A 112526-nucleotide genomic window follows, 5' to 3' on the forward strand; every position below is an offset into this window, starting at 1 on the left:
AAAAAGATCTTTTTGCGTCCATTAATATCACACCCTCCCTAAACATATTATTAGCTGAGAGTAAACAAGATGGGCCAAGATGGCCAATCAAAAACAACTTCATGCATTCACAGTAACTTCTAGTTACCTAAAAAGGGGATCAAATGTTTTCTCTCATCCATTGTAGCAAAGTCTGAGATATAACTAGAGAACTGTGAACCTGCACTGATTCCCCCATACCTCTTCCCACACTGAGTAAAACTGCCGGAAGAGTTACAATACTGAATAATGTGGACCACAACTATGCAAACTAAAAATGCAGACCAGGCTCAGGAAACTTCAGTAATCTTGGATAAGAAAAAAAAAAAAAGTGAAATGCAATGTTCTCAGCTGAATTTCAATATTGCTAACCCCAAGCATTCAACAATCGTCTGTCAGGCCCCCCAAAATCATTAGATAGGCTTAAAAATCATGAAATTTTTAAAAAGAGTAAATGTTGGGTTCTTTTTGGTTGCTTCCTGGTACTGGAGCCTGTAGGGGCTATATTTTCTAGCTTTTCTCTGCTGTCACAGGAGCTAGACAATCTTTTTTTTTTTTTTTTTTAATGAAAGCTGAGAGTCTCACATAACCATGTGACTCCAGGAGCTGGGGCTTAAAACCCTCCCACAGATAATCAGGAGACTGGCAATAAAATCACAAGCATTGGCTAGGGTGTCATTAATCCCCATGCAGAGGCCAAGCACAAGGTCTGCACCACTAAAGTCCCATTTAAGACTTATTGTGAGGGCCTTAAATGGTGTGTAGTCTTGGTGCTGGCCCTCAGCACAGAGGTGAATTGTCCCTAAGTATTGAATTTCAAACTCAAGGGGAGTAAAGGCAGGGGCAGTGAAAAGCAAAAGGTTCATTGGAAAGCCTGCAAATTAAAGAACTGAGTGAGTCTTGTGTCGTTCTGACTGTGGATAATAATATGTTACTTGTTACTAGAAAGTTCTACAAACTCAATTAAGTATTTGATACAGAAATAGGTAATTGCATTTATTTTACATTATTTCCCAGAACTCAAATTGGTCCAAAGTCATAGTATAATTCATCTGGGTTCACCAGGAATGACTCTGGTGCATTGTTTCTTAGTTTCCATTAGTGTGGAGCTAGACAAATAATTGTTTGGACATTTACTGAATGTTCCTGCCAGTGCAGGATAATTCCCTATTGTACATTGGTTTTAAACATGTCAAGCTTTGGGCTTCCAACACAGTCCTTGGGAAAGTATTCTATAATTTAATACTATAAAGACATTTTTCCTGCTATCCATTTTAATATTCCCATTCTTAATTCCATCTCGTTTCTCTTAGTTACAAAATTCTTTAGCTGGGCTAAATAATTCCTCATCTTCTTTGGTGTTTACATCCTTCACGTGTTTGTAGACTGTTACCATGTTCCCCTTAGTTGTCAACTAGCAAAGCTATACATCTTTCCTCAGAAGTCCCTTAACCATTTTTGTTGCTTTTATCTAAATGCCCTCCAGCTGTCAATATTGTTTTAGCAATTAAGTGCACAGGCAAAACACAGTATTCTCAGTTCAGTCACACCAGAGCTGAATAGAAAGGGATTCTTATCTCCCTACCCAGTGAAATGATGCCCATGCGTATGCAGCTCAGCAGTGCACTGGGCCTTTTTTTTTTTTTTTTTTTTTTTTTTTTTTTTTTTTTTTGGCAATATTGCTTTGTAAACTCATGATTAATTTGCTACCTGTCCCTTCAGGACTTCAAGTTATTCTCCTACTCCATCCACATATATTGGATGGAATTTTTCTAAGATCAGTCTTGTGTTATTTTCTGCCCATGTTACTATTCTCTTAGATCCTTTGCATTATTTCTCTTTCAGTGGTTAAACAAAACAATGCATGTCCCTCATTTTGAAGGCAAAAAACTGATCATAGTGACTGGACCAAGAAACTTCACACAAACAGCCCTTGAACTAGGATGCTGCACCATCCGTGCCACACGGTATCTGTCCATTTTCCTCACTAAGCAAGCATATCAGGAATAATGTATGGCATTTTTAAATTCTAAAATATCAGATATGACGTTGGCATAGAAAAGCTTGAGCTCCACCTGACTTTTGTCCTGTTGTTGTGCTCCAGATGTCCTCCACAGCTGTGCCCTAAAATTCATATCCAAAAATGGAAATCTATTTGGATAGTGCAGATGTCTGTCGTCACTTGTGTGTGTGATGTCAGACAACTTCACTGATTGTCCTTCCAACTTGCGTTGCAGATCACTACAGTGAAATTTGGAGATTATTGTCAAATAGAACGTGGCTACTTGCAGTGGAATTTAGGGACACGTACCTCTATACGGCAGAAATTTTCAAAATCAGGACATTTGAGATATGTTACTCATAGCACAACAGAATAGAGGCCTGAGTCGCCTCTCACTTACACTAGTGCAAATCAGGAGTAACTTTCCAATGAGGCTACTAGTGTAAAACTTGTATAAATGAGAGGTGATTCAGCTCCTAGTTCCCAACTTTCTAAAAAATGCAGTTCAGCATCTTCCTTGCCTGTCAATAGCAGTGCTGAAGGGCTGGTCTACGCTGAGGGGGAGGGGGGAATCGATCTAAGATATGAAACTTCAGCTACATGAATAGCGTAGCTGAAGTTGAAATTTCTTAGATTGATTTACCTTGGGTCCTCACGGCGCGGGATCGATGGCCGCAGCTCCCCCGTTGACTCCGCTACCGCCGCTCGCTCCGGTGGAGTTCCGGAGTCAACGGGGAGCGTGTTCAGGGATCGCTATATCGCGTCTTAACGAGACACGATATATCGCGTCTTAACGAGACACGATATATCGCGTCTTAACGAGACACGATATATCGCGTCTTAACGAGACACGATATATCGATCCCCGATAAATCAATCGCTACCCACCGATATGGCGGGTAGTCTGGACGTACCCGAAGACTCATTAAAAAAAACAAAAACAAAACCCAACTCATTCCCTAGTTCATAGAAGCAGTAATTCTTCAAATATAATTATTAAACATATATTAGATATTCCCACTATATTAAAATAGTTCAGTGTTAATTTCTGCATAATCTACAAGGTATAAAAGTAATCTCTTTGTGCTAATGCAGAATATTCCAGGTCAGGACAATTATATGGTTGTTTATATCAAGTAAACAAAAGCATTAGCCATCCTTTTTGAAATTCCCTCCATCTTTCTAGAGGAAGATTAAGACCTGGCAGATATGTGCTTGAGGGGGTCACAGAAGGGAAAAGTACTACCTCCACAGCATTGTTCTTCCACCATCTTTCCATGAACCTACAAAACCTCCCCCTGGGTGCGATTTGGGTTCCACATTTTGGAGGATGCAGGACTGGGCGAGCTAGGAGGGATTGGGACTGGATGGGATGGACACTGTCCAGAGAATCATCCCCACAACAACCTTTTGGGAATTTAGCAAATAATAAAATGCAGACACTATTAGCACTGACATACTCATCTTTCTCCCTCTGCATTCTGAAATCACAAAGCAGGGTGATTCTGGAGGTGGTGGGTGGGATGAGCCCTTGTCAACAAGGCTTTGTTAGAGCCCTGCTACCCAGAAAGCAGGGGAAGCCTGAAAACAGTTTGAAGACACAGGGCGCTGACAATAGGTCTTCAGGTCTCAACCATAGATTAAGGGGGCCAAAGCCTCCTGGTCCCTGGGGAGAATGGTGTTAAACCTAGCCCTCCTGGGGGAGTAACGCAAAAAAGTCACCTGCATGAATCCAAGCACTCATGATGTTATGCTCATACAAAGCACATGGGATCTTTATAGAGGAAGGTAAATATGCAGCATTTATTGAAAATACAAGTTAGCATATGCCACACACAAGTCCTGCAGTGATTTTTATAGTTACCAGTCTGTTGTAGCTCCAGGGCCGGCTCCAGGCACCAGCTTAACAAGCAGGTGCTTGGGGCGGCCAAGGGAGAGGGGCGGCATGTGCGGCAATTCGGGGGCGGCAGGCCCCTCTAGGGGCAAAGGACCTGCCGCCAAACTGCCGCCGCCGATGGCGGCTTTCCCCCCTCTTCCTCCAATTGCCGCCGCTGGTTGCGATTGCGACTTTTTTTTTTTTTTTTGCTTGGGGCGGCAGAAATGCTGGAGCCGGCCCTGTGTAGCTCGAGTCAATCTAATGGCCAGTTAGATTGAGCACGAGTGTGGAGTTGGGTTCTGTCGGTCGCGATCCGATGCTCCGAGGCCTTGCAGGACTGAACCCAGAGTTCCATGGCAAAACACCCCAGCTTTATAGTTGTAAATTCCCATTTGAGTCCATGCATTTTGCAATTTCATCCTGTAATCATTAGTCCTTAAGTAGTGTTATCATTTGATGGTTATTGTCTGGCTTCCCATCATTATCTCCTATTTGTTGTCTCGCCTTCGGGGGGGAGCCTGCCTCACCTCTGAGGTCGTCAATGCTGCTAACATGTTTAACATCGGATACAATGGATGTTTTCTGATTGTCTCCTGGTCTTTCCAAGTCTCTCACTTCTCCTTGACCATCTGGACATTTGTTATGGCTTTCATACCTTATCTTTTCCGGATGCATGCATTCCTCATTCACACAAACAGATTGAGAATACAAACAGAAGTCCACGAAAGCTTATGCTCTAATAAATTTGTTAGTCTCTAAGGTGCCACAAGTACTCCTGTTCTTCTTTTTAGTAGGTATTTTATATCAAGCAAAAAGGCATTGCAAATTAAAGCTTGCTAAGTTTTACGATCAATAACCAAGACAATTTACATTGAGACCCAGGCCTTCAATGTTCCTCTAATCTACTTAACATAGACACAATAGAGAATCCTGTCTCTTACTAACTAAATCTTAAAACAAAGAGTTAAAGAGGACCCAATTTGTAATGCATATGGGAAAACAGAATCTCATAGTCCCAGAGGGTCATTTCTTTCTGCTATTAAAAAAGAGTGGCTAGCAGGATGAAATCAAATCATACATTAATTCTCATACTACATTATAAAATCCAGCTCCTACAATGATGAACAGTCCCCAGTGCTGGAAAAACTTATGTAGGAGGTGATATGGCCAATAATAACGCTGTGGACAGTTCCACCGTAACTCTACACTGTATTACAGTGCAGGGATGCATTACTATATACTCTTGTAACTGACCATCACCACATTGTTAATGATTAATTTCACAGCTAATTGCACAGTAAATTGGAGATAGTGGGTTCCATGCATAGGCACTGGCATGTAGGGTTGGAAATTGAACCCCCTTGTGTCAGCAGGGGCAGCTGTAGCCCAGGATGGTACACTCCCAGAGAAGAGTGGTATCTGCCTTGCCACTCTCCCCCAGGGATTTCCACTGGAGGTGGGCAGCTTTAAAGGTCTATTGGAAGGCCAGAGGAGTCCAACCCACACTTCCCTCCCTTAGACACACCAAAAAATGGCAACCTACTGGTGGTGGAGGCAGTTGTAGGCAACTTGTGCTACCTCAAACCTTCCCCACCCCAAAACAACTTTCAATCATCGGACCCTGGCACTCTGGATTACACTAGAAGAAGCTGACACAAGACAAGTAAATACAGTTTGAACATTCAATAGTTAATGCCAGAATCCATAATTTAAACCCACATTATTCTACTGAGTTCACATTAAACATTAATATTAGTGTATTAATTTGTATGATGTATATTAACTGCCCACTGCACTATGCTGTATTGCATGAGTGTCATGGGCAGCAAGTGAACCCTGGCTTTGGGGAGGCAAGACCGCCAGCCCCCCTGCCCCCGACCCACTGCCCCACCAGAGACTGGCTGAGCCTCCGGCCTCCCCCAGCACCGGGCCGAGCCGCCAGCACCCACAGCCCCCGAGTGCCTGCTGGGCTGAGCCACTGGCCCCCTAGTGCCAGCTCCTCCTGCCCCTGAAGGCCCTGTCCCCCACTGAGCCGCCGGTCCCAGCACCTGAGGAGGCAAGCAGCGGTGATGGGGGTATGTAGAGTGGAGGAGGCGGTGGGGGTCTCGGGAAAGGGCTGGGGCCACCAGGGCCCAGGAGTCTGGCAGCAGGTCGGCAGCAGCACCCAACCTTCCATGGCCTATTATACCCACCGCCCATGAGTGTGCAGACTCAATACTATGTATATTTGTGTAATCTAACAATTGAGAATAACAAAATGAGAAAAAATGTACATCAGCATTACAAACACTTTTATGCAACCCTTTTGTTTCACTAAATGTAGTGTATGGGTGTTACTATCTGATCATGGTTTTTAAAAAATTGTCCTTGTTATAAGGACAAGATTGTGGCTGTCCACTTGTCATGGCACAGAACCACTGCAATGTTTTATCCCAACAACTGTCCCTATGTAAATGAAGATACTTAAGTACAATCTCTATGATATGGATCAGTAAACTCAAACCTAATGTACTGCATTACTGACTCATTCCTCTGTAGCTCACAGACTCCAGATGCCACAAAGTCAAGGTGGAAGTTGTTTCACACACCTTGTTTTCAGTAGATTTTATACTGTAAAAAGGGAGAGTCAATATAGCCTCTCAAACCAAACCAAAAATCACTGGACTGTATCTCAGGGTCCTTATTCAAATAAAGCTCTCAGGAAATTCGCTTGGTCAGATCCTGGCCCGTGACACCACAGTAATATGCCCTAAATGGGCAACCGAAGAGTCCCATGTCTTGCAGGAATATCCATCATGGGAAGCATCTCATTCCATGTAAGGTGTGGCCAAGGGAAGTGTCTCCAACTCCAAGCTGTGCTCCAGTGGTCTTCAGACAGCAAAATGGCCCATGGAAACCATTACCCGATTATATAAGTGAGAGTAGCTTTAATTTGCACGGAGGCTAAATTGGTTCCTATTAACTGCTGAGATCTGGGGAGTAGAAAAATACAATACAGCCACTTTTTCACTTCTACCTGCTGAGTGAAGCTTGTGATTTCAAGTGGACCCAAGGAACAGGGCGTACAAAATAAATGGATTGGATTCTTAATAGATATAGTGGAAAAATTGGTATTGTTTTCATTAAAATATTTGCAAAAAAGTGCATCCCCTTTTTGTTGAAAAATTTCAGAATTTTCCAAACTGCTCTAATTCTAATCTCAATTATGCCAGTGCAAATCCAAAATAATTTCCCAGATGAAACTGGCCTAATAGGATTTTTTCCCCTTGAGTGAAGACTTCAGGATTGAGGCTTTTATCGTCACATTTTCTCCTTTATTATGTACTGAGATAGACTGATAGACAGATTAAAGGCAGCAGCAGACGGGGGAGAATCAAAAGTGGAGGAAGTTTGCGGATGAATAGCAACAGAGTGCTTACACCAGCAGGTATTTTCCAAGAGGAAGATGAATGTAAAGATAAGATTGTGTCCGTGTTTGAGGCTGCTATGCTGAAAACGAGGTACTTGATCCTTTTGTGAGGACTTGTGGCCCAGAAGTTTCCTCTCCGCTGCTGCACTGCACTAGAGGGCAGAAAGCAGTGACAGGCACTATGCAGTAGTTCTGCCCGTTGTCAGGACATGAATACGAGTAATATTCCACTAATCTAGTCATCGATCTCAAAGATTAAAAGTGGGCAGAAGCCATTCAGAGCACCTGGATGGAAATACTTCACCAAGCGGGAGATTCCTCTTTTCCAGCAGCTGCTTAGCCTGCGAGCTGTTCCCTGGGCTGACAGCTCCTCCTCGCACGCCACAGACACAGCAGGAATTCCCCCGCTCCCTCAGGAAACTACTTCACCACAGCCCACAGACGCTGCATCCTCCAGCAAAAGCAGAGCACAATACTAGGCGGCGTCTGCCGACAGTGCTCGGCCCCAGGGCGCGGGACCATGTGTCCCGTACAGAGCTGCAGACATCCACGGTCAGCCCCCTGGGCCACCTCGGAACTCAAACTTGCCCTGGCCAAACTTGACTGCTCTCCCTTAAATGCGGGGGGCTGCGAAACCCAGACAGCCAAAGGGAGCGAGGGAAGCCCGGGATGGCAGCAAGGACGCTACATCCTGCAGCGGGGACACCCCCACCCCCCCACACACACACACACCCGTCTCCAGCCTGCGCCTGGAATCACAGGGCTTGCTCGCGGCACGAGCCCCAGGGCTCCCGCAGGGACGGGCGGCCCGGCTGCAGAGCCCTGGCGCTCGCCACGGAGTCCTTCAGCTGCTTGATGAGCAGGAAGAGCAGGAGGCCGAGGAGGAGGAGCAGGAGGAAGAAGAGCGCCAGGTAGAGCAGCAAGTTGAACTCCCACCACGCCATGCTGCCGCTGCCAGGGGAGCTGGTGGGACGCTCCGCCCGGGCGGGAAGTTGCTCAGTAGGGGAGTCTCTTCCCCCCGCACACACACGCCGGGGATGCACCGGCAGGGCAGAACCGGCGCTGGCCGCGACAGGTGGGAGGGTTTCCTGGGCAGGGCTCAGCCCGCTGGCCGGAGGGCGAGCCGCCGAAACGCCCAGCGCAAAGTGAGTCCTAGCGCGGTAGAGAACAGCTGCCTGGGCAGGGGCCCGCGGGCTGCGACTCGCCGCCCGCCTGGGCAGCGCTTGGTTGCTGCGGGGGCGAAGGCATCCCAGGCTCTCTTCCCCCTCTTCTGGTCATCCTGGTGCAGGGGGCGATCAGTGAGGGGCGCAGGCAGGTGTAGCGCACGAGAGGCAGCTCCAGCTCTAGCTCTGACCCTCCCGGACGGACCGACGCTTGGAAACGATCCACGGAAAACAGTCCCGGCTTGCTGCGAAGCCCCCCAGGCGGAGCTGCTGGCTCTGGGGCCACGGAACAAAGGGCAGCCCCAGCCAGGGGTGGGTCAGGGCCGCTGACTCCGCTCACATGAGGCAATTTCCAGGACGGGGAGAAATCGCTGTGCTGAACCTTCTCAATGTCACTAGGCAGAGCCAGGCTGCAGCTGTCCGGAACAATTTTGCATTGGGAAAGAAAGTCTTCGCAGGCTCATCACTGTCAGCTTTTGGGGAGGGGGAGGGTTGCCCTTTCCTCTGAAGCCTTTGGCTTCTGTTCTGGCCCCTCTCATAGACTAGACAGTGGACCAGCTGGCCCCCTGAGCTGATCCAGGATAGTTCCTAGATTCTGAACAGAGATGATTTTTCTCCTGGTCTCAGTGTAAAAGGGGCCCTGCTTAGCTTCAAATCTAAAGGGTGGGCATTTAATCACTCCACTGCCCTGATTAAGCTGGGATACAGTGAAAATGATTTATACCCGAATGGCTCCAGGTGGACCAGTCCACAACTAATATGATAAGGCTTTTGGGGGAGAAATGATATAACTTCAGAAATAAAACCTGGCCTGCAGAGTGCACTATTAGTTTTCCTCATTTCATATAGCACCATATTGGCCTGGTACCTGGTGCTGTACAATGGAACATCAGTACCAAAAAAGTCTCTATAGACTTATGTTCTCTCTTTCCTTATCTTTTTACAATGGACATCTGTTTTTACAGTGGACCCAATCCTGTTCCCATTAAAGCCAACGGACTTTCGCAGTTTACTTCGTAGCTTCAGGAGTAGGATGCGTGCAAATACCTGGCTCTGGTACAATTGCTCCTTGCTTTAGGATGTTGGTCTTCAAAGTGGTGTCTGTAAAGTCTTTCAGAGATGTACAGAATGATTGGTATCCCCTCTATATCATCAAAATAACAGGCTAGAGTGTGCCCCCAAGATACCTGCACACTTTCCTACCTGGTGTGGAAGAGTGGGGGGTCACCCACTTCCCAAGATGCCACAGAAGGTTGTGCATAGGATTGGGACCCAAATGGGGGAAGTGGGAGAGGGTCATATGAGAGGGTTAACATGGGGGGGCTGCACTGTACCTTCACCAGCCCCATACAGATGATTAGGAAACAGTAATACAATCTCAGATGTATTACATTTTATATGGAACCCCTCCACATGGGGGAACCCCAGTTGAAGGTGGGAGGGTTCCAGGGAAGCTGTGCTCAGGGGAATCCCTTACAGTGTTCACTGGCACTTTACTCTCAGGAAATATGGAGGAAGAGAATTTCCCCAAGGATTAATTTGGGGAAAACGCTACAGGAAGATCCGCAGAGAGCTTTCTCTCCCTACTTCCCCTACTCCCAGGTTCCTTCCCATAGGAAAGGCTGTTCTGAGCCAATGTTTTTGGTTTTACAAGGTTTTAACTAGTCAAGAGCTGCATGACTTTTTCCAATATCAGAGAAGAAGTTTTCTGCTTCTAAAAGTTTGAAGGCATTGCTCTGTTTTGGAGTGAAACGGCTAAATAATATTGCCATTGGGATGGAAAAGTCACAATCTACACTATACTACAAAGTTAGGTCAATGTAAGTGGACTTGTGTTGACCTAGTTATGCACTTAGCTACACTAAAATTTGTCTCCCACCCTATTACAGCGATGTAATAATCTCATCACTCTAAGTGACAAAGAGCTATGGTCAACCTACCTAGGTTGATGCTGTGGATGGTTAGACACTGCATGAGTTGTGTCAACCCTAACGTTCCTCCAGCAGTTGGGTGTCCTGTCCCCATAACTGATGGCTCTGGCCCCAATTTTGAATTCCACTCAAAGAGTGGAGTCATAGATAAGAAGCCCACCCCTCCTGTTTAAGCGGCCCCCCACACACACACGTTTTTGAAATGTCTTTTCTGATTGCCTACCTTGGCAAGCACACCTAGCAGCTCCCCTTTATTGTGTGCATCCTAGCATGTCAGCTCCATGTACAGAAGGAGCTACTAGATGCACTTCTGCAGGAGCAGAAAGTCATGGATCTCCTCGCCCTACAAAGAGAAGAGGCTGTGAAAGAACAGCTATGGAACAGACATAGAAATATCAACAGTCTACATGCAGATTGCATAGAGGATGCTGCAATGGGGGCATGACGGGGATGAACAGCAGTGCCACATGGAAGCAAAGGAACTTTGCCAGGCGTATCACCCAGTGAGGGAGAGCAACAAGAAATCTGGTGCTGCCCCACAGACCTGCCATTTTAAAGAAAAACTGCATGCCAGACTTGGCAGTGACCCCACCAGCACCCCACATATAACTGGACACTTCCCAGGAACCCAAAGTGGTGACCCCTGCCATGAACAGCGAGGAGGAGGAAGAGGAGACGGAGACATGACAGGGGAGCCAATAATGCCACAAGCAAGGAACTGTTTGAAACTCCTCTGGAATCAAGTCAAGCCAATCCTGCCAGACAAGTGCAGATGAGCCTGCTGATGAAAGGGAAAGCTGCTTGGATAAATGTGTACCTGCATTAGTTTTTATAAAAGGATTGGGAGGGGGGGCATTTTTTGTTTGTTTAGTTTTTTACCTGAACACCGCATCTTGTTCCCTTCCTCCCCCTCCCTTCTCCCCATTCAAAAATGGCACTCATCCCACCCACAAGTTTAGAGAACAAAAGTATTGAGTTTGGATTGCTTACTGGTATCACATTACAAAGTAAAATAGGGAATAAATTCTAAAAAACTAATTGCCTCTGTTTTTTTGTTGTTTTGGTGAACATTGTAATTAAGATGGGCCTTATACCATTGATTTTAGTGGCCTAAAATCAGTGAATGCTTCTGCTTAAAAAAATCAATAGCACATTATGGCTCAGTGTCTCATTCACCTTTGTGTTATCCAGGTAGTATCTTAGAGCTATTTTCTTCACAACAAGTAGATATATATATATAGCCAGAGTCAGATTTGGCATAAATCAATGGGAGTTGCACCCACTATCTGAAAAATTCTGCTTTAGAGACAAACGTTCATGCTTGCTCTTTGTCTAAGGGACCTTAAAGAGAAAGATCCCTGAGGAGAGAAGAAAGGGAGGTGGATCAAAGCCACCTTTATGCCTCTCTCAGTCCTGAGGCAGCAAGAGACTGAAACAGTCCCAGTCATAACTTAGAACAGCGGTAAATAACACCAGCTGCAGTGGTTGCTGTATCAACCAAGGATCATTATGCACTCTGGATGGTAGCACAGAGTACAATACTGATGTACTCCCCTCCTCCACACACTCCTGCTCTCAACCATTCTCCCAGCCTGCCTCCCTCTCTCTCTTTTCCTGACACACCTTCTGTGCTGACCTAGCTAAAACGTTAAACAGCTAAACTAACTAAAAGGGCCAAAAAGTGTGTCTGAACATCAGTGAACTATTTGGTTATACTGAATTAATATTCCCAAAACATACATGTACCAAGTATTAGACTGCAATTTTTACAAGAGTGAACATATGCTCTACTGCCTGTTTTGAATCTTTTATATTAGGACTATGTGAAATGTCTTGGATTATGTATATACAAACATCTCAGTCGGATTAAATAAATATATAAATTATTCTGTGTTTAGAATGCCCTCTTCCCAAATTTCTAAATACAGTATAGCATTAATGGGAGTTTGGGATGTGCAAGAAGTGAATGTATTGGGTCACCATATGGCATCATGCCTTCTATACAAATTGGATCTCAAAACACTTTACAGAGTTAAATAGGAACAATCTGGGGAAAAAATGACCATTTAGCTCTTTTTCCTTCAAATAGTAAAGTCTCATTCTCACATCTTCATCAATATTGGACTCGGTGTAATCTGATCACATTGATTCATTTTAAAACTGTGAAAGCCTCCTATTGTGAACTCTCCAGCAATTGACACATCCCTGTTTTGTCATTTCTTCAGTACAGTCATTAGCATTGTCCTGCTTGTAAATTTTCAGAATTACTGTGTCTGGGAAAGCAATAGGACAATATTAACACTTGACTTTGACTTGAACAGGATATTAATCTAGAAGATTTATGAAAGATTTTTTGTCTGCTCTTATGTGATGCACATTGATTACATCACTTGTTAAATGGCTTCCATGCACAATAGAATTCTATTTCGAAAAGACTCTTTTGCAAGCTACATTAAAAAAAAAAAAAAAAAGCTGGGTCCAATTACAGCTATGAAATTTAATTTAAAAGTCAAGGCACTTTGTAGTCTCAAACTCCTGGCCCGCGGGAGCCTCCCCCCTCAGGGATCCTGGCAGCGCAGCAAAGCTAAGCAGCATCTGCCTGCTTGCCCCAGTGGCTGCCGGCCCTCCCTGCGGTCCGGGGTGGCCCTGCAGCTAATGGGAAGCTGCAGGGGCAGTGCCTGGGGGCAGAAGCGCATGGAGGCCCCAGACCCACCCTGCCTTGGAGCCCCAGGTAAGCACCGCGCCCCCGACCCCCTCCAAGAGCCTGCACCCCCTTCCCACACACACCCCTCCAACCTGCAAACTCCCTCCCAGAGCCTGCACCCCCTTCCCACATACACCCCAGCCCCCAAACTCCATCCCAGAACCTGCACCCCAATCCCCTACCCCAGACTTCCTTCCCCACCCAAACTCTGTCCCAGAGCCTTAGGCAGGTGGGGGTTGGAGTTTTTGGGGGGCGGGTTCAGGGCGGCATGAGTGACATTGGCCCGCTGGGAGGATTTGAGGACTGGCACCGGCCCTAAGGTAAATTGAGTTTCAGACTCCTGTTGTAGACTGTATTAGCAAAAATACATATAGAATTTACATTTAAAAATAAAATTAATAAAGACCAAAAAAATCAAAATAAAACCCCCTGTTTAAAAAAAAAAAAAAAAAAGTTACATGAAAAAAAAATAGAGCAGCTTCTTGATGCTAAAGTGATTGAAGGCTAAAGTCCAAACATACAGCCTGAATATATAGGAATCCTATAATCGCTTCCCAACCCTACACTTTTCACAATGAAACTGTAGGGCCCTGTGCAGCCATTGAGAAGGGATATAAAAGGCAAATCTATAAAATGGATCATATATTGTTGTTACCCTATAAAAACATAGTGCATGTGAAAGCTTTAATTCCACTAGCTTCTGTATTTATAATTTATATCTAAATAATTGAACACGGGGTTTTCAGGCATATGATAGTTAGAAAACAGTTAGACACATAAATGCTCATGTAAAAAGATGACTAGGGGTAATTTGGAGTTTGTAAAATACACCTGGGAGCTCTGAACAAAGAAGGGAATAACACACTGAAGTTAATCTCCATTGTATTGGTTAGCTTGATCATTTAGGTCCCGTCTATACTATAAATGGAACCATGTTTCTTGCAGCTGGGCTGGGATACAGTCTTTCAACAGGGCTACAGCAATTGCAGTTCAACACATCCAGATTTTTTTTTGGTCAGTTGTGTGTCAACGATGTTTGCTGATCCACACTTTGGGTCAGGACATTGTGCTTTGGAGTCCAGGAACAGGGCTAGTACTATATATTCCATGTTTGTGTCATTGTAAAAGATCAGGGTGACACTGTTTTGCTATATTTTCATGGTTGAAAAGCTGGGTATATATGATTAATGGACGAGAGAAAGGTCAGCAGATGATGTCATTGCATGTTTCTTCTCCCAATACTCTGTCAACAATAGCAAGGCCTGACATCTAAGTCCATGACAAGGGCTGTGGTAGCAGTGACACAACAATAAACAGGACCAAAAGTCCATAACCCTACAGTCATTTGAGCAGGCAAGAACACCCTTCCCCTACTTCCTGAAGCATGTCATTTAGGCCTTTTAGGGTGGGATTTTCAAAACTGCTCAGCATTGACCTAATTCTGCTCCTAGTTGAAGTCAATGGAAGTTTGTTAGACAAATGCTGAGCACCTTTGAAAATCCCACCCTGAGTGTCACATGTTTCACAATGAAGTAAGTTTTCTCAGTATCATTAATATTGAGAAGTGATTGACTGGGGACAGGTTGTTGCTGCCATGCTGGCTACAGGCGGTGAATGAAGGCTTGTAACAATGTGCTATATGCTATTAAGGTGGTTAATTGTAAAAAGTACAGTTGAATTAAAAGGGAGTTCCATACACCTCTTTGGTGCAAGGTATGACAAACTGGGGGATTTTCTTGTTTTTTCCTTGTTTTTCCAATGGTTTGCATGCAGAGGGAGTGGTTTAGTGAGGTGAGGGGAAAGGGAGTTTGTTGTTACAGAGGACCGGAGAGGGAACTTGGGACCCCAGCCGATAGCCTGGAGCATGGACCCCCAGCGACTGGTGACCTGACGACCTGGACACCCAACTCAGGAGTCGTAGCCAGTGCCGGCCAGTGAGAGGACAATGGGCTGTAAAGAGAGGATCCCAGTGACCTAACCAGCCGGTTCCAGCCAGAGGGGGCCAGAGAACAAAAAAGGGGAGAGGAAGCCCAGGCGATCCTGTTTACCTGGATAGAAGACAATGGACAGAGGCGGGGCTTGGCGGGAGGTGATATCAGATGCCCAGCTGGGAAGCAGGGGGGCTCTGGGCTGGAGAGCGAGAGCAGGCAGAGCCCACCTGGATGCTGGGGAAACTGGGATGTGCTGTGCTGAAATGGGAGGCCAGGCCTGAGGCCCCGAGAGTTTCCTGTGCTGTGTTCAATGCTCAATAAACCCTCCTGTTTTACACTGGCTGAGAGTCACTCCAGTCTAGAGAACTGGGTTGCATCAACCCCTTCGGGGGGTGGAGGCCCCGGGGGTCCAGAGCGAGGGGACTCCCTGAGGGGGCCCACGGCAAGAGACAGGCGTGCTAAGGCTCAGGGAGGTGCGGCTCCAGGAGGTAGAGGAGCCTAACCCGAGAGAGAGTGGACCCCCAAGAAGGGCTGTCTCACCGAAAGGGGCAACCCCCACGGGGCCAAGAGAGGGCACGATCTGAGAGTCCATGACACAAGGACATTATTATTGGTGTGTAAAATTCCTTGCAGAATATAAACAATAAACTAACACCAGGACCACCCACAACATGGACAGAAGTAGCAACAGGATTATGCAGCATGCCTGGGTGGACTGAGAAATATGACCTGTGAGAGAAGAGATGAGGAGAGAGAGCATGACTGTGAGCGGACTGGCCAGAAGTTACTGCTAATCTGTGTTACACTGATATTTGGATGATTGGTTGAGGGTTCAGGTGGAGACCCTTTTAAAACACAAGCTGACTTTAACATTACAATTTAAGTTACACTTCCTCAGACTGCATTGCTCATAATGTTTATCCAGCCTTCCATTCAAACAGAGTGATTTTTATTAGTGTTTCAAAGCCTCATAGGATGTTGTAAAGCCAGGTTATTAATGATAATATTTTACATTTGTATAATTTATCCTCTCACAGCATTTAATACACTGTATGTTGTGCATACATCATGCTGTGCAGGCAGAGAGAGAGAGAACAGAGAACTCAAGGGTGGGGGTGGCAACTAGCCAGACTGGAATACACTGCAGGTAATGAGGGCACCAGGAAAAGTGGAGGTCAGATTTTTATTAGGCCATAAATTGAGGTTGCTGGGATTTTATATTCAGAATACTGAGATTCTGATAAGGTTTATATTTTCTTCAGTCATCAAGTGAGATTTTCTTTTACTGCTCAATCCAATGAGATAATCCAATTAATATTTTTCAGCCTATTAAATATTAATCTCAACACAGATGGACACTTGTGAGTGGCATTATAGATCATCATCTTCTAGGTAATTCCTGCTTTAACCTAAGTGCCAGTTTTTATTTACTTATGTACTCTAATATGTTCATCCCCTTTCTCTCTGGTTTCAAACACTTGATCTATTTCTATTATTTAATTCAATTGCACCTCTTGCATTTTATTCACATAAACACGAAGAAATTGTCTTATCTATTCCATTATCCACAACCTTACCTTTTACATGCCCTGCATTTCCATTTATGTGCATTTGTTTGGTTTTCTACATCCTTGCTTTGAGGGTGAAATTCTCCACCCTCCTCAACACACAAAGCCCCCCAAATCAGACTTTGTGCAAACTCTGGATTAAAGGAGGTCAGTTCAGCTCCAATGTGCACGCATGACCAGTTCCAGGATGGTTATAATTCCAACCCCTATATTGGAATAGTATCTGTGAATCTGGCAAACTCCTTGCATAGGCATTTGTGGCAGGTGGACCAGGATAACCGTGGATCTGGCTCCTCCTTAAGCCTACGGTCAAATACTGTGTAGTGCTGTACTAAGCAGAGCTAGCATGGAGTCAGTTTCACGAGGAAGGAATCCTTTTGTATGCCCTTTCAGTAGGGTTACCATCCGTCCGGGTTTCCCCGGACATGTCCGGCTTTTTCAACTTTAAATGGCCGTCTGGGGAGGATTTCTAATAAAGTAGAAATGTCCGGGATTTCCCCCTTCCCCTCATGCAGAGTGCGGTGCGGCTGATTGGATGGCTGGGCCTGATCGAAAGCCACTCGCAGCCACTGGGGCATCTAGCAGCCAGAGTCCCTCCCCCTCCCTCTCCCCCGCTCCCTCCTCCCCCGCAGAGCAGCACCACAGTGTTTGGCTGCACGTGGAGCTCGCTGCTCTCCCTCGGCCTGGGGGGGGGGCAGGCAAGGGACAGGGAACGGGGGGTTAGATTGGTCGGGGATTCTGGAGGGGCTGTCAGGAGAAGAGGGTGTAGAGAGTGGTTGGGGCAGGCAAGGGACAGGGAACGGGGGGGTTAGATTGGTTGGGGGTTCTGGGGGGGCTGTCAGGAGAAAGGGGTGTAGAGAGCGGTTGGGGCAGTCAGGGGACAGGGAGACTTAGATAGGGGGTGGGGTCCTGGGGGCAATTAGGGTGGGGGGGGGTCTCAGGAGAGGGCAGTCAGGGGACAGGTAGGGGGATTCTGAGGGGGGCGGGAAGTGGGAGAGGGCAGGGCTGGGGCGGGGCTAGGGTGTCCTCTTTTTTGACTGTTGAAATATGGTAACCCTACTTTCAGCAGGGATGAAAGTGACGTGGTATGGGCTGGTACAGCGTACTGGTAAAAAGTGGCTGCCGGTACCTGCCCCACCGCCTTACTTTAAAGTGTGACCCTGCTTAAAGCGCTGCCACGGGGGACAGAAGGGAGCAACCACCCAGGTGTTGGCGATTTAAAAGAGTCTGGGGCTCCGGCCGCTGCTGTGGTAGTGGCAGCGGTGGCCAGAGCCCCGGGCCCTTTAAGTCGCTGCTGGAGCCCCAGGCAGCGCAGGTGAGGCAGAGTGGAAGGGCTGGCTGGGATGCTGACCCCCAGCCCCACCCTTTCTGCCTGAGGTCCAGCCCCTGGGCGGAGCCAGCCCTGGACTGGTAAGTTTTCAATTTTACTTTCACCCCTGCCTTTCAGCAATAGAGCTGATGAACACCTTTTGAATGAAAAGTATTTAATTGAAAAGTAGAGAGGCAGGAGCAGAGGAGAAATGAAATTTTTAATAAAAAAGTTGTTCACAGTTGAATTTTCAATTTTTCAAGAAAAATTTAATTTTTTTTTTAAAAATGGCAAGTTTCGCTAAAAGCACTCTCAAAATGCTTAGGACAAATTTTTGTTCATCAAAAGCTGCTACCAATGGCTTGCTGGGCAGGGCCAAGCAAATGGACCACACCCTTTCAACTGCCCTGTGATGCAAGTCAGTCAATGGACTACGCCCCTGAGAAAGGAGATCTCATTGGGTAATTTGGGATCCTACAACAGGCTTTTGGATTGGCTGGCTGGGGCAAATGCGTTTAATAAAAAGGCCAGGCCAGATATGCAAGGGCCTTTTTCTGCTCTACCCCCAAAGCAGGGTGACCAGACAGCAAATGTGAAAAATCAGGACAGGGGGTGGGGTGGGGGAGGTAATAGGAGCCTATAGAAGAAAAAGACCCAAAAATTGGGACATCTGATCACCTTACTCCAAAGCAAAATTTTATCCTGCCTCTCCTCTCTTTACAGTTATTGATGGAGAGTCATTACAGTTCATAGGGTTGTTTTTTGTTTACTCTAAACTGCAGTTTTCTGCAAATGAAATTTTTCAATAACTATTTTGATAGTGTTTGACACAAATCTCCCCCTCCATGTTTTTATGGCAAAAAACCAACCAACCAAAAAACCCAGAAAGAAAAATGCTTTCTTTTCAAACACTGAAAAGAAAACAACTTTGAAATGTTTCCCAATATTTGTTTTGTAGTTTTGACGTGCTCTACTCAGCTGCCACTCATGCACAATTCCACTGCCTTCCACATCCCCTTGCCATGGTGAATTAATTTTACCCTGTGTGAATTCTTTCCCAAATTTGCACTACTTTCACCCTACTTTTTATGTAATAGAATCCAAAGGCAAACCAAAAAGAAAATTCAAAACACATCAATAGAAAGATAGGACTAAAACTGTGGGCTCTCTCCCTGGGGGACCGTTTTATTACTTGTTGCTATGCACATAGAGAAAGGCAAACTCCTTAATACTATGCTTTGAAATATTTTCAATATATTTTTAAATGTTTTTCCTCCTTCCCTACCCCTCTCTCCTGCTTGTAATATGTAACAGCAAAAGACATGTTGAAACACCTCAGGGTACTATCCTGTGCATGGCTGGTCTTTCATTGCTGGTGCTTCAGTTCTGAACAGACTTCATGAGATTCTTATATGCAAAACCAATGTATGTGGGCCCTACAAATTAAAGAACTCCTTTGTGGAGTTGTTTAAAATGACATTGACAGGGAAATTAAACCCAAAACTTAGGTTTAGAGTTTTTCATTTTAGGTTTTATGAAACATATTAAATAAACAAAAATAGTATCCCCTCACTTTGCCTATTGTGCAATTATTAGAGATGGATTCCAGAAATTGGTTTGCTTTTGTGAAACTTCATCAGTCCTGTTTTGCAGAAACCAGGTGTGGTTCAGATATGGGTTTGCTTATACCTGTACGTTACGCAAAAATTTCCGCAAATTTGCAGTGAGCAATGTACCAAAACCTAACTTGTCAACTGGTAGAAGAGTTATGTGCGGTAGGTGGACGGAAGATTTACTTGAGCATCTAGAAATAGGGTAAGGGCTAAAGAGAGGATCAGTTGGATCTGCTGAACCCCATATTAAAATGCAGAGAGGAGTTACAGCAGCAGAAGGATCATGGAAACAGACTAGGTGATCAGTGGGAATTGAAATGGGCTCTAGTAGCAGGGAGAGTGAAATAGATTGAGTGTCAGGTGGAAGAAGGGATATGTGAAGTAACAGAGAGGGAAGATTATCCTGAACTTCTGGAAGTAGGGTGAGGGCTACAGGGAGGATCCTTAGGATCCAGGCCTGACAGATGGATTGGGCCCTGATACAACAGTAAATTAATAAACAGAATGGCACACATCTGATTTCTGCAGGGACAAAATCAAGGGAAGAAATGCACCCTGGTTCACACCACTTTAGGTTATAAGACCTGAGAAAATGGGAGCAAGCAGAGGCAAGGAATCATAGACAATGAGTAAGTCACTGGCCTGGGACACAAGAGATCTGGCTTCAATTCCTTGTTCCATCACAGACTTCCTGTGTGACCACAGGCAAGTTACTTATTCTCTGTGCTTCAGTTCCCTATCTGTAAAAGATGAGAATAATAATACTTCATTATCTCAAGGGGTGGTTGTGAGCATAAATCCCTAAATACTAGTGGGATGCTCAATTTATGGTGATGCCATAGTACTAACTAGTGATGTGATTCTGACTCAATCAACTCATTTGAGCACACTGCTGACATAAACGGAGGTCATGGGAGGGGGAGAAAGAAATGTAAGGTTTTCATGTCAGGAAGTAGTGCTACACTTTTGGTGATCTTGACCCAATATAGTCTAAATCCACCATTGCAAGATGGAGGGTGATCTATATAAACTGATTCTGTTAAACTTTTAAAAAAGCATTCAGATTTTTGGATATTTAGCTGAACCTTTAAAATTGTTTTAAAATTTATCCATCTCTCCACAGGACTGTTGTAGGTCAGCAGGCAAGGGAAAACAAACAGACTTAGAAGACATGGATAGGGGAACTTGAGACGGAAAGCAGTTTTACTGGACAGGATAGGACAGTATTGCTCAGGAGATCATGGACAATTTTATACTTGAGCAGGATTATACTTGAAAGAGGTAGAGCTGGTTAGCACTATCTGGGAGGTGGCTAATTATTTCAGGCACTGGCAACCTCAACTTGTTTACAACTGAGTTGATTTTTCCTTTTGATTGTCATGTATTTAATGTTGTTTCTGGAGAGGGTCTGGGTACTGTGGCTTATCCTCAATCTATATCCTTCCCATTGACATTTCCCTTCTAATATCATATGGTTGCCTTCCAGAGTAAACCCTAAAAGGTCAAATTTCAGCTGGATGTTGTGCAGCCAACAGTTAAAGTATCATTATTTATAGTGGAGTAGTACCAAGAGGCCATGACTAGGCTGGGCCCCCTTGTGGTGGGTGCTGTGATAAATCATAAACAAAACCTTTTAAAACAGAGATCTCTGAAACTATAATTTCCACTGGGTTCAAGCAGAAAAGATGATTATTTCAGTCCTACTTTGCAGTATTAAATGGGGTCCTGCTGGGAAGCAACACTGAGATAGCAGCTACCACTGAGGTTGTGTCTCCACTGCAAAAAACGGTGTGTTCTTACCCTAATGAAATACATATTATTTTTGCTGTTTATTGTAAAAACCTCTGGATCTCAGATACACCAAGCTCTGAAGTTATCCAAAAATATCTGGAGGTAGCAGAAATGCCCAAGATAAACAAAACTGATAAATAATAGAAGAAGAAATCTTAGAGACTGTAGCAAATATGAAAAGTAGTAAAGCTCCAGGACCTGATGGCTTTCCAGATGAATTTTGCAAGGTATTTAAGAGGGTCCCTTGAAAGGCACCTTCAATGCTATTTGGTTAGGAGAGGTATTTCTACAATGCATGAAAGAAGTTGCAGTGGCTGTTCTCCCTGAAGTAGGAAAAGGCATTATCTTGTTGTGCAGCTCTCACAGGCCCATGTCATTTTTGAACCATGACTAGGGCTGCAGATTTGTCACAGCATTTGTTAATCAAAAATTATAGAGCAGTCACAGTAAATTTAGTAAAATTTTGTGATTTTTTTTAAATAAAAAAATACTATGACAAATAAAGGGATGGAGAAGGGGGGATGAAGAGAGCCCACCCCACGCTCACCCCGAAGCAATGGCTCTTGTCCCGCAGGGCTGGCCCATGGGGTCACAGCTCCACTCACTCATATTTTGCCCTGCTGCCTCCCCATCATGATGGCAGGGTGGCTGGGCCAAACCTAAGTGGCATTGTGACCATGTGCACCAAGTTGCAACACCCAGAGCGGGGAGCCATGCCCAGCTCCACAGAACAGGAGCCGCTGCTGGAGGGTGAGTTTATTAAAATCATGGACACAAAAACACATAATGGACAAACAGGAAAAACACAGTATCCATGACATTGCTTCCCACCAAGACAAACCTGCAGCCCTTATCATGAAAAACATTTTAGCAAAAAACTAACAAGCCAACGGCAGTCCATGCTCTCAGCTTATATAAATCCAGATCAAACTGGATTCATTAAGGATAGACAGATGTCCAATAATATTTGGAGAATTCTTGGAATCATCTATAATGCCAGACCAAAAAAAGATGAATTTATCACTTGATGCAGAGAAAGTCTCTGATAGAATATAGTGAAACTTCTAATCCTGCCCTATATGGACATTGGTCCCCAGTCCCTTAAAAGGTTAACTGCTCTTTACACAAAAGCAGCTGTATGAAGTTATGGAGTTAAATCTCCCATTTGAACTACACAGAGGGACTAGGCAGGGATGTCCATACTCTCTCTACTTTTTGCACTGGCCCCAGAACTTTTTGCTCAGAGGCTAAGGGACAATGTATCTATCATAGGACTAAAACTTCCAGGAGCACATCAGAAAACAGCTTTATATACAGATGATGTAATATTTATCTAAATTAAATATTTCCCTAAAATTAGTTTCTAAAGAAATCCAAGACTTTGGGAAAGCATCTGGATTTAAAGGAAAATATGCCAAATCTGAAATGCTAGCTATAAATTTACCAGACTCTGAAAAGTCACTCCTCCAGAAAAAAAAAATGGGCACAAATGAGCAGCAAACCCTGTAGGATACCTGGGAATTCAAATCTCAAACAACACATAAGTGCTCTGTGATTTAAATGTCAATCCACTACTTCAGCAAATGTAAAAAAAATCTGGAGTGCTGGAGAAAGTATGCCATTTCTTGATTGAGAAGAACAGTCACAGTCAAAATGAAAGTTTTGCCAAGGACAGCTTTCTGGTTTCAATCCTTCTGTGATCATCCCAGTCAAAACCTTAGCACAAATACAGAGGATGTCAGAATTTATATGGAATAAGAAAAGACCTAGCGTAAGCACAGATACTTTGTACAGACCCATTAGTCAGTGTGGAGTAGCTGTTCCAAATATTCTATGGTATAATCAAGCCAGTCAGCCCAAACCATACACACATCCTTTTGCAAAGGCCACTCTATGGGTTTGGGATATAACTAGAAATAAGTTATTTTGCCTTGCCATGACACCCATAACAAATAATTCAGATCTTAACCCAAATCACGAACCACAGAATATATAAATACATTGAATGGGGATAAGTGATACAAAAATTGTAGTGAGAGATTTTATGCATATATGATGAAAATGCCCAGTTATTAGAGAGCATTGGGATGTAATCCATAACCAAGAATCACAAATTGTTGGATATTTATTACCAAATGATTCTTCGCTAATTCTCCTGGAGCTTCCTGGAAGAAATGGTCACACAAAAGGAAATAAAAAATTAAATCTCTCAGCTCCATGTAGCTGCTTGGCTAGAGCTAGCCTCTCATTGGACAAAAAAGAAAAAACAGTCCAACTGTAGAGGAATGGCTCAAAAACCAAGGGTGGTAGTTGTGGAAAAATTCACACGCCAAATACATACCCTGCAAAATAGACAGAAGACAGAGAGCTAGATATTTGGTTACCTTTTATTCAACACAAAGTATGTTCACATGCAAAAATACCCAGCACACCTATCCAAGTTTTTTTGTATATTAACATTTGATAGACATGCCCAGTCTGATAAATGTGTAATCAGAGCTGTTGCTTCACTTAATCAAACCCCTAGACAGGACATGTCCTAGGTGCTGTAAGGATGTTCGCTCTGGGCTATGGTGCTGAACAGAGAGCTCTGGTGACCATAGTCCTATACAACGTGTGGCTGAGCTTGCTGGTTTCATGTCGCAGTCCTCGACTTTATGACATTTGAGTTACAATGAATTGCACTTACAATGCTTCTACATTGACACCCTGATTCGACTTACGACTATAGGTTTCGAGTTTATGACGCTCGATCCCGCAATGGAGTAGATTGCAGTTCTGCGTTACGACATTACGACTTGATGCAATTGTAAGGAACCAATTGTGTCGTAAGTCTGAGGACTGCCTGTATTTACATGGCTCAGATTTACACACCTGTTAGGATGTCCCACATGAACAAATGGCATTAACCATGACAAAGCTACACTGCCAATGCAGGTTCAAACGGCAGGGAGACCGCAGCAGCTCGCATCCAAACTCCCAACCCCTGCTCTGCAGGCTTTGGGGCAAGCAGCAGAAGAGAAGCAAAGCAGAACTACCGTGAGGTACCCAAAGTTCAGCCCAGAACCTTTCTACCAGGCAGACCACTCCAGAAACCACGACCCCTGCCAGGCCGCACAGCCCCGTGATGCACGCCAGTGAGGTGAGGAAGACTTAGGGTTGCCAGGTGTCCAGTTTTCAACCAGAACACCCGGTCAAAAAGGGATCCTGTTGGCTCTGGTCAGTACTGCTGACTGGGCCATTAAAAAGTCCAGTTGGCGGAGCAGCGGGGCTAAGGCAGGCACCGCGCTGCTCCTGGAAGCAGCGGCATGTCCCAACTCCGGCTCCTATGTATAGGGGCAGCCAGGGGGCTCTGTACGCTGCCCCCGCCGCAAGTGCCAGTTCTGCAGCTACCATTGGCTGGAAACTATGGCCAATGGGAGCTGTGGGGGTGGTGCCTGCGGACGGGGCAGCATGCAGAGCTGCCTGGCCACGCCTCCGCATAGGAACCAGAGGAGGGACATCCCGCTGCTTCCCAGAGCTTCTTGAGGTAAGTGCCACCCAGAGCCTGCACCCCTGACCCCCTCCTGCACCCCAACCCCTTGCCCCAGCCCTGATCCCCCTCCCATCCAACAAACCCCTCATCCCCCTGCATCCCAATCCCTGGCTCCAGCCCAGAGCCCTCTCCAACACTCCAAACCCCTCAGCCCCAGCCCAGAGTCCCCTCCTGTTGCTGCACCCCAAATCCCTCATCCCTGGTCCCACACCAGAGCCCTCAGCCCCCCTGCACCCCAATCCCTGTTAGCCCAGAACCCCCTCCCATACTCTGAACACCACAGCTCCACCCCCCCAGCATCCCAAACCCTTCATCCCTGGCCCCAGCCCAGAGCCCTCACCCCAACCCACAGCCTCAGGCCAGAACCGCCTCCTGCACCCTGAACACCTCATTTCCGACCCCACCCCAGAGCCCGCACCCGCACCCAAACTCCCTGAGCCAGCCCGGTTAAAATGAGCGAGCGAGAGTGGGGAGGAGCAGGGGATGGAGTGAGCGGGGGCGGGGCCTCGGAGGAGTGTTTGGTTTTGTGCCAGTAGAACGGAGACTGTGAATTTCCGTTGGCGCCACGCTCCCGGCACTGGCACGGGAGCCGGGACGCTGCCCCTGATCACCGGCTCTATGGGCTTGGATTCCGGTCCCCGCCCCACCCGAGCAGCTCCCTGTCCCTGCGGCAGCGCGCCGGCCGCCCGCCTCGGCGGAGACGACGACACAGCGCCTGGAGGAGTCCAACCCCCGCGCCTGCGCACTGTCTGGCTACAGCGACGCCTCTTGATGACGTTTCAGGGGCGCGAGCGGAGAGGGGCCCAGCTCGCGAGGCACCGCCAGCATGAAGGAGACGCCGCTGTCCAACTGTGAGCGGCGCTTTCTGCTGCGCGCCATCGAGGAGAGAAAGGTACGAGACCGAGACCTCCCTTACCTCCCCCCCCCCACTCCACAGCGCCGCTACCGGCCAGGCCCCCTCCCACGGGAGCGCGGGCGGGGTCCGGGCGAGCCCCCATCTCTCCCCGAGTCGCCGGGCTGTCCCGCGCGGGTGGTGACTCTGCTCTCGGCTTTGCAGCGCTTGGACGGGCGGCAGAGCTACGACTACAGGAACGTGCGAATCTCCTTCGGTGCCGACTACGGCTGCTGCATCGTGGAGCTGGGGAGGACCAGGTACTGCGGGGAGACCCCTCGTGCGGGGCAGGACCCGCAGTGATCGCCCGGTCAACGGCCCGTCTGTCTCCCAACAACCGCCGCGTCCTCCCGGAGTGCGCGCTGCTCACGCGAGTCCCTGCTGGAGCGGCCCCAATTGCGCTGGTGCACGCGGGGTGCAGATTGACCGCAGCAGCCTGCAGGAGGGCCGTAGCGATGAGTGGGGGGAGGGGATGGCGCTGAGGAAAACAAATAGAGGTTGGTCTCCCTTGAGGTGTTTTTTATAGGTACAGCGTGGAAAGCTACAGATAAGCGGATCTTTATATCCTAACCCTGGATGTTGGCAATTCATTAATTCCCCCATCCAAGGATCTCAAATTAAGCCTTGCAACACCCTTATGAAGTAGATGGTATCTCTGTTTCATAGGCTGTAGGAACTGAAGTAGACACAAGTAAATTGTTCGAGCTCCCACAGTAGTAGAATTGGGAATAAACCACAGAAATTTGAACTTCTGGCCTGTGTTCTAACATCTAGATCCTGCTTATTCCCTGTTAGTGACTGGCATTTTATCTCTATGATCAAGTCCTATATATGAAGAAGATGTAATAAACTGGAGATGTGCAGTAAAATTCAAGTGCAAGTTGCTTAATGTTAAAATTGTTTTTGTCACCCATACTGAAGTCTTTTTGGGGTTTGTGGGGGGTTTCTTTTGCAGAGTTCTTGGACAGGTTTCATGTGAACTTGTTTCCCCAAAGCTAAATCGAGCTACAGAGGGTATACTTTTCTTTAATCTTGAGCTCTCCCCAATGGCTGCACCAGCTTTTGAGCCTGGCAGGTATGTCTCTTCAGTGACTACAAACAAGGATGGTACAGACACCCCCCAACTTACGCAATTGTTCCGTTCTGGAAAGCCTCGCTTAACTCAAATTTTGCGTAAGTTGGAAACTTATACCTGTACGTTACGCAAAAATTTCCGCAACTTGAAAATCCTATTTCTGGGCTTATGGAACTTTTCCCGTAAGTGCGAATTTGCATAAGTCGGGACTTGCGTAACCCGGGGAGCGTCTGTATAAGGAAAGCTATTCAGTATCATAGTTGTCAGACTTATTAATAACACACAGCTAAAATGTACCCAATCTCTTGGTTTTTTCCAGGCAATCTGAGCTTTTGGTGAAACTGAATCGACTACTAGAAAGATGTCTAAGAAACTCAAAATGTATAGACACTGAATCTCTCTGTGTTGTTGCTGGTGTAAAGGTGTGAAAATGCTATGAAATCAAAAGGTTTTTAATACTAGGGGATTAATATGTTGCATTTTAGAGGTCAGTCTGTCTTTGAGGACCAATAATCCTGATTTTATTTTGAAAGACTAAGGTTCCAGCAGTGCAAACATAGATGTGTTTAACTTTAAGATTGTGCATAGTCCCTTTAAAGTCAACGGGCTATGTACATGCTAAAGCTAATCATATGCATGAATGTTTACAGTGGCTGTTCTCAAGCTGTGGGTCGGGACCCCAAAGTGGGTCACGACCCCATTTTTAATGGGGTCACCAGGGCTGGCTTAGACTTGCTGGGGCCTGGGGCCAGAGTTGTGTGTTGTTTTTGTTTGTTTGTTTGTTTGTTTTAAATGGAGATATCTTATCTCCTAGAACTGGAAGGGACCTTGAAAGGTCATCGAGTCCAGCCCCCTGCCTTCACTAGCAGGACCAAGTACTGATTTTTGCCCCAGATCCCTAAGTGGCCCCCTCAAGGATTGAACTCACAACCCTGGGTTTAGCAGGCCAATGCTCAAACCACTGAGCTATCACTCCCCCCGAGTTGAAGCGCGAGCCCCACCTCCAGGGCCTAAGCCTGAGAGCTTCAGCCCTGGGCAGCGAGGCTCAGGTTATAGGCCTCTTGCCTGGGGCTGAAGCCCTTCGGCTTTGCTTCCTCCCTGGGGCGGTGGGGCTCAGGCTTCAGTCCTCTCTCATGGGGTCATGTAGTAATTTTTCTTGTCAGAAGGGAGTCGCAGTGCAATGAAGTTTGAGAATCCCTTGTTTACAGGATCGGGGCTGAAATCATACTTCAATTTTATTTTCTTTGTCACAAATTAATAGTGTTGAAAATAGATACTGTTTCTGTTTGGATTTATTCAATTTTCATCATTGTAATTTTTGATGATCAAGAATTGAATTATACTTACATTCAACATGAATAATAAAAAGTTATTTTGAAAAGATGTTGGAAAATCCAGACAAGTTATCAGTACTACAGTTTCATGAATTTTCATGTTGGTTTTTTTCCTGCCTCAGGTGTGGCAAATTCGTGTGGACCTGCATTTGTTGAATCATGACGGAAACATTATTGATGCTGCAAGTATAGCAGCAATAGTGGCTTTGTGTCACTTCCGTAGGCCAGATGTATCTGTGCAAGGAGAGGAAGTAACTTTGGTGAGTAGGATGAGGTGAAAGTGGTGGGATTATTGAAATTAAAATTTCATTGATGATTGCTGCTCTATATAAAATGGATCTCTGTCAATAGAGACAAGTTAAGTCTTGGAGGTAGAGCTACTTAATATCAAGGGATAGGAATAGATACATTTGTTTTTATCAATATGTATAGTATACAGTTATTGATTTTCAATTTGAGAGACTGTAAACATTAAAAAATTTAAATTAGGATGACATTTTATAGCACTTCTCAGCCAAACTGGAAGGGCTCAAATAGCACAAAGATGGGTGCAGTATAGTTACCTAGATAGGTAATATTAATAGGAAATAACATTTTAAAAAGAGAGAGAGAATCAAGTCTTGTTGAATTTTTAGATGACTAGGCTTTTCTTACTTTTGATTTTTCTGAAATACCTAATTTCTTTAGTACTTTCTTATAGATTATATATGGAATTGGATAAGTAACAAATTGCCACCTTGACTATTTATATTTTTAGTACACCCCTGAGGAACGTGATCCTGTCCCTTTGAGTATCCATCACATGCCTATCTGTGTCAGTTTTGCCTTCTTCCAGCAAGGGTAAGTTTCTGTTATGGCACTGACTTAAGTCATCTACCAGTTTCTGCAGAACTGAAATAAAAACATTAGTTTCCATAAATAGCCGTGTTAACAAAATGCACTAGTGACCTAGCTTTATCTGAAATGAGAAGGTGTGAAGAAGAGGTGTTCTTCATGCTGCACTGTGTAACATGAAATTTCCATAGACTTTTCATACATTTCTGAAACCAGTCTCTTTGGGTATACTCATCCCAAAAACCATGAAGCTTGTTTGTGTAATTTGTCTCCTGCCCTTAAAGTTTCAGGCAAGCAGGTTACCCTTAACTATTGTGCCCTACTCAACAATGGTTTCAGGACCTATTTGTTGGTGGATCCCAGTGAACGAGAGGAACGTGTAATGGATGGCCTCCTAGTGATTGCCATGAATAAACATCGTGAGATTTGTACTATCCAGTCCAGTGGAGGGATTATGCTGTTAAAAGATCAGGTAAATGGCATTTTCTTTGACTAGTCATTCTCTCTGATATAAACTTCTTGATGTATTGTAATATTTATATTAAGGCATCTAGTGTTTTAGTGTGAGAGAAGAATGGTATCTCTGTCTGATTCCATAGGAAATGTAAATATGACAGTACTTTGTGGGGATGGTCTAAACGCCAAATGTTTGCTCTCATACTCTGTACTTCTTGAAGCTTAAGGTATTTGGGGAAGCAATCTATTAACATTTCTAAGTGGTTTTTATAAGTCTTTTTAAAAATAAACTTATTTCTTGACTATAACAAATAACTTATTGCTGCCAGATTCCAATGCTCCTCAGTTGGTATTTGTGTAGCAGCTAGTCTTGAAATATTTGTCACTTTGAACTGAAATGAAACTAAACTTTTTTTTTCTTAAGGCCAATAATAATAAACATTGGAAGTCTTTTGCATTCTTAAAATGGCACATAGCTCTTTTTGTAATTATCAATACATTTGGTAGTTTCAGTATAGATCTGGGCATACAATATATAACATACTGACAGACTGCTCAGGTTAAACAGTACTAACTAGGTGTAAAGCATATTTCCTCTAGCAAACAAGTTCTAAATTAAAGGTTTGTGGGGAAGCTTCCATTTGAACTTCCTGACTGAGACATCATTCATGGGGCATTAGCATCTAGCACAGGGTTGGCCAACCTGTGGCTTCTTCAGAAGTCAATATGCGGCTCCTTGTATAGGCACCAACTCTGGGGCTGGAGCTACAGGCGCCAACTTGCCAGTGTGCCAGGGGGTGCTCACTGCTCAAACCCTGGCTCTGCCACAGGCCCTGCCCCCACTCTACCCCCTCCCCTGAGCCTGCTGTGTCCTCGCACCTCCCCCCACCACCCGCAAACCTCCTGCCTGCCACGAAACAGCTGATCAGGAGGAAGGGGGAGGCGCGTAGGGGAAGCTGATGGAGGGGCTGCTGACGTATTACTGTGGCTCTTTGGCAATGTACATTAGTAAATTTTGGCTCCATCTCAGGCTCGGGTTGGCCACCCCTGGTCTAGCAGTACAAAAATAGTACATGTTTTTACTTAAGTACAAAGTTATGTTTATTTTAATTGCACGATAATAAACTATTATTCACTACAAACAGGTTCTGAGATGCAGTAAAATAACTGGTGTTAAAGTAGCAGAGATCACAGAGCTAATTCAAAAGGCTTTGGAGAATGACCGGAAAGTTAGGTGAGGTTATTAAAATGCAATGTATTGGAAGTTAATACTAACCTTTTGTGGAGTCAGATTATTCTTGTACTGTTTTCCTATGAGAGGAGTCTCTGAAAGAGAAGCTGTGCAACTGATGATCTTCAATAAGTTGTGTTAGATTCAGACTCAGCTAATAGTTCTGTTTTCTGTGAAGAGATGGTTGTATTGACACGCTCAAGCCAATAGTATTCGCTGCATGATGCAAAACGACTACCATGGGAAACCTTGGGGAGGAGGGGAGAGAATAAAGTTGGAAAAAGAAAAGCTTAGCTGCCTAAAGAAGGTGGCATGATACTAATAAAACAGCCACATTCAAAAAAGGATTGCTGTTCTCAGGTGACTGAGACCACAACTAGGGAAAACTTGGCCTTCTCTGTTCAAAGGTTCTGTCCCTGATCTCCTAAATCAGGAACAAATTTGCTGTATTGTTTCATTTAACACAGGGATTCTCAAACTGGGGTCGGGATCCCTCGGGTCATGAAGTTATTATCTTCAGCATTTATAATGATGTTAAATATATTAAAAAGTGTTTTTAATTTATAGGGGGGGGTCACACTCAGAGGCTTGCTATTTGAAAGGGGTCACCAGTACAAAAGTTTGAGAACTACTGACTTAACAGTTTAAACAGCTAACCTGTTTTTTTAGTGTTGCTGTTGTAAATAACATCTCTGTATATAGCTGAACTCTTTAACTTGACTTTTTATAATGTGAAATGTCTTGAAATATAATTTTTGTATTTATTTAACAAATAGAAAAGAAGGTGGAAAGTTTGGCTTTGCAGAGTCTATACCAAATCAAAAGATCTCTGCCTTTAAAATGGAAAGAGCTCCTGTTGATACTAATGATGTGGAAGAGCAAGCTGAAGAAATCATCACCAAGGCTGACCCTCCTTCAGATGTGTATCTTTTCTACTATATCACTTTTGTGAGAAGACAATGATATCTCACAGTTAACGCTTTCTGAATCACCCAATACATCTTGAGTTTCTCATTTCTTTGAAGACTATAAGACTACATTATGATCATCTAGATCTTGTTTTGTTTATAGAAAGTGTATCTGGCTAGAGGAATTCATAGTATAGCATGTTGATCAGCAGTGTGTGGGTTTTCCACCAGAATCTTTCTCTGTCTCCCTTTTCCATTAGTCCCCTAATGCCTCTGAATCCTTCAGCTAAGGAGGGTTCATTGCAGCTCCATGCGGCGTCATTAATTTCTATTCCATGGATATAGAAAAGAGGAATCACTGAACGGCAATGTGGGGCCCTTCTAGGGGAGACGAGTTCTGCAGTACAGGCAGCAAAAGATGAACCCAGCTATCTTCTACATGGCAATGTGGGGCTGTGATGTGAAGGTGATCAGTTTTCTCATTCATTGTGCATACTTTAGGCATTTTTACTTTGTCAGCCATTCAAGAGAACATTGACTTCCATTTTGCTCAGATGAATTTCTTCACATCACATGCTCAGCCCTTGGTACTCACCACAGATTATGTATGTATGTTGGTACTTAAACTTTCCAAAAAATTTATCTAGTCCAACATGCTGTACAATGAGTACAAATAAGAATTCTGGCAATTCCTGAATTTTTCTTAATTAGCTCAGTTTTGCCAAACCAATACTACGGATGCCTGGGACGGCCCAAATTGGGGAGGGACTAGAGAACTCCTGGGGAGACCTTGAAGAATCTGAGAGAGAGGAGGAAGAAGAAGGTAACAGTGATGATGCTACCACCTCAGAAGGTCAGAAAATGGAAACGGAAGAGATAAATGTTGTGAGCAAAACTAAGAAGGGTTAGTATCTGCTTTAAATGTGATGTTACTGAAAACACTGTTCGTGTATTAATTCTGGTGTATTTGAAGCTGTGTCCTCTCCTCAGCAGTAAGAAAGGGAAACCACAGGTACTTGCCAGCAGGAAGATGCAGCTACCATCTGCAAAATGACTTTAGAGCTGTTATGGCTTAAATCTACCAAATTGAAATATCCAACCCCAGAAAGACATGCTGGGAATAGAGGGTGGAGTTTTTACAAGAGGGAAACCCTATACTGAGGAATTAGTAGGGACCAGAGGGTAACAAAGAAAGGTGCTTTAGGGGAAAGACCTGCTTTGTTTTGTGCCTGTTGCCATTATGGCAGTATCTAATCAAAACAAAATACAAGACAAACCGATGAGAATGGTCTTGGTGCTCTGTCCTATACCTACTGTTGAGAGATGTGGCAGAGGCAGCAGGATACCAAAACAAACTCAGCCACTCTTATAGAAGTGTTCGGTTTATAACAGCTAAAATAAAGTATCAGTTGTTTTAAAGTTATTGTGCTCAAAGGGTGATTCTGGCCCTTGAGTAAGTTGCATACTAGAGTTACAAAAACATGTCCTCCTGCTTTAAAATGTCTCTAGGTGTGTAGTAATGACTTATACTCAAAGAAATGTGATGTACAAAACAACACTCAGGTTCTACAGTAATATAAATAACAGCTTTCTCTTGTTTGTTTGTAAGAGGACGACACAATTGTACTGTCTGACAGCGAAGAGGAGGAAGTTGTCATTCTGGAACCAGAGGAGAGACCGAAGAAAACACGGTAACCAAAACTATGTAGTTAAGTGGGGGGAGGGGGTGTCTTTAAAACAGCATACCGTGTTGAGACAAGGAATAGTTTCGGCAACTATGGTATGCTTCCTTGTGTCTATGCTTGTCAAGGAAAACATTCCTCAGCATAATGCAAGCACTCAGATAATGGGGCCAGATCCTCAGCCTGTTTTGGGTTCTTTGCACTGCCTAAGAGAGCAGCCAAGGATTCTCTTAATGTTGGGGAATCTATGGGTAGTGTAATTTTTTTGTATTACTGTAGTGCTTATGAGTCCTTGTCATGAACCAGGAGCCCATTGTCCTAGCTATTGTACAAACTGAATAAAAAGACAGTCTCTGCCCTGAATCAGCAGGTTCAACTCTATGCCATCCATGCCTCCTTCTGCATATGAGTTGAGGCCAAAGCATCTGGTGTTTGGGCTAATCAACATCTGATAATAAAGCAGTGCTGATGGGACTGCTCCAGCTGGTGCAATTTAAATCAGATATTTGGATGTTCTGTTACCCCGGGTTAGCAAAAGGGTGGATTAGAACCACCTACCCTACTCCTCAGGTGTACGACAGTGGATTCTGCCCAGTGAATAGGATAGAGTCCATATTTCCCAGCTCTACCTACTAATGCAACAGGAGCTTGTATTATTTTTAACACCTATGTATTCCTTTCTTTATAAGAACCATGCAACTCACTGCTAATAAAAGTTATGGTATCTAGAAAGGTAGTCTACTATGACTTGTCTGTTAAATGTGGATTTGTGTTGCTGAGGTTGTTTGCAGTTTGGATGGGGATTTCCCTTAGTTTTCTTTAAACCCTGTTACAAGTAAAACATGATTAGGTTGTAGTAGGTGGGTCATGTACAGAGCTGAGATCTTGAAAACCTTTGACTTGGGGCTTGACTTGCAGGGAACATCAGTCTTTTATTATGCTGCCTTATTTTAGGTTAAAATGTTGTTTGTTCACAGAACTCACACCAGTGCCCAACAAGAAAATTCTTCAAGTAAGAAAGCATTTAACAAAAAGAGAAAAAAGAAGAGAGCTACTCATTAGTCATGTTCCCTTCATAATAATTATATAGATTAATACTGAAATGAGACATACTTACTCTGTATATTAAGCTACTGAATGTATTTTTGTAGATCAGTTTTCCTTCTCTCCCTCCCCTCCATTTCTGAAACTCAGGTCTACTACTCTGTATATTTTTTTATATAATACTGTACATTGTCTTGCAATAAACTAAACATTCACAAGTGTCACCATTTGAGTAGGAGGTATAATAGGGTGGTAACCAAATATGTAAGCAAACTCTCAAATTGCAGTAAAAACATCTGTAAATGTTAACACTTCCATCTAGTAAGAGTATCTTCTCAGCCTTTTAACTTCATTTAAGGCAGTGCAAATCTATATTTAAGTATTCAGGTTCTGATTTGGCATGGTTTGATTTGTGTTCAGTGTAAGCATAAGCTTCATCTAGTACCTCTTTACATCAACAGAATTACTGGTAGTGGAATTATTGTGAGTGGATCAGGTCTCATGTCTGCAAGAGATGAGTGTTGTAGACAAAGTAGCTACTTTGTCTTCTTTACCAAGAACCTGATTCAAGCATCTCAGACTAAAAAAATTCCTCCCCTATTAATTGTAAGAAATTAAGAGAGCCTATAGTCTTTGTTAATGTTTATTTTTAAACAAATTTCAGTTTAACCATGTTTCATGAAAATGAAGGAATACTTAACCTGCAAGTTTAAAAAGAACTATCCTATAACACTAGGACTTACTGAGACAAAGTAGGAAGAAACATAGGAAAAAGGATCTACATAGGAGCATTAGACAAGTTAATCTCATGTGCTTCATTAGGCAGTTTAGAAGGAAGATGAAATAGACAAACAGGAAAATACATACAAGAGTAGAAATAATGTACATTTTATTTCATGTGTTCATAAGTTATATAGTAAAACTGAGAAAAGATTTAATTTTGCCTCTGTAACTTTTAAACTTTGCAAAAAGTGCTTCTTGCCAGAGCTCTTTACATGCCTCTTAGTGAATAATCTTCTTAAAAAGAAACACCAACATGTTTAGGTGCAGTGTCAGATTGTTTGTTTTTTTAAATGGGGAAGAATTGGCTACTGTAAATATGAATGAGTCCAAATGCAGTGTTTTATAGTTGCTGCAGGTGAAGTTTTCACTCAAGTCAATGTAGGGCCCTATTGTAGATATATTGCAGTGGGTTCATAAACTTTACACAGCAGAAAGAGCTGTAAACATGAAGTACCCTATCTAGAATTCTCCTTGGAGGGATCTTGTCCCATCACTTTTCCAACCTCTAGGCTACATTTGTATTGACCTTTTATATTGAGGGAAAAACATGCAACTGGTTCTGGGAGAAAGGTATACAAAAACTACTGTTTGCTCTACTGTATAATGTGCTTGTGCCTTAGGGAAAGGTTTGGCCTAATAATGCAGCCTTGTGTGCATTATAGCTGAGGTAAGGGAGACAAGATGCTGGGAACTTTAAGGGAAAAGGGCAAGGGATAATAGAAATCAGACTATGAAGGGAACCAGAAAGAGAGATACTGTGAACAGAGCTGTACTCACTAATATTAGAGATTGCTCGTGTGAGTGGACACCTACCCTAAGCCTCTTGTCAAGATTGAGGAGAGGGGTTTGTCAGTACCCTATAACAGTGAGTGCAGTGGTAGTGCTGCAGTTTTGTTGCCTTCAGAAGCAGTATAACAGGAAGCAGACAGTCAGTGACATTTCTTCTAAAAAGGTCAAGAAACTCTGCTTTTGATGTAGGATAAGCTTTAAAGTTACCTATATCCTACCACTAATATGCAAAAAAAAAAAAAAAGCTATGCCCCTTTCCTCTATACACACACACACACTATCAGATTGGGCAGCTTTAGCAAGGAATACCACCACTCATTTCTTTCAATCCAAGGGAGTTATCTATTCTCACAGTTGTTAGCTCAAGTCACACAGGAACCCTGAGCCAAAGCCACTACTAAACCAAGGATTATATAAAATTATGAGCATGGTTTAGAGCATTTCAAAAACAGCATATGAAAGTTAAAGCTAGTGGGGATACATTAATTAGAATGCATGCACACACCCCCATATGTAGATTGACTTTTTTCTAAACTTGTGGCAGAGACTTTAGCCTGTTAATCTTTGGAGGGTTATTAATATGATCCTCCCTGTACTTTAGGCTATGGTTTCCCCCTTCCCCAGTGGAGGAATGGTCAAGCATGCACAGGGAGGTGACAAGAAATTCATGGCACCAAGCCTATCCTCTACTTCTGCTTTCCTTAACCCCTCTCTTAATCAGGTGATTCAGTCAAGCCTAGGAGCAGGCCTCCTAAGTAGCTTCCTAGCCCTCTTTCAAAAAACTAAAATACATCTCATGGCCCAGCCTGCATAGTTAAACTGATAGGATTGAAGAGAATGGTTTTGCTTGATAGAGGAAACTGGCTGTGCCATATTTAAAAAAATTGAAATGAGAGTGAACATAATTGCTGTCAAGCTGACTCATGGGGCAATTGTCAGGTTTGGATTAGATACTAGAGTTAAGCTATAGCTTACCCATGTAAGATGGCATGTTAGATTAAAAAAAGGAATTTGCTTTCCTCCTATTAGTTAGCTTGACTAGGAAGATGCATTTATTTCTTGGTGTCTTAACTGTTTCTAAACTTGGCTTGAGTCCTGCTTTATGGAAAAAGCAGTCCCACTTTTGAATTGAATCATTGATATCACACTGGTTACAAGTCAGCTACAGTGATCAATGCAGGTCAAGATAAGCAAGACCACTGGCATCAGCTTCAGTAGAGGGTTTATTTGACAAACTTGCAGATTTCCTTTTAAACCCTGTTCCTGCTTTACACTTTAAGTACAGTAAATCTTGAGCAGTGGTAATACAAGTTTACAGGAGGAGAAAGGTCAGTTTGATTTAACAGTAAAAAAATTTTCAACTACCACATTAGCAGAGTGCTACAACTTAAGCAGAAGACCAATTAAAACTTGACACTGACATAAGATTTCCACTACATGCTGCATAAAAGCCTGTCCAAATGGGCTGTTCTGAATTCAGTCTCACTCTAGCTATAATCCATCCATGGCATGCCTTCAGGCTGTAGTAGTCAGCTTTATTATTCTCCCTCAGGGGAGGGTGTAGTACCAGTGGCCACTTTCCCTGCTGTAGTTTGCTTTCCTAGCAGGGTGGTGGCAGTGGGGAGGTAAAGCTGTAGTTAAACCTCTTACTACAAGGAAGATTTTAGAGAAACCAAAGTTTTAGTAAAAATGCTGTATGAACTTACTAGTAGCAGTTGTACACTTAGACTAGAAAATAGCTAGAAGAGGCCATTTCTGTTCACACAAGGACACTTCAGCACTTATAGTTCTAGTGATCAGATGGCTGCTTTAGAGACTACTACTTAATGATAGTTTGAGCACTAAATTGGAAAGCCTGCTTTTGAAGCAAGTCCACATTTAATTCCTGCAAGCTACTGAAGTCAGTTAGATTTCTTCGAAGTGGTTACTTTTTTTATATTAGAGTTAGATCAAATCAGTTCTAGCAGTATGACAGTTAAAGCCAAAGATTTCATCTAAACTCAAGTGAAACTAAACCTTAATAGCATCTTATATTGCCACAAATAATTGTCAAGTTTGTAATTTGTTCAGCATAACTGGATTTACCACTTTGCCTTTCAGTCACTCCAAAAGTTAAAAAAAATCCCCATTTTAATGTACTGCTCCTTAATTGGACATTCTAGTAGTTTTGGAACAAACATTAACAGTTCACCTTCATGGTTAATTCAATATTTGAACAGAACAGCTTTATAAAAGAGCTCCAGCTAAATATTTAGAACAAGATTGCATGTACAAAAAGATTTACATTAAAACCATATAAAAACTAACAAACTTCATAATTTCAAGTTACACCACATGGTGTTATTCTGAAATGATTGTAAGACATCTAAAAATATTGACCAGAGTTAAAACTGTACATCATTTGCTTGCAAGTATAATACACATTAAGAGTCTCTTGATTGTTAGGATAAATTTAGTGTCTCTGGTGGATCAATGAGTGATACTCCATGGTACCTGAAGGAGAAAAGGGTGTCAGATGTAGTCATGTTAGAACAATCTCTGCTAAAGGGATTATATTATATTAAGGACTGAATATAGCATTAACAGTTTGTAAACTAGCATCTGTCTGCCATGGGTCAGAACATGTTAAACTAAACACTTAATAGGTTTAAAACTCCTTATTTTGTACTTAGATTTTTAGGGCTAGAAGGGACATAATGGTCACCTCTTTAACAGGTGATTGAACTTCACCAAGCAATTCCTGCAATCAGTCTCCATTTCTGGACTGAGACTACATCTTGAGTTGCAAGTCAAGACACCAAATCTGTTGTGGTTATTAGCTCATTTTATGAGCAGACAGTGGCCAAATCAGTGACAGAAGTCATGCCTGCATCAAAAAAAGCAAGGAAGAGACTTCCAATATTGAGTGCGCTGACAACCTTCAGTGGTCTACTGTAACAGAGTAGGCTCGCTAGCCTGCTTAGCTTAAATTAGAGGTATGTATTGGAGTTTACCCAGAGAAGTGGGTACTTACTTTGTACTCTTATATTTCTCTCTTATAGACTGTTGTGTGTGTTGTGCTGCTCTGAGGTAGGTCTTATGGAGGTCCATGAGACAAGGCTTAAGGCTTTCAAGGGTATATCCTGTCATTTTGGACAGAGATTCAGGCTGAGGAAAGGGAAAATAAATTGGTCAGATTAATATGCCATATTTTCCATCAGTTACTTTGCAGCAGTTTTCCCATACAGTAACGCCTCACTTAAAGTTGCCCCGGTTAACGTTGTTACATTGCGGATCAATTAGGGAACATGCTTGTTAAAAGGGAGCATTGCACAACTTTAAAGTAGTTTGGTAGCTGCCTGCTTTGTCCACTGCTTGCAGGAAGAGCAGCTGTTGCAGCTAGCTAGTGGGGGCTTGTAACCAGGGTGAACCAGCAGCCCCCCTAAGTTCCCTGTGCTGCAGCCACCCACTGAGCTATCAAGGCAGTTCAGCTGTCCCTCCCCCACTACCATGTGCTGCTCCTGCCCTCTGCCTTGGAGCTACTCCCAAAGACTCCTGCTTGCTGTGCAGGAGGGGCTAAGGTCAGGGTGTCCCCCTCCCCCCTGCTCCTGCAGCTGGCTTACCCCTTCTCCATATAGAGCAGGGAAGGGACACAGACTAATAGAGAGCTTGGGGCAGCAGCTATTGCCCCAAGTTCCTGATGGACTTAAAAAGACAACGCACTTAAGAATGGGTCAGCTTACTTAAAGGGGAAGTGTGCCTCTCTCCCCCCCTGCACCCCACAAGGTGTGGGTCTGTCTGCTATGCTCTCACCTCCCTTATGTTCGTGCTGCCTTGCAGGAGAGGCTACATTAATATTTTAACCCTTGAGGGCTCAGCCAAGTCTAGTTCATCATTTAGCAGCAAGATATTCCCTGGGAAATATCCCTCCCTCTTCCACCCTCTAACTTCACCACCTCAACCAAGCTTCACAATCATAGCTGTGAACAGTATTAAAAATTGTTCAACACATATAGCACACACACACACACACTATGTAGTTTGGTGAAAAAAATTTCCCTGGAACCTACTCCCCGCCCCCTTTACATTAATTCTTATAGGGAAATTGGATTTGCTTAGCATAGTTTTGCTTAAAGTCACATTTTTCAGGAACATAATGTTAGGAGTTACTGTACTTTGAATACAAGACAAAGCTATACTTAATGCTATTCTAGACAGTGGGTATTCCATGTCTCCACCTGCAGGTAGAAAGGGTACTAGCAGAATGCATGATTCCTTGGCAAAGTAGCTATTAGTGTTATGCCAATGATATTTTCACTTTCGTAAAGTATAAATATCAAGCTGGAACTGCCAAAGAAGCATAAGCTGCATGCAATCTTCCACTGTATACCCATACCTGCTGATCTATAACTACCTATCAGACAAAAACATCCTATTCATCATCTCAACTATGCTAGGCTCTAAGACATAACTGTTTGTTCTTCCAGTAGTGGTCCTTTCCTCTGTGCTTCCAAGTAGTTAAGGCAAAAGAATTAAAATACTGTTTCAGTAAAGAAAGTAAGTGTCCCTGCAAGAGACAGTCTTTAGGAGGAGAATACTGGAGATAGCACTAATATATTGGGGGGGGGGGGGGGGAAGACGATACGACACACACCCCATATTCTGTAAAGTACTCCTCTAGTGGTCACCCACTGTTAGAAGCTTGCTGATTTTGGAATCTAGCCAATGGGCTGGTGTAGAAACCATTACTGAGTTGTGACGAAGGACAATTAAAAATTAGACAAATCACACCCTCAACCGCATATAAGATCAAAACCTATTAATAGAAATTATGCATTGCCAGCCAAGAACAGCTCATACAGAATGTTGCAATTTGCTGTATTTAAGGCTATTTACTTATAAGTGAGACTTTTCTAAAGCTACTTGTTCTACATACCAAGGTTTGTCCAGTGATAGTATAGCTTGCTAGATGAAATGCTGCAGCAGCAATAAGTGATGGCAAGTATTTCAAGTATGGGTCAGCATCAATTAAACTCAGCTCCCCCAGATACTGTAAAGAAAGTCATTGCCAAATGATTAGAAGCTATCACCAGTACAAGATGGTTACAGTCTTAGCATCTTCCTCATTAGTTAAGGTGTACACTAACACTTATTTGTTAACTAGCCTTCAATACACTGTTTAAGACAAGCATCCAATTTTTGCAGCAATATAAATATAGCTCTCAATATTCAAAGGAAAGTCTCAGATCCAAATAAGTATTTGGTTCTATACTCTGGTGCCCATGTTATTCCACTTCATATATTTCAAAATATTTTGACTATTTCTATAGTTGCTGCCTGTGTCCCAAGGGAGGGTTTAGTTTTACATCAGAACAGTGTCCTTTTCATCTCAGCTAGGATTTAGTCAAATATTGGTGAAGACCAGGGGTGGTCAAACTACAGCACAGGGGTTGGATCCAACCCACCAGGGCTTTGGATCCAGCCCACGGGCCTGCCACATCCGGGGCACTGTAGGCCCCGTGCCGCTCCCGGAAGTGGCCAGCACCACATCCTGATGAAGGGGGGGGGGGGGGGTGAGAGGGCAGCAGAGTGCTCCATTCACTGCCTTTGCCGACAGGCACCACTCCCAGCCAATGGGAGTTGCAGGGGACAGGAAACTGTGGCCAATGGGAGCAGCAGGGGCAGTGCCTGCAGGTCAGGGTAGTGCACTGAGCCTCTCCTCCCTCCAGGAGCCATGGTGCCAGATGCTTCCGGAGCAGTGTAATACAGGGCCAGGGCAGGTGGGGAGCCCACCATAGCCCCACTACAGCTGCTCCAGGTAAGCAGTGCCAGGCTGGAACCTGCACCCCGAACCCCTTCCTGCACCCCACCCCACGCCCAGCCCTACATTCATGGCTCTGCATGAAATTTCTCCACCCAGATGTGGCCCTTGGGCCAAAAAGTTTGCCCACCCCAGTCTACAATGAGCCTGAAGGAGCCAGTGCTGTAGAGACCACCACATGTTTACAAAGTAGACTATAGTAAGTCTTCCTGAGATCACATAAGCTTTACATTTTAGCTTACTGTAGTTCATCCATTGAATTTATATCCCCTCAGCCAAGGCTGAGCCAGTATTTGAATTCTCATTGTGACAGGCATGAAAGGCCATCTTTTATGGCCAATTCTCACTATAATGAGCACTAGAGTACTGCAGGCTCACCACTAGAATAGAGTGCCAGCTGCAACCTCTAGAAACCAGACAGGGAAGCAAAGCTGCTGTTCTCAGCCTGCCAGTTTTAAGCTTTCAGATTTTTTTTTTTTTTTTAAGTTTTTTTTAATACACACAATTGGCACATCCCCCCTTCTCCAGTGGGGAATGACAGCAAGCCTGAAAGCTCCACAAGTACTAAGCCTAATGCATCCAGAAAGGTCTATTAACTCCAAATCCATACTTACCATTGATAAATGTTCCACTTTAGCATTAGTCTGCTGGTATAGGAAGTACTGAGTGAGGAACTGGTTTATTGTTGGAGCTGCCAAGTCAAATGACAAGACTTTCAACACTAAGTGCTCCATCCTTAGGACTTGTTTCTTGGTGTAGGTATCATCTGTGATGTAAACAAACTCTGCTACTTCAGGAGGGTAGATTTCTTCAAACTTCCTGCAGTTTGAAAGAAACAGTAAGCTGGTAGCTACAGGTAAAGAGCATGTCCATCAGTCTCAGTGTTTAGTAGAATCATGTTTGCCAAATCTGACTGCAGTTGGAGAGATGGCAGAACTGTACCTCCCTAGAAACTCTGCTGGTTGCTACATTAAGTCACTTTGTATGGCTTTAGAGATCTAGATGTTATACTGAAAGCTTTAAGCAGTTCTTCTCAGTACACTATTGCTAGTAATGTGATTTTTTTAGTACTAAAACTAGTACTTCTAGTTACTGTAGTTTCAGGAATCTCAAATTGAGTTGTGTTCAAATTTCCATGTTCTCATTGGCCCTATGTACCCTGAGACAAAGGCTTGTAAAAAGCCTTTGAGTATTGATTTTAGAGTGCTAGTTACATGAGCTCAGATAAAGACAGAAGCCACATTCCATGGCTTGCAAATGTCATATGTGCTTTAAACCCCCCCCCCCCCCCCACACACACACAAAAACTCCCACAACCCTGAGGATGCCAGATGTGAATCTAGGCCTCTTGGGAAAAGAAGGATTCACTAAGTTGTGCCACCATCCCCAGTTCTTTTCTATAGACAAGGAAAAAGAAAATACAGCCCCCAGATTTTCCCTCTGGACACCTACAGAAAAGGTGATCAAGTTCTAGAAGTTGAAAAGCAATGGATGCTAGTTTAAACTTACGATGCTAGCAACATAGCTGCAGTCCCCACAAGCTGAAGCTTCCCTCTCAGCACAGACATTGAGGAAAGAAATCTATCAATGTAGTTTACAGCTAAGTGCAGAGTTTCATTCTGTAATTTATATTCTTCTCCAACTTCCACCAGCCAGTCCACAAGAATAGCTCGCATATTGTTTGTTATATCAGGCTGCTTCTTCATGTAACCCACTTTAGGCTTGCATTTCACCTGTTAAGACAGTTGTGATTTATGTACATAAGAGATTTAATTAGTATTTGAATCTTGCAAAGAGACGAGACTGTTCCCTAGCCTCTGTTTGCCAGAAGCTGGGAATGGATCACTTGATGATTACCTGTTCTGTTCATTCCCTCTGAAGCACCTGGTATTAGCTACTATCAGATACTGGGCCATTGGTGTGACCCAGAATGACCATTCTTATGTTTTTATTCTTACTGACCAAAAATCCACCACAGATAAGAATCCAAGAGTTGGTTAAACACATGTACTACATCTAAAGTAGAATCTAGTTTAGATATCAAAGGTCTTAGGTCACCAAGTCCATTGTCCAGCCAGTATGGGCTTATTCTCTATTTTGTGTTCAGTGGATTATCTAGCCAGTTTCAGTATAATTTGAGAAGGGTTCAGCAGTTTCATCAGGAAATGATTCCATAGTCTAGTGCAGGGGTAGGCAGCCTATGGCACACATGCCAAATGTGGCACGCAAGCTGATTTTCAGTGGCACTTGCAGTGCCTGGGTCGTGGCCACTGGTCTGGGGGGCTCTGCATTTTAAATAAAAATTCTTAAACATTTTAAAAACTTTGTTTTCTTTATACAAAGAAGCTATTCTTGTATAGCTTATAGAAAGACCTTCTAAAAATGTTAGAAATGTATTACTGGCTCACAAAACCTTAAATTAGAGTGAATAAATAAAGGCTTGGCACACCACTTCTGAAAGGTTGCCGACCCCTGGTCTAGTGTCCTCTCTCAACCTATAAATTGCTTATTCTGTCACCGTACTAGCTTTAACACTGCATAAGAATTACTACATTCTGTCCAGAATGTAGACCAAACACTTCTAGTTCTAAGGGCATATTTATGGCCTCTTACCTCTATTTCCCTAAGGTATGTATAGATGTCTTCAATGTAGTCTGGCACTTGGTTAACATTTACTTTTTCTTCCACTTCTTGAGTTACTGATATATCCATAATACTTGGAGAATCTAAAAAAAATTCAAGATAGTAGCCACACTAATTTAAGTTTGTAGAGTTGTCAGCCCACACATTTACAAGAGAGTCTAATGATTAACACTGAGTGTTAGTTTAGTTTCTTATGCATTTGAGCCACCAAAGCTGCAGCAGTCCAGGGAGACCAGAAAGTCAGCAGTTTGCGGTTTTATCCTACTTCATTTTAGTCACTGGGAACTAGACACATTTGTTCTTCAGGAATCCCTTATCAACTGTTCCAAGGGAAAGGGAGCTCAATGGCAAACATGAAGTGCAAAGGGTATCTCTACCCTGACAATCAGGAGAAGTCACTTTGTGATACCATGTTAAAATAAAAATTCAAGTTCTGTGCTGATTTAGAGTAAGCTGAAGCCTTTGATTAGTGAGTTTAGAGGTTGGTCTAAAATGGAGGTAGATTTTCACAATGGGGATTAAGTAGTTGCCAGAGCTACAGAACTAGGCTACTGATATGGTCCCTCCACAGATGTATTTACATGTAGAGAATAACTACAGTGTGTCTAACAATATCCCATTGTCATTATTTTAGGAATCCACAAACCAGCAGGCTACCATATAAGTTATGTAAATTGACCCAATCTAGACCCATTTAATACTTGAACAGAGGGGATTAAGGAATTACATTGTGGATTCTAGTTCTGGAAATTGGATTAGACATTTTAGACAGCAATGTAAAAAGGGAACCATAGAATTAAGTATTAGTCTTGTTAGATTCAGTCAGTGTCAGTTATGTTCTTAATACATGGCATGTGATATACCTGTGCATATACATGAAGGAGTCAATATAGAATATAGCAAGACTGCAACATAACAGCAGTATTTGTGTTGCCCCACACTCTCCTTCGCAGTAACCCCTGACCTCCACATCCCTTTGTAGTAGAGGCCACACTCCCCCCCCCCCATGAATTCAAGCATTTTGAAGCACTTATTTTCAGATTGAGTTTGGAGCTCCAGTATTCACACCTGGAGACAGCAGGAGCTAGAGGTACCACCCTATCAGTACCCTCTGAGCTAAGAGCATTCCAGTCTCAGCAGAGACCATGCCTGGAGTTAAATACTCTGCTCCTTTTCCCTTTAGCCTCCAAGACTGTAGCTAGGAGCAAAGCTCTAAAGTGGTTTGTGTTTCCCTGGAATCCATAACCCCCTCCAATAAGTTACAAGGTGGCAGGGCTCAAACAGATCCTTCACTCATGAGCCACAGTGGAGCTAAGAAGGGTAAGGACACACAAATACGGCAGTTAGTGGGCAAAGCAGAGTGATTGACTGAAAATAGCTTTGGTAATGCACAGGGAGAAAGTATCAGGAAGAAATAGAGCAGCTTCAGGAATTAGCCACCTACCAACTCAAATCTATGTCCTCTCCCATAGCCTCTAGATTTGGGAGGTCTTCTAAGCAACCCTAAATCACTCAAACTGGACCTTTATAGGAAGATATTGTTCCATTAGAAAGATCACAGCAAAGACTGACACTTCCCCATGGGTACTGCTCTGATCTAAGATCTAGAATGGTCTGGTCTTCCCACAATCAAATTGAGAATTCTTGTTTGTGATAAATTACTTTTGATAATCCAATTGAGATTGAAAGTGTGATTTAAAGAAACTTGCATCCAGTTTCTGCTACAATTTTGCAAATTTAGATTCACTGACCTGGTACTACAGGAGCATAGTGGGAAAAGTGTTCACTTCAGAAAAACCAAGTGAATACATTCTGGCTCAACTACAGACAAATGCATATAAGGTGCAGTGGGTAGTGTCTGAGGTTCTCTGGTCAGTGTCTCCCTCTGGATCCCTGCTTTTGAACCTGTAATCCTCACTCCTGGTCCTGGTTTTCTCATTTGTTGTCCCTGTAATCTTTTGACACCTGGGTCTAGTGGAGCCTCTCCTTGGGGAGGGGGCGGGAAGAGGAGGAGGCTTTAGATGAGGGTGGGTTAGTGCCCTCCCAACCCCAGAGCCTCAACACTGGTAGTGGTTCTCAACCCCCAACCCAATCAGGACATAGCTGCAGCCCATGTGACATCATTGGGGCCATACAGGTAGTATATATAGTGTGGATAGATGTGGCCCACATTTCACAGAGAGAGCTGCATATGCAGCCCAGGATAGTAAATAGGTTGAGAACCACTGCTGTTCAGAACTGACAAATGCATTAGGAATTGTCAAGAGATGCAAGTCTAGTATTCTTGCTACAATACTGCATGTTTGAACAGACTACAGATTTGTAACTTTCAACTGCAATTAAATTTATGTAGTACCTAGTTAAACTGATTTAGTATTGTATAAAGTAGCCTATATGAGAGCCCAGTACTGAATTTGGCATGTCAATTTCAAAGACAGAATCTGTGCTTTATACACCATTTTCTGTTAGTAACTAACATACTTACCAAAACTAAGATCCATTGGATTGTCTAGGGGTGCCAAGGGTTTTCTGTCTCCTAATGACGTTACAGCAGTATTTAAGCCTAGGACCTCTTCATGGGACACAGCCTTTTTAGGAACCACTTGTCTCTTTCGTCTCTCCCCATCAGGCTCATCCATATGGATGGCAAAAGCAGGCTGTTTGTTACCCCCTTTCCCAGCTGGAACTTTGCCATAGTTTTCATCATTAATACTCCAGGATGCGTGAGCAAGAGCAGCCTAGAATAAGAGTTTGCCATTAGTGTTTCCATGGAACCCTCCCCTCCTTCCATCCAACAGGGCTCCGGAACCCATTGCAGCCTAACGCCCGCTGGTTTGCATCGCGATTTAGGGCTATCCATGGAGGCCCCGGCAATATTCCGAGCTAGTCACGTCGTGCCTGAGCAGTCCGCCCTCTCTCTCTCTTCTGCTCGAGGAGAGCCACCGCCATGTGCCCGGCCCGCGCTCCCAGGTGCTCAGCCTAGGCAGGAGCCGCGGAGCCTGCCCGTCTCTCAGCAATGCTGGCGCGCTGCTGTCTAGGCTCCCCGCCCACCCCAGCCGAGCCCCGCATCCCCAGCCCAGCAGGAGCCAGCTCCCCTGGCCGGCTGCTGACAGCTCGCTACCCCCGGCCAGCTCATTGCTCCGCGGGGCGCAGCAGAGAGAAGCGCGGCCCTAAGATGGCGGATGCCGGGCAGCTGTTCACACTGCGGGGTACGAGAGTCGGGGTCCAAGCACAGGAGCCGGTCCCGGTCGCTGCAGCGCCCCGGTGCAGACGCTCCCGCCGGCACTGGAAGCGGTAGGGACGACGCGAGTACAGCCGCCACCAGAGCCCCGGCTCGCAGCGCCCCCGCCCGGCAGCCCCATCGTACAGCGCCCGCCTTGCCTGCTGCTGGGTCGGGCGGCGCTGGTTGCCCCGCAGCAACGCCAGCACCGGGCGGGCCCCGGAGGCGGCGGCGGGCGGCCGCGCTTTGCCGCCGGGAGGCACATTCTCCTGGTTCTCCTGCTCCAGGTCAGCGGCGCCCGCCAGCATCATCCCAGCGCCGGGGGGCTCCTGCGCGGCTCGGCAGCCGCGTGTACTGGGGGGGGTCGGAGCTCGGCGGGCACCCGGCTCTGCGGCCGCTCCCTGGGGATAGAGGCGCCGCGCCGCTGGGGTGCCCGGGAGAAATGGGACTCGCGCTGCGGGCAGCTCCTCCAGCCCGCTCCGCTCCCACCGTTCAAGTAGCCCGCGACTATTGAATCCGCCAATGGGGAACCCAGGGCCACACGTCACACCGCCTACGGCACCCCGCGGGGGCCAAACGCGCTGCGCGAACAGTCGGCATGGGCGGGGCGGGAGGGAACGGCGCGAGGGGCAGCCACAGCCAGGGGGCGGGGGCGGGGGCGGGGTGGGAGATCCCTGCCTCGTGCAGCGCTGCGCTGCGCAGCCAGGCTGACGGTACAGCGGTAAGAGCGCAAGGCCCCGATCCCGCAAACCCTCTGGCACGTGGTGGTCGGGTAGAAAAGGCGTTGGCGGTTCGGGGCAGCTCCGCGCCTAGAATGTCAGGCCGGGCGGGGTTGTACCGGGGCGCGCGCCTCTTCTGTAAAGCATCTCCGTGCCCAGCAAACCCGTGACAAAGATCCCCCAAATGAGACAGTGCTCGGTGCGGACGCTCACGGCACGGGCCTAGTGTCCTCAACAAGTACTCCTCGTTCTTTCAACCTCCCAGTTTTCTATGGTCTCAGTCTTGTGATTCCACATTTGTGAGCCAGGCAGTTGACACTAACGGAGAATTAACACACTCTTGCTGAAGGAGCTAGGTGAATTTGAGCCTGGAGGCTACATCACTATAATCTTTTCTTTTTTCACTTTCTTAAGTAAAACTAGATTTAATTAGGGCTTATCTACAGGGACACCTATTCCTGATGAACTGCTTGTGTGGATGCTCTTACGCCAGAGTAAGAGTTCTTTGCCACTGTTTAGTTTAACCTATTCTGGAAGTGGATTAAATTTATTTGGAATTTTAAAAAACCTTATTCCAGAATAAGAGCTCCCCACAGGCAGTTAGCAATAGCAATTATGCTCTATATTCACACCCTACCTGGATCCAAATTAACTTCTTCGTGTAGACAAGCCCTTACATTGTATATTTGTGCAGTGGAGAAGGCAGTGATCATTGTTGAATAAAATCTCCCTTTTTAGATAAGAATCTATTTTTTATGAAAACTTAGAAACCCAACTCAGGGTATCTTGTATCATGGAGTATATATATTTCCAAACCAGTCCGAATTGGAAAACAATTTTATTTCATGTAGATACTTTTAACTCAGTACGTCATATGTATTAATTAAATCCTATTATACTAGGGATCAGCAGCACTGCAGAATATAAGAGCTATGTGCTCTTGGATTTTACCACCAAACCCTAAAGCAGAAATTTTACAGCAAAAAAGTATGGAATAACAGCTCAACTCTTGCCACACTCCTCCAATGGAGCCAAACACAGAACAGGCAGATTCATTCCCAGTTTTGGTCAGATTACCCTTTTAACTCTGCTGCCTAGGATGGGGCATGATCCAAGGACCATTGAAGTCAATGAAAAGACTCTCACTTTACTTCAATGGGCTTTGGATCATCTAAACTCCCAGACCCAGGGGATAGTTTTAAATATAAAAATCATGCTAGCTAGACTCTGCCCCACAGTGTGAACCAGCTACCCATTGCTTGTTTGTTTTTTATGTCTGTAACTGGGAATTGTTTATCTCCTTTTCTTTTTCTACCAAGGATTCAGGGGTGCTGGAATAATTTTTATAGTGGGGGTGCTGAGAGCCATTGGACCAACCTGTAAATCCTGTATATAATAGAAACCACTTCAAGTTGGGGGTGTGGCAGCATCTCCCATACTCCTAGTTCCAGCACCTGTGTAAGGACCCAATAGCTTGTTTTCCTGACTTGGAGTTGGCACTTTTGTGTATATATGCCCCTTTATGGGTAGTGATTTTTTAATTTCAAATTACTGATTCATTTTAAAATTATTACTCACATTTTTTATCATCTGTATATAGGGTTCCCCCATGCTATTAAGTGGCACAAAATCTTGTAGGTAAGTGATGCTGTATGTGACATCTTTCTCATTATAAGGGCAGTTTATAGTGCTTATTTCACACTAAACATTTACTTTGAGTGTTATAACAACATACAGTAAAATAATAATAATCCTTTTAAAAGTTCACAGTATTACAAAACTATCTACATATACAGGCCTTTATTTACAGAGTGAATTTTGAAACATGGTAAATGTTATTCATGAGATTTGTAGTGGTATTTAAAACCACTGATTTTGTTTTTTTTTAAGGTTTGAAACTTTTCTGGGATGTTATATTTTGAAATGCATATGATGCAAATAAAAATTAATATTAAAAAGATGGGTATATTGCTACAGTTAATGTAGTGCTTGTGTTAAAGGTGTACACTGATGTACATAAGACTGAAGTTCTGTTTTTCTTCAAAACTAGCATAGCAATGGCACTGGCAGTATAAGTTACCACATTAATGTTCCCACCCATTTCTGGAGGGACCACCTTTGGGAGTCAGAAAATAATTCAGTCTTCATGAATGTTCAATCCTTCTGCTGACACTAACAAAGGCACCAATTGGGATAATGTTCTTTGAGAAAAGCTATCCACTAAAAATTGAACTCAGACCCTTACAACTCATTTCACCAACCTAAAGACTGCAGATAACACCTTTATAGGCGACATGGAACCACTGATCCCATCACCACCAGTCCCTCCTACTGGTTTGCTTTTGTATTTTGAGGCGGGAGAGTGGGCATGGGAGGGAAGCAGGAAATAGTTCTAGTTAGCACATTAAATATATTATTTAAAATAAATTAATGAAAAAAGTTTTTCTAGTGCCTGGTAGATCAAAAGCCAGCTGGTCTAGACAGACAAAATTACTGTTGATATGATCTAAATTAATTGCTCTTGGTTTCTTTTTTGAGCTAAATATAGCTTATGTAAAATTCATATGCAATGGGGATTTTCTATTATTAAGATGGTGAAAAAAAATCCTAGCTATGGAAGTATAAAAATAAGGCTATTAAGGATTATCTATTTTACCTAATTATTAATGAAATGTGTTCACAACTTTGAATATTTAACCATGATCCCCTATAGTATTTAAAGTAACATTTATTAATTTATTAGGTGTTCAGGATATACATACACATATTTTTGCTTTCTGTTCTCCCCTCCAAGAAGTTTTTGGCTGATTTTACACTGATTTATTTTCCTGGATGATACATTTTACATGAATATTGTATCTTCATTATAATTTTGATTCTGAAACCATAAAAATGTTCATAAATGACATTTTACCGTTCTTTCAGTAAACAATAGAAGAAAACACTTGTAGAAAGATGAATAAAAGGCATGGAATAAAAATATGCTCATTTCACATTGGGAACAGACTTTAGTTACTTGAAGATGATAAATGAATACAAACATTGATTTAATATGGTAAAACTATAAATATATGTATTGCTAAATTCATTGTTCTAAGGGCCATTTGATTTATAGAATGTAGCACATTTTCTTTATATTACTACTCTGTGAAGAGATACACAAGAAACAAAAGTATTCCAGCACCAGAAATGCTGAAAATAATTTAAAATTCATTTTATTTTGTGCTGTTTTATTTGCATTTGTAAATCAAATAAATATGGAGAGGCAGCATTGTCCAGTGGATAGGGAACTGGCCAGGGACTCAGGAAACCTAGATTCTGTTCCCAGCTCTGCTAGTGACCAGATTTGTGATCTTGGGTAAGTCACGTCTCCTATCTGTGCCTCTATTTCCTATCCTAATGTACACTGTAAGCTCTTTGGACTGTCTCTCAGGTGTTTGGGCCCCAGTTATGCTAGGTACTGTACAATCTCAGATGAGACCTCTAACCACTGTTGTAATACAAATAAATAATTTTAACACCACATGCAATTAATCTTTAAATAAACTGGAAGCCAGTGTGAGAATAGAGCCAGATTGAACTGAGTAGACCCATGTACGCAGTGCATGCTACTTTTGACACAAGGGGGTTAACAATAATGCCTCTGTGGCACTACCTATACCAGTGGATCTGCAGAGGAGATTACAAGCATGAAGAAGCTGAGTAAAGGCACAGTGTGGACCAATGTTTAGATTGTTCCCTTTGGCAGCAGCGCTTCAAGGAAAGCAAGCACTTTCCAAGCTGCTATTGCAGCTGCACTGCCAGGGAGCTAGCAAAAGCAACAGAGGGTCATTCTGAATTGGTGCAAGCCCTTGTCTTGGAAAGCCAACCCTGAAGAGAACACCTTGTACCCCCAGTGGATGTTGGAAAATGTACGGTTTTGTACACTGGACTCCCTGCTTCTTCCACAGGGGAGGTGGGAACGAAGCGGGGGGGGGGGGAATGCTGCCCACTCTCAAAGATGCACAGATTTTGGGTAAATGCAATAACTATCCAGGGGAAGAGGATGTTTGGACTGGATCAAAGACCTCAGCAGCTGGGCCATTGTTTACAAATTGGCAGACAACATTTCACAAGGGTATAACACTTGGCCTTCTGAATGTTGGTCATTGGTCTAATATTAAGATTAGGTAATAAAAAATAATTCAGTACTTTAGTATATACTATCCAGATCAAAACAGCCATCAAACATTAGATTTACTTGTGAATTCTAAGCTGACTGTTGTCTGGTAACCAACTAGAACATAAAAACGGCCATTCTGGGTGAGACCAAAGGTCCATCTAGCCCAGTATCCTGTCTTCTGACAGTGGCCAATCCCAGGTGCCCCAGAGGGAATGAACAGAACAGGTAATCATCAAATGATCCATCCCCTGTCACCCATTCCCAGCTTCTGGCAAACAGAGGCTAGGGACACCATCCCTGCCAGTAGCCATTGATGGACCTATCCTCCATGAATTTATCTAGTTCTCTTTTGAACCCTGTTATAATTTTGGCCTTCACAACATCCTTTGGTAAGGAGTTCCACAGCTTAACTGTGCATTGTGTAAAAAAATACTTCGTTTGTTTTAAACCTGCTGCCTATTAATTTCATTTGGTGGCCCCTAGTTCTTGTGTTATGAGGAGGAGTAAATAACACTTCCTTATTTTCTTTCTCCATACCAGTCATGATTTTATAGACCTCAATCATATCCCCCCTTAGTTGTCTCTTTTCCAAGCTGAAAAGTCCCAGTCTTATTAATCTCTCCTCATATGGCAGCTGTTCCATAAGCCTAATAATTTTTGTTGCCCCTTTTCTGAACTTTTTCCAAGTCCAATATATCTTTTTTGAGATGGGGTGACCACATCTGCATGCAGTATTCAAGATGTAGGCGTACCATGGATTTATATAGAGGCAATATGATATTTTTTGTCTTATCTATCCCTTTCTTAATGATTCCCAACATTCTGTTCACTTTTTTGACTGCCGCTGCACATTGAGTGGATGTTTTCTGAGCAGGGCCGGCTCCAGGCACCAGCTTAACAAGCAGGTGGTTGGGGTGGCTAAGGGAGAGGGGCAGCATGTGCGGCAATTCGGAGGTGGCAGGTCTCTCCCTCCCTCTGGGACCGAAGGACCTGCCACTGAACTGCCGCCGCCGATCACAGCTTTTCCAGCCCCCCCAATTGCCGCCGCCGATCGTGGCTTTTTATTTTTTGGCTTGGGGCGGCAGAAATGCTGGAGCCGGCCCTGTTTCCGAGAACCATCCACAGACTCCAAGATCTCTTTCTTGAGTGGTAACAGCTAATTTGACCGCATCGTTTTATATGTATAGGTGGGATTATATTTTCCAATATGCATTACTTTGCATTTATCAACACTGAATTTCATCTGCCATTTTGTTACCCAATGACTCAGTTTTGAGAGATCCTTTTGTAGCTATTTGCAGTCTGCCTGGGTCTTAATTATCTTGAGTAGTTTTGTATCATCTGCAAATTATGTCACCTTACTGTTTACCCCTTTTTCCAGATCATTTATCAATATGTTGAATAGGACTGGTCCCAGTACAGACCCCTAGGAGACACTTCTATTTACCTCTCTCCATTCTGAAAACTGACCGTTTATTCCTACCCTTTGTTTCCTATCTTTTAATCAGTTATCAATCCATGAAAGAACCTTCCCTCGTATCCCATGACTGCTTACTTTGCTTAAGAGCCTTTGGCGAGGGACCTTCTCAAAGACTTTCTGAAAAACTAAGTACACTATTTCCACTGGATCCCCTTGTCCATATGCTTGTTGACCCCCTCAAAGAATTCTAGTAGATTGGTGAGGCATGATCTCCCTTTATAAAAACCATGTTGACTATTCCCCAACAAATTATATTCATTTATGTATCTGACAATTTTGTCCTTTATAGTTTCAACCAGTTTGCCCGGTACCGAAGTCAGGCTTACTGGCCTGTAACTCCTGGGGTCACCTCTGAAGCCCTTTTTAAATATTGGCAGCACATTAGCTGTCCTCCAGTCATTTGGTACAGAAGCTGATTAAATGATAGGTTATAGACTACAGTCAGTAGGCCTGCAATTTCACATTTGAGTTCCTTCAGAACTCTTGGGTAAATACCATCTGGGCCTGGAGACTTATTACTGTTTTAGTTTATCAATTTGTTCCAAAACCACCTCGATCTGGGATAGTTCCTCAGATTTGTCACCTAAACAGAATGGCTCAGGTTTAGGAATCTCCCTCACATCCTCAACCATGAAGACCAATGCAAAGAATTCATTTAGTTTCTCCGCAATGGCCTTATCCTTGAGTGCTCCTTTAGCATCTCAATCATCCAGTGGCCCCACTGGTTGGTTAGCAGGCTTCCTGCTTCTGATATACTTAAACATTTTTTTGCTATTACTTTTTGAGTCTTTGGCTAGCTGTTCTTCAAGTTCTCTTTTGGCCTTCCTAGTTACATTTTTACACTTCACATGACAGAATTTATGCTCCTTTTTATTTTCCTCATTAGGATTTAACTTCCACTTTTTAAAGGATGCCTTTTTGCCTCTCACTGCTTCTTTTACTTTGTTGTTTAGCCACGGTGGCTCTTTTTTGGTTCTCTTACTATGTTTTTTAATTTGGGGTATACATTTAAGTTGAGCCTCTATTTTGGCTCTATCCCATGCAGCTTGCAGGGATTTTACTTTTGGTGCTGTACCTTTTATTTTCTGTTTAACTAACCTCCACATTTTTGTGTAGTTCCTCTTTCTGAATTAAATGTTACAATGTTGGGCCACTGTGGTGTTTTCCCCACCACAGGGATGTTAAATTTAATTATATTATGGTCACTAGTACCAAGTGCTCCAGCTATATGCACCTCTTGGACCTGATCCTGTGCTCCACTTAGGAATAAATCAAGAACTGCCTCTCCTCTTGTTGGTTCCAGGACTAGCTGCTCCAAGAAGCAGTCATTTAAGGTGTAAATAACTACACCCATCAGGCACATTCTTTGATAGCTTGGATGGATTCCTTCTGAACAAAAGCATATGTCAGCAAAATATGTATACCTTAGTCTCTTTGCATCTTGATCGTGTTGAATGAGACCCAAAATAGGTTCTTGATTTCCCTTTTAACTGTCTTTTTAACACCAATGACTAGAAAAGAATCATTATTTTAAAATACTATCTGATCTAGTTTTCAGGATGGTCTTTCGATTTAATTTTATAGCAGGCAATTCTTCATCCATATTTCTAATGTTCTGGAATAATTGTAATTGCTCAGTTTGTTTGATTTTTTAACTTCTGGATCTCGACAGCAAAGGAAACAGTAGGTTCAAAACCAACGCACAGTTCCTTTTGGAATGGGTCTGCTTATCTCCTACATAGTGGTGGGGTTAATGGGAATATGAGGAAGAAAAGGAAGCCAGATCCAAGAGGCTTGATAGTAGCCTCCACACTTACAGAGTTGTTTTCAACTTCCAAAAACCACACTGCTATCTGAAAATTGTTAACCTACTGTTGTTTAAAAACATCCTAAACATTAACAAGAAATTAAAGAGAAAAACCATTTTCTCTTCTCTCATTACTTTGTGTAATTGACAGCACTTTATGTAATCATTTTCACGACTATGCTGGTATAGTCAGTCAATTTTGATTTGCTCCTGCAGACCTCTACGTTAGTACAATGGGATTCTGAACACATGCAGGGGACAGTATTGTCAGCTCCTGATGCAGGATCAAGGCCTGGCTTCTGTTTGAGTGGGTCTTTCACACAATAGCAGGGAACAGGAAAAAAAAAAATCTAAAAAGAAATTATAAAATTGAAAAAAATGGCAAGGAGACTCAGGCACAATTTTGGTGCCCTAAGTGGATAGCACGAGAAACTACCAGAACTTAATTCATGCTCTTCACTTGGCCCATAACAGCAATAGGTCAGAGCAAAGAAGTGGAGCCATGAGGGGTGTAATTCCAACCACAGGGAAAGCCAATCTAGCAGAGCATCCTGACTTTTTGGGTAGTGGGGGTGAAGGACGGCAGCTTCCTCTGTGGCTCTAATGGCTGATGTAGGTTGTTGGCAAACATCACCACATCAGTTACACTTGAGTCACATTTTCAAATTTTTCTTGGCAAACATGAGGGATAGAAACATAATTGTTTGCGAAATGAAAATTTAGATTTTGACATGTTATGAGGAAGGCTCCTAGGCATCACCCCATGATGCTATAAGGCTCAGTTCACCATCACTGCCTCTGGATCATCTGGTATGCTACATAACTGCATGGGCTATTTAAGCAAGTGTAAATAATTAAATCCAACATCACTCGTTGAAAATAGATTTATTTGTTGTTAGGCATAGACAGCATGATTGATGCTGTACAAGACAAAAGTAGTTAGTGTTCTTGCCCTAATATGCTTACCATCTAAATCCATAGGACAAAAAAGTGTTCTCTCAAAAATGCTTTGCGAGAGATAGGAGATGTCATTGTTACTAAAAGATGTTAGAGACTGTGGACTTTGTAATAGAAATTTTTCGGGAGGGTTTGGAAGGGGGAAAAAAAAACCACAAACAGGGTAAGCGCCTGATAGATGGTGACAGTGAGCATTTCGGAGGCAGTCCAACTCAATCCCTTCTAAGGGGACTATATACAATAATTTATATGCGTTCTTAAGAATTTTATACTTACTAGATGGCTTATGCAACATAATGCAATTATATACCTAATTACCCTTTAAAGCAACTAAGTACCTCTTTCCCTTCCTACATACAAAATTGTCTTCAATATCTATAATATATACAACATACAGGTAATTTACAGTATTGTACCATTTTCTGTATACAGTGAGTATTTTAAACAGTTTGATATAGCTATACATTTCCAATTGTTACTTTCTTAATTTCCCCCAATATATTTAATATTAGACAGATGCCAAGTCCACAAAGACTTGTTTCTCTAGAACTCTTACAACTGTGGAATCTTCTCCCATGTCCTGTTTAACTAGAGTAATAAAAGTTAGTATTTTCAAAAAAATTTAAGTCTTTGCACCTGATCCTATCACAATTTTCTTCAGCTATTATGATCGGTATTCAAGTAAACATATTTTATATGCAATAGGCTTTACAGTTATTTTCAGCTCAAATTCTGAACATACTGTAATAAATAGAAGTACAGGACCACATTATAGAACGGTCAACACAGCAAAAAGTTAGATACATAAAAGCAAATCAAGATATACTAAAAGCACTTACATTAAAAATATTCAATATCTGATTGCCCTGATTCACATCAATAAGAAAACTGTCCCAACATATCATTTCTTCTAGTTTAGGCAGCAGCATCGAAGAATGCAATCAGTGCATTTTGGTCATAACTGTCCAAAATTTCCAGAAGAAGAGGAACTTTCGTTTTCACATTTGTGCCTTTAAATTTAAATTTATCAATGAAGAGATCTGTAATCATGCCTGCAAAAATAATGTTGATTGACAAGGTTTAGTCTTTGCTTTATTTTTAACAGTAGTTTTCTTTTAATAATGTAATTTGAGTTAAATTATGGTTGATCTTCTTTTAGATTATAGAACTAAAATTATTTAGTTTAATACAATATGTTTCAAAATTCATTTACAGTTGAAGTACCAGAGGCCCTGGGATCCTACAGTACTTTATGTTTCAGCTACATTCCAAATAACAGCATTTCTGTCTTTGAATTACCTGCATCTCAAGTGGAAGGTGCTCTTAGGACAGAAAGAAAATTGCTTAACAAAAAACAAGTTTTAAAATATGTTTTTCAACTAACAGCCTGTGTACGTAGGCTTACTGAAGCCTATTCACTGTCACACCTGCAGATTGTATGTGCTGTGAGCAGCTTCCGTGGTTACTTTACAGATTTCAAGATCCAGATATGCAAAGATTCCATTCAACACTGGATAATTTTAAGATCTATAGGGTCTCAAGGCTTCTGGTGCATTGTGAATTGGTCAGTTCTTGAATTTTTCTACCGGTATTACTAAGAAGTTCTGATCCAACAAGTTCAGTACTTTAGTAGAAAAATCAGATTTCAATTTTATATATCTACGATTTGTATTTATATTTCCCACTATGTCTTTCACTTTTGACTTTCAATGTAAATACAATAACTTAGAGCCTGATTCAGGAGAGAACTTAAGGACATGCTTAAATCCATCTTTGGTCAAGATAACACTTGCCATATTACATCAACAGGCCATAAACACATATCCAAAGTTAAGCACGTGTTGAAGAGCTGTCCTGAATAAGGATGCATTCCTGAATTGGGGTTGTAACAAACAAACAGTCATCCCTCTCTTTTAGCATTCCACTAAATAAAGTGCATGAATCTCATTAGAATAATCCAACTCCTGAATTTTCAGCACTGCCTCAGATCTCATTGATTCATTTTCTAAGGTTCTCTTCTGAATCATTCTTGAGTTTCTGAAGTGTTTCATATAGAATCATAGGACTGGAAGGGACAATGAGAGGTCTTCTAGTCCAGTCCCCTGCACTCAAGACAGGACTATGTATTATCTAGACCAGGGGTTCTCAACCTTTTTCTTTCTGGGTTAGGGCCCCCCAAACATGCTATAAAAACTCCACGGCCTACCTGTGCCTAGGGTGACCAGATGAGAGACGTGAAATATCGGGGGGAGGGGGGGGAAAGAGTGTGCCAGCAGAGCAAAAAAAACAAAAAACCAAGAGCCAGCAGTGGAGGAAAGAACAAAAACAAAAGCAAAAAACAACAACCCAAGAGCCGCCGGAGCATAGGAAAAATTGGTGGGGGGCTGAGCACCCATCGGCAGCTCCACGCCCCGCCACCCCGCACCAACTCGCCTCCACCTCCCCTGAGCAGGCTGCCGCATCCTGCTTCTCCCCCCTCCCTCCAGCACTTGTGCCGCCATAGAGCTGATTAGCGCAAGCCCAGGAGGGAGGGGGAGGAGGAGGAGGAATGCAGCGTGCTTGGGGAAGAGGTGGGGCCAGGGCGGGGATTTGGGGAGGGATCCAATGGGGTGGTGCTGGGGGTGGGGCAAGGGCAGGAATTTAGGGAGGGATCCAATGGGGGAGGGAATGGGCGCGAGCCCCCTCCGCCTGTGCGCCGGAGGGCAAAATATTGGGACAATTCACGTCCCGACCAAACATCGGTCGGGACGCGGGACAAACAAGTAAATATCGGGACAGTCCCAATAAAATCGAGACGTCTGGTTACCCTACCTGTGCCACAACTGTTTTTCTGCATATAAAAGCTGGGGCTGGTGTTACGGGGTAGCAAACAAGGCAATTACCTGGTGGCCCTGGCCACAGGGGGCCCCGCAAAGCTTAGTTGTTCAGGCTTTGGCGTCAGCCCCAGGTGGCAGGGCTCAGGGTCCCGAGCTTCAGCCACATAAGGTGGGGCTTCCTCTTTCTGCCCTGGGCCCCAGCAACTCTAATGCCGGTCCTGCTTGGCAGATCCCCTGAAACCAGTTCATGGCCCCCCCAGTGGGTCCCCTCACCCGGGTTGAGAACCACTAATCCAGACCATCCCTGACAGGTGTCTGTCTAGCCTGCTCTTAAAAATCTCCAATGATGAAGATTCCACAACCTCCCTGGGCAATTTATTCTAGTACTTAACCACCCTGACAGTTAGGAATTGTTACCTAAACCGCCCTTGCTGCAATTTAAACCCATTGCTTGTTATCCTATCCTCAGAGGTTAAGGAGAACAATTTTTCTCCCTCCTCCTTTTAACTACCTTTTATGTACTTGAAAACTTATGTCCCCCTCAGTCTTCTCCAGACTAAACAAACTAAATTTTTTCAATCTTCCCTCATAGATCATGTTTTCTAGACCTTTAATCATTTTTGTTGCTCTTCTCTGGACTCTCTCCAATTTGTCCACATCTTTCCTGAAATGTGGCGCCCCAAACTGGACACAATACTCCAGTTGAGGCCTCATCAGCATGGAGTAGAACGGAAGAATTACTTCTCATGTCTTGCTTACAATACTCCTCTTAGTTAACATCCCAGAATAACGTTTGCTTTTTTTGCAACAGCGTTACACTGTTCACTCATATTAAGCCTGTGATCCACTATGACCCTCAGATCCCTTTCCACTGTACTCTGTCCTAGGCAGTCATTTCCTATTTTGTATATATGCAAATGATTGTTCCTTCCTAAGTGGCGTACTTTGCATTTGTTCTTATATGTATGTCAAAAATACTAAGTGCATAATTTGACTTTTACCTTTATTTTTCAGTTTTATTTCAGAATATCAAAATCTGCAGTAATACCCAGACTCTTAAGTTTACCCAGAAGAGTTTTACATGCATATTCACTGTGATCCACTGGTCCTCCTGATGCTACTAGATTGTACCTACCTGCCAATTTAGTCTAGTGCTATTACTAGAAAACTTAGAACTATATTTTTATCTTGTCTATTGCTCTCTCTGGCTGTTAATATTTTTAGCGTAAAGAAAAAGAAGCTAAAAAGAGAGAAAAGCTCTATTAATGAACGAACCATAAAGTCTCTCAAGATGTGCAGGTTGTTTCTTGTACTCTTCAAGAAGGTAGTCTGCTTCCTCTAAAATGCAGCGGTACTCTGGTATCAGGAAGTCCATGTTTCCCTCATGAACCTGCAACTCCTTAAAATAGAATTTAAAATGTTACAAAAGAATTAAAAGTCTGTCAACTCTAAAACCTAAGAGAAATGAAAATGGAGTTTAGATCTGACAGGAGGTAGTGCATAGACAGGTGAAACAGTCCTTCAAAACTGCTCTTACTATTTTGGAAATGTAATTTTTCTCCCTCTCCTCACTAAGTTCCAAACAGTACTGCCCACTTTTAATGCTGGATTCTCAAACCCCTGTGTTACAGCTTCCATTTCTGAACACCAGCAGAATATGACTCCCCTTCACAGTTCATCAGTACTGTTTCTTCACTGGCTGGTGGTTTGGAACTGAACAGTGATCTTATACTGAGTTTTTCAATCTGATTTTGGTGTCTTTCTGGGAACTCAGAATAAGAAACAGTATCAATACTGGGAACTGGGATTGTTTAGTCTCCAGAAGAGAAGAATGAGGGGGGATTTGATAGCAGCCTTCAACTACCTGAAGGGGGGTTCCAAAGAGGATAGAGCTCGGCTGTTCTCAGTGGTGGGAGATGATAGAACAAGGAGCAATGATCTCAAGTTGCAGTGGGGGAGGTCCAGGTTGGATATCAGGAAAAACTATTTCACTAGGAGGGTGGTGAAACACTGGAATGCGTTACTTAGGGAGGTGGTGGAATCTCCTTCCTTGGAGGTTTTTAAGGCCCGGCTTGACAAAGCCCTGGCTGGGATGATTTAGCTGGGAATTGGTCCTGCTTTGAGCAGGGGGTTGGACTAGATGACCTCTTGAGGTCCCTTCCAACTCTGATATTCTATGATTCTATGATCATCAGATGAAAATGGATCCTACTCAGAATTTGCTACCACATTAGACGGTGTTACTTTTAAATACTAGTTTGCTCACCTTTTTTAGAAATAGTCTATGGACTGATGAAGGAATCATCAAGTGAACAAGCATTTGGAGTTACTTCAACAGGCCATTTCTATGCTACAAAATCAGTTTGGGTTTTGGAGCTTTCTGAGGTGAGTAAAAGTACAAACCGCAATATCCCAATGTAGAAAATATTACAGTAACACAGGAACTGATACTGAAAAATTCAACAGAGAAACTACTGGCTGTCAAAAATAGGAGTGATAGTTCTACCTGTCCTGGCCAATTAAAAGAGAATGAATTGGGGCACCTGAAATCTTAGAATTTTCATTATCTTCTGGCTCTGGAATTGACTCCATAAGAAGTTGGTCCTGTAACTTTTTTTTTTTTTAACTAAATATATAATTTTAACATGTATTATAGTTATCTTACAATGTTGTTCTACTGCAGAAATAGACCACTAAAAGTGGCATTGTGGAGTTGTGTTATTTTTCCCCATTAATTTTTGCATCTAACAGGCATAGCTTACAACAACTAAAAAGATGTTCTCTCTAGCTGACAGCCCCAGAAAGTCTGCAATCTGAAAATCAAGATGGATTGTTGTTGGTTTTTCCCCTTGATCACCACTTGTAAACAAGGTTCTCCAGGACAAGCCCAGGTTATATAGGTGTTCAGAAGTGCCAATAATTACATAAACAATTCTGTTATTTCACAAGAAGGAACAAAAAACTGCTCAGTTTCCTTCAACTATGCTGATTCTTCAAGACTGCAAAAAGGTAAAAAGCAATAAAACTCCCAAAACATATTTTGGTTACCAACATCAGAAAATAAGATACCCAGAAATCAAATTTGCTGAGTAAAAAAGTGTCATTTTTACATAGTCACCTTTTAAAGTAGGTAAGTTCACAGAAAGAACAGAAATATATTTTCAAGTAGTTAGGAGAAAGAACTCCATCAAAGAGTTGCTTTACACTGACAATTCATTGGGATTTATGAGAACAAAATATTTAAAAATTATATATTTTTCTTTCAGACTAAGTTAAGATTATGAGCAATATTCCCCCAACCCTCCTTATATTCAACCATTTCTAGACTAAAGGCAGACATTCTTTTGTGGCTGCAGGAATGGGACTCTCCCTCTGGATACAAACTGAGTACTGGGGGATGGAAAGATTATTTCAAAAGGGGTTTTTTGTTTGTTTTTTTTGACTGCCACATATATTAAAATAAAATATCAAAATGTAAACAATCCAGTAGCCAAGAAATATAATCACCACCCTAAAAAGTTAAAGGATGCTCCAATTAACTAACAAACAACCCCCCCCCACTTTATCTAAAAATCTGAGCTACTATTGTTACAAATTAAGAAAACAAATTCTCTATGTTTTCAGTTTGTTTACACAGTGCAGCAGTGACAGCACTTTAGGTCTCATCCCATTCCCCTTAAAATCAATTGAAGTCTTTAGCATATAGTCAGTGCCACTTTTCCAATTTAGTAGTCACTTTCCCATTGCTGTTTGGTTGTTCACAAAGAAACAGGGACAAACATTTAAAAGAAGAAAAGGTAGTAAAGTTAGATTGCAGAAGTCACAAAAAGTTGCCAGTGGGTCTTCTAGGAATCTAGGGCAAGTATAGTACCTGAAACTATTTATAATTAATGTTTCAAAACAAACAGACTTCATGTTATGGTGTTCTTTTTTTAAAAAACCAACATGATACCATGAAATAAGGAAAGAACAGTTGCTTAAACTCTTCTTGACACTTTAAGAGAACAGACTAAACTATTACTCACTAACATTTTATACCACCACTTCTCTGGTGGTTTCATCTATTTCTTCTAAACCTAAACTTTCATTAACAAAACAAAACAAAAAAAAAATCTGTTTTATGGTTGAAGAGACAACCTCCTCAACATGACCTGATGCTATACTGCCTGAATCTCCAAAGACAGAAACAATAGTGCTGTGAGATGTGAACTTTTTCCATGTATTTAACTGGGATGTTCAAGGGAGACTGTCCTCAGAAAAATGTCTATGTAAAGTGGCACTTAACAGAGCAGTTCCCTGTATATTATTTCAAGTCATGCCTGCTAACTAGCAACAAACCTTTATTATATTTTACTCCTGTTAGTGCTAGAGAACCAAACACAGAAATGAAAAAGGGAGCCAGGTTCCTTCCTGGCTCATATATCAATAGAATTGTTAATAAAGTTTAGTCAAAAAACCTTTATTGCAGGGCAGTGGCTCTCAAGCTTTCCAGACTACTGTACCCCTTTCAGGAATATGATTTGTCTTGCGTACCCCAAGTTTCACCTCACTTAAAAACTACTTGCTTACAAAATCTCATTTTTACCCTATAATTATAAAATAAATCAATTGGAACATAAATATCATACTTATACCTCAGTGTATAGTATTTAGAGTAGTAAAAACAAGTCACTGTCTGTATGAAATTTTAGTTTGTACTAACTTAGCTAGTGCTTTTTATGTAGCCTGTTGTAAAACTAGGCAAATATCTAGGTGAGTTGATACACCCCCTGGAGGGCTTCTGTTTACCCCAGGGGTACACACACTCCTGATTGAGAGAACCACAGTTGTAGGACATTAAATGGCCAGAGAACTCGGATTCAGATTCCAGGCTGAGTTGTGGCATTTGACAGTTAAGAAAGAGGTTAAAACAATCCATTTGCCAACTAGCACATGGCGGGGGGGGGGGGGGGGGGGGAGGGGAGAGAGGGGTAATTCTACAGAATTTAAAGCTTTCCATTAAAAAAAGTTTCTAGTGAGTATGATTGTAAAGGAAATATTTGAAATGTGAATCAATGCAGTGCTGTCTTCCTTAGTGTACAGAAACAGAGCTCCAGTAGGGCAGCTGCTTTTAGTCTTAAAAAGCAGCAGCACAAATGAAATTAACTAGACTAGCAGGCATGAAACTGATCAAAACACAGTCCTCTGCACAGCAATTAAATAAACAAGACTCATGTCAATTGTACTCTGTTGCTGCTTGAGAAATTTATGAACAGTAACACAGGAAGGCAGTGGAGTTTTTATTGCCAGGCTGTAAAGAGGCTGGAGAAGGAATAGGTAGCAGAGACTTCCCCAGCATAGCAGCCAAAACTGAAGGAGAGGCAAATCAACATTTTAACTATTAATTATGGATTATTTCAGCAGAAGCAACCAGCTGCTGTGGTATTGTGGACAGCAGTTAAATACCACAACCACCCTCCCGCATCTAACCACTGTTTTTCCTCGCTGTCCTAGGGCTTCAGTGGAGAAACTGACATAGGCACATTTAGAACCAATGCTATTGCTGCCCTTTATTTGGCTATTTACACGTGCAATTCCCTGATCTGCACACACACAACTGCAGTAACTGTGTAGCCACACACAAACACCTACATTTTTTGAAAATCCATCTCTTAAAAGGTCATCTTTGGATTTCAGAATTAACACTTGACTGAGACAATTGGGATGGTTTATACCTTAGAGACATTTAAATCGGTCTATGCTTGAGTCACAATTAGAAACTTAAATTTTTGTAACCATATGGATTAGAAATTTATTTAAGGCTTACATTTTGCAGAATCTGCATTTGTCATGGAGACCAGATAAATATGTCAGGCATGACAGATGTCTGACAATTGTACTGGAGAATAAACCACCATTTCTTATAGATCTGCATCTTTAGAAGGATGCCTATTCAGTTTAACACTCTGAACAGACTAGATTTCTGTGTAGCCACAGAAAAGGTACAGTCCTCCTTTCAAGACTATCCTTAAGGGGAGTTTTTAAAAATGTGTATTAGGAGTAGTAAATGCAGGACATCAATCAATTCTCCAATTTAGACTACTTCCACCTTCAAATGATTACTGACATGGTTCCAGGGTCAAAGATTAATAACTTCTGAATAATCGCCACATACTTCCTGCTGATAGCTGGGGCAGAACCCCAAGAGTATTAGTTTATCTTTTGCTGCAGGTGATTATCTTCTGGTTTAAAGACCAGTTCTATTTTAGTTTATCTGGAGCCAAGGAAGAGAGGAAAGGAGCTGGAGAACCAGTGTTAGACAGGGTAGCAAGAGGTAGCTATATTTAAAAAGCTGTCACAAATAACTGATCAATCATTGAAACAGATTACTCACTAGTCAAGCTCGAATACAAGTGGTGTATGGAGTTCTTTTTAACAAAATCTCTTTGATAACCAACATACATGAACAGCAGTCCCGGCAACAGAAATACTGCAAACACAGTGACGGCATGCATCTGACACAAGTCATGTATAACTTGGTCGCTGCCACCCTAAAACCAAACAACTCCCCCTCCCCTCTCCACAGTAGAAGTTATGATCAGATACCTACTTTTAAAGCATCTATTAACTGAACTTTCTTGGCCAACAGCAGCTGATATTCTAGTTTCGGGTGGATTAGTTTTAATGTGTGGTTCACAGATACTTCATTTATATCTAGTAGGTACAAAAAAAATTAGCAATCAGATCAATACTTTTAATGCATTTCATGCATAAGATGATAAAATGAAGTAGAAGAGAAAAAAAAAAAATCTTACCATATGATATATTGAGATTAATTTTCCTTTTGGTGGCTTCTTTAGAGAGCACATCTTTTAGAATGGATATGGTAGAAATGTTGTCAGATTTGAAAAATCCCTCCCCTTTTCTGCCAAAACAAAAAAAAGATTTAAGAAGTAGAGTTAGGGCAGGCCAGTGCACTTGGTTTCCATTTTAAAGTGATAAATAGGGCTACCCCACTCTCTAGTCAGGGGATGAAGCACAACCTCCTTAGAGGCCATCGCTAAAGCTATTCCACAGACTAGCTATCAGAATACTTCCATACACTGATTTCATCACACTCGCTATCCAGAGCTCAATCTTGCTACACCACAGAACACCATTCTCTCACAGTCAGAAAGCATAGGCTGTTCTTATAGATTTCCTATGCCACAGAGGAAGCAGGGTTTGTCTGTATGCACGTGCGTGTGCATGTAAAAAATCTGGAACACTGTAGTATCTAGGATTCCTGACATCTATGTAGCTACCTAAGTTATTACAGTGTGCCTGTCACCATAATATGAGTGCCTAACACACCCCAATATCAGTCTCACTTTACATGAAAAAGAGTAGAAAGCGTTTTGACTTTCTCACATCAATTTATAAGCATTTCTTATTGTAATCCAAGATCAAGTTGGAATCTATATAATTAGAGTAATAGTAATTAATGTTTCCAGCTTCTACAACTCGATTATAAAGCAAAACGATATCTGCTAGCTGAAGCAGCACACTGATTCCTTTAAAGAGAACAGAGAATATTATTCCTAACACTGAAAATAAACATTTCTCTAATGACAGGTTTCAGAGTAGCAGCCGTGTTAGTCTATATCCGCAAAAAGAACAGGAGTACTTGTGGCACCTTAGAGACTAACAAATTTATTTGAGCATAAGCTTTCGTGGGCTACAGCCCACTTCTTCCAATGCATAGAATGGAACATATTATAATATGAATTGCTATGCAAACTAGATACAATCAATTTAGGCTTGAATAAAGACTGGGAATGGCTGAGCCATTACAAACATTGAATCTATCTCCCCATGTAAGTATTTTCACACTTATCAAACTGTCTGTACTGGGCTATCTTGATTATCACTTCAAAAGTTTTTTTCTCTTACTTAATTGGCCTCTCAGAGTTGGTAAGACAACTCCCACCTGTTTATGCTCTCTGTATGTGTGTATATATCTCCTCAATATATGTTCCATTCTATGCATCCAAAAAAGTTGGCTGTAGCCCACGAAAGCTTATGCTCAAATAAATTTGTTAGTCTCGAAGGTGCCACAAGTACTCCATTTCTCTAATGGAAGTTGCAGAAAGGGGAGAATTTTTTTCAGCTTGAGGCTTTATCAGATGCTTTTTTCTTAGGAAGATTGAACACCCATTAAAACTATAATGATTAGAGCATATTTTACTTGTAACAGAGAGGGAGAGAGGAACTCGCTAGTGATTTAGCTTCCTTTACTGAAAAAGGAAAAAAATAAAGTTACAAACCAGCATGTGCTCTAAGATAGTTTTGCTATACTTGTTAGGCAGGCACTTACATTTGCAAAAAAGGAACACTGAATTTGTCTCTCTCATAGCAAACAGTATGCTAAAGACACAAATTACAAAGCCAAATACATCAAGGCTTCCCTGTTTAGCAATGCTCAATTATTTTCAAAAGCAACAAAGAGTCCTGTGGCACCTTATAGACTAACAGATGTATTGGAGCATAAACTTTCGTGGGTGAATACCCACTTCGTCAGATGCATGTAATTCACCCACAAAAGCTTATGCTCCAATACATCTGTTAGTCTATAAGGTGCCACAGGACTCTTTGTTGCTTTTTACAGGTCCAGACTAACACAGCTACTCCTCTGATACTTGACAATTATTTTCAATTATCTCACCCTTAAAAAATACTACATTTTGAAGGATCATCTAATTACTGCATAATACGTACTAAGGATCAAATCTGACAGCCCTTATGTAAGTAAAGTTCTCATTGACTTGAAAGGGAGTTTGCCTAAATAAGCACTGTAGGATTTGATTGAGGCTGGTATTCAGAATGGACACATTTAAGGTGAAGACATGGAAAAGAGAAGGCTCTGCTCCAAAGCAGGATATTTTATAATACTGGACATATGGAATTATTCACCCTGTCTTCTCCACGGGGGCCTCACAAGAACTGGGTGACCCACAAGGATTGGGTGACAGACAAGGCAAAACTTATTGTCTGCTATAATACATCTTAACAGGAAACAAGCTATGTCTTCAAGGAAGCATTGCCATTCAAGGTATATTGCCTCTACACGGATTGCTCTGGCTTCTGGCAACTCTCTCAAGATCCTCAGATTTCAGGGGCTGAACTCTTTTCTTGTTTCACAGGGTGGAGGAATGCAAACTGTTTCCCCTCTCCCCCCCACCCCCAGCCCTAAAATAAACAACCAGATGAAAATTCTGATTGCAGTTCCCCTCCATAAAAAAGTTTATTTAGGGGACAATTTAGCTCTATTTCTATATTTGTTTTTAACCAAAACATGCTTCAGCAATCATACTTGATTTTACCTGTAAGTACTTTCAAGCTGTGTATCCAGGAAGGTGTTCTGAAAGTAGAAAGTCACACTATCGCCTATTGGAGTTTTTTCAGGAACTTCAGGCAAGCAAAACACAACCCAGGAGTGAATTTCAGCAAAACTGAAGTGGCCTTTGAGCATCAGTGTGTTCATGGGTCTATAGTATTTTGAATACAGAAAGAAGATGGGAATTAGTTAATGAGCAGTACAGATGCTGCGGTAGCTATGCAATTGCAGACAAAAGTTTATTTTTCATATGGTATGTCTTCCGCCCTTTCAGCCTCAAACATGAGTTTTCACTGACGTCTAGCAAAGTCCTAACTAATTCAGACTTCCTGCACACTGATATATATTCTAAAAATTGCAATCAGCATTCAATAGTATTCTCTGATAAATTCAGCACAAAATCCTGTGTGTGAGAGACACTTCTTATTTGAATATTCTCAATCCAGATGAGTCACAACTGGGCAAGAACACCATACATTGGCAAACTGTTTTTCCAGGTTACTTATTTTGCATTTTAAAAACCAAAGCAGGCTGTAGGTGGAGTGATCAACTGACAGTGCAGAAAATTAGAGTATTCGAAACACTCTCATGAGTCTCCTGTTCTCTAAACCAGAGATATGCAAGTACTTTGCAGAGGTAATACATGTGAAATAGGCATAATGGAACGAATAGGAAACCTTTCCCATTAGCATCTCAAGCAAGTGAATCAAGGAGGAGTAAACGCATTTGGTCTAGTTCACTGGGATTCTATTTTCCTTCAGTCCTTTTTAAAAGTATGCAATAGCCATGACGTAAGAAACAGGAAGTTTAAGTATAACTGGATAAAATGGCAGCCTCACAACAGAGGAATAAAAGGCAAACAAGAAACCTAGACCAGTTTTTGGACTCAGCTAGATATGGGAGGGTACTATTTGTTTAAAAAAACAAAAACAAACAAACACCCTAGAAGAGACTTGCGATGTTGAGTATTCCAATCAGTTGCTAAAATGATTACTGCAGGTTACGCAGTCAACTAAGTTTCAATTGGATTGAACCAATTTTTGAAGAAGTATTGCTCTCTCTTTGTAAATACCTGTCATGATCAATAAAGTGAGTTCTTTGATGAAGTGAAAGTGGTTTAATCTGATATTGACAAAGTTGGCAGGTTTTCGGTTGAATTCTTGGTGTTACATATGCTTGCAGTGTCCCATACTGGCCTTCAATTGATCGAATCTACATCAATAAACATAACAAAGAGGAGAGTGGGAAAAAATAATGAATTTACCAGAATTAAAAAAAATATATATTCTTTTTAAAAAAAAACTACAGTACTAATGATCCAATTAACAGTACTCCTATAAACGGGGCAAATTTATCTTTTTGAAACTAGATGGAATAGCATTCAACAAGAAACTGCCAGAATTGGCACAGATTTATTACAGAGGAAAAGAAAATCTATTTGCTTTGATTCTGACTGCCCAAAGAACAAAGACTTAGTCCAGCCACTCCTAATCCTTTGGTGTTACTGTACAAGTTTTTACAGAATTTATGCTATGTAAGATGACATAAGACATGTCATTCTACACTTAAAACTATTCCAAAACGACCACCTCAACATCACCCACCCACCCACTTCACAACAAGCAAAATCCTTCAGTCCCCCCCCCCCCCGCAAAAGAAGATTTTTTAAAAAAAGAAATGGGTCTATATCCTCAGCTGCAGTTAGGGAACACTAAGAAAAGTGGAGTGTGCAAAAGAGACTTTGAGCCAGTTTTGCACTCACCCCCATCCCGAACCTCACTCTACATCAACCCAGTCCTGTATACTTTCATTTTCTGTCTAGATTGCTGTAACGTGTACCAGCTGTCAAGCGCTCCAATGGAATTGTCAAGGCACAGGGATATGCTATCCACTGCCCCTTCACAGGCCACAAGGGTGGAGCAAAGCATAAAGGTGCTACTAAGATGGCTTTATACCATCTGAATGAAGGATGGCATAGGGGCTGGAACATTAAACTGGCATTCAGGAAACCCTGGTTTAACTCCAAGCTCAGGTACATGCTTAAATGACTTGTACAAAGTTACAAGGAATTTACCCTGTTACGGGGGGGGGGGGAGGGGGAGTACTGAGGTACATGGATGTTGTGAGGATAAAGGAGCGAATCCAAAATCCATTGAAGTCAATAGATAGACTCCCATTGACTTCAATGGGCTTTGACTCAAGTGCCAAAATCCGTGACTGAGTGCCTCACAAGCAGTCCGATATTGTGACAAAAGCCACAGAAGTACTTGAATACAAAGATTCCCTCCACGCAGGGAAGGTCCTCTTGTGGCCACTTTTAGGGAAGCCTTGCACCAATGGAGTGGCAGAAAGCTTCCTTAGAAGGAGAGGATCCAGCCCATGATGTTTATTAGAAGAAAACAAAACAACAAATATCGCCAAAAGGACAGAGGAAAGGACTGCCAAGTAATTATATTAGAATATGTGGCAAAAGAAAAGATAATTTAAGAATGGCAATTCAGAAACTCCGCTCCTCAAGTACAACTGATGTTTCTGTTGTAAGAGTAAAGCTCATCTGTGCAGGAGACAGAGCTCTCTTGGGGGCCAGTTCAAGACTGTGGAATGAACTCACACAAGAACCAAGCACCAACACAATCCTCACCATCTTCCACTCCAAGTGCAAGGTGCACTTCTTAGAATATGCCTTTCTTACAAACACACAGCAGTGTGTACATTTAAACTAACAAACAAACAAAAACACTATACTTCACATACAATTCTTTCCCCATCCCTCATGCGTGAATGAAAAAGAACAAATTACACATGACAGTCATGTCACTTAATGCACTCTTGGAAGGTGCTTATACTACCCTCATTATTGTAATATATAATAATTTATATAAAACAGAATAGATACATCACATCAGAATCTAAGAGTACTAGAAATGATAATTAAAATATATTGAGGACATCTAGCTAAAAGGTTACAATCCACATTTGATATAAATGTGTCCTGGAACATTAGTAAGGAGGTATCAAATATATAAATTCTTTAATTGTGGTGTAGAAATCACGATTCTTAATTTGTAAATACATTTAGTCAATATACACCCAGCTCTTTGTATAGTCCTTTTCATCAGATAGCAAGGCACTTTACAAAGGTGAGCCATAACATTATCTCTATTTTACTGATGGGGAAACTGAGGCACAGAGGAAGTGACTTGTCCAAGATCACCCAGCAGGCCTATAGTAGAGCTGAGAATAGAAGCCAGGTCTTCTGAATCCCAGTCTAGTTTATCATCAGCTAGGTCAGTGTTGTCTCCTCATTAAAATATTAAACTGTGTTGTACACTTAAAAATAACTAAAGATAAATACTTTTGCTGAGAATCTCAAACAGAAAAATTGTACATAAATATTAAACTTACAAGGGCTGCAATGGTGAGTGATTCTGTCAAGAAAAAGACTAGAGAATAAGTGAGTGCCTTATAGATCATCTCTTCTCCTTAACATGATCCTATTTGTGAGCTCTCATCTTTCCTGTGGCAGCTGTAGAACTTTGTGAATTTCCCAGATCACTGAGCACATAAGCAGCAGGTCAACAGTCCCACTGAGGAGGCTATTCACCTTCAAGTTAAGCATATGATCTTTTTCTTGCTTTTAGTGACGCTTTTGACACTGTTCCACATGACATTCTCTTAAGCAAACTAGGAAAATGTGGTCTAGATGAAACTACTATAAAGTGGGTGCACAACTGGTAGAAAAAACATACCCAGAGTAGTTATCTGTGGTTCATGATCAAACTGGGAGATGTATCTAGTGGGGTCGCAGGGGGCTGGGTGCTGTCACTATTCAATCTTTTCATTAATGGCTTGGATAATGGAGTGGAGAGTATGCTTTTAAAAAACCTGCACATGACACCAAGCTGGGAGGGGTTGCAAACACTCTGGAGGACAGGATTAGAGTTCAAAATGACTTTGACAAACTGGAGAATTGGTCTGAATTCAACAAGATTAAATTTAATAAAGCTGAGTGCAAGGTACTACACTTAGGAAAGAAAAATCAAATGCAGAATAATTATCCAGGTGGTGGTATTGCTGAAAAGAAACTAGGGGTTATAGTTAGAGCCCTGTGCGAATTCAAAATTTGTATCTGCATCCAATCTGTTATCTGTAAACACGGTTTGTGGATATTCACAGATATGAAGTGGATATCCGTAGAGTTGCTGGGCTCTAGTTATAGTGGATTACAAATTGAATACGAGTCAACAATGTGATGCACTTCTAAAAAAGGCTAATGTCATTCTGGGGTGTATTAACAGGAGTGCCATATGCCAGACACAAGAGGTAATTGTCCCACTTTACTTGGCACTGGTGAGGCCGCAGCTGGAGTACTGTGTCGAATTCTGACCACCACACTTGCGAAAAGATGTGGACAAACCAGAGTGTGTCCAGAGGAAAGTAACAAAACAAAACAAAAACAAAAAACATGAAAGAAAACCTCACCTATGAGGATAGGTTGAAAAAACTGGGCATGTTTAGTCTTGAGACAAGAAGACTAAATGGTCACTCAATTAAAAAAAGTCTTTATAAACAACTTTAACGTATTTCAAGAGGACAATGATCAACTGTTCTCCATGTAGAGCACGAAGTAATTGGCTTAATCTGCAGCAAGAGAGATTTCAGTCAGATATTAGGAAAAGAGTAGCTAAGCTCTAGAATACTGAAGGAGTTTGTGGAAACCCGATCATGGAGATTTCTGAAGAATAGATTAGACAAACACCACTCAGGGATGATCTATGTTTCCTTGGTCCTGCCTCAATGCAGAGGGCTGGACTAGGTTACTTCTCGACATTCCTTCTAATCTTACATTTCTATAGTTCTATGAATGGTTTAAGATTTAAAAAAAAAAAAAAAAATCAAACTATGCATTTGATTTTATAAGTATGTAAATATATAGTCAAGCTTTAAAACTGAATTAATTTCCATTCTAAAATCTGAAACATTTTCCCCTTCTTGTTTCTAATTTCTGTTTCCTGGCACTTTTCTCCCTGCTTCATCCTTTTTGAAGGTACTTCGAGAAAGTCTGTTTCTAGACTCATTGGTGATTTCTTGGCTTCGCCTCTCTTTTTTCAAAAAGCAGGGGGTTGGAGTAGATGACCTCCTGAGGTCCCTTCCAACCTTGATATTCTATGATTCTATGATATAAGAATCGCTGGACTAGTCATTTTGCTCAAGTTAACACATTCAACCCACTCATTCAACCTGTGTGCACGAAAGCATAGCACAAGATACATATTTACATTTCCTAGATAAAACACGTTTTTGAAAAGTACAGGAAAATATTTTGTAGCATCTTTACCTTAAGCTCCAGTCTAGTAGTATTTGCTTGACATCGGTAAGTGGCAAGGAGAAAGTTGCTGTTTGGCTGTGAACAATTCAAAATGAAAAACAAAATAAATAAATAAAAATATTTCTGAATTCATAAAAGTTTCATCATCAAAACTTTAGCAGCATAGTGACAGTTTTTGCTATCTATGAAAAACTGTTACATGAAAAGTAAACAAGTGAAATCCTGGTTCCACTGAAGTCAATAGCAAAACTGCCACTGACTTCAGTAGGGCCAGAATTTCACCTCATATTGTATTAGTAAATACCAGCTCTCTCTATAAAGATAAAAAATAGGAAATCTATTGAACTCTTTGTTAAAACTGAAAAGAAAATATATCTGAAAACTCCATTCTGCAAAATTAAAAGATACAATAATCTACCAGTTTTCTTGATATTGACTCAGCCCAGGATCTGACAAGCTAAATTATCCTAATTATGCAAAGAAAAATTAGTCAGAAAACACACTGTAGGCTAAAGCAACATAAGCCAAAGTAATGATCACCCAGAATGATTAAGAAATTCAAAGCAAGCAGTTAATTTCTGTAATCTTAAGGATAAATCTTTGATGTGCCAAATTAGTCACTAACAAACCAAAAATATTTAGAAGACAATTCTGGGGGGAAAAAGACTTCAAGAGATCTTCATAATGCTAATTTCATTTCTGAAATTATTTTTTAAGAAAACAGTATGTATAAAAATAATGTATTTAGTCAAACATGAGAATATCTGGAATACAGCAGTCTCATGATGCCAATTTTACATTTTAAAGATATACAGTAAGTACAGGCGAGTCGCATCATACGCGCATTTAACTTACGTGAATTCAACTATACGCGCTCGGCAAAAAAAAAAACAAAGACACCTGTAAATGAGCGTATGCCCCGGAGTGAGCGTGAGATGGGAGACGTGAATCTGCTGTTCCCTCAGTCCGTCTCGGTTCCTGCGTGCCTCTCATACTGTGAGCATCTCGCCACGCTGAGTGCGAGTCTAGTGTTTAAAGATACGTATTTTTTGTACAACATGGCCCCTAAACGCAAGCCAACTACTTCATCTGGTGCTCAAATCGAATAAACAGCGATCTGTTCCAACGCTGGAGGAAAAACTGGCTGTGTTGGACTTATTGAGAGACGGTATGTCGTTCTCCAATGTGGCGCATAAATATGGCCGCATGAATCTAGCATCCGTGCCATCAAGATTCAAGAGAGAGAAATTCGTCAAGCTGTAGCATCAAGTGCGCCAATAATTGCTAAGGTGACGAGCCAGGTGCGTGATAAGACTTTAGTGAAGACTGAAAAGGCATTAAACTTATGGCTGGAAGACATGAACCATAAACGTTTGCCTATCGATGGCAATATGTTGCGAGAAAAGGCTCTTAGCCTCTACACGCTGTTCAAACCTCCTGCTGAAGAGGGACAGCCTTCTGATAAGAAGGAATTCAAAGCCAGCCAAGGTTGGCTTAACAGTTTTAGGAACTGCTTCAACCTCAAAAACGTGCAGACTACTGGTGAAGCTGCATCTGCCAATGAAGAGGCAGCAAAAGCATACCCCAAACAATTAAAGAAAATCATAGAAGAAAAGGGCTATCTTCTGGAACAAGTTTTTAAATGCTGACAAGACTGGGCTCTTCTGGAAAAAAAATGCCCAACCGCACTTATATTTCGAAATCAGAAAGTCTTCAAAGACTGGCTTCAAAGTAGCTAAAGACCGTGTGACTGTGTTGTTCTGTGGCAATGCGGCTGGGCATTTAATAAAGCCGGGCTTGCTCTACAGGTCTGCAAATCCCTGTGCCCTAAAAGGCAAGAACAAAAAAATCTCCTGCCTGTGTTCTGGCAATCAAATAAAAAAGGCTTGGGTGACGGCAGCATTATTTCTGGATTGGTTCCAGAAGTGTTTCATTCCGGAGGTCAAGCGGTACCTCGAAGAGAAAGGACTGGACTTTAAAGTGTTGCTGATCGTAGACAATGCTCCTGGCCACCTTGCAGCACTCTGGTTTGCACATAATGACATTGAAGTCATCTTTCTCCTACCCTCCCCCCCCCAATACCACCTCCATCCTCTCGACCAAGGCGTGATTAGCTGTTTCAAGGCCACGTACACGAAGCTTACGTTCTCACGGATACGTAGCGCTATGGATGCTGATCCCAATCTTAACGTGATGGAGTGTTGGAAGTCCTTCAACACTGCCGATTGCATCACTTAAACAGGCAATGGATGCAATCAAACCTGAAATAGTCAATGCATGTTGGCGAAACCCATGGAAAGAATGTGTGAATGATTTTAAGGGTTTCCCGACCATTGACAAAGAAGTGAAAAGTATTGTTCAGGTGACCAGGCAAGTGGGTGGTGATGGCTTCATCGACATCCTTGAGGAAGAAATTGAAGAATTAATTGAGAGCCATAGAGAAACATTGACTAACGAAGAGTTAAGAGGAACTGATAAAATAGTCTACAGAAGACGAAGATGATGACGACGAACAGGAAGAGCCAGCAAGTTGGAATCTTCATAAATTTGCTGAAGTGTTCCAAGCAGCGAAACATTTGAATGATTTAATTTCTGAATACGATCCCTCTATGGAACGAAGCCTCAAAATCACACGTAGTATTACAGACTATTTGAGACCGTATCAAGAAATGTTTGAGCAGCTCAAGAGACAACAGCGACAGTTGCCGATCACCATGTTTTTCAAGGAAAACCAATCAGCAGCAGATTGCGTAGGCTCATCAACTTCTCGAGCTGAACCAGAGCCAACCACTTCATCTACGACTCGCTCTCTGTCACCCAAGCTCTCTGACACCTCTGTGTCCTGGACCGACATCAAGCCCTGATGACCCCCTGTAATTCCCCCTGTAATTAAAAATACAGTACTGTAAAATTATATTTTGCATATGTACTCTATTATATACTATACATTACTGTATACAGTTGTATACACAAAACCATGTACAGTATACAGTACTGTACTTTATGGGTGATTTAAGGGATTTTCAAGGGTAATTTTTCCCCATACGTGCTGACTTTAGAACCAAACCCCCGCGTAAGATGCGACTCTCCTGTATAAATATATAGTGCTCTTTGCCTAATAACTTTCAGTAAAGAAATATACTGGACTGAAAGTTGACATCTATTATACACCTCTACCCCGATATAACGCGACCCAATATAACACGAATTCTGATATAACGTGGTAAAGCAGTGCTCCGGGGGGCGGGGCTGCGCACTCTGGTGAATCAAAGTAAGTTCGATATAACACCGTTTCACCTATAACGCGGTAAGATTTTTTGGCTCCCGAGGACAGCATTATATCGAGGTAGAGGTGTACTACCAGCAAAACTGGATTTTCCAAAACTTCCTACCTCCCAACATTTTATTTAATTTCAGCCATTAAATAAATTATTGTAACTCCTAGGACTTTAAAGTATGAATCTGTAAATCCAAATTCTAATACGTAGCAGTTAACAACTTTCATCCAGTAGTCTCTATACAAGTATGACGATTATCTTTACCTTTTTGTGTTACTTACTTCAGAATCACAGCCACTAAAACTAACAACAGCAGAATTTTTATCCACATCCAGTAGGTCTATTGGAACATCACTCTGTGCAGAACATTTAAAGGGAAGAGGTGGGGAGAAAAAAGCATAAACTTCTGAATAGTTTCTAGTGTATATATATATCCTCTAATTATAATCAATTATATTAGTGAGGAAGATGCAATATAATTGTTTGATAATCTTAATTTGAGAAGGGTAAAAGATTAAATAGATGTTTAGCATATTTGTTAAATTTAAATCCCAGGACAATTTGGAGATCTTTAATCTTCCAAGTCTAACTTATTTGTGATGTTTTAAACTTCATCTTGTAACTGGAGATTTGTTCTCATATTAGCTAATGTAAGATGTATACCTTTGAAAAGCTAAATAAAATAGCAAATGCATTAATTTCATGACTGGGATGCTTCTCTCTAATACACAGACTACTAAATCTCATTCGGAAACAAAGTATCAAAATAGATCTGCATAAACTGCCTTTTTACTTTTTAAAATACTTTTTAAAAGTTGGACACAATTAACTTCTTTTTGCTCTAGATTTGTTTCACCTGCTTTGAAGTGAGAACAGCCAGTATTTGGATATGGGAATGAAAAGGCTTTACAGTATTATGGTTTCTTTAAATTACTCTGGCTGAAATGCTATTTTTGTAGCTTCATATACAATTCTGTGAGCCACAATATCCCAGTGCTTCCAATGGAATAACAGCATTGTTGCATTGTCCAGTGTATACTGCTACTTTAGAACTCTAAAGCTGGTTTACACTTAAAACTTAGGTCAACATAGCTATGTCAGTCAGGGGTGTGAAAGATCCATACCCCAACTGACATAGCTAGGCCTACCTAACCCCCAGTGTAAGAGGAAGCTAGGTTGATAGAAAACTGCTTCAGGACTGGCCTACACTGAAAACTTACATAAGCATAGCTATGTTTCTCAGGGGTGTAAAAAGTCGACACCCAGAGATATGTAGCTATGCCAACCTAACCCTGGTATAGACAGTGCTATATTGACAGAAGAATTCTTCTGTCAACCTAGCTACCACCTCTTGGGGAGGTGGAATAATTACAGTGATGGGAGAATCCTTCCAACTGTAGTGAGTGTCTATGCTGAAGTAATACAGGGACACTGCTGCTCCGCAGCAGCTACGCCACTGTAGCATTTTAAGCGTAGATGTAGCCTTTCAGTGTAGACCACATCTACACTGTGGGGTTATGCCAACATAGCTATGCTAGTGTAGTCCCCATAATGTAGACAAACGCTAACCTCCACATTAAATTCAAGCCTAAATCAATTAAGTTTAGCATTTAGTCATGATGTAATTGAGGCTCTCTCTACACTAAAAACACTATAGCAGCACAGCTGCAGCTGTGCCAGTGTAGTGATTCAGTGTAGACACTACCTAAGCCAATGGGAGAACCCTCCCACTGGTGTAGGTGATCCACCTCCCTGAAAGGCGGTAGCTAGGTTGATGGAAGAATTCTTCTGTTGACCTAGCGCTGTCTATATTGGGGGTTAGGGTGGCATAGCTATGTCTTTCAGTGGTGTGGATTTTCTACAGTTCTGAGAGATATAGCTATGCCAGTGTAAGTGAATAGTGTAGACCAGCCCTGACTAAGAGGTGCCATTCAAGTGCAGACAACATTCAGCAAATTAGGCTCCATTTGACGAGTCAACCTACCATCAAAGAAGATGTTTCCACCAGACACCAATGAAAAAATGGTCATGTCATTGTGTGTGTTTTTTTTTTAAAAACCTGGTCAGCTTACCTATATTCAGCTTCCCCTTAGCAAACACTTTATACAATTTTTCTCCCTGTATATGCCTCAAAGCTAGTTATCTTGGTACCTACTCCTTTGACTGTTAAAGATAACATTCACTCCAACTGATATGATCGAAGGAATAACTAATTTAAGATGTTGTAGATGGGAAAATATTTAGAAACAGCTATGTACAAATCAGATTTTCTTCTGCATAATTACATCCTACCATCCTCCCCACCTGCAGGAATGGTAAATATTACAAGGGAACCTCACCTCAAGTATTGATTTTTTTTAAAAAAGGAAAAGTGTATTTTGATAAGAATGTTCTAAAACAAATTACATTTTTAAAATTTAGAGGAATCATTTCCACTGAAGACTCAGCAAAAGCCGAGCCAGTTATAAGGTGAAATCCCAGTCCTACTGACATTAATAGGAGTTTTGCTACGGACTTCAATAAGGCCAGCATTTCACCCATAGAGTATTCCAAGAGCAACAGAAGATTCTGCTTTTGCCAAGTGCCTGAGAAAAAGAGAGGACCAGAAAACAAACAAACCTGGTTTTCGTTTTCCTTTGACAAACTGGGCCTCTTTTTGGAAGGGAGTCCAGCCTCACCACAGTCATAGGGTATGTCTACACTACGAAATTAGTTCGAATTTATAGAAGCCGGTTTTATTGAAATCGGTTGTATACAGCCGATTGTGTGTGTCCACACAATAAAATGCTCTAGGTGCTCTAGTCGGCGGACCGCGTCCACAGTACGAGGCTAGCGTCGACTTCCGGAGCATTGCACTATGGGTAGCTATCCCACAGCTATCCCACAGTTCCCGCAGTCTCTGCCGCCCCTTGGAATTCTGGGTTGAGATCCCAATGCCCGGATGATGCAAAACAGTGTCGCGGGCGGTTCTGGGTACATGTCGTCAGGCCCCTCCCTCCCCCGTCACAGCAACGGCAGACAATAGATTCGCGCCTTTTTACCTGGGTTACCTGGGTTACCTGTGCAGACAACGTGGAGCCCGCTCAGCACAGCTGAGCTCACCGTCACCATATGTCCTCTGGGTGCCGGCAGACGTGGGACTGCATTGCTACACAGCAGCAGCTGCTAACTGCCTTTTGGCGGTAGACGGTGCAGTAGACTGGTAGCCTTCATCGGCGATCTGGGTGCTGGCAGCCATGGGGCTTGCCTTTTGGCAGTAAATGGTGTATTATGACTGTTAGCCGGCCTATTACAAGTCGGGTCATCGCACGTTAGCAGAGTCTTCCCTGAGCAGCAGCTCGTGCAATAGGCCTGAAGACCATCGTCATACACCGCCCCGTATTTGCTGCCAAGCACCCAGAAAGATGCCGAGGGCTATCAGTCACGCTGCACTGTCGTCTTAAGATGTAAAAAAATAGATTTTCTCTGTATTCATTTGCTTCCCCCTCCCTCCGTCAAATCAACGGCCTGCTAAACCCAGGGTTTTCAGTTTAATCTTTGGGGGGGACCAGTCTGTGACAGTTGTTTGTGTCTCTCCCTGATGCACAGCCACCGTTCTTTATTTTAATTCCCTGTGCCTGTACGCCATGTCGTCACTCGGCCCCCCTCCCTCCTTCCCCTAGGCCGTCAGATACTACGTTTGCGCCACAGCTCGAGCCGAGAAGCGGTTCGCGCCTTTTCTTTGAATTCTGGGTTGAGATCCCAATGCCCGGATGATGCAAAACAGTGTCGCGGGCGGTTCTGGGTACATGTCGTCAGGCCCCTCCCCCCTCGTCACAGCAACGGCAGACAATAGATTCGCGCCTTTTTACCTGGGTTACCTGTGCAGACAACATACCACGGCAAGCATGGAGCCCGCTCAGCTCAGCTGAGCTCACCGTCACCATATGTACTCTCGGTGCCGGCAGACGTGGGACTGCATTGCTACACAGCAGCAGCTGCTAACTGCCTTTTGGCGGTAGACGGTGTAGCATGAGTGATAGCCGTGGGGCTGGCAGCCGTAGGGCTGCATTGCACCAGCCCCTTGCAGGCGATGGTATATTATGACTGGTACCCGTCGTCATCATACTGGTATGGCTGTCAATCATGGCCACCTGGGCAGACATGCTACTGTTTTGATGAGGACGGTTACCAGTCATAATATACTATTTTCTGCCAATTGCCCAATATTGTCTGCTAAGCACCCAGAAGAGGCCAAGGGCGATGCTGAGTGCTGGCGGACGTGGGGCTGGCAGACGTGGGGCTGCATTGCTACACAGCAGCAGCCCCTTGCCTTTTGGCAGATGATGGTATATTATGATTGGTACCCATCGTCATCGTACTGGTATGGCTGTCACTCATGCTGCAGCGTCGGCTGCCACCTTAAGATGTAAAAAATAGATTTGTTCTGTGTTCATTTGCTTCCCCTTCCTCCGTGAAATCAACGGCCTGCTAAGCCCAGGGTTTCCAGTTTAATCTTTGGGGGGGACCATTCTGTGTGACAGTTGTTTGTGTTTCTCCCTGTTCCTGTACCTGTACGCCATGTCGTCACTCGGCCCTCCCTCCCTCCCTCCCGCCCTCCTTCTCCTGGTCCATCAGATACTACTTTCGCGCCTTTTTTCTGACCAGGCGCCATAGCTAGCACTGGGATCATGGAGCCCGCTCAGATCACCGCGGCAATTATGAGCACTATGAACACCACGCGCATTGTCCTGGAGTATATGCAGAGCCAGAACATGCCAAGGCGAAACACGGACCAGGCGAGGAGGCGATTGCAGCGCGGCGACGAGAGTGATGAGGAAATTGACATGGACATAGACCTCTCACAAGGCACAGGCCCCAGCAATGTGGAAATCATGGTGTCACTGGGGCAGGTTGATACCGTGGAACGCCGATTCTGGGCCCGGGAAACAAGCACAGACTGGTGGGATCGCATCGTGCTGCAGGTATGGGACGATTCCCAGTGGCTGCGAAACTTTCGCATGCGTAAGGCCACTTTCATGGAACTTTGTGACTTGCTTTCCCCTGCCCTGAAACGCCAGGATACCAAGATGAGAGCAGCCCTCACAGTTGAGAAGCGAGTGGCGATAGCCCTGTGGAAGCTTGCAACGCCAGACAGCTACCGGTCAGTCGGGAATCAATTTGGAGTGGGCAAATCTACGGTGGGGGCTGCTGTGATCCAATTTGCCAGGGCAATGAAAGACCTGGTGATAGCAAGGGTAGTGACTCTGGGCAACGTGCAGTCAATAGTGGATGGTTTTGCTGAAATGGGATTCCCAAACTGTGGCGGGGCCATAGACGGAACCCATATCCCTATCTTGTCACCGGAGCACCAAGCCACCGACTACGTAAACCGCAAGGGGTACTTTTCAATGCTGCTGCAAGCCCTGGTGGATCACAAGGGACGTTTCACCAACATCAACGTGGGATGGCCGGGAAAGGTACATGATGCTCGCGTCTTCAGGAACTCTGCTCTGTTTTGAAAGCTGGAGGAAGGGACTTTCTTCCCGGACCAGAAAGTGACCATTGGGGATGTTGAAATGCCTATCGTGATCCTTGGGGACCCAGCCTACCCCTTAATGCCATGGCTCATGAAGCCGTACACAGGCAGCCTGGACAGGAGTCAGGACCTGTTCAACTACAGGCTGAGCAAGTGCCGAATGGTGGTGGAATGTGCATTTGGACGTTTAAAAGCGCGCTGGCGCAGCTTACTGACTCGCTCAGACCTCAGCGAAAAGAATATCCCCATTGTTCTTGCTGCTTGCTGTGCGCTCCACAATATCTGTGAGAGTAAGGGGGAGACCTTTATGGCGGGGTGGGAGGTTGAGGCAACTCGCCTGGCCGCTGATTACGCGCAGCCAGACACCAGGGCGGTTAGAGGAGCACAGCAGGGCGCGGTGCGCATCAGAGAAGCTTTGAAAACGAGTTTTGTGACTGGCCAGGCTACTGTGTGAAACTTCTGTTTGTTTCTCCTTGATGAACCCTCCAACCACCCCCCCCCCCGACCCGGTTCACTCTACTTCCCTGTAAACCAACCACCCCACCCCACCCTCCCCTCCCGCTTGCAGAGGCAATAATGTCATTGTTTTTTCACATTCATGCATTCTTTATTAGTTCCTTACAGAGGTAGGGGGATAATTGCCAAGGTAGCCTGGGATGGGTGGGGGAGGAGGGATGGAAAAGGACACACTGCATTTTAAAACTTTAACTCTTATTGAAGGCCAGCCTTCTGATGCTTGGGCGATCATCTGGGGTGGAGTGACTGGGTGGACGGAGGCCCCCCCACCGTGTTCTTGGGCGTCTTGGTGAGGAGGCTATGGAACTTGGGGAGGAGGGCTGTTGGTTACACAGGGGCTGTAGCGGCGGTCTCTGCTCCTGCTGCCTTTCCTGCAACTCAACCATACGCTCGAGCATATCACTTTGATGCTCCAGCAGACGGAGCATTGCCTCTTGCCGTCTGTCTGCAAGCTGACGCCACCTATCGTCTTCAGCCCGCCACTTGCTCTGTTCTTCCCGCGATTCAGCCCGCCACCTCTCCTCTCGTTCATATTGGGCTTTTCTCATCTCCGACATTGACTGCCTCCACGCATTCTGCTGTGCTCTATCAGCCTGGGCGGACATCTGCAGCTCCGTGAACATCTCGTCCCTCGTCTTGCGTTTTCTCTTTCTAATGTTCACGAGCCTCTGCGAAGGAGAAACATTTGCAGCTGGTGGAAGAGAAGGGAGAGGTGGTTAAAAAAAGACACATTTTAGGGAACAATGGGTACACTCTTTCATTACAAGGTCGCATATTTCGGCTTGCAGGCAGCCATCGTAGGCCACAGTGTTTTGGCATTTTTAACCTTCTTAACATGCGGGAAAGGTTGCAAACAGCAGCGCATTTCCCATATCAAGGATGAATTGGGTTGTCCATTTAAAATGGGGTTTCAATGTAAAAGGAGGGGGCTGCGGTTTCCCGGTTAACATGCGGCACAAACACAAGTAAACCACCCCCCCCCACACACACACGATTCTCTGGGATGATCACTTCACCCCTCCCCCCCACCGCGTGGTTAACAGCGGGGAACATTTCTGGTCAGAAGAGCAGGAACGGGCGCCTCTGAATGTTCCCCTTAATAAAATCACCCCATTTCAACCAGGAGAGCTTTCTGGAGATGTCCCTGGAGGATTTCCGCTCCATCCCCATACACGTTAACAGACTTGCTTGCTTTTTTTTTTGTAATGTTTACAAATATTTACAAAGTTACACTCACCAGAGGTCTCCTGTGTGCCCTGAGGGTCTTGGGTGAGTTCGGGGGTTACTGGTTCCAGGTCCAGGGTCACAAACATATCCTGGCTGTTGGGGAAACCGGTTTCTCCGCTTCCTTGCTGCTGTGAGCTACCTACAGTACCTCCATCGTCATCTTCCTCGTTCCCCGAACCGTCTTCCCTGTGTGTTTCTCCAGTGAGAGAGTCCTAGCACACGGTTGGGGTAGTGGTGGCTGCACCGCCTAGGATCACATGCAGCTCCGCGTAGTAGCGGCAAGTTTGCGGCTCTGCCCCGGACCTTCCGTTTGCTTCTCTGGCTTTGTGGTAGGCTTGCCGTAGCTCCTTAATTTTCACGCGGCACTGCTGTGTGTCCCTGTTATGGCCTCGGTCCTTCATGGCCTTGGAGATCTTTTCTAATACTTTTCCATTTCTTTTACTGCTACGGAGTTCAGATATCACTGCTTCATCTCCCCATATGGCGAGCAGATCTCGTACCTCCCGTTCGGTCCATGCTGGAGCTCTTTTGCGATCCTGGGAGGACTCCATGACGGTTACCTGTGCTGATGAGCTCTGCGTGGTCACCTGTGCTCTCCACGCTGGGCAAACAGGAAATGAAATTCAAACCTTCGCGGGTCTTTTCCTGTCTACCTGGTCAGTGCATCTGAGTTGAGAGCGCTGTCCAGAGCGGTCACAATGAAGCACTGTGGGATAGCTCCCGGAGGCCAATAACATCCAATTCCGTCCACACTACCCCAATTCCGACCCGCAAAGGCCGGTTTTATCGCTAATCCCCTCGTCGGAGGTGGTGTAAAGAAACCGGTTTAAAGGGCCCTTTAAGTCGAAAGAAAGGGCCTCGTTGTGTGGACATGTCCAGGCTTAATTCGGTTTAACGCTGCTAAAGTCGACCTAAACCCGTAGTGTAGACCAGGCCATACTTCAAATTCATGCTTTTACAAACTAGGATTGCATCCTGTGATCTAATCCAGGTTGATGGACCGTTACAACCCTACCAAATCCCAGGCAGATGCCAACCCAGGCAGATCATATGGTAAGATTGTGACCTATAATGTTCTAATGCAACTTGGTCAGTACCGAGGACACCAAAGTGACCTACAGAACACCAACATATCACAATTCAGTACGAACACCACATTCAAGATTCTGAACTATATTTATTTTAGTTGCTACACTTATTAAAAAAAGTGAAGCCCAAGAATAAACCCAGAAGTTCCACATCAGCCTGCTGATAATTGTATGCCATATGTCTGGGTTTTATTTTAGTATAAAATTATAATCTTCCATTACACTAAAAGTGTTTAAATTCTAGCTGTTCTTTAAGAGCACATGAAAAGCTTACAAACAATATTTTTTTCAATAAGATATAAACTGCAGTTTCGTCTTATAACAATCTAGATATTTATAAAACCTGTATTTCAATGTGGTTCTGAACCAGTATTAAAACAAACTGAAAGAGGCTTTTAGCATTAAAGAAGTTCTTTAAAACTGAACTTGTCAAATTAAAAAAAAATATGCATTAATTCAGTAAGCAACAACCAGCTAACAGTGTTCTGGATCAAAAAAATAAATGTTACAATTTTCTACATTGTTTAGTTTTAAAGTCATACATTTTTGTTTGATTCCAGGTCTTAAAATATCACTCACCTGTACCAAGACATTATCTATTGCTGTCTGCACCTCTAAGATAAGACTGTAGCTGGCATCATCCTTATTTAATGTAAACTTGTCATTCACACTAAATGCAGGTACTGCTGAAAGAGCAGTACTGGACCGAGAAGACTGCTGGTATTTTTCACGTTCTTGCAAGACCTTTATCTGTAAATGTTCCAACTCATTCCTAAGAAAGAAAAATTGTCAGATGTAAAAATAAAATCCTGAAGGTAACTTTTTCACAGAGATGCCCTAGAAACTCAATCTACTGTTTCTGCAAAGTGACTCTCTTCCTCATTTTTTCCAGTTAGGACAAAGAGGAATAAAGTCACCAACCACCCTTCCACAGATATCATATAGCAAAGCATTTTTTTCCAAACATCATCTAAATTACAAAATAAGGAAATGTACATGTTATAACAATATATTTTTCTTTTTAAGAGTAGAGAGATTTCAAGAGGATATAGGAAGGACAACAAAATTTCCTCTAACAATAAATTCCTGATGTGAAATCTCAATGACCACTACATATTAATATTCAATATCCTCCTTTGATAACACGTGAAATATTGTTACTGCTTTTGGATCTACACAGCTACTCAAAGTTTGGGGCCTTAGGGATGTCCCACTCGGGAGTAGAACTTGACAGTGGAGTCTGGTGATTTCTTGTTTATTTACAAGCAATGTACAAAATCCTGCTTCTCTGAATGCAGGAGGGACCAAAATCAAAAGAAGCAGTTTCGTAGCTTACAGGCTCAAGCTTTGTTCAGCCAGCATCCTTGACCCAAACCTCTCTCTAGGTTTCTTCAGGCTTGCACTGAGTTTACAGGCTACTGTTCGGCTTTCTTACTCTGGCCTTTCTTACTCTTACCTTCTTACACACATACACGCACACCCCTTATCCAAGTAAGGACTCAGCAAAGCCTCTGTCCAGTCAGTGCAAAACTTCTGGGTAGTTTCATACCCCCCCTTTTTTTTTTATGGTGGGTGGCTGTGATTAACTTACCCTGATAGTTAAGTTAATCGAAGGGCATGTTGTGATGGACAATATCCCTATGTTCTTCCTGTTTACAAAGCTATGATAAATTTTGTACAAAGTATGCCTTGTGAGGTATCATTTGAGAACTCATAATCTGCTGAACATTACTGTCCTGGTAAAATATGTATGGCAACATTGTAAGTAAAGTTACAAGATTCTACTGTATAACATTGCTGTGACATGTTCCAAAGTTAGATAAACAGGCCCAAACCATTTCTTCAGAATATGCAAAAAAGACACACTGATGCCGCAGCCAGGTAGCGTAGTAGGGCAATGTGAAAGCAAATCAAAGAAGAGTGAAACTGACTATACAATCAGGGCCGGCTCCAGGGTTTTTGCCGCCCCAAGCAGCGCAAAAAAAAAAGCCACGATCACGATCTGTGGCGGCAACTCAGCGGGAGGTCTTTCGCTCCGATCGGGAATGAGGGACCGTCCGCTGAATTGCCACCGAATAGCTGGATGTGCCGCCCCTCTCTGGAGTGGCCGCCCCAAGCACCTGCTTGGCAAGCTGGTGCCTGGAGCCGGCCTTGTATACAATGTGCTATGCAGTGTTGTTGTGGAGACAACTCCATCTTCTGGCCTTCAAACAACCCCCCAACCTCATCATCAGATGCAAACTCCTCACAGACCAGAACACACCAACTCAAAGTGGCACCAGACCCTGCCAGAAAAACAGATGCAAAACCTGCAGCCATATCTCCACTGCTAAAATGATCAACACCCTCCCTCAACACACCTTTCAAGATCCCTGGATCCTACACATGCATATAACATGTGGTGAACCTCAGCCAGTGCACTAAATGCCCCACAACAAGTATGTGGATGAAACCAGACAATCACTATTCTTTTGAATGAGCTCACACACAAGAAAACAATAAAAGACAAAACACAGGGCAATCACTCCTATCTGACTTCATCCTCAAAGGAAACTTGCACAACACTTTCAAAAGATGAGCCTGGGCACTTAAATTCATAACTTTGCTAAACACTAAGAATCATGGCTTTAAGAAAGACACTGGATTTATGGTTTATTACAACAATCTGCAACCCACTAACCCTCCTTTTTGTCCTATAACTACAGAGCGGTTAACACGCCACTTCACCTTGAATGGTCCCTTAGAATATGTGCTAAACTATCTATTCCATCCTGTATTTAGCTGTGATACTTTCAGTACCTTTTCCAGACCTGAAGAACTCCTCTCTGTAGCTCTAAAGCAGTGGTTCTCAAACTTTTGTACTGGTGACCCCTTTCACATAGCAAGCCTCTGAGTGCGACCGCCCTAATAAATATATTTTAAAGTAACACCATTATAAATGTTGGAGGCAAAGCACGGTTTGGAGTAGAAGTTGACAGCTCGCAACCCCCCCCCATGTAATAACCTCACGATCCCCTGAGGTGTCCTGACCCCCAGCTTGAGAACCCCTGCTCTAAAGCTTGTATCTCTCAGCAACAGAAGTCAGTCCAATAAAAGATATTACCTCACCCACTGTCTCTCTCTCTATATGTTATACCAGATGCAAAAAATAAACACACTGTAAATACCATACATATTTTCCCCTTTACAAATTTCTAGGCGTTTTGGTAGTTCCAGGGGTAACACAAAAGTATGCATCACAAGCTGATAGCATTACTTTCATTTCCAGGGAATTACTCCCCCAGATCACCACAGTTGTAAACATGGGTCACATTTTATACTTAGCCTTCTTTAAAATTTTCCTTTATTTAAGCTACCTTAAGGATGAAATCTTGTTCTGCATCTCTTGGCTTATCTTTAGTTCTTCACCAGATCCGCCTTCTCTATGGACAGGCTCTGTAGTCAGTCCTGTCACCCATCCTGAAAGAAACATACAAAGAACTATGAAATATTCCTTATAAACTACAAACAAGAAAGCATTTGAAAAGTCCTAACTCAGCCACACTGCCTTAACACTGTAGAACATAAGAGTTGTCGAGAAGACAGGCAGTCAAGGTGTGGGCTCTATTCCCAGTTTTGATACTGAATCAGAACAATGGGGTTGGGCATGGATTTTCAGAGTTGAGCAATTTTGAGATCTGATGAAAAGTGCGAATAATGTGTTAATTAATTGTTGTATTACTTAATGTTGATCCCCTAACCGAGGTTCCAATGACACCATGGATAGTTCGTTTTTAAGGATAAAAATGCAGTAAAATGTTGTATAATGGACCAAGTGTGTGGCTCAGCATAGGTACACATACTTCTGTGCTATCAGTATTGTTTTGCTTCATTTCACTATGGCATCCAGATTGGAACAAAGAGCACTTGATTTGGCTTTGCCTTGACACCCCAACTATGTTTATGTGGATTTGAATGGTTTCTAGACCTTTTCAATGATTTCAGCCCCTTTAAAGGGGGAATAGTGATACAGTATTGTTACAAAATGTACCATGAAAACTAATTTACACGTCCAGTACAGTAGACACTTGTTTGCAGCAAAACCTTGTAAGTGCAAATGCTGCTTATGAGCAAAATTTCCCTGGGAACACTTTCCCTACTGTGAATTGTCGATACTCCCCATAGCAGCAACAGTCACTTAAGGCTTGTCTACACTTACCGGAGGATCAACGCTGTGGCGATCAATGCACTGGCGATCGATTTAGTGGGTCTTGTGAAGACCCTCTAAATCGACTGCTGATCACTCTACCATCGACTCCTGTACTCCACCTGATCGAGAAGAGTAAGGGGAGTCGACGGGAGAGTGTCTCCAGTCGACATCGCATAGTGTGGATCCCGCGGTAAGTAGATCTAAGCTACGTCGATTTGAGTTACGCTATTCATGTAACTCAAATTGCGTAGCTTAGATCAACTTTTCTCTTTAGTGTAGGCAAGGCCTCAGGAGCAACATAGCAAAAAGTTGTTACTAATGAGCGTCTCAAACCTCTCAGCCATTTTTCAAACAATAAAAAGCCTCAATCAAGGACTATGCATAAAAAAAAAAAGCAGAAAATACATAAAATAAAAAAAATGCTACAGTGCCAAATTCAAATCTATCATTTGCTGCTCTAAACATTATTTTTGTGATCCACCAAACCTATTGTACTTTGCACTCTTACTGCAGTTTACCTTAGGAAGCCCACAGCTAGATATTTTCCTTCCTCCACCTCTTTCAGAGCTTGCCCAGAAAATCTTCTTACAGCTTCTGTGATCTTTACAGTAACATTATCACAGACAGTGAGGAACCGCAGGGAGACTTTAGAGCAAATCCTCAGCTGGTATAAATTGTAATAGCTCATACTACTAAGGCAATGGAACTAACAATTTACACCAGATGAGGATCTGCCCCACAGCCTGTTAGCCTTCTGCGGACTGCACTGTACACACAAAGTAAACATTTGCCATTGACTCAGTCTAAAACCTACTATAAAGGTTAACACAATTAAAACTTGGATTTCAGCAAATCAGATTTGAAACCTAACAATAATTTTTATAAAGTGAGCTTTTACTGTTTTAAACTATTGAGCAAAACATATACAACACTTTTCTTACTAGATGTCCCTCACGGACAGGCCAGTGCTACTGAGGGTCTACTGAAGACTTCAAGTCTACATAAGCCTCCTTACGAAAGGTAAACTTGTTTTCTAATTTCTCAAAACTGGCCGCTTTGACAGCTCCAAAAGTTTAGCACTACTGAAAAGGCAAAAGAAGCAAAACAAAGCTGTTAAGACACCTAGCAAGATGCATATTCATGACTAAGAGGAACATAGAAAAGAGACAATGAACCAAAAAAAGATAATATTCACAACTACAAAATTATGAAACCGTAAACAATTCCATCGTGTATAAAATCTAAACATTTCTAATGTACTCATCACTGTTATACAGCTGCCTATACCTGACAATAACTAACTGCTGTAGTATACTACAGTGAGATATAAAGTGAAAAATCACAGGGTTTTAATGCAATTTAAAATATATACAATAAAATGTTTCCCACACTCAGAAGTATTTTAAAAGCAGAGAATTTTGTGCCAGAATACTATTCTTTTGTAACCAGAACAAATTACACTGTATTAATAAAATTCCAGCTCCATTAACAGCACAGTTTGCTTAACCATTATAATACCAATAGCCAAAATTCTTTTAAGTTTTCAATAGACAACTTACCTGAATATGTGGATGCTAAGATTTCATCATACCCATCCTTTCCTACACAGCCACCCTGGATAGATGTGATGCTCTCTGACAAGGCCTAAAAAATAAAAACAGACGAGCACTCAGGAGATACAGCGCTCATATAAAATGAATAAAGTAATGTTTAAAGAAAAGAAAAAAAAAAAAAACCACTTCCCCTTCTGTAATTGTAGTGCAGAAAAATCTATTCAGATGCACAACAGCTCAAAAGTATAAGAAATACTTAATTACTTGTTATTGTGTTTCAGCACATATATTTTTGGTTCTACTGTATATGTACCTTGAAAGACATATTAGGAACTGGTTTATAAAGTAAAACCTTGATGCATAGTCTAATTTTCAAACAGTAATTACCAGAATGTGCTGGAAGGAAAGAAGAGTGACTATGAATTAAATCCACTATTTTAAACAATTAGTAATAAATACAGCATACCAGAAAGTATAAACTTTAAAGAGTCACTTGTTTATTTAAGAGGGGGGAAAAAATCAATATATTTTAAAGTTTTGGGGGTGGTTTGTGTTTGGTTGAGTGTTGTTTTGTTTAGATTTTTTTTTTTTTTTAAACTTAAGATGGTGTTACTAACTCAGGTTAATAAAACAGAGAGAGAACTTTCAAAATGTATGTTTACCATTTGTGCTGTTTAATTTTAGCATTTCATTCAAATTGACTGGCCTGTTTCATTTTCTGGTTCTCACATATTAGCATATTCCTTTTGTGTTGGGGTTTCTACCATTACATGGAAGCATAAAATTTTAAAATACAAATAACATTTTTGAATTCTTAACAGTTTAGGTAAGCCCTTGGCCATTTTTGTAATTGCTATTATACAGTGTGCCTAAAAATAAAATGAAGTTCAGCACTGAACAAACCACCTTTTAAACACTCTTTGACAGCACATAAGAATATAGCTATACCATGCAGACAGAACGGCTGCAGACCATTTAAATAAATACATTTATATAAAATGTTTAATAATGACTGAAGGGCAAGAAAGACAATGCAAATACATATCTATGGCATACCATTGGTTTAGCTGTGTAACAATATCGTTAGAGCCCTACCAAATTCACAGTCCATTTTGGTCAATTTCACGGCCACAGGGTTTTAAAATTAGTCAATGGCACGTTTTCAGATGTTTACATCTGAAATTTCAGGGTGGTGTAACGGTTGGGGGCCTGACCCAAAAGGCGGTCAGGGTGGGAAAAGTCACAAGGCTATTGTAGGGGGGCCATGGGAGTGCTACCCTCAGCAGTCTCTCAAGTGGAGCTTCCTGCAGCCGGAGGCTGACAGCTGGAGCCACGGAGCTTCCTTCAGCTGGGGCAGATCCCGGAGGTATGTCTAACCCGCCCCAGGCGGGGCCCCCTTCAGTGGAAGAGGAAATCTCATCCCTCCCCATCCCTGGCTGGGACTAGCAACTGGAGGCCTGCGGAAGGTAGGAGCCCCGGGGTGGGTGCCAGATTTCACAGGGAGATCAGATTTCACAGTCTGTGATGTGTTTTTGGTAGGTTGTGAATTTGGCAGGACCCTAAATATAGTTACAAATAAAACTTAAGAAATTAAACAATTATAATTCATTTCTTTCCTAATTTAAAGCAAATAAGTTTAAAATATGCCCTGTGAAGAGGGCATTTCTTGTGATGAGCTTACGTGATCATATCGAAGGACAGGCTCATTTGTGCTATCGAAGTTATAGATTTCTAACATACCATCATCTCGGCCAACAAGTAATTCTTTAACTCCATCACCCAGAATGTCAAAGTTATCAATACATAAGATACCTATAAATAAATTAAAAAAAACCATCTTATGAACAACAAACTGACTGCTCATTTCACCTTTTGTCTCTCAATGAACTATTTGCAAAGTAGCCCATGAAAAAGGTATTACAGTGCATTAATAGTCTTAAAAAAAACCAAACTGACAGCGCATTCTTGCTAAGTTTGTAAGGTTTTATTAATGCCATTTTTGGCTTCTGAGTAAAATGAGTGACTTCATCACTTTGATATGAGAAACAATGTACTGGACTAATTAGGTAAAAAACAGAACTATATTCCAATGCAAAGCACAGAAATAAAGAGACTTAATAGAAATCAACTGTAAAGAACCCAAAACCAAATCTAAGATTCAGGCCCCTTTAAAGCATTTGAGTCACGCAAAATCAAAACTCATATTTGAAAAATGACGTAATACTAAGAAGTTTACTAAAAATATTTTTGAGTGACAAAAGAATGAACATAGCAGCATGCTCTACAAGCACATGTGATAACTGGGTTCTATTCATGGTCCTTCCCTTTTCAGAGGAACAACACCTGAGATTGCTGCAGAGGCAGCATAAACATAAAAGGGAATCAATGTCCTGGAAATCAAAGCAATAATTTTTGGGCCATTTAAAGAATAGTGGAGCGTCAAAAAGAGCCTTGGCCAATCCTCAAACTGAAAGCAGGTACAAAGTGACAAAAAACAATATTACACAGGGACAGTGATAACCTGTGCTGGGTGAAGAATTCAAAATGCCACAGGTTTGGAAAAATATGATTTTCATGTTTGGACTTATAAGTACAACCACCACAACAGCAGACAGTCAAATTATATATATAAAATAATTTAAAGGAGTTTATTTTTTAAAATAGTAAACAAAAGCATACTAAATAAGAACTGGAAATAACCTGCATGAAGAATAAGAAAAAAAACCCAAGACAAAAACTTCTTCAGCAAGAGGTCAGGAGCAAGGAAACGGAGTACTCGAGTTACTGTAATATACAGGCAAAACTGTGATTTATCTTCAAAATATTTACTATAACACAAAAAATACCCATAAGTAATAATGAAATGTACTAGTAACTTTATTTCATACGGCCTGGTGTATAATGGAATACCAATGATCTGGAAAGATTACCAAGATACATACCTCCTCTCTTCTTCTCATTTCTGACTTCCCACTTATGTACCGGAGATGCACTTGAAACCTGAATGAGACCAACTTTCCCATCAGATGTTCCAAACAGAAGTTCTTCTCCAGAATCACCTAAGCATATAGGTACTATATTGGTTCTATTTTTTACATCTATTTATTATATTTTAAACTATTCAAATATTTTAAGGACTTAAGTCTTTTCTTTAATATTTTCCTTTAGAATGTAATGTATGAATCACAAAATATTCAAATTCATGTTCTGCAACAGTTACCAGACTTTTTCAAAACACAGTGGAAGAAACAAGGCTAGAACTTCAGAAGATGGACACTCAAACATCTTGAAAACTAGTTCTTTCCTGTTCTTCTTACATGTGTGCATCTCTCACTCAACTCAATAGCTGTTAATGTAAAAGAAGCAGGACATCAATTATATAAATACTGAATATATTAAAGTAAGGACATTTTCCCCAGCTTCTGAAAAGACTAGCAAGAGAAGTACTTCCCTCCCATTCCTCTTCCCCCACCCCCATTAGATGGTTTGTGGAGAGGTCTTCAAAAAGACAAAACTACCTCACTCATTTACCTCGCTGGATAAGGACTACAGAATCCAGCTTCTGCTAAGTGGGATTTAAAAGGGAAACTTATTCTCCCTCCCAAACCAGCTGCTGCCATCACAGTGCTACTTTCAAATGGCCTGACTGAAAGAAAATGGATTAGGAGCCGGATTAGAGCCATTCATTAATTTTTTTGACCTATAGCGCTAAATTCAGGTGACAGAAGATAGCAAAAGGGCTGGCTAAACAATTTTAAACTTTAAGGTTGTGTCTACCCTACAGAGACTATGTCAGCATAGGTATGCTGGCATAACCCCATAGTGTAGACACAGCCTACACCACCCAAAGGGGTTTTTCACTAGTGTGGAACACCACCTCCCTGAACAACGTTAGCTACATTGACATAAGCACTCTTCTGTTGACATAGCTGCATCTACCCTTGGGGTTAGCCTGGCATAACTATGTTGGTCAGGGATGTGATTTTTAAGTTTAGGCCAAACCTAAATTACATCTCTCCTCCATACGCTCGGATCATGACAGCTCTGCTCAACCTTCTCATTCACCAAATCACAGCTACTGAAGATAAATGTAAAGAAATCCACGGCACAGTGAAAGATCAATGTCCATGAAAAGAATTCCTATATCACGCAAAAAATAAAGGCAAAGGCCCTGTTTTTCATTTACAGTAATGTTACTTTTCATATCAGTGGTAGTTTAAAAGGACCTTAAAGGGAATGTAAATGCAATTTGCACTCCCTTTTGTGGCCCCTTTACACTGCCAAAGTGGTGTAAAGAGTCTTAGAATAAAAGAGAATCAGGACCAGAGACAGAAAAAGGTGTGTGGGAGAAACTATCAAGTCCTTCACCTCCTGAACAACCCCCATGCCTAAATCACTGCTGGCCTCTCTCACCATGTCTGGATAGGAGGCTACGATAGTCCCTGAAGTTCCACTTCGTGCCTTTTAGTGCTTGTGGATGCTTAAAACACTGCAGTGGCACAGCTGCACCACCATATACTTCAATGTAGACACTACCTATGCTGACAGGAGGGCTTCTCCCATGAGGAGATGAATTCCCTATGCCTAGGAGATGGTAGCTACGTTGACAGAATAATTCTTCTATCAACCTAGTGCTAGTTTGCACCAGGGGTTAGGTCAGTATAGCCGTCTCTCATACCTGCGAAAGATGTAGCTAAACTGAAGTAAATTACTGGTTTAGGCCGGGCCTTAGCCTCTTACTCGTGCCTGAAGTGGACAAAGGCTGCATTTAATAACACAAGTGCTAGTTATGTTTCTGTATGAAAAATGGAGCTTTGGACATATGACACTTTGAACAAAAAAGACTAACAGGAACCTTGCTTTGTCTCTTAACCACAGCAATTCTGTTTTTGGCAATGAGCTAATTAGAAATGTTCTGAAATAAAAGTTTATCAGTCAAATTCTATCAAAGCTACCAAATGTTACATGTAAACTATTATAAGAAAAAACTGCATGGTCAGAGCTGTGACACTTTCTGCATTTTTCAGCTTCTAGACAATGTTAACCAAGGTTCTACAATATTTGTAAATAAGACATCCAGATTTTGATACTTTTATTTAAAATACATTTCAGTGAAATACTGATATATTTAAGATCTAGTTACCACCATTTCCACTGTTTAAAGCAAGAACAGTAGGCGGTCCAGAAACTTCCACTTCATATAGCAAATCAGACCCCTACAGATGAAGAAGAAAAGAAAAGAGTTTTTAAAATGATCCATTTAAAAAAAAAAATCACTTAAAATTGCATAAGTATGTGTATTCTGTGTTACACGTATGGATAAACTTGCTATGTGTGTTGGTAATCTTTCAAAACTACAGAACAGTGAAGTGTATAAATGGAGTACAAGACTTATTTAACATCTTTTAATAAAAAAACAGATGTTTAAAATGTATTTCTAGTGTTTTTAAACTCAGTTTTTGTGGCAAAATAACCTGAAAATTCATGTACCAATTCAGTTGCCAACTTTTACGTGGTAAATAAGCACCCCAACTTTCACAATAAGCCAAAAATCAAGCTAATCCCATTTCAAAACAAGGCCAAAACAAGCCAATCCCTAAGAATCCCAAAACTCTATTCAACTAGATCCCCCCAGCGTGCAGCCTGGGACTGTGGTGGGCCCGTTCTGCACCCCTGCACCCTGTCAGGAGCCAATCAAAAAAAAAAAAAAAAAAAAAAGTAGTAACAAGCTACAAGCCAAAAAGCTAGCCAACAAGCAACTCGCAAGCCAATTAAGCCAAAAACAAGCCCAATTTCTGCATTTTTTCTCCCCCGGGGTTGGCATGTCTGGTATACATGTAATGATCTTTCACATAATTATTTTTATGATTTATAGAGTTAATAAAACTTGATCTGATTAAGTGATTTATTCAAATTGAAAATGTATATGTTATGAGAGACAGATTTAAGCTCCCATCCACAAACACGTGTTTAAATTTTACTCATATGAGTAGTGCCATTGAAATCAATGGGATTACTCACTTAAATTATAAGGAACTATAGCTTAAGTTAATGATACATGTGAGTAAAATGCAGGATCAAGGTCTAAGCACGTGCACACCACACACCTTTAAGCAGAACTTCACTAATCCTTACCTCACTAGCCTACAAATGTTAATTCTTATCAAAAAGAGCACTCATCTCACTTCTCAGCAGATTTAAGAGTAGACGACGACTACTACTATATTATAAAATATGCTATAGAATATTTATAGCCAATATACAAAGCATACTTCATGATGTGTTAGATTTGATATTTTAAAATTGTGTTTGTTTGCTTACTTAACATTTCACAGTAACAACAAGGAGTCCGGTGGCACCTTAAAGACTAACATTTATTTGAGCATAAGCTTTCGTGTGTAAAAAACCCACTTCTTCAGATGCATGGAGTGGATCTTATAGTCAGTAGTGTGAATTAGTGAGGTTCTATGGTACCAGTAAAGGAAGTGACAAAAAAGCAAATATTTTTAACCTGTAAAACTCTAAGGACTCTATCCTGGCATGCCAATATTGGTCTAATGCAAGACAGTTTCTCTACTGGAAGACAAAGGACATCATTGATTTTATCTCCTGACAGGTAGTAGTGCTGGTCCTTGCAGTCACAGTAATGGTTATAGATATAGCTTGCACAAAGAAAGAGATCTGCTCCCGATATATGCCTGAGAAAAAGAAAAGTATTTAATTTTGTCAGCATTTAAAGTTATAGTGATATTCTCTTGGGCCCCAATATACATGTGGATCAAGTTACACACATGTATAACTGTTTGTACATTCAGGGCCTTACTGAGCAAAATAAGCAATTAATCTGTTTAAATAGATTAAACCTGTTATTTTCTACAAAATATAAAATCATATACTTTACATTCCTTTATATTTTTCCCCTATAGTTTATTTTCATCTCTGCATAAGGGTCTGCAGACAACAAATGCTAAAGAGACCTTACTAATTCTCTTCATAATATAAATTTAAAGAGAAACAAAATTATTGAAAAGAAAAGAAATGCCCTCTTGATTAAAGCATGTTCAGGCAGAGTTCCCCCTGAGCCTTTTAGAATAGGATGAGAGAACATAAAAAATGATCTCCATGTGTGTCTCAAGAGAAGTAGTTAAGGCATTTTTAAAATACATTTTTAGAAGCACAATATAAGCAGGGTGAGTGGGGGCATTGTTTTGACTTAGGGTTTTTTGGTAAATATTAGATTAACTTTGATGAAAGGTGAGCAAAAGAAAGGGCACAGTACAAAATAAATAAATAAATAACGAATGAATGGGAGTAGAAAATTTAAACATGATGGAGCAGTAACCCTTTTGGGCTTTTGAGGAACACTCCAAAAAACTAAACAAACGTTGAAGATTAACTGTAAAGCAAAAACAATTGAGTGAACACAGATTGAGTTAAAATGAGTCACCATAACTAGAACGGTGAAATAGAAGGGTGACATTCTGCACACAAGTAAGTTTTCACTACGGCCTTGGGTAAATTTTCTAATGTGCCCAAGTTACTCTAGGAGCCTAAATTCTATATTTAAGAGTGACTGAGGCATTAATCCCTTGTCTATAGAGGTTTTAGCCACCAGTGAAGCCATACTGACATAGTTATAATAATACAAACTTCTAGCGTGGACAGTTTACAACCATGTATTGTGCGTACATTGGGGTTTGTACCATTATAACTACATTGATCAAAAAGCTAAAATCCAGAGTGTAAACAAGTCCTATGTAACGTTACACTCCTCCCCCCTCAATATCTGTTAATTTACTGGTTCACCAAAAGCGTTCCACAATGCAGCATTCTGTGACACCCTAAGTATCAGGAGTCTCATCACAGATGATGGATTGCAATGTTTCATTCTGGATATCTTCAGTCAACACAGAAAATTAACATATTTGGTCAACCAATTAGGTCACTTTTGGAATGATGTTTTGCCTCACCTACCACGTAAGTAGCAATGAAATGATTAAATGTAGTTCAATATGTTTTTTCTTAAACTGAGTCACAAAGTTGAAAATATTTTGTACTGAATGAAGCTTTGAGAATAAAGATAAGTACATTTTAATATTTATGTTCCTAGTTTACTTATAAGAGCTATTTAAAAAGTTATACTTAATATTAATTCAGACCCAAATACAAAAAAGAAAAGCATACAGATCTGTTTTTGGGGGGGCCCCCATTTCAAAAATTATGTCTACATTAATAAATGTGGCAATTCAATGGTGCGCTCCATTTAGGGTGATCAGATGTCCCGATTTTATAGGGACAGTCCCGATTTTTGGGTCTTTTTCTTCTATAGGCTCCTATTACCCCCCACCCCCGTCCCAATTTTTTACATTTGCTGTCTGGTCACCCTAGCTCTATTTGTTTCACTGCATAACAGGACTGTCTATCATACCAGTAATAAAGTTACTGGTTTCCTCACTTACTGCCACCTTGTGGCTCTCAGAAGGGGCTCAATGAAACACTCACACATCAGCAGAAAGACTTCCTTTGATTTAACGGGAGTTGAAGCAGAGCCCAACTTCCCAACCTACTCACTCCTTCTGCTGCCACCTCCCTCTTGACAAGAAGTTTACGAAGTTGGCCCCCTTCTGATCTTATGGCTAAATTACATTTAAAAACTTTTTGGCGAGAGGGAGAAAGAAGATTTACAGTGAAGGAGGTGGCCAAATTATTAATCTAAACTAGGTTCTAGTTAATTTTATAGGATTCTGACAGTGTAATATTTTTCTTTATTTTATACCTTTTAAAAAGCCCTACCTCTATGTATGACAACAGACAGACAAAGAGGTTTAAGTATCGGGGGGTAGCCGTGTTAGTCTGTATCTACAAAAACAACAAGGTGGCACCTTAAAGACTAATAGATTTATTTGGGCATAAACTTTCGTGAGTAAAAACCTCACTTCTTCAGATGCATAGAGTGAAAGTTACAGATGCAGGCATTGTATTCTGACACATGGAGAGCAGGGAGTTACTTCGCAAGTGGAGAACCAGTGTTGACAGGGCCAATTCAATCAGGGTGGATGTAGTCCACTCCCAATAATAGATAAGGAGGTGTCAATTCCAGGAGAGGAAAAGCTGCTTCTGTAATGAGCCAGCCACTCCCAGTCCCTATTCAAGCCCAGATTAATGGTGTTAAATTTGCAAATTAATTTTAGTTCTGCTGCTTCTCTTTGAAGTCTGTTTCTGAAGTTTTTTTTGTTCAATGATAGTGACTTTTAAATCTGTAATAGAATGACCAGGGAGATTGAAGTGTTCCCTTACTGGCTTATGTATGTTACCATTCCTGATGTCCGATTTGTGTCCATTTATTCTTTTGCGGAGGGACTGTCCGGTTTGGCCGATGTACATGGCAGAGGGGCATTGCTGGCACATGATGGCATAGATAACATTAATGCATGTGCAGGTGAATGAACCCTTGATGGTGTAGCTGATACGGTTGGGTCCTCTGATGGTGTCGCCAGAGTAGATATGGGGACAGAGTAGGCAACGAGGTTTGCTACAGGGATTGGTTCCTGGGTTGGTGTTTCTGTGGTGTGGTGTGTAGTGTAGTTGCTGGTGAGTATTTGCATCAGGTTGGGGGGGGGGGTGTGTCTGTAAGCGAGGACTGGCCTGCCTCCCAAGGTCTGTGAGAGTGAGGGATCATTTTCCAGGATAGGTTGTAAGTCATGGATAATGTGCTGGAGAGGTTTTAGCTGGGGGCTGTATGTGATGGCCAGTGGTGTTCTGTTATTGTCCTTGTTGGGCCTGTCCTGTAGTAGGTGATTTCTGGGTACCAGTCTTGCTCTGTCAATCTGTTTCCTCACTTCCCCAGGTGGGTATTGTAGTTTTACGAATGCTTGATAAAGATCTTGTAGGTGAGGGGTAGATCTCTGTCTGAGGGGTTGGAGCAAATTCGGTTGTATCTTAGGGCTTTGCTGTAGACAATGGATCATGTGATGTGTCTTGGATGGAAGCTGGAGGCATGTAGGTACGTATAGCGGTCAGTAGGTTTCCGGTATAGGGTGGTGTTTATGTGACCATCACTTATTTGCACTGTAGTGTCCAGGAAGTGGATCTCTTGTGTGGACTGGTCCAGGCTGAGGTTGATGGTGGGGTGGAAATTGTTGAAGTCCAGGTGGAATTCTTCAAGGGCCTCCTTTCCGTGGGTCCATATGATGAAGATGTCATCAATGTAGCGCAAGTAGAGGAGGGGCACTAGGGGACGAGAGCTGAGGAAGCGTTGTTCTAAGTCAGCCATAAAAATGTTGGCATACTGTGGGGCCATGAGGGTACCCATAGCAGTGCCACTGACTTGAAGGTATAAGTTGTCCCCAAATCTGAAGTGGTTGTGGGTGAGGACAAAGTCACAAAGCTCAGCCACCAGGTGTGCTGTGGCCTCATCAGGGATACTGTTCCTGACAGCTTGTAGTCCCATCCTCATGTGGAATATTGGTGTAAAGAGATTCTACATCCATGGTGGCCAGGATGGTGTTTTCAGGAAGAACACCAATGCACTGTAGTTTCCTCAGGAAGTCGGTGGTGTCTTGAAGATAGCTGGGAGTGCTGGTAGTGTACGGTCTGAGGAGAGAGTCCAAATAGCCAGACAATCCTGCTGTAAGAGAGCCAATGCCTGAGATGATGGGGCGTCCAGGGTTTCCAGGTTTATGGATCTTGGGTAGCAGAGAGAATACCCCTGGTTGGGGTTCTGGGGGTGTGTCCATGTAGATTTGTTCCCGTACTGTAGCTGGGAATTTCTTGAGCAGATGGTGTAGTTTCTTTTGGTATTCCTCAGTGGGATCAGAGGATAGTGGCCTGTAGAATGTGATCTTGGAGAGTTGCCTGGCAGCCTCCTGTTCATAATCTGACCTGTTCGTTATGACTACAGCACCTCCTTTGTCATTTGATGATAATGTCAGAGACTTGTTTCTGAGGCTGTGGATGGCATTGCGTTCTGTACGGCTGAGGTTATGGGACAAGTGATGTTGTTTGTCCACAATTTCAGCCTGTGCACGTCTGCGGAAGCACTTTATGAAGAGGTCCATTCTGTCATTTTGACCGTCAGGAGGAGTCCACGCAGAATTCTTCTTCTTGTAGTGTTGGTAGGAGGGTTCCTGTGGGTCAGTGCACTGTTCAGTGGTGTGATGAAAATATTCCTTGAGTCGGAGACGACGAAAGTAGGCTTCCAGATCACCGCAGAAATAATTAAAGAGGTTTAATTATTATTCAAGTGTGTATAGATATACACACATACTCGAATGAATATTTTAAGAGTGTTTTTGACTGCTCTAAGTCCTGTTTCATCTCCCTAACAGGCCACTCCATGTTAAAGTATGGAGAAAATATTTTTAAAACATGGTTTTTAAATTTTTATTGACATACTGTCCCTGCAAGTGTTTTTTGTGCATATCCTGCTGAACTAGTCACTCTGCCATTTGCTACGTGTGGTAGTCAAGTCAGCCTACCACCCCAAGTGGAGTGTTCAATTAACATTAAAAAAAAAATCCAGCAGTAAGACTGTAAAGAGAATGTTTATTACAGCAACAAAAACTGTATTCCATTCCACAGGCCATGCCAATGGAAGTGTAGTGAGATTGATCAAGATCCTGGAGGGAGCCATAATGGGTATAGGATGGGTTAGGGAGAGTGAGTAGTAAAGAAAGCTGAGTCAGAGAATCAATTCATATCTCCCAGCAGAGCACCTTCAGCCACTACTGTGGAACTCTGAATCTTACACCAGCATGAATGCAAACACAGCAATTAAGTTAATATTTACACGAACATGGAATGGAGCGCTAGTTTTGAAACATGATTGGATAGAAGACTGAACTTCTTGATATTATTTCAGTTTAGCCTTCAGCTAGAAAAAGCATGTTGTACATTGGTTTATAATGTCAAGGCTATCTCCTCAACCTGAACAGTTAAAAGCTTTTGGTTAGTTGGATACCGTTTATAGAAATGGAACTAACTTGCAAATGATGAGCATCCACCCTCTGAAGACATGTCTATAAGGTGCAGCAACACAAACTACAGGGGTATGATTTCTGGAGCTCACTGACTGGTCTGTGCGGACATTGCTGGTGCATGCTATAAGTTCTCCAGTGCACTTGAACACAATGCTGAATGTTTGAACAGCACTATGTTCAAGTGCACTAAGGAACATTTAATGCACACCAGCATGGTCTACATCGACCAGTCCAGGGGTGGCCAACCTCTTGCTCCGGAGCCACATGCGGCTCTTCAGAAGTTAATATGCGGCTCCTTGTATAGGCACCGACTCCAGTGCTGGAGCTTCATGCGCCAACTTTCCAATGTGCCAGGGGGTGCTCACTGTTCAACCCCTGGCTCTGCCACAGACCCTACCCCTGCTCAACCCCTTCCCGCCCCCTCCCCTGAGCCTGCCATGTCCTCGCTCCATCTCCTCCCCCACGCCACAAAACAGCTGATCAGGAGGTGCGGGAAGAGAGGGGAAGGCGCTGATTGACAGGGTTGTTGGTGGGCGGGAGATGCTTGGAGTGGTGCAGGGGAGCAGATGGAGGCTGCTGACGTATTACTGTAGCTCTTTGGCAACGTACATTGGTACATTCTGGCTCATTCTCAGGCTGGCCCCCCTGGATCAGTTAATGTGCAACATGTTAATGATCTTTAGAAATCACATCCCCTTAGTGTGCACTACACCAGTGGTTCTCCCTGTGGGGCCGCGAGCAGATTTCAGGGGGTCCGCCAAGCATGGCTGGCATTAGACTCATTAGGGCCCAAGGCAAAAAGTCCTGCCACTACCCCACTGTGTGGACAAGCCCTGAGCTTTTAATCCAAAATATGCAATTTACATTATACTAACATTATTCACTGTAAAAATCTAAATATTTTACATACACGCAGTGATTAAATAATCACATTTTGGTGCAAAATAAACCTAGCAGGCCTTCAAGCACATTAGAATATTTTAATCAATGGTCCACAATTTCTAAACTAGTGTGCTTCCTTTGAAATGTCCAATGTACACATACAACCAAATGCAAAACTTAATAACTGCAAATATTTATGAGTTAACTCACAGTCTACTATGAAAACACAGTAACGGGCCAGTGCATCAATCTATGCGGATACCTCTGAAGTATTTTTAACCCTGATACTGCATTATCAACATGGGACATCAAATACTTAAGGCTCATACAAATAAAAATTAAGTTTTGTCTTGTGCACCACAAAAGAGGGATGTATTTCCTCCTATCTCCTCGCTGTATTAAACAGGCCCCATAGTTGTTCATTTCCAAGATAAGGTATATTCAAACTGGTATTGTGTGGGAATTGTCCTTCTACTCCCAAATATGCCCCTTAGCAAGGAATTTGGGGTCACTCTGGAGTTCAAATGTTTTACTTACAGGATTCTCACTCCTGTGTCTCAGCACCCAAGCCTGGATCAGGCACAACTCCCAAGTTTTTTTCTCTCTAAGGGCAGTAGTAGCAGGTCAGAATGTACACCACACATCCCCTGGCAATCACATACCAACTCTGAACTTAACCACTATTCTCAGAATCTTTTATTCAGTTCCTGATTTTAGCAGGAAGTAAAATCTGCCCAGAGAAGAGTTAGCTAACCACAAAACTCGCCCTTCGATATCTCCTGCATCAAAGACCACAAGCCTCTGATGCCAGGTCCTTGCACCTTGCATTAGCTTTTTATTATCCTGGTATTTGTCCTGAGGAAGAATCTTAACAAGAGCACAGGCTTTTTCCAAAATTTAATGTGCCCTCTTGCCACAAAGACCTATTAGTTCACATCACTAAGTATCCAAATTAGATCTTGTACCAAAGCTCAGGGTTCTGGAGTGCAATGCCACATGTTTAGCCAGTCTTCCTCTAGCTATGACAACCAAGCTCTTGGGTGGGGAGGGATACAGTCAGCAGTATACATACTTATTCTCAGCAGTCTTTAAGTGAGAAGTTATGGTGCAAAGCGTTTGCCACACCTTCTTCAGCAGTTGTTCCAAACCTGTTTGCAAGGGCACAGGCCCTTCCAGGCAGCAGTAGCAGGTCATCCCCATCCCTTCAATGCAGTGATGTCTAGAACCTCGGGCAGTTATGTGTCAGGAAGACAGCTGGCTCTCTGGATGTTTCTTGGTGATGATGCTTACGTGGAGGTGATGCTTCGTCAAATGAGCCAGAACACGATACCACCATCTCAAGAACCAGGACCTGAAAGGCCTTGGGGACTCGGAGATTAAGGGTGCTTCCAGAATCCAAGGTACAACAAAGGCCTCTTGCGTGATGAAACTATTCTGCTGAGCCAAGAGAGAACCTGAGTGTGTGCGGACACAGAGCTCCACAGCTAAGCACAGGCACTCTTTTCAAAGATTTTACTTTCTAAGCACTCTGGTTCAGAATGATGAAAATGTATATGGGGTGCCTTGAAGAAGACTTTGAGGCATTGCTCAAGGCACTGAGTACCTGGAGTTACATCTTCAAACAAACCTGACATCCCAGCACAGCAGACCTGAGTCTTAGGACAGAGGATGCAGCAAATGTGACAATTTTCTGCCAGATGGACACCACTTATGTAAATACTACTACCTTTGTAGTTCAAAGTACTTTTCAAAACAAAGGTAAATATAATACCCATTTTACAGATAAGGAAACCAAAGCACAGAAAGGTAAAATGACTCATCCAAAGTACTCAAGATCATATAGCAGATCAAAAGCAAGGCTTAGAACAGAACGCAGGTCTCTAACTCTCATTCCAGTGCCCTATCAGCTAGGGCACACGCTTTCCTTAGTGAATGTTTTTTCTTCCTCCCAAGGGATTGAGAAAATTCATTACATTCCCTTCTCTCCCCTTCCTCTCTACCCCCAAACTATTCCCACAGAAACCACACAAAACAAGAAGCCTCAGAGCCCAGGCCTCAACATAATTATTGAAACACCAAAACAAAGGGACCCAGAGATAAACAAAAAAAGTAAGGAAAGAACTAAGCCCAACGTTTCTGTAGTGCAGTCATTAAGTTCCTCTGAGCTGTCCAGAGCCAAGTGTCTGCCAGTACTCCTGGGCCAGTAGCAGTGACGAATGCAAAGGGGGGTGGGGGCGGGGAGCGGGCAGAGAGAATCAGAAAAGTAGATTACAAAAAACCTCACTACAAGCCTGACTGGAAGTCAAGGAAGGACAAAAAGAAAAGAATACTGGATGTCATCAAAGCTGATTAGGATGAAGAGGAGCTGGCTAGAAGCTTTCAATTGCAGCAATTAAGTTAATGAATGACAAGCAGTTGTAATGGGGCTCACTCTCCGACTTGCTGATATGTTTACAGGAGTTCTACCTATCTCAGGATAGAGAGAAGAGACTTAAGAGTGAAAATCTTGCACAGATACTGTCTTTAGAGAAAAACTTAATACAACTACTTGGTTGTACAGAAAAATAAACCCTCAAATTTCATTTTGAGAGAAAAAAAACGAGTGCTAGGAGTACATGAAAACTAAAAAAAAGTGATACAAAAATAAGTATTAGAACACAATAGTATACTGCACTTAGTTGGGATGTGCTTAATCTGGATGGCCACTTTCCTGAGCTACCTGCCAGAAAACCAATTTAGACTAATGTGATAGAAAATTCTTTCACAGAACCAAAACTAACAAACTAGTTTTACTAAAATGAAATAATATTGAAAAACAAAGTACTGCACATACATAGCTTTGATGTTTTCAGTGAGGTTAGTTTCAAATGAAAGGAACTGCTTCCCTCTCTTTGTGAAACCTCTAACCTCTGATCCTGTAGCCACAAAAATTTTCTCCTGTGGTGTATTAAGAGCTCCTCCCAGCTCCAGCCTTGTGATCCTTTGCCCTGGCAGTGTCTTGAACACTGGCTGTGGAAGTCAAAAAGGAAAGTGATACTTAATTATTTCAATACTGTATTTGCATTTTTTTAAATACAAAAGATGCCAAATTTGCATTGGGACTTTTGACATAATTGCAGTGATTTTACAGAACATGTATACCTGATGAGGTTTTATTATATGTTAAACAACAAGGAGTCCCGTGATACCTTAAAGACTAAAATTTATTTGGGCATAAGCTTTCGTGGGTAAAAAAAATCTGACTTCTTCAGATGCATGGAGTGAAAGTTACAGATGCAGGCAAGCAGAAGACTTTACGAAAGCTTATGCCCAAATAAATCTGTTAGTCTTTAAGGTTCCACAGGACTCCTCGTTGTTTTTGTGGATACAGACTAACACAGCAACCCCCTGATACCTATTATACGTTGTTCCTCAGTATCAGTGAAGAAATCAGACATTTTATAAATCAACTCAGTGCTCTAAAAGCTAATAGATAAAATACTTAAGATTCCATGCTGTTTATGGAAGCACAGCACAGAGAGATGTAGTGCAAGCTTCTGCACAGTGCCCCACATACATGCTGCATTCCAATTCCAGAGAAATCATCTCTAGTAATGAAAAAATGATTTTATGGACATGTAAAATTAACTTATCAGACACACTACCAAGATACAAGCTGTGAAAGTTGTTTTTGTAAGTTGTCATGCTATCCACAACTTTAGCTTCTACAGAGCAATTAGTTCACAGTCATTTAAATATATGTTAGATGTTAACTATTTTAAAAAAAGTCATTACTGACATAGTTTGGAAGCCAACCACTGATCTAGAATCATGGGGCTTAGTAACCTTTTGCCAATGTCCGGAGCCATCTTGTTCCTTTCATTAACACAAACAGCTTTTTAATATTCATTATGTACAATATTGGGGACAGATGAAAAACTGTACACCAAGAACTTTAAAACAATTACATAAATGGCTGACCTTACCATAGCTTCCCCTTTTTTTATGCCAAAACATGTAACAACACCATCATGATCTCCAATGACAACCTGCAAAAATGTAATGCATAATTATATCAGCATTATTCCTGTAAAGATCATTAGCTTCCCATCTTAAAAAGGAAGAACTTTCCTTATATTAGTCATGTGCATCTGCAGTATGGAAAGTAAACATTACCAACTACTGCATATTTAATGATCATACTATATCATACAAGCACACAACACTTTATAGATATAAAGAGAAAGTCCTTTAGTCATAGAGCTTAAATCTAAATTATTTCTCTGAAATTATTTAACTGTCAACCGTTTTCGTATTTCTTGTTTTAAAGAGCATCTGCCACATAATGGAATCTTTGAAAAAAATAGTATTATTTTGATAAAACTGTTTTTCTATATTTTATATTGCTCATCCTTTACTTATTACCAGAAATGAAAAAGCATATAATTGTTTTCTTATGAGTTCATCTATTCTGATATTTTCTTCCCACACAGAAATCATAACCATGAATTCACTAGAAAAGATCTGTTTTAAAAAGAAAAAAAAAAACCAAACAAACAAAAAACTCCTGTCTTCAACAAGTGTTCTTAGCAAAAAAGAACAAAGGTGGAGAAATATACAACTAAGAGAATTTTTCACTTGACCCTACTAAAGCCTAAGAATGTCCATGCATTGTCAGCAGGTCTTGAAACAGAATTAGTTGGGAAGCTTTGCCTATACTGTCCCAGATAGAAAGAATCAAAAGATTATTAGCACCACTATTGTTCCAAGGGAATAATAAAATATTAATTTTTAACAGAACAAGTATCTCATTGTCAACAAAAGCTACCTTCTGTGTTGCCCTACGTCTTGATGCAGGAAGAAGCTTCATGGTCTTCTGAGATGTCACTCCCACCTATTTGAAAACATCAACTCGTTACTGAACATCTCAACTCTTACATTTCAAAAAATTTAAGTCCCACTCCTCTATTTTAAATTTCATGCATTAGCGTTCATGCTATTTAACGCCTCTATCCACAAAGCAAGAAGAACAGTAATTCAGCATTGCTTGGATAGCCAAAATAATATGCCACAACTCGCATATAAAAAGATGAATTGTAAAGACCGTCCATTTGAGACTTGTACTGCTTTGTACTTGCTGACAAGTCTGCTAATTCCTCTGGTTGGGGTACTGGTTTCAGAGATGTGAACACCACCTGTTTCCTGGATAGTTACTTGAGGCAGACAGCCAAAATAAAGCAACATGCATAACAGGTGTAATATTTCAAAAACTGCAATATTTAATAATAGATCCAATTATTAATATTGATTAATATTTCTGATGCTTATTTCTGTTATCCCAGACATTACTGACTCCCACACTGCAGAGTTCCCACAGCTGTATAGATAAATGTGTAGAAACACTATTTAATTTATGATTATAGTATACACTGCGCAAGATTTAAGCAGATGCTTAGAATTACAAAGGTATGTTGTCCCACTGACTTAGTAGGACTATTCATGTCCATAAAGTGAAACACTCTGCAGGATTTGGGTCTTTGTATCCAGCAGTTTTAAGGTATACTTGTTTTTTTTAAAGGTGTATTAATATTGCAGATTATGTATTCCTCATGCCACCTGATCTTAAGCCAAACTTTGCACCCTCGATAATCTGTATGTTATTCCCTGATAACCAGAAACTTCTATGTTCAAATTCTGTTCACAATTTTTTTTAACATCATCTTAACAAAATTTTAACTTGTTTTAGGACCCACATTGGGGGGGGGGGGATGAAAGTTTCATAAAACTTAACACTAATATATTTTGCTTTTAATTATAATGCTAATAGTTTTCTGTTATAAAATAAACATATCCTAACATGCAATCCAGTAGACTAGCCTACCAGATGCTCAGCCAGGAAGAAGGAGAGGGAGAGAGAGAAAGAAAGAAAGGATGGTCCAGCACTCAGGGCACTAGCCTAAGATTTAGGAGAGCAGGACTCACTTCACTGCTGTGCCACAGACTTCTTGGGTGACCTTGGGCAAGTCATAGAGCCACTTTGTGCCTCAGTTTCCCCCATGTGTAAAGTGGGGCAATCCCTGCCTGGCAGAGGTGTTGCGAAGCTGGATCTATTAAAGCCTGTGAGGTGTCAGGTAGCGTTTGTCCCGGCTCAGCGAAACACAGCAAAGAAACGTGCGGAAACTCCCCCGCAGATGTTACATAGTGTGATAACAGGCAGGGCTCCTGGGAGCGCAGGGCTGGAGCGGGGCTTGGCGGCACAGGAGCTTTTCCCAGACGGCCTCTGTTTACAGACCCGCCGCCAGCCCTGTCCCATCACTGGGGAGCCCCGCGCGGCGCGGCCGCGGCATTACCTGCAAATAATCCACACGGGCCAGTTGCAGCTCCATGGCCCCAGGCTCGGGGGCGACTCCACCCGCACGGTCCAGGGACTGACCCCGATGGCCGGAGCCCCAGCCTCCCTAACCCCACCCAGCGGCCCAACTCCCCCAGCCTTCTCCCAGAGACAGCTAATTATCCGCTACCATGGAGACGCCGAAAAGACACCTCCCCCACAAGTCGGCCTGCTATTGGACACGCTGGACGGCGAAGGGGCGGGGTCAGCATTGAACAGGTGCAGTGATTGGGCAAGGCGTCGCCGCCTCTCTGCGCGGGCGGCGTGTCTAGGGGCCGCTGCAGCAGGAGCCCGCGCCTGGCCTGCTGGGAGGAGCGAGGCGGGAGATGGCGGCGAGGCTGGCGCAGAGCCGGAGCGCGGTGCGGGGGTTGCGCGCCCTCGGTTCTCACGGGCGACGGATGGTGATAGCGGGGCGGGCAGGGCTGCGGGTGGTTGGAGGCAGCGGGCCACCCGGTCTTATCGTGGGCAGGACGGAGATACCGCTGCGGCGTCAGAGCCGCAGCCGCTTCTACAGAGAAGGCTGGGGACGAGGGTCTCCCAGCACAGTGGCCATCGTGGGGTTGCCAAGGTGGGCGCTGCTCTTGGGGGCCGAGCTCTCAGCCCCGGTAACATCGCTGCTAGCGTTGGTACTGGAAGATATTACCTCGCCCTCCTTGTCTAATGTCTAACTGCAACTGTCAGCGGAGACTGGGCGGGGAAATTGTTACCCAGTTTTCTAAAAGTCCCTGCCCCGTGGCAGGGGGGTTCACGCACCTGGGAGCATCATGCCTCCTACGAAGGCTCCCCAGGAGTTTAATTTCTACTAGGCAGTACCATGGCAGTGAGAGTCATTGAAGGCGCTTTGCAGGCATGGTGTGCCCCGTTGACTAACTGCCATTGCCAATGGCCATCATGTCTGTAAATCAGCCCCTGGATTTCTGTGATTAGTCGGCAGGAAATGAGCTGGACACACAATGAGTGACTTGCTCAGCATCAAGAAGAAATATATGGGAGAGGCAAAATGCCTCTAGGTTGGCACTGCACTATTTTACAAAACTCCTGTGCTATGACGCTTACAACTAAACTGGACAAGTAGGGCTAAACTCCTGGAGTGTTGAAACCAGTGGTTACCATGCTGACCAGTATTGTTTCTATTAACTCCCCTGTTGATCCATCTTGTCTTATACAGTACTTAGATTGCCCTTTGGGGGCAAGGATCATCCTTTTGTTTTGTGTTTATACAGCATCTGGCACACTGTGGTTATGCTCCCTGGTGGGGGCTCACAGGCACTACAGTAATACAAATACCAATTTACATTCTGGCTCCTGGCCCAGTCTTCTCCCTCCCTCATGTCTCTGTCTTCCAGCTACTCCCTTTTCTTCCATGCTGTCAGTGAGGGCTATGAGAGCAGAAGGAGAGACAGTCTCTTCACTCTTGCCTCTGTTGCTTAGCGACACCGTGGCCTCTGCAGTCTAGAAGGGCAATTTTGGGGAAATTCTGCTCATCCCTAGAGTAGATTATGCTCAGTCACTCTGTGGGAATGGCACTTATCTAGTTGGTGTGCTTCAGCTTTGTGGGGATAGAACACTTGCAGTGCAGACAAAATCTTTGGAGAATTTCAGTGCCAGACTCTACCAAACATGCACAAACTATAATTTTCAGAGGCACGTAGCTTGGCCACATTTGGACAGATTTTCATGGAAAAGCAAAAGGCCCATCCTTGACAGATAGGTAATTCCCTTGCCAAAAATTTCAAATCTTTCTCCAAAGCAAGGAGGTGC

General features: G+C 42.4%; 3 protein-coding genes across 4 annotated transcripts; 1 reads left to right on the forward strand and 2 right to left on the reverse strand.

The window, feature by feature from the left end:
- The first annotated feature begins 25487 nt into the window (after positions 1 to 25487).
- EXOSC9 (exosome component 9) lies at positions 25488 to 34530 on the forward strand. Of its 2 annotated transcripts, XM_054030349.1 has the most exons (12): positions 25488 to 25742; positions 25908 to 26002; positions 26698 to 26817; positions 27137 to 27239; positions 28274 to 28411; positions 28909 to 28991; positions 29325 to 29457; positions 30587 to 30675; positions 31449 to 31595; positions 32297 to 32484; positions 33190 to 33271; positions 34240 to 34530. In XM_054030349.1, the coding sequence occupies exons 1-12, from the start codon at positions 25677 to 25679 to the stop codon at positions 34322 to 34324; spliced, it is 1329 nt and encodes a 442-aa protein (XP_053886324.1). In that variant the 5' UTR covers positions 25488 to 25676; the 3' UTR covers positions 34325 to 34530. The 2 variants fall into 2 exon arrangements, with proteins under 2 accessions (XP_053886324.1, XP_053886325.1); XM_054030350.1 differs by lacking the exons at positions 25488 to 25742; positions 25908 to 26002 and adding an exon at positions 26020 to 26239.
- Positions 34531 to 37083: 2553 nt separating this feature from the next.
- Positions 37084 to 48032, reverse strand: CCNA2 (cyclin A2). The gene is made up of 8 exons (XM_054030351.1): positions 47703 to 48032; positions 46807 to 47059; positions 44292 to 44404; positions 43188 to 43411; positions 42293 to 42497; positions 40794 to 40907; positions 38892 to 39025; positions 37084 to 38371 (listed from the first exon to the last, which is right to left on the reverse strand). Exons 1-8 carry the CDS (start codon positions 47850 to 47852, stop codon positions 38320 to 38322), a joined length of 1245 nt encoding a protein of 414 aa, XP_053886326.1. The 5' UTR covers positions 47853 to 48032; the 3' UTR covers positions 37084 to 38319.
- An 8546-nt stretch (positions 48033 to 56578) lies between these two features.
- On the reverse strand, positions 56579 to 110874 carry BBS7 (Bardet-Biedl syndrome 7). Its single transcript, XM_054030353.1, has 19 exons — positions 110725 to 110874; positions 109203 to 109268; positions 108361 to 108423; positions 107229 to 107404; positions 98047 to 98233; positions 96679 to 96751; positions 94478 to 94594; positions 93217 to 93347; positions 91542 to 91626; positions 89150 to 89252; positions 86373 to 86565; positions 77726 to 77800; positions 74176 to 74241; positions 69910 to 70049; positions 68824 to 68988; positions 66277 to 66386; positions 66072 to 66175; positions 60758 to 60881; positions 56579 to 57718 (listed from the first exon to the last, which is right to left on the reverse strand). Exons 1-19 carry the CDS (start codon positions 110758 to 110760, stop codon positions 57582 to 57584), a joined length of 2151 nt encoding a protein of 716 aa, XP_053886328.1. The 5' UTR covers positions 110761 to 110874; the 3' UTR covers positions 56579 to 57581.
- Between the last annotated feature and the right edge of the window lie 1652 nt (positions 110875 to 112526).

This window comes from Malaclemys terrapin, chromosome 5 (assembly GCF_027887155.1).
Source record: "Malaclemys terrapin pileata isolate rMalTer1 chromosome 5, rMalTer1.hap1, whole genome shotgun sequence".
In the NCBI taxonomy this organism is placed as follows: domain Eukaryota; kingdom Metazoa; phylum Chordata; order Testudines; family Emydidae; genus Malaclemys; species Malaclemys terrapin.

Coding starts and splice junctions, on each gene's coding strand:
- EXOSC9 (XM_054030349.1), top strand. CDS start 25,677: ATGAAGGAGACGCCGCTGTCCAACTGTGAGCGGCGCTTTCTGCTGCGC. Junction 31,596..32,296: donor GCTGACCCTCCTTCAGATGT/GTATCTTTTCTA, acceptor TAATTAGCTCAG/TTTTGCCAAACCAATACTAC. Junction 33,272..34,239: donor GAGAGACCGAAGAAAACACG/GTAACCAAAACT, acceptor GTTTGTTCACAG/AACTCACACCAGTGCCCAAC.
- CCNA2 (XM_054030351.1), bottom strand. CDS start 47,852: ATGATGCTGGCGGGCGCCGCTGACCTGGAGCAGGAGAACCAGGAGAAT. Junction 47,060..47,702: donor GCCGCCCGACCCAGCAGCAG/GCAAGGCGGGCG, acceptor CTCTTATTCTAG/GCTGCTCTTGCTCACGCATC. Junction 44,405..46,806: donor TCCAATGGATCTTAGTTTTG/GTAAGTATGTTA, acceptor AATTTTTTTTAG/ATTCTCCAAGTATTATGGAT.
- BBS7 (XM_054030353.1), bottom strand. CDS start 110,760: ATGGAGCTGCAACTGGCCCGTGTGGATTATTTGCAG. Junction 93,348..94,477: donor AAATGAGAAGAAGAGAGGAG/GTATGTATCTTG, acceptor ATTTATTTATAG/GTATCTTATGTATTGATAAC. Junction 74,242..77,725: donor TTAGTGGCTGTGATTCTGAA/GTAAGTAACACA, acceptor AATTGTTCACAG/CCAAACAGCAACTTTCTCCT.